This window comes from Vipera berus (genome assembly GCF_964194415.1).
Source record: "Vipera berus genome assembly, chromosome: 2".
Lineage (NCBI taxonomy): Eukaryota > Metazoa > Chordata > Lepidosauria > Squamata > Viperidae > Vipera > Vipera berus.
This window is the reverse complement of record NC_138203.1, coordinates 98,479,214-98,623,392: the sequence shown is the minus strand read 5'-3', so window position 1 is coordinate 98,623,392 and position 144,179 is coordinate 98,479,214. Positions and strand designations below refer to the sequence as shown.

The window sequence follows — 144,179 nt, the reverse complement described above, 5'->3', positions numbered from 1 at the left end:
ACCCTTTGGGTCCATGGAGGAGGACTGATAAGAAAATTAACTGAAGATGAATGTGGAGAAAGTAATAGCACCAATTTCCACAAGATTTGTTGTGACAATTATCAATATTCAGAAAGGATTGTGAATATGCAAATTGTTGTATAAATACTAAGCAGCTTTCATTAAGTAAAAAAAAAGCACAATAAACTATAAAAGATGAATGCATTGGTCTTTATAATGGTTTTTGCTGATACCTTCCTCAAAAGTATGATATTCAACACTTGTCTCATATTTTTAAGTGAGATAGCCAGCTGTCATTTTTCCCTTCTGTCATAAAAGAAATAGATACATGGATGTGTATGTCAAAAACTAGTTACTTCCCAAAAGTGCAATTTGATAGGAGAGATCCCTGTCCTGTGAAATGTGGTGTATACACACATGCGCGCATACACACACACACACACACACACACACACACACACCTTTGATTCACTCCTGGTGATTTCCTAGATAAGTCCCTGCATTTCTTTTGTCAAGGTTTTTCAAAAGTGGTTTACTGTTCCTTCTTTCTACAGCAGAGGGAGGGAGGGAGGGAGGGATGGGGAGAGAGAGACAGAGACAGACAGACAGACAGACACACAGAGAGAGAGAGAGAAGAGAGAGAGAGAGAGAGAGAGAGAGAGAGAGAGAGAGAGAGAGAGAGAGAGAGACTGGCCCAAGGCCATCTAGCTGGTATTGTGCCTAAGGAGGGAGTAGGACTGTTTTCCAGCTTTCTAGCCTGATGCCTTAACCACTACACCAAACTATTTTATCACTTTTGCATTTATTATTAAAATATGTTGTCACTTGATTCATCAGACACTAGGTTGTCTACATACGCACACAAAAAAATAAAACTAACAGCAGCCCATCAAATGAAAACACAAAAGACTCCTTTCGTGGAAGGACCAGTCTTTGTTGAAACTCACAAAATCAATTTGGGCCACGTACTCTGCTTAAAGATTTTCCTGGAACAATTTGAAACATTCTGACCTGATATGAGAGAAGAATATGATGCTGATTTTATTCCCCCTGGCAATAGTATTTGAACTGTGGATATCCAGGAACCCACATGGGCTTAATACCTAATGCACACCACGAGTACGCACGTATATCTCAAGATGGCCAAACGGTTGTCTATCTTCCAGCTTGAAGCTGTTTTATAACTGAAAGCGTGAAGAGCATGGTTCTTGCATTGCTGCTCATTTAGCAGGGGAGAATTGATCAGCCAGCCTGAAAAAAATTATCTGCTGAAATTTACGTACTTTATATCAAAACCACGGGAGTGAAGAAATTTGGTAGTGTTTTTGCATAAACAGCAAAGCAAGAATTATCGCTTTAAGGGTCACACTGACTGTAATGTGCATGTTAGAGTAAGTGCCATCTCCCCTTCAGGCCTATGAGGGAACTTCAAAGAACTCTAGCTATCTGAATGAATATCAAAGAGAAGCAGGGTTCACGTGAGGCCCAAAGCTGTTTTTTAAAAAAAATAATTTTCAAGTGGTGCACAGTCCTAAAGCGAATCTGTTCAGTACTGAGGATACTTTATGGGGTATTCCTGCCAGCTGTCACCTTTGGACTACGAGTGAAAGAGAAGGTAGCAGAGTGGAGGATTTTTTAGGATAGGCATGATTTCAGAAAAGACACGATTATACTATGGAAATGCAGCTTTTTGTTCACCAATGGATCACTGTGATATATTCCAATAGGGTAAAGGATGTTTGAGAGTTCCTTGGTGCTCTATCAGCACTGATGATGTTACCTAGTTTGGGTAACGAACCATCTGCAAAAAAAACAACCAAGCTTCTCACAGTTCAACCATGAGCTACAAATACAGTATTCTCCTTTATTGGTAAAAGATGTCTGATCACACTGGGGTGGAAGCTGGCAGTTGTTCTGCCTGAGGGCTTTAGGGGATGAGAGCTTAGAAAGGGGATGGAGTTGAAGGTACTGGCAGAACCTCCTACACCCTTGTTCAAGAAAAGAGAACTGGTCTTTGGCATGAAAGTATATCTCTTCTTACTCTGCAGCGTTTATTGCTGTTTAATGAGGGACATTCATATCTTTGTTTCTACAATCAGTCTGAAACAGTGCAATACCGTACAGCAAAAGCCAAAGTTTGTGATGGAGCTGATTGCCTAATTAAGATAAGTGATGCTGAAAAGCAACCAGAAGACAGAAGCAACCCACTGGGGAGCTGGTTCAATATTAAGTTTGGAGGGATTTATGGGAAATAATTAGATGGTGTGGCTTTGCTTAAAACTGGGCCACATCCCTTAACCCTTATCACACAGACTATGCTTGCTCTGTTTATCAATGCGTTTTTAATTAGCCTAGCTTGGTGGCAGTATCTACCTGAGTTGGGCTGATTTCAGACAACTAAATGGAACTGTGTTTGGTTATATTGCATTTGGATGGGAGAACATTAGGAACTAACAGGGTTGCAGGCTAGACACAAATAACCTGCTTTTTCTGACTGCAATTTCTTTCAGCTCTGCTTCTACATCAGTTAATTTCTCTGTAAAACAACAACAACAACAACAACAACAACAATCAACAATGGAAGAGTTAGAAGGGACCTTTGAGGTCTTCTAGTCTAACCCCCAGCTCAGGCAGGAAACCCTATACCATTTCAGACAAATGGCTGTCCAGTCTCTTCTTAAAAACTTCCAGTGTTAGAGCATTCACAATTTCTGGAAGCAGGTTGTTCCACTGATTAATTGTTCTAACTGTCAGGAAATTTCTCCTTAGTTCTAGGTTGCTTCTCTCTTTGGTCAGTTTCCATCCATTGCTTCTTGTCCTACCTTCAGGTGCTTTGGAGACTAGCTTGACTCCCTCTTCTTTGTGGCAGCCCCTGAGATATTGGAACACTGCTATCATGTCACCCCTAGTCCTTCTCTTCATTAAAGTAATCATACCCAATTCCAGCAACCATTCCTTATATGTTTTAGCCTCCCGCCCCCTAATCATCTTTGTTGCTCTTCTCTGTACTCTTTCTAGAGTCTCGACATCTTTTTTACATCATGGTGACCAAAAGTGGATGCAGTATTCCAAGTGTGGCCTTACCAAGGCATTGTAAAGTGGTATTAACACTCCACATGACCTTGATTCTATCCCTCTGTTAATGCAGCCTAGCACTACATGAAAACTTACATGAAATCTCATGGTTTTTTATATCTTTCAAGCCATACTTTTTTGATATGTGTTTTGTGCATCTTTTGGTGGATGTTGTGAAATGCTTTGACATATTTTGAAATGTGTTCAAAAATTAAAAAGTATGTTCTAGTTTGTGTCTAGGTTTGCAGAAAGTAGACATTGCTAATTGGTTAAATGTGTACAGAATTTCACACAGAGCAATAAGCTCACCGATCCACAGCTACCAGAGGTAGAAAACTGAAATTGCCATGGTTTCTAAGCAAGCTCCTAATGCAAACATCTTCAAACTATTTCACGTGTTCCTCTTCTGGGACAGAAAATTGGGAGGGAAAATTAGCCAAGAGTTTTAAATATTAGAAATCCTACAAGATATTAGTTCAAGATGTGCTGAGATCTGGTTCCCAAGCTCTGTGGTTGAAGAATATTGTTCACTGCTTACTGCAATTAGATGCTATACGGCTGATGCAGAGGGGATGACATAGACTGGCTTGCCCAAGCTCTTATGTGGCAAACCAGCCAGGGTGTAACTCCATTAGGTTTTGATGAACCTCACTTCTTTTGGGGTCCTGTGTACTTAGGAATGAAATGCAGAGGGATATCATGTTCTTTATAGGTCTTTGTACAATACAATGATGGTAGTTGAGGTTTAAACTTGCAAGGCCATGAGTTAAACAAGTCAGATACCTCTCTGTATGCACAACACACTGGCCAATAACGTAAGCAGAACCCTAAGGGTTACAATCCAAGTTCAGAAAGGCAAGGAAGGAAAAGGAAATGGGAGTAGATGTGTATGACATGATCTGTACTGGTTGTAGATTAAAAAATGGAGCCGAATCAGGAACTATATAACAGAAGGCCTATTTTCACAGCAAGAAAATGAAGGCCTTATATTTAGGGTAAACCTATTTAGAGGGGCAGGGGGCAACAATGGAGAAGATTAGTATAGTGGAGAAAACAAAGCTAAGAAAATAGAGGTTATTTCTTTTTCCTCCCTGTCCTCTGGACATTAAATTCAGTTCATCTCTTTGCTTCACCAGGCTAAAATTGACTTTCCCTGGCTCCAGACAAAGCTTTCTGCAATCTCATGAAAACCAAGGAACAGCAACCTCCTGACCAGCTTATAATGAAGCCCAAGGACAACTCTTAAAAGGGAATTACAACATAGAGAAACCTTCCTATCCTTGATCACCTGACAATCTCAACGTTCCACCTCCTTTAACAATGAACTTCTTTGGCTCTGCTACCCTCTTGAAAGGTCCATTTTGCGTAACAATGGAACTAATCTTAGGTACACAACAAGGACCTGCCTAGCATACCCAAGCAGACCTGCAAACCAGATCCCTAGGATTCCCCTCTTTGTAGCCTTCAACTTCCATACAAATCCTTGCTTTTCCATTGTTCAGGGTTCCTCCGTCCTGTAAAGCAGGTAGCCACCCATCTTTATTATTATTATTATTATTACAATAAACATCATTGTTCTCAGAGTTGTGTTCCTTCTTTGGACTGATTCCATGAAATAAGAAAACTGGAAAAACGTGCCTTCCAAAAAACAAGGCTTAAATGTGTTAGTGTGCATTTGTCTGTCTATAGCTATGTAGTGAAAATACTAGAGGAACCAAGTCTGTTTCAGACAGTTCAAACAAAGAGGCCTGGAGGGCTTAGGAAGTTGATAACGAGATAAGGAGCCTTTACCTCTGGGTCACTGCTCTGAGCACAAACCTGATTGGTTGAATGGCTTCCAAGCAGATGCTTAGTGACCTCTATATTATTAACTTCTGACCTAAAGCCATGACCTTGCATGACAAGAGTTGATAGATCTGTTGTTGACCTCTGTGACCAAAAGAACAGACCTCAAAGGGGTCAACAATGTGAATATGACCATCATCCTTTGCTCTGCAACTTTAGATTAGATCTGTCGACACAACATAAATCATCATCATCATCATCATCATCCAAAAACTGGTTCTGCTGTTTACCAATCCAATGCAAATGTCTCACAAGCCAGCCTTCTTCAACCTTATACTAGCTGCAAGTGATAACCTACAATTTCCGTTTAATCTCCTGCCTAACACGTGCATGCTAGGAGGGGGATCCTGAAAGGTGTGTTCTCGGGAAGGTTAGATTTTGATTTAGTGTAAACCCATTGCAGATTATAAATAATTGTGATTGAGCGCATTGTACAATGTATTCAATAATTAAGGTTCTAGGATGTGGTAGTAAACCCAGACAATAGGTGCATGTAAATGATAACTATTAACTAATGGTATCAGTCTGAGAAAAGTTGCCCTATTCAATCATTCTTTTTGTAAGTGAGTTCTACATTTAAATAGGGGAACTAAAGAGGGATGTGCAAACTTTGCTCTCCAGCTCCTGGTAGTTCTTACTCTCTTTTTGACACAGAAATTAATCCTTTGCAACGAAAACCTCCCTCTATTCAGCAAGACTTTTTGAGACATTCTAGAATGCTGGAAAACCATGATTTTTTTTTAAAAAAACAGCCTTACAAAACATTTTCACAGATAAAGGATGTACCCTGCAGTTGTCCTCCATGCAGTCAGGCAGCCACAGCGAAAGAGGCCAAGCCAAGATGCTCGCTGGCATTGTCTCTCCATGTGTGTAAAGCTTCCACATGAGTTGAATGATTAAATAGGGCTATAATTATATCACAATACACACTAGATGGGGAGGGGGGAGTTTGTAGGAAGGCTATCAGCCCACACTATGATGTAGATCACTGAACTGTGCTCACTTTCTCTTGTTCACCCAGTTATTACAATAAGGCATCTTGCAGAATGCTTTCTATTTTAAAAGGGTCTCTACACTTGAAGAGACATTTAGCAGCCTAGCTGGCAATGGCAACTTTGACCTGTCTAGTGATGAGGCCATATCTGCACAATTTAAAACTCATTAACCAAGGCATTAAAATAACATTAATAAGTGAAATAAGAGACCTGAGGATTTTTTTTCACTGCCTGACCATTCTGTTAAGGGATGCCTATATAACTTAGTGAGAACAAAAAAAAACCCCTATGTTTCATACTTTAACTTAAGGCAACAAATTAACCAGCATTCTACCGGAAATTATATGCTTTCAATAGCTTACCTTGCACTAGAAATATTACATTGCTGGAGTCAGCTGTGGTTCAAATGTACTATTAGCTGGGGAAACGTTTGTACACTGCCTCCAGCTCCAGAGTAGGAAAAAAAATGGTAGGATATAACTGAACTGAATAAATGAGTGATTGCTGGATAATATTTGCAGAGAAAATACTTATTTCACATCAGCAAAAGAATAAATCTTTTTTTAGTACCACTCAGTACATAGAAGAGGTTCATACTTTTCGTTCAAGCATGGAACATATTGCTGACACCTCTTCCCTCTAGATATGTAAGAAAGGCTAATATCCTTCAGCCGACTTGAGCTTCAATTTTCATGATTTCTAGAAATTACTGCTGATGGAATTTGAAGCATCTAGAGCAGGGGGCCCCAACCCCTGGTCCATGAACTGGCACTGGTCCATAGCACAAACAAGCGAAGCTCCACCCTCGGGATGCAGGCAGTATTCAAAACCACGCCCCCCTATGGTCCGCGGAAAAACCTCTCTCCACGGCATCGGTCCCTGGTGCCCAAAAGGATGCGGGCCTCTAATCTAGAGGGCACCAGGTTGAAGAAGGCTAGTATATATGGCTGTACAGGATTATTGGGAAGAGCCATGCTTCAGATACATATAGCGGTGTTCAAAAGTTCTCTTCCTACAGAATTGAAAATCTTCGGGGGGGTTTCGGTTTATTAGATGTTTATTAGACTCCTTTTTGCTACTTTGAAATTTTCATCCCTTTCTTTTAATATTTTGCCTTTCCCTATTTCTTTCTTGTTGCTTTGTATTAGTTGCTATGGTAGGATAGAATTAGAAATTCAAGTATGTGGATATTTAGAGTTGTTGCTGCAACAGTGAGATGGGTAGGATATAAATTAAATGAATAAATAAAATTAGAAAGTGCTATTCCCCCAGTGAATGGATCCATAGTTAAAAGATTTAGATAGTCACCGCTTGATAGTCAGAAGATTGACACCTGTGGTGTCAATCACTCATCTACTGTACCAGTAGAACAACAGAAAAATGTAATAATTTTTTTACAGGTGAAATTTCTAGCTGGCCAAAATCAGGGAGAAAAAAAATCATCTCTTTTAACATATTCTTTAAATAATCAGCATTAATATTTATGAATCCCCAACAAAAATGAGAAAGGAAGGAGGATGATTTATTAAAGCAATCAATAAAGCCATGCACATAACTAATTATATAGGTAAAAATTTGAATGGTTTTCTTGACGAAAGATACATTTATGAAATTGCCCAACCGTTTATCTCTTTTCTGTGATGCAGGAGTGAATGTTTGTCTTCTGCTATGCACCTAAGATAACAGATACCCGGAGGGCTTTTTGCATAGGTTTGTACATGTTCAGATTCTTGGCTTGTGCACATTCCTTTTGGGGGAAAAACACTGTAGAAGCTGGGCCAGCCACATATAATTGTACTAGTGACAGGATTTTGGCTATGATAGTGTACAGAGCCTCATGTGCATACTGACCTGTTCATCTATCAGGTTAAGATTCTGGGTAAGTGCAAAAGGAACAGGAAACAGAAGAAGTAGAAAAACTGCATGTATCAATAAGCCAGTCTAGAACTAGATTAGTATAGAGCAGGAGTGTCAAACTCAATTTCATTGAGGGCCGCATCAGCATTGCAGTTGCCCTCAGGGGGCCGGGTGTGTGTGGCCTGGTGGGCGTGGCCTACTGGGTGGGCGTGGCTACAGTGTGTATGGCCTACTGGGTGGGCGTGGCCAGCTCTACATCGTTCGCATCAAGGGTGCCTATGGGGGCCTGGGCAGGAGTGGGACAGATCTGAGGGTCTCTGGCAGAAGGAGGGTCTCTGGGCCAGGGCCAAGGCAGTGGGGGCCGTTCCCTCACTGTTTCCAGGATGGCTTCGCGGGCCGCATGAAACCACTTCGCGGGCCGGATCAGGCCCCCGGGTCTTGTGTTTGACATGTCTGGTATAGAGGCTGTTAACTTGACAAACCTCCATAACCACATTCTGAATCTAAGCCCCACATATCTAGCAAAGGAGAGGAGTTATTAACTGGGCCTACCATAAAGATTGCCGTTGTAAAAATAAACATCTTTAAGCACAACACAAGGGAGAACTAATGGGGCTAAAGCACTTTTTTTCAATTAATACAGCTAACAAAGTGGGAGCAATCAAGCAGCATGTACTCGCATGGTGTAAGTTAAGAATTGGCTGGAATTCTGAAAAACCAGAGATAATAATTGCAAATGGACCCACTGATAAATGAAAAACTCTGGTCTTTAAAACAGTATGTGTAAAAGCTGCATACCCACAATTCACTTGTGCTTCAATTGTCTGCTTTCTGTGAAATGTACGTTCCTTCTTTCCTGCTTATACTTTTATGTTTCTCCTCACATACACTCAGCTCTATTGTCTGTATTAAAAAGTGGGCAGACTTAGGATGCCTTTACTTCTTTTGAAACAGACATACTTCACAACAAACCCGTTACCTTTTTACCTGCATTTTCATCCCCTAATTTCCTTCTTTGTTATTGTTGGGTTGTTTTTTTGTTGGTTTCTGCCATTATGAGGGAGTAAACTTGGGGTTGCTGTCTGCTCATTTCAAAAGTAGCTGCAGGCATGCAGACCGGTTTTGCCCCTGCTTCCCTGAGGCATTCAGCCATTCCCTCATAGCCATAGGCCTTCCAGCCAGCTTTCCAGCTTCCAGCTAACTAAGCCACACCCTGGCATTTTCAGGGATGTGCCAGACATCCAGAGGCAGTGTCACCCCACTAAGACCCTTAGTTTACAAAAGCAAAGGCTAAAACGCAGTGGGTGTGAGTATGTAGAAGAAATGGAGATTGCAAACTGCATACAGGTGAGGAAGTGGGAAGCAACTGTCGGAAGATTAACAGCTATTACAGGTAGGCCAGACCACTATCAATCAACCGCCAGGCCCACAAGCTACAGTAAGCAGCATCTCCTGGAGGGTGTCCTGCCTGGAGCACGGTGTGAAGCTCAGCTGGTGCTCTAAAGAAATACCGTTTAAGAGGAGAGCTTGGAGACTGGCTGGGAACTTGGCAGCATCTAGAAGAGGAACAACCACACTGAAACAGAGCCTTCTCCTAACTAGTGCAAGACTTTTGGGAAAAGGCAGATGATTGCATGCTCCTTTATCGATTTTGAGACTTGTGGGTAAACTGAGTACTAAGACTGAGTATGGAAGACATCTTTACGTGGCAACACCACCTTACAAAGACCTAGAAGGCTGGAAGTGGAGGTGACCAGAGCAATATCCTGTTGTTGAGGGAGATGTGTGCTGCAGCAACAAAGTATTACGCACAGATTTACTATGCTGTGTTGTGTCTAGTCCTTGGACAGCAAAGAACCCTCACAGCCATTTACTGTCTCTACAATTTTCAGCTGTTCACTTCATTTTCCCTGTCAAGAACAGGTCTGATAGGTTCTTTCTCAAATCCTTATTGAAAATAATTCAGATTCTCGGCCAGCTGCATCAGGTTGTCCAGGGAAAGGCTCTTCCATATTTCAGGATTCGTAATAGAAAAGAAGAGGGATGCGGTGGCTCAGTGGATTAGGATGCTGAGCTTGTCGATCAGAAGGTCAGCAGTTTGGCGGGTCGAATCCCAAGTTCCGCGTAACAGAGTGAGCGCCTGTTACTCATCCCAGCTTCTGCCAACCTAGCAGTTCGAAAGCACTTAAAAATGCAAGTAGAAAAATAGGGACCACTATGGTGGGAGGGTAACAGCGTTCCGTGCGCCTTTGGCCTCTAGTCATGCCGGCCACATGACCACGGAGACGTCCTCAGACAAATGCTGGCTCTTCGGCTTTGAAACGGAGATGAGCACCGGCCCCTAGAGTTGGAAACGACTAGCACGCATGTGACTAGCACGCATGTGCGGGGGAACCTTTACCTTTACCTTACCTAATAGAAAAGCAGCATGTTCAACTTTTATATTGTATGCATACAAGAGTACGTGTGCATTCAGGTTCACAGCCAATCCCTCTAGCATTACCTGAATTACCTTATCTGTTGATCCACAAACACATGAATCAGAGAGTTAACCTGCATCTTTGCCATATTCCTAGTTTATGTTGAGCTATTTTTTAAACATTCCATTTTTTCTTGATAGCATTACTTCCTTGATGTAAGTTTTTTTTTATCTCAAATTCAGTGACCAAATTTCAACTCCATATTGATACAAAATGCAATAAGGTGGCAGTAGGTGTTGGAAGTTCATTTACACACCAGTCCAGCATTAGCTGTCAATTGGTTTAAATACTGATTTAAAACTAAAATGCCCTATACAGAACGGTATCAACGTACTTGTACTTAGTGGTTCAAAGTACAAACCATTCTACAAACATGGTCCAAAACATTTTATACTGCAAGTCTATTCACTTTATGATTCATTTTCTTGAAATTAACATAACCTTTCTTATGTTCGTACATTTTCCAATGAATGCAAAAATCTGATTTTCATACCAGCTACATGCGTTTTTGTTTTGTTTTTTCAAATTCTGGTCATTGTCATTCCTTGGCACCCTTCCTATCCTAAAGAATTTAGTTACAATACTTCAGATTTGCGGAAGGCAAGGCAGGCATGGCATGGGTACAAATGCAGGCATGCAGTAACCGAGCTCCATTTCCGAAACAGCTTGCCAACAAAGAATTCCAAACAGCCAGCATCTAAGGCAGGGGTGGGGAACAATGGCCCTTTTATGACTTGTGCACTTCAGCTCCCAGAATTCGAATTCCTGAGCCAGCTTCTGAGAGTTGAAATCCACAAGTCATAAAGGGGCCATAAAGTTCTTCACCTCTGATTTAAGGGGAGGAGCAGAAGAATGGCCAGGTCATCTTAACATGCACACAGTACAAGATTGCATCAACACTTCACAAGCATTTAACATTTCTCCAGATCCATAGCTGGGCATTACCATTTCCCAACATTCTCAAAGCATTTGTGACTTCCTTTTCGTCTTTTTTCAATGAAATTAACAATATAACCATTCAATTTCGCTCTTCAGGACGCCATTATTACTCTCATACAAATCTCAGCAATTATGTCAGTTTTACTCCAAATAATTTTATTACTTTTATTTTAATTTCATTCACTCTTCTGGGGGCTTCACAGGGATGACCTTCAATTCGTTCAGAAGGCAGCAATGTATGCAATATTGGGTACACTTAGGTTTGTTCATGTGACACCACTCCACTGACCTATAGTAAATTTCTGGCATAGGGACAGTGATGGCAACAATCCTTTTGGCCTTGGCATATCAAAAATTCAGAAAATGCCTATATTGACTCTGCTGACATGTCATCACTCCACCCCATGGACAAAAGATAATTCATAACAAAGAGTAATAAATTATTTAAATGTGTTCTTTAATAAATAAATACTTACAGAATGCTTACATAATTGCCCAAAAAGTGGGACATTAAAGGAATGCTAATAAGCAGATGACTGCAAGGAATAGAAATCCTTTCATCCTCCACTCTTTGGTCAGAACTGAAGAAGCTCTTTGGATGAGAAGTGAAACGTCTTCAAGGAAAAAAACAATGTCCAGTTGCCTTTTGGGAAAAAGAAAGCACTTTTGGGAGAACCATAACCTGGATGACTGAGAATCTCCATAGACATAATTACCTACAAAATTGTAAACAACTTTTCAAAATGCCATCCAAGGCAGCTCCAATTAGTCTGAAGCCTAGAAACTTTAAAGAATGCTCTTGTGTGGCCTTGCAGCCTCTGAAAAGAGCAGGAAAACATGTCCTGATCTTGTGTGCTTTTGGGACAACAGGGTTCTCTTATGCAACTTCCAGAGTCTGAAGGCCTAGTGAGTCAACAAAAATGACATGGCGTGTCACCTGTGACACACGTATCTTAGGTTCACCATCACCAGCAAAGGATCAAGTAATTTGAGGGACCTCCTCTCTCCAGTAATGTCTGCCTGACAGGTCCAACAGGGTGGGTGTGCCCCAAGGCCCTCCTAAGAGTCCACCATCCTGTGGGAATGAGGAGACCCACCTTCTCTTTCCAGCCCCTTCCTTATAGATCTTCTCCCCTGAGATCCAATAGCTCCAATCTAGCTGGCCTTCCAGAAAGCAGTGGAAAAAAACCCCTGCTTTTCCCTCAGGTGTTAGGACCAAGATGTTAATGAAGTTTGGGGGAGCTGTGAGTTGCCTGTGAGATGTTTTGGTTCTTGTATCCTACTATGATTGCTTTCAATCATCTTATCTGTTTTGTTTTTGTATTCTTCTTGCTGTCCAGAGTAATTTTCTTATACTAGGCAGTCTTATAACATTTCTAAATAAGTAAACAATTTCTCCATCCACACTTTCTTCCACATCATCTTTGTAACAACTATTCTTCTTTATACTTTGTGTCATAGTATTTTTTAACCTAACTCTTTTCACTCCTTCCAAGCATTTCACGTTCTCTTTTGTTACAGCCATTTACTGCACATCCCGGTGATGATTAATTACATTATTTTTATTTTTTGCAATCAATTGACTTTTTATTTTCATACTCATTTCATTCCTTTTCCTTTTCTCCATGTCTGCGTTTTTCCATTACCCACCCTTGGCACTACAAAAAAATGTTCTGTCTCCCATTCATAACCTCTCATCATCAATAATTATCTCACTCTTTCATCATAAACAATGACGCTTATCAAATTAATCACACTTTTAGATATACAGGGTGTATCAAAAGTCAGGCTTTATAGGCCAACCACAATGTCTTACTAATTATTTTTTTTCATAGAAGATGCTACTGTACTTAGAAATATTCAAAGGTCACATGTCAAATGAGTAAGGAAATGTTTAAAAGAAAATGGCAACCTGTTCAAATATGCAATTTAATCGATATAATAATTTTTCTATTGGGCCTGACTGTTGGTACACCTTGTAGATTGTTCCCTTGTCATACAGAGTACAGACCTACACCTTTGAAATATCTTCACTATATTTCATAGACAAACATTAAAATTCAATCATAAGAGGGAAGAGGGGAGAGGGATAACAGATTAAAAAGTGACAAAAATACATCAAACAAATATAAAACAAGCATATAAATATAAATAAATAAATCATATATAAACATTTTTCTAAGCTGATACTTACCTGTTGGTATAAGAGGGAACTAAGGAAAATTGTTGCGGGTGAAGAAGGAGAGTGCAAAACTTGGGTTGAAACTAAACATTAAGAAAACCAAGATCATGGCATCTGGCCCTCTCAATTCCTGGCAAATAGATGGGGAAGAAATGGAGGTAGTGACAGATTTTATTTTCCTGGGCTCCAAGATCACTGCAGATGGGGACTGTAGCCAAGAAATTAAAAGACGCTTGCTCCTTGGGAGGAAAGCCATGGCAAATCTAGACAGCACACTAAAAAGCAGAGACATCACCCTGTCAACCAAAGTGTGTATAGTCAAGGCTATGGTCTTCCCAGTCGCAATGTATGGCAGTGAAAGCTGGACCATAAGAAAGGCTGAGCGCCAAAGAATTGAAGCCTTTGAACTATGGTGCTGGAGAAGACTCCTGCAAGTTCCTTGGACTGCAAGGCAATCAAACCGGTCAGTCCTAGAGGAGATCAACCCTGACTGCTCTTTAGAAGGCCAGATCCTGAAGCTAAAATTCAAATACTTTGGCCACCTAATGAGAAGGAAGGACTCACTGGAGAAGAGCCTAATGCTGGGAAAGAATGAGGGCAATAGAAGAAGGGGACGACAGAGAATGAGGTGGCTGGATGGAGTCACTGGAGCAGTAGGCGTGAGCCTAGATGGACTCCAGAAGATGGTAGAGGACAGGAAGGCCTGGAGGAACATTGTCCATAGGGTCGTGATGGGTCGGACACGACTTCGCAACTAACAACAACAAGGAAAATTGGCATGTTTTCAAGATAGTTGTAGATAAAACAATAAAATAGCATTACTGTGACAATGGTGCTCTCTGAGTTTGGATGTTTTCTTCTAGATGTTTCATCACCCAAACTAGGTAATATTCAGGAAAACAACCAAGCACAGAGAGCACCAATGACAGCTCATTTCAACCTTTAGCTACAAATATTCTCCTTTATTGATTCCTGCAACCTTTGAGGTATCTATGTTTTTTTTAACTTGAACTCCCTGAAAGGGTAAACAGTCTGAAAGCTATGGGGGCTTTGATGGATAAGAACAGGCTTTAATTCAATTTGGAAGACTATCTATCTTTAGGTCTAAGATGGAGATGCAGTCCTCCATACAAAACCTATGAATATTTTGGGGTCCTCTTGGACTTTCAGCTCCTGAAGACAAAGCAGGTAGTAGCACCTATAGCCAAGGGGACCTTTGCACAAATCCATCTCCTGTACCAGTTGTGCCCTATCCTGTATTGCAACAGCTTGTTTATGGTCACTCATGTCTTGATCACCTTGTTTGGACTACAGCAGTGCACTCTGCATAGGACCTGCCCTTGAAAACCACCTGGAAGCTGCAATTGGTCCAGTATGCAGGGGTACAAGCAATTAGGTGTGCATTTGTGAAACAACACTGCTTCACAACTTGCACTGGCTCCCTATAGGTACAGCTGAGATCTGTTATGAATTGTTTATGGTACTAGGCTGGGTTATTTGTGTGATTACCCATCTCCAATCATCTCTGTTTATGTGACTCAGCAGATAGGATATGCTACAGGTCCCTTCTACAAACGTGTCACCTGATGGAACATTGGAGATGGGTTTTTTCTATTGCAGCATTTGCTCCATTGAAGAACATACCACCTGAGATTCAGAGGACTCCAGTCCTGCTGACCTTCTGTAACTTGCTTCTTTCTCCCAGAAGCTGGGCCACAGCATGGGATGAACGCGTCCAAAAATGAAGATCTTGAATGGAATATATGATGGTTGGCCTCAGTTATTGTATGAGATGCATTCTTTGACAAAAGCTTTGTAGATTTATATGCAGGAGTATAATTTTAACTACTGAGAACAGATTTTAATTTGCAGATATTTGGAAGTTCATCTCTGTTTTTATCATTGTTATACTTTTAGCTTTGATACATTGTGATGAAGAATAACAGATTAAAAATGGTAATTTCCTCACAAGACTGAGTCTGGAGCCTTTTATATAATAAGGTGTAAGTTATTGCTCACTTCCTTAAATAGCACAGAAATCTTCTTGGAACTATATCCACTTTAATGATTAACTGTTTACAGAATGGTTCTCAATTAAAATTAATTAACTGATTTAATACTGCTAGTCTAGTGCCTATTATATTTCTGGACTATCCATTATCAATATATTTATATTTATGTTGTGTCGTTTGATTATCCAGTGTTCCTATGGGGTTGAACTGTTTGTTCTAAATGAATTTGATTTGGAATGCATATGAAAATCCATAAAAAATGGTTGAGGTCCATTTCTGGGGCCTGAGAACAACCCCATTCAAGATCTGAAAGAATAGAAAATTGAACCCCATCATTCACCATGCTGTGTTTTTAGACTTAAAGATATCTTGTACAGATTACACTGTGAAAATATCTGGGAACCAAGTGTATACAGTTGGTTTGGTTCATTCTGGTAGAATGGATCAAAGGAATTTGTATAAAAGATGGGATCTGGAAAAAGAAATGAAAATGATCACAAAAATATGCAAGAACCTAAGAAAGGATGGTATATGAAACAATATTCTAAAATCTGACAAGGAAAAGAAAATAGGCAGAAAAATGGAAAAAAACAATATTTACAGATTAATTTGAGCTAAGCAGGCTCATTAGCTGTAGATTTCAGTTGTGTAATTTTAGAATCTGGACTGGGTGAGCCTGTTGGGGAAAAACCCTTTAAAGAGGCCACGCAATCACCTTTTCAACAGATATTAAGTCTGTCCTGTTGGTTGAGGGAGCCAGTTGTATTCAGACTTGTAAACTCCTCAAAGTCCAGCTGTGATGATACCATGTACTGTGTAGAACAGTGTTTCTCAGCACCCTTAAGATATGTGGACTTCAACTCCCAGAATTCCCCAGCCAGCATGCCGGCAGTGGAATTCTGGGAGTTGAAGTCCAGACATCTTAAGAGTGCTAACATTGAGAAACAATGATGTACAAGTTAAGCAGATAATCATGGACAACAAATACTGGTCTACATTCTCAACTAAATTTAATTAATCATTCCAAGTCTTGATAAGACTTCCTCTGAAAATGATTTTTTGTGATTTTAACAAGCTATAGTTCTGAGCAAAGAAAATATTCACAAGAACATTTTCCCAGTGAAACGAAAAGGGACTTTGCACAGAAGCAGTTGTATTTTCTTTTGTAGATTTCTACACTATTCTTTTAATAGGTTAAGGCAGGGTAATATGTAAAAGCTTTGATATCAATTCTGGAAAAAAGTAGGGGAGGGACGAGACTTCAGATTATAATGCAGTAGGGCTATAGAAAATTTCACTAGTTAAGATGATGAGGATGATGCTAATAATGAATAAAAGAATTTATGCCATGCCTTTCATTGTGCTCTCAAGGTGGATCACAAAGAATTGCTACTACAGTAAAAATACTTTTTAAAACATGAAAATAAAGGAGTAACACAAAAAAGTTTAGTAGAAATAAATAACATGTCCAAAACAAAACGTTGTCTTTTTGTATCTAAGCAATCACTATTATTTCCAGAATTGTAGGAACAGGTGATTTCCCAAGTGTTGCGGGATTTACCAGTTTTTTCCTCCCCAATTTCTTGTACTTTAGTAATAAAGATTTTCAGTCTTAAATAGCATGACAGAAAGCCTTGATAAACCCCTTCACCTTACATATCCACTTCTTCCTACTAAGAGGATCAAACTGGATGGGCTACAGAAAACAACGCTCAATCTCACCTTTTTCCTATAATAAATATTTCAGGAGAGAACTGGCGAATAAGCAAGGAAATGTTTAACTCTTTCTCAAGTGATTATTGGTTAGAAATCCCCACTTGAAACTTATTTTTCTTCAAAATGGGTTCCGCTGTTAGAAATGAAGAGGAAAAGCTCCTCTAGTGGATTCTGGAGGGACAAAATGACAAGTGGAGCAGGGTTCTGGTTAGCAACTCTCTGGCTTGTTCTGATCCCTCCCTGTAAGGGGCCCCTTACTCTCACATTCCTACTTTCTTGGCAAAATGAGAGGCAGGAGTAAAAGAAGTTGAGTGGTTGTGCTTGTCGTATCCAGCCGCAATAGACTTTGCTTAGTTTTAGCTTAGAGTGTTGTGAAAACTCAACCCACTCCATTTTGCAAACCATAGTTTGTAATAGTTTGATTTGTGATTTGGACCTTATTTAACAACTGTATGGTTTAGCATAATGTGTAAAAGTAGTGCATGTCTAGTATGGCCTTATAGCAATAGCACATAGACTAATATACTGCTTCACAGTGCTTTACAGCACTCTCCAAATGGTTTACAGAGTCAGCATATTGCCTGCAACAATCTGGGTCCTCATTTTACCGATCTTGGAAGGATGGAAGGCTAAGTAAACTCTGAGCCGGTCAGGATCGAACTCCTGGCAGTAGGCACAATTAGCCTGCAATACTGCATTCTAACCACTGCGCCACCACGACTCATAGACAAATATCATATATCCAACTGGAATGGACAGCCCCAGTTTATGGGTAAATGAATTCCTTAGCATTAATGAAGCTACTGATCGTCTGTGCATCTCCTCATGGGCAGAAATTATACATCAACAATTGTCTTCCCAGGATATGGAACCTCAGTCATTAGGAAGCCAAAGCAATGCCCTCACCAGTTTTTCATAAATACAAAACCAAGGAAACAATTTATTTATTTATTTAAAACTTGTACTGAATACAGCCGCCCATCTTATAATATAGAAACTATAATAAGTATAAAAACTAAGCCTGTTAAAAAATGTGAAATACAACAAAAATCTCACACCAAGTCATATATAGTCTCTTATCCCAGTGCTTGGAGGAAAAGCCAGGCCTTCAAAGCTTTATGGAGGACTAGAAAGGTAAGGCCTGCTGAAGTCCAGTGTCAGAGTGTTCCATAGAGCAGAGGCTGCCATTGAATAGATATTCTTCCTAGACCTCCTCTCCTAGGGATGAGCAGTACAGGTTACCTTCAGGTGAATCATGTTAAAATTATGAAAAGAAAATATGAAAATTTGCTTTGGCGAATTCTTGTGGACAATGCCAAAATTTATGTTGGATTTAACTTCACTGTTAAAAAGGTATCTTAATGAGGTGTTAGGTAATTAAGCTAGTTAAAAACCAGAGACAGAGAGGAAAAAAAAGGGAGAGAGAGAGAGAGGATTGTTATTAGATTATAACTGCTAAACCCTGTCCACAAGTTAATAAATTAATACCCTTTTACTAAATGTCCACTATCACAAACAAGCAAACATTTATGTAACTTCTTCCAGTAATAATCATTTTTGCAACAGAAGTGGTTAATTCCAAAAGCTGTCTTAAGCTAAAAAAACATTTCAGTTTTAAGCTTCTAAACAAAATTATCAGTTTGCTTTTTAAGACACCTTTTCTGATTAATTTTGACACTGCAACAGGCCACTGCTGCACTAATTAAACATCTGGGATTATCAACTGAAAATTAATCTTCAGGCTCATCTTCTGCACATCTGGCCTCAAGAGACATTATAAATAAATAAATAAATAATACCAGAGTTAGGTATTCCTTGCCTTCTGATTGTGGTAGCAATGTGTGAATACTAACCAACTAAAGTAGCTCATTTCTCTGGAAATAGATTTTTTTGGGGTTCTACATTTTGGTTCCAAAGCTCCTGCTCTAATATGCTAAGCAACAATCTTAAGTGTAAGAGTTGTTTACAAAACTGTGATTTTAGATAATTTTGCATTCTTAATGTCCTGTAAAGTTAGCCAAATGATGACAGAATTTGTACCAGTGCACCAGACCATAAATTACCCAACCACATTTGTGTGGAGTAAATTCATAATGTGGTTAACCTTGAGTCAGTAAGCCGGCCGAAACCATAAAATGGATTTTGAGTAACCATTGATTAATCATAATTACATGGGTCATATGAACACAGCCTAACATTTTGTTAAAAATAATTGAAGTCTCATGGTTTCAGTTCTGTTCAAAGGTAAACATGGTTAGGATTGCAATTCTATTCAGAAAACAATTATAATGTATACAGACGAATCTCCATTTCACCGAGATCCAAGGGTTGGTTTGGGGGCATTATGGATAAATCGGAATTGTCTGTGAGCTTTATGGTTGAAGATGGCTTTGAACATGGGACATGCAGTTATTTTGAACTGTGTTGATATACAGCCTAATCCCATTTTTGCGCACCTCCGATCCTCACTTTTGCTAACCCACTTTAGGCTGCAGTCTTACTTACCAAGAAGTCCTAATTACCGTTTATGCATTTCTGGGCATGTGTCACACAGGAGGCTCTACCGGGCCAAGCTTTCAGAAAGCCGGCACACAATCGTGTTCGTGTATATATTATTAACACTCCTCAAGACGGGAGGAAAATCCTCAGGATGCAGCCCCCCCGCCCCCCATTCATCGTTTGTTGATGGTGACAGCTTCCTGCGAGTCTGCAGCGTGCTTGACCAGATGTTCCTCGCTTTAAAAAAAAAGAAAAAGACAAAAAAGCTTGTACCGACCCTGACAGTTCATGCCCGAGCTTTTTTCTTCCAGAACACAAAGTCTCACCGGGACTGTTTAAACTTTTAAAAAAAAAACTAAAAAAAACCCTCCAATTGCCCGGCGTATTCATATCCTGATGCCCAATTTAAGCTGAATGCCCAGTGCGTGTAAGGGTCTGAAAGCTGCTGAAAAGCAAAATAACTTACATTCTAGTAGCGCTGCTGTTGCTGCGCGGTTGGTATTGTCCGCCTAAGTTTAGACAAGATCACCCCGGCAGGAGAGGCAAGATTGTTAGCCACAAAGCCCGCTGTCAACAAAGCACCGCGGCGTTGCTTGCAACATAATTGATTCCTCCCTCTCTTTCTCCGGCTCTTGCAAGCACCTCCCTCCGTCAGGCCCCAGCTTTGTCCGGCAGCTCTTCTGTCCCGCTCTCTCTACCCCCCCCGCCCCCGGCCACAACCTAAGAGCCCGAAGGATGGAACGATCCAGCCCCGGAGTCCCGCGATCAGCCTAATGCAATCGTCCGGCTGACCAATCGATCGCTCTTCCTTCACCCCCCCCCCACCTCAGCCTATGCCCTCCACGAAGCTCGCGGCCCGGGAGGGTAAGGAAAAGAAGAAGGGTTCAAGCTAAAGGCGACAAAGTAGAGAAGAGAGAACACGTTATTTTAAAAATAATAAACCGTATTTTTTTTATGTCTAGGTAGATCAAAGGGGGGGGGAAAGTTTGGTAGTTTGCTGAATTGCGGGATCCCCAAAAGATATGCCTAGAGTGGACTTGCTTGGGATTCCCTGCTGCATCACAGAATAAGGGACCACTGTTCAGGATAAAAGAGACTTTTTCATTGTTTTTTTATTTCCCCCCCCCCAACAGTCCCAGAATTTCCGGGAACAAAGAAGGGAAATGCGGGGGAGGGGAGGAGGAGGGAGGATGATTCCGGGTTTGGCTGCTCAGGTCTGCCTCTAAGGCTAAGCTTTCCAGTGTTATTGATCTTTGCACATTTCACCCCGCGGTCGCTGTAGCCAGAGGAGGTTTCCTGTCTTTGTGGAAACTTCGTATCCCGTGTCAGAACTCCTCAGGAAGAGCCTTCATTCCCCTAGCAACTTCCCACCAACAAATTCAGCAAATATATGAGCTTAGAAATGACCAGGTTCCCGGATGCACATAAAACACGTGCGTCCATTCTTCATATGAATGTTAACCCCTTCCTTTATTTAGGAAGATACACACGTGACGAAGCGGAGTGTGATTCACGAAACTAGCCTAAGCGACGGGAGCCTTGATCTATACGGGGCGAAGAAAAATGCCCCGTCAAAGCCTTTAGTTATTTACAATTCCGATTAGATTACTCTTTGCAGGTGAACAAGGAAAGAAGAATTTGTCTTCGGACCCTGACAATTGTTCTTCTTTATTCCAAAGTCGAGGTTGAGCGGAGGTGGGCAGGAAAGAACAGCCGCTTTCGGATACTTTGAACAAAACCTCGAGAGTTTAAAAATTCTCATTAAAGGAAGCCGGTACCACCCCAGTTCCCCTTTACATAATCCAAGAGCGGATAATAAATTCCCACGCCTACTCTCAGGAAGAGTGATGAAACATCCGCTCTTACAGGTATGCCGATGAATACCGCCGGGATGAATAAAAGGGTGCTAATTACGGGAGTACAGATTCACGTCAGGACAGGTGATGCCGACGGCGCGCATCGTGATCGCCCGCTCCGCGTCCAGTAAACAGCCCCGCCAAGAGCATTAAGAAGTAAAAAAAGAATCGGCGCGGCGCTAGCTTTAGGAATACAGGGTGTTTGTTCAGGGTGACGATTCAATAACCAAATCCAGCCGCTGCCGCGTTTGCTTCGTGTAGGAAGAGCAAACACCCGGAACGCGGACGGCGAGTCGTCCACTACTACCTCTCTGCACGAGTGCCTGTTCTGCGGAGGCTCGCATTTGCCCTCCCTTTCTCTGGATTGGGCTAGTAGGAAGCTTTTAAGACAGGCGGCTTGTGCTTCCCCCCCCCCGCCTCGTGTAATTTATGCTGCGCTTCTCAGGCCGATTGCGTAGCTCAGCCGGAGCCAGCGGTGCGGCTGGGAGAGAGAGAGAGAGAGAGAGAGAGGAAGCGGCAGCCAGCGTAGTTTTTAATTTCGAGGTTGTCAAGAGGAGGCTGTAATAGCAGAGGGGGAAAAAAGTTGCTTCGCTCGGGAGAGGCCGGCGGCAGAATCCGCGCTTGACCCTCAGCCCTGCCGTGCAGAAAGGAGGGGACGGCGGCTCTCTCACACACGCGCACAGAGAGAGACACGCTTACCCGCACAAAGACCGACTCGGATGTTATTACTGGAGCCCGGGCGCACGCTACGCGCGCGTCTACCTAGACTCGCTCTCCGTTCCTTACTTTGCTCTGGGTCTGAATCTGGATCGGAGAGTGGATTTTTCAGCGGCGGTTTGGGGCGGAGAAGGAAGGGTGCCGTTCAGACATTCACTGCGCGGATGCCCTTCGCTTTCCCTTCCCCCCCTTTAACACGGCGTGCTACTGCTGCTCTGGCAGGGAGGCGGTGCGCGAGCAGCTGCTGCGTTTCCTGAGCAGACCGCCTTTTGTTTTTGCTATCGCACCGAATTAAGCCTTCCCGCCCCCCCCAGCCGTACCCACACCAGCGGGCCCGGCAGGAAGGGGCAAATCGGAGGCAACTGCCTGTGCGGGTAAGCGGTCATCGCCTCCTTTCCACCCTTCCTTTCACCCACCCCCGGTGTACTTTGCTCGGCGGCGGCGGCTGCTGCTGCTCCTCCTCCTCCTCTTAAGGAAGTTTCCTCCCCTCTCTTCTTCTACCACCCGCGCCGCACTTCCCCTATTTCGCAGGCTGCCCGCCCCAACTCCTCGGGGAGAGGAAGGGCTATTACCATCACCCCCTTATCTCGAGCGGGGCTGGGCTGGGCACAGACCACCCCCGGCCCCTCAGCGAGGCCGAATGCCGGTGGCCGCCAATTCGCCACCCCGCACGGTGCAGCAGCCCGACTCCCGCCCCTTCTCTGCCTCCGCCCGCCTCCGGGACCGGGACCCCGCCAAGCCCCACCACCACCCAGGGACCGTCGGCGCCGACGAGCGCCAGGAGCCCCAGCGTCACGGCCAGGCCGGCGGGGAAGCGGCGGGGCGGACGGGCGGTAGTGGTGGTGGTGGCGGCGGCGGCGGCGGCAGAGCGGCGGCTCCTTCCGGCGCCCCTTCGCCACCCTCTTTGCTCGCCTTCTTGCCGCCCTCGCCGCCGCTACGTCCCGCTGGGGGCCCTTCGCCGACGCCGGAGCCCCCCCGGACTCGCTCCCGTTCTCGCTCCGGATTCTTCAGCCTCCTCGCCATGAACGGCGGCACTACCGCTACAGCTGCTGCTGCCGCCGCCGCCGCCGCGCACTTCCAGCAGCCGCCGCCGCCGCCTGCCCCACCGCATTTCCATGGGCCGAGCCTGCCCGAATTAGCCGCCCGCAGCCAAGGCAGGGGCAGCCCCGCTGGACACGGGCACCCTCGAGCCCCGCCGGGTGCCCGGGCGCCCGCACCAGGTAATGGGGCCCTAGCGGGAGGGGGAGGCAACGGGAGCAGGCAGCTGGGCGGGCTGCGAGCTGGGGAGTTGTCTGGGCTTTGGGCGGCGGAGGAGGAGGGGAGGGCAACGCGCGAACGAGCAAGGTCTTGGGAAGGCGCAGTTGAAGGGGAGCAGCCGCGCGAGGAGGAGGAGGAGGAGGAGGAGGGAGCGGTGGCCGAGCCAGACTGCTCCAGGCAGGCTTTGCGGGAATGGGAGGTGACAGGATGTCCGTGAAGTGACTAATAAAAGAGGGTTGAGGTGAATGATAAATGGATGTAAAATTGGGGCGGGGGGGGGGTTTGGAGAGAAAAGTAGGGCGGGGGCAGAAGAGAATTTGGGAAGGTTTTGGCAGCTTTCCGATTAATCGTGTTTACTTGGAAGTGAAGTCCCACTGAGTTCAATGGGACGTAACTTCCTACTGAGGCGTGTTTAGGCTTTTCGCTTATTGTTTCCCCCCCCCCCGCCCCTTACGCGTGCTTAGAATTGCACGGCTGGGTTCGTGTTGCTATCCTGACACTCTCAAGATCGCCGAAACACCCTCCAATCCTTTTCCAGTCTACACGCTAATTATCAGAAGTCGGATCTTCTCCATAACCGAAGAAGCGGCGTAATAATGATTGTAATCGGAGACTGGGGAAAGGAAAGGTTAGGGAAGGTGCGTAAATGAGGCACGAGGGGAAGATACTGCTTAGTTTAAGGCTTGGGAGGGAAAAAAAACATGGTTAAAAGAAACTCAGTTTCCCAGTAGTGCTTTGCTCTTTGTGGGTTCAGGGTTTGTTTATAAGCAATATCTGACTATATTTATTTTTCCCCCTTTTGATAGAAGGACAGACACCTAGTAATACTTTTGTACTTTCTTTTTAGTACTTTGCTTCTGTCATACTGCGCTTTGCAATTGCAGTAGTATGTAGTATGATGTGCTCTACCGTTGCTGGTTAAGTTCTGATTCTTTAGTATGTGCTCTTAAGTCTGGGTGGACCATTAAGATAGTTTTGTCTCTTAGAATTGAAGTTGGGAGGTTGCAAACATGGGATGAAATGGCTATAGCAGGGGATATGTGAGAATGAAAAAAGACGGTCCATATTTTGGATTTGGAAGAAAATAGCAAGCAGCTTGAAAAGATATAATAGTGTTAACATGGCAAAGTTTGACTGGATTGCAGCTAATACATTTTTCAGTGTGTAGAAATAGCACGGTCAGGATCAAAATTGGATTAAACCAAAGTACACAATGGGAGAGTAGTTTATTCAATTTGTATACCATAATACCTGAAATTTTGAAATGCCTGTCAAAAAAACAACAACTGGTGCTTCCTGGGTTATATGTATAGTCCAGTGGCTCCCAACTTTTTCCATACCCCGCACCCCTAGAACGCTTCTGATATATTCTCGCACCCCTTCAAAAAGTTCAAAATAACGGCAACGAATTATGCATATACACTATAATTTTGAAAAGTTTTCACACACCCTGGAATATCGTCTCGCACCCCTGGTTGGGAACCCCTGGTATAGTCCAATAACGAAGCTGCTGTCATACAAACAGTATGTACTGAAAGCTAAATTTTTCTTTTAAGTCAGTGTGTGAATTTTACTTTTGCTAGAAGAAGGAAAATACATAGTTGTGGTAGATCATTTTTTTTCTTTTTGTGCTTTTATAGTAAAACTTCTCAAAATAAAACATCTATCTCAGCAATAGCATAAACTCAAGTATGTCTAGGATTAGAGTGTGTTACCTTATCATTCCTCCAAACCAACTAATAGTTTGTTTATATTGGTTGCATTTTTAATTTATTTATTACATTTATACGATACCCCTGTCACCTATAAGGTGACACTGGGTTATATGAACATTTTTTATATGAACTTTGTAGACTTGGGCCTTTTTAAGCAGCCATAGGGCTTTGCAAATAGTAATTAATAAGCAATGTAACATTTGTCCATGACTAATAAAGTTTTTAGGTAATGATACAATTTTATTCAAACCAAAATTAAAAATTGCTTTAAATAAATTAAAAATGCCCCAGACACATCCTCTGCCCTGCAAGATCTTACTCCTAATTCCAGATGTCTGTGGGCTGGTTGTGTCTACTCAAATGCAAGGAAAATACACATTGCAGATTATGAAATTGAAACTATTTCTTCTATGACCGTTTTTTAGAGTCAGTTTTGTTTTTCCTTTATTGGATACCCACGTAGAATTTCTACAGGTTCATATTTTGTTGTCTAAAGCAGTTGCGTGTACAGAATTTTTTTTCCTGAGATAACTAAAGAATAAAAGTGCCAGCACGTTTCTTTATTTTGGAAGAAAACCACACAACCTTAGATTGTCACTTGTTTTAAAAATGCAAGTGCCAAGTAATGTCAGTTTTTCTTAAACACCGCAACCTGTGAACAAATTTTATCGTCATTTGTCTGGAATAAAAATGGAAGTAAAATTACCTTCTCTGGAATCTTATGAATTTAGCACACATCACCAGAATAGGTTTGTCCCCCAAACAAAACATAGCAAATATGGATTACATCTGTTGTTCTTTTAATGGAGCAAGCAAACATTTTTTTTAATCCTGGCAATGAGTTTTACATAGCCAAATATTGTCTCTTTTCCAGAAATAATCTGTTGGAAGTGAATATAAGAGAATCTTTGGGGGCAGTGAGTACAAAAAAACCTTTAAGAAGATCTTATGGATGTTGGCACTGAATGGCTTATCCTGGTGCTCTTAACTGTTCACAAGCCGCTGCCAGGCTGTTACAGATCCATTTATTTATTTGTATCCCGGTTTATTATTTTTACAAGGAAATGAATATATCTAATATTTCTTTCTCCTATTTTCCTCACAATAACAACTCCTTGAGGTGGGTTGGCCTGACAGAGTGATTGGTCTAAGTCATCCAACTGGCTTTCATGCCTAAGGCAGGACTTGTACTCAATTTCCCACTTGGCTCTTTTATGACTCATGGACTTCAACTCCCAGAATTCCTGTGCCGATATGGCTCAGCATGGAAACCCCTCCCCTTCCCCTCAGCATCGCTGGCTCAGGAATTCTGGGAGTTGAAGTCCACTAGTCATAAAAGAGCCAAGGTTGCCTACCCCTAGACTAGACCAACCTGGTTCTCTTCCACTTTCCCTCCGCAGGCTTTCTCTGTATGTACATTTCTAATCGAAGCAATCCACTATTCTTATTTTTTAAAAAATACTTGTTCAGTACTTTAAGAGCCCAGAGGCTTTTTTGACTTTAAAAAATGTTGATTTAACTTTGCAGTGTGCCAACTACTAATTTCTTTCTATCTATCTATTTATTTATTTATTTTTAAATCAGGTGGGACAGGAAGCGTCTACACTCTTGCTTTACAGTATTATCTACTGTAAAAATGCAACTATTTTGTCCTTAGTTTTTAATTAGGTGAAATCCTGAGATTGATAACAATTGTTACAGTTAAGGTTCTACATTCCACATTTTGTTCAGAGCATTCTCTTTTATCTATACTTAAAAATATCTTTTAAATACAATAATCTGGCACAAATAGCAATAACAATTTGGAATGTGTATAAAGCATGCAGTTTGACTAAGCGTAGCTTCTAAATTACATTTAGATGTAGTTATTGGAATAATACATAGGCTGGACTAAAAAGAGAGAGGTTTATTTGGTTGTTTTTATATTTTAGTTTCTAAAATCATTTATTTCTTTATGATGATGTTGAATTTCAGACTTGAATTCAGACATGCATAATACTGAGTATGACCAGTGAATATCACTAAAATAAGACGGTCTTATTTCAAATTAAGTACATATAACCACCATAGTTGGAACGGGGCTATGAATCTCTGTGACAAGTACTATGACTACATTTTTTTCAATCTCAGAAATAAATTGAATATACCTTTAGTTAAAAATTACAGGGAGAGAGAGGATAGTTGTGGATTGTTCATGTCCTTGCCTTGAATTTTTGGAACTATTTATTATTTACACTGTTGTTTCACTGGGAAAGTTAATTAACTGGAAGACCACACAGTTTGACTGGCCTTGCTATATTATTGATACACCCTCCCTTTTCCTCCCTGGCATACATAGAAGTCTACGTCTGGAGCGAGAAGTAAAGATTAGGAAACCTCTCATTTCATCCTGGATTCTGGAAGATTTGAAAGGTTAGAGTGTCTGTAGTTTCTGGATGTACTGACGAAACTAGGAGAAACAAAGTACTGTTCTGATATTTATCATGCACCAAAATCATGAGTTTTTCTGTATTTGTCATAATTGTATAAAACAAGGTGTTTGTGTTGCCAGTTTTTCATGCAGCTGGAATTCCCCCTTCTGTTCAACTATCAACAGATTGATATTTTACTACACTATTTTTGTCCTGGAGGACAGACATATTTAAAAACTTTTCCCAAATCTTTTACACACATAGTTTTATGCAATCCAGGAAAAAGAGTTGTGAACTGCATTGCTGGTCACATCTAATCTGTATAGGCAGTATAAGCGAGGAATGCAAACCAGATTAAACACATTTGTACAGAAAGAGAGAAAAATGTAGGCTTGAACTGTGATTTGAAAAAATGATCTTTAAAAAACATTTCAGTTATCAGATGCTTCAAAACTGAAGTTTAAGGATGTCTGAGCAACAAAAATAATAGTCTTGTGCTACCTTAAATTGTTAAGATTATTTTTCATGAACTGAAGTTCAACTATTGCATTCCTCTAAGAACAACCTAATAACATAGCATCTTAAAGATGGCACAATATATTTTAGACATCTGTTTTCTAATGAAATATAACATTAGGGATTAGGGTTTTTTAAAATTAAAACTGAAACTTAAACTAGAGGAAAAATGTAGCTTATTATTAGTTGTAGACCTAGTGTGTGACACATGATCACAATAGATGTATCTTGAATCACCCATTATCTTTGCTTGGCTGGCCTCTATAAATTGCTGGCCTCTTGAAAATTCTCCCTTCTACATTCTGTAATGCAGGGCTCTTTAATTCCATGGTATGCCCAATTCTAAACAGTACTAACTAAATAAAGTGGCTATTTTGATTTTAAGGAAAAAAGCTGTTTCACTGATTGTCCTTTTTAAAGTATGAAAACTAAATGGCTTTGCTGTATGTTTCTGCATTTGGCAGCAGATATATTATTTCTCTTTGCTTTTTCTTCCTGCTCCCTGTACCATCTAAGCTAATATAATTCTTTACTGATCAAGTAGGCTGCATAATCTGCCTTAATCAGTTGAATAGCCTGTTAGTCTATAGCCTGAATTACAATGTGGCAGAAATCCCAGAGGAGAAAATATGTATGGAAAAATAAATTAAAATTCTTGGAACTCAACATCATTTCAGAAGGTTGTCTTAGCTTGGAGGCATATTTGATGTTGTATGCAGTTTCCAGATCAAGATAGAGCCTAAATTTGTTTTCTAAGACCACTGTATTACCCTAGCTGACCACAGTAAAAAAGGGAACATCGGAGGGTTTCAGATTTTTAATTTTGGGGTAAATTGATTGCATCTTTTAAGCACCTTTTAATGTGTACTTAAAAAGTCCTTACCCTATTCTCTCTATATTTCTATAAACAATTTCTATGAGATGATAAGTTGGTGTCTTAGGATAAGTTCTATTTATCGCTTCAGATTAGAAGAATAAATGCTGAAAGTTTGTAGACAGGTATTTTAAGGTTTGGTGGCTTTTTTAAAAAGAGGGAATCCTGTTTTTAATTATTTTGTAAACAATTGTGTTTATTTGACTAGTAAACATATGGACACTGTTGGAACAATTGGTACAGATTTCTAAAACTCTTACCTTTTTGTAGAGCCCAGTGGTTCACTTCTGGAAAGTCATAATTATGGCTTAAAAAGCCACAGATTGTCTAGTTAGTTTGTGTTACTTGTGAGGAAGCTTTGTGTTTAGAATCAAGAATTAGAAGAATAATTAAGAGTATTTGGATTGCTATCATTCTGGCCACCTATTTAAAACATGTTTGTTGAACTTGAATATTTAAAAACAAAACAAAAATAAAGCCATGTATATTTGCTGAACTCTATCCATTTTCTTATTTCAGTGACCTTGGAAAAGCACAATGTGAGTGTCCCAATGGGAATGTATTAGTTCCATATTTTTTGTCTTTAAAACACTGTCTAAGATCATCTCATGATAAGATCTGAGAATCACACCGAATACATTAGCGGATGTGTGGGTAGAAAGTAGTACCAAAATGACAGGGGGAAAAAAATCTGAGTTCAAATTTAGCCCTGAATGCATCTTTGGTGGGGCTTGAGCAAATAAAGTCATACCTAGTGACTTAGTATGTCAGTATTTAGTTTGTACAATATATTCTTCATAGGGCTGATACATGAGTAACAAGGGCTTATTTCTGAAGCACTTTAACTGGATGAATTCCATTTGAAAAAAAATGTGTTTGTACATTTTGTGTGTGTGTGTGTGAGTGTGTGTGTGTGTGTAAAGTTGTTTCATCAATTTTATTTTAAGAGCATGTTTCCATGTATATACAATCTTAAATATGTATACATAGAGTTGTGATTTTAGTGGAATAGCAAAAAGATGAAGATTTTTTCCCTTAATAATCCACTCTTATTTCATATTACAAGAACCGACGAGTCCCTCTGATGCAAAACAGATAGAAAAAAGATACAGCTGTCTTCTGTAAGGGATATTGGGTAAAAAGGTTAGGTACTTTACAGCTCAGTCACAATTAAACAGCTTTATCTGATTTGCTACATGGTCTGCATTCCTCATCCTTAGGCAAATGAAAAGAAAAAAAAATATTTTAAAAGCTCACAGGCGTAGTACATACATTTGATGTGGGGAGTAACCAGCTATGCAAACATAAGCTATAGATAAGGCTATCAGTTGATAAGTGAGAGAATAATTATAATAGATTGCTTTAGTAATTAAAATATTATATATATATATATATATATATATATATATATATATATATATATATATATATATATATATATATATATATATATATATATATATATATATATATATATATGTGTGTGTGTGTGTGTGTGTGTGTGTGTGTGTGTGTATATATATATATATATATATGTGTGTATGTATGTAAAGGTTCCCCCGCACATGTGTGCTAGTCGTTTCTGACTAGGGGCCGGTGCTCATCTCCGTTTCAAAGCCGAAGAGCCAGCGCTTGTCTGAGGACGACTCCGTGGTCATGTGGCTGGCAAGACTAGACGCCAAAGGAGCACGGAACGCTGTTACCTTCCCACCCTAGTGGTCCCTATTTTTCTACCTGCATTTTTATGTGCTTTCGAACTGCTAGGTTGGCAGAAGCTGGGACGAGTAACAGGCGCTCACTCTGTTACGCGGCACTCGGGATTCGACCCGCCAAACTGCCGACCTTCTGATTGACAAGCTCAGCGTCCTAACCCACTGAGCCACCGCGTCCCATATATGTATGTGTGTGTGTATATATATATATGTATGTATGTATGTATGTATGATTTATAAATAATTTATAATTCTTCTGTTAAAGAGTTAATTGTTCAAGGTGCCTTTCAGTTTTGAATTAGCTCTAAATACTTCCAATACAATTTCTGAATCTGAAATTACTATATAATTATTTATTATTTATTATTTATTTTTAATTCCATTTATATCCCGCCCTTCTCCGAAGACTCAGGGCGGCTTACAAGCTTTACCTGTATCATAACTGATAAACTCCTTTTTTATGACCCTGTAATCCCTTAGTTTGGGGTAGAGTCAGGGTGACTGGATGGAGCTGAGTGTTTACTGGCCGGATGACCTTCCTGGTGTCATGCAGAGGTTTGCAGCAGATATTTTTTCTTTGCAACCTAGAAGAGAGAAATATCAACAGCTACATAGGATTGAACTCTCCAAAACTTCTGAATGGAAAACAAGTATATCACTAGCCCATCATGCCACTCAATTGCCAGTGTCATAACTGATAAACATTAAAAACTTATAGACAAATGTTTTAAACCAGTGGGCTAACCTAGATTTAGCCATCCTTTAGAATAGCACATTACAGTACACTGATACTGGTTTGAGTGTTGGACTAGTATCTGGTAGACACTGTACTAAGATCCTCAGTAATAAAAGTTCACTGGATAATTTTGTTCCAGTTGTGTGGTTGTTGTTTTTAGCCCTGTTTAGGTCACAACATTGTTGTGGAGCTACAGTAGCAGAGGGACTACTGTGCAAACTTGAGTTCAAGAAGAAAGGCAAAATATAAGTGTTGGTGATCATGAACTTGTCCTGTTGATTTTAACATGGGCACTTTAAGTATATTTAATACTCTTTATCTGAATTGTATACCTGGAAATCTGGTTCTGTTCTTAATGGCAAGAGTATTCCTTCAACCAAATTTCTCATTTAAATTAATTAGTGGAATTCTGGGTAGTATTATGATATTGTTAAATATACAAAATTAATTTTCTAATTTATTATGACTAAGTACATTGTTAAGAGATGTCAAAAATGATGATTTATTTTTAATATAAGACACAATCTGTGAAGGGAATCTGATTTTAATATATTAAATTGGCATATTAGGTTGCAAGTTCTGAGTGAACACACTTAGCAGCGTTCTCGGTACATAATTGAGAACAAAACGGGTTGAATAAACTTGACAACTTTGCCAAATAATATTCCATTTAGTGCCTCTGAATTAATCATTATATTCATTGAAATTGCATTTAACAGTAGAACTAAACTTACCGAATAGCAAGATTTAACATCCAGAAATGTACTGTATACTACGTGAGTTTCTCCTTTTCCATGAAGATATGTAGAGTGAATGTGTCTGGAAGAGTTAAATAAGTGAAGCATTCTTGAATTTTGATTTCTCAGCAATACTTAAGTCTTTTTCAAAATTACTCAATGTTACTCAATCTGTGTTAGACATGTCAAAACCCGCGATGTCACGTGATGTCACACAACGTATCGGAGGCTTATTGCCATTGCCATGGTTTCCCGATGATGTGTCTGGCCCGCGGTCTGGCAGTTTTGACACCCCTGATTTATATACTTCTGTTCCTTTTTTTTTACAAAAAAAATAAAGTGACCATGAATATGTAGTAAAATACATTGAGCTGCTTATGTGAGACTCTTTTGAAGCCTGTTCACAAATGCATGATTATTATTCATAAATAAGATTCTTTGAATGACATTTTCTTGTTCCAGAACAATATATCTTTGAGTATGGAATGCTGTTGGCAACTTGGGAGTAGATGTGTGAGAATACATACTGTATGTTTGCACCTGGATGCTAGTGCAGATGTGTCTCATCCAGCAAGGTCCTAATGGACTTGCTTATGAGAATGAGGTATAATTTTCATGTTGTCAGTTCTAATACTTTGATGGAATCGGATCACTAATTTTCTTTTGACTCACTTTCTGAGAATGATGTGGTAAACATGCATGTGAGAACTAGCCTGTAAAATGATTGGCATTTTCTCTTGTTTTTTTTAAAATCCCCACCTCCCACTCCTAGTTGGAGTTGGAGTAAATTTTAAAAGAGTTTGATGTAGTTACACTTAATAAAATTGGAAGGATTATTAAATTTGGGAATAATAACATAATACTGTAAGCTGTGTTTGCAATACTGTCTATTAAAATATAAGCAACACCATTAAAAGGTTAAGGTTGAAATTATAAGTTTATTTTAAATATTGCTAATCAAATTACAGGTTTAGGGAGAGGCTTTCATTTGCAAAAGTATACTATCTGAAACTTTAGACATTTGACAGATGTAATACAAATTGTACTATTAAACAGTCTACGTCTATGAATAATAAAATCTGCAGACAAGAATTTCATAATTGAGGGGAAGATCTATTTCTGTATGGCATGTTATTATGAAATATTGTGAGAGGAAATTGTTCATTTTGGTGTTATATATTGGGATTCCTCCCTTTGAATTATCAGCTGCGCTGGGATTTATCTAGCAAGGATGCTCTCTGAGTCTGCACTCCTGTTGATTTTAAATGGGCATTTAGAATTCATTAGCTTGCTGAATCAGCCTTAGAGCAGTTGAAGTAGCGGTGCTGTTCCATGTCATTTTGTCTTCTGAAATACAGAGGTGGACATCTGTATAGCTCAGGTCCATCTGGATGGAGCACAGCATCCATGATGCTTTTTATCTCAAAATGAAACAGGAATGCTTGTGTCTGCTAGTACTTTATGCTACCGGTATGACCTCCGTAATAGAAGTGAAGCCTAATAGAATTTTTATTCTGCCACTTATTCAGAAACTATTGCAATAGAAGAGATAGATAGATAGATAGATAGATAGATAGATAGATAGATAGATAGATAGATAGATAGATAGATAGATAGATAGATAGAAATATTTAATTATCTTAATTAGAATGTTTTACCCACTGTGTGCCTAACATTCTGTTAAAAGAATGTTCGATTAGCAATCCAAAATATATCTGACCATTAAAATGTATTGAGCCTTTTTCATCTTGTGCAGGCATTTTAGCAGCTCTTCATTTTGCTCAGCCTTTTTAAGAGCCACTTGATTTCGTTGATGGAAAAACTTGTGTTGCTGATATACTAGAGTTGGTGAGGTGGTGATATTTTTTGTTTTGCTTTGTTAGGGCTGCCACCCTTTTGTTCGTATCTGTGGGACTCAGTCACTTTTCATTCATGGGGAATTAGTAGTTGATGAACAGCTGTAGCTGGGATCAGGATCCACCCTTGACTGGATATAATTTTGTGTGCTGTTGTTGCACCTGTGGATGATATGCTCTATCACCACTGGTAATCCATTTCAGATTTCAGATTTTGAATTTATATTTCTTGTGTTTTTATTGAAATTTGGTGTGAATGTGCCATATGAGAAAAAAATAAATCCACTTGTAACTAGACTAACATAACAAGTAGCTTTAATAGATAGTAGTTTAACTCCTTCATGAATTAACAATGTGTTCCTCATTGAAATCCTCATATTTAACTTTTTTTTAATCAAAGGGCTCTGCACATGACTTTGATAATGTGACTAGATTATTTTACATATTTTGCAGGTATAAAATGGCTGTGGAGCCTGTTTATGTGATACAAGTAATGTTTTATCATATCCATATATCTGTAAATCCAAAGAATAAGAGAGGGAAAATAAAATTAAGGAAAAGATAAGATAAGATAACCTTTATTGTCATTTTTTACTGTGGGCACAACGACACATAAAAAATGAAATTTAGTTGCCCGCTCTCAAAGTGAACACATACAAGACACACACCTAAACTCACTATATACAACATACAGTATACATACTATATACAACCTATGTATAGACCAGGAGTAGGCAACCTGGGCTCTTTTATGACTTGTGGACTTCAACTCCCAGAGGAATTCTGGGAGTTGAAGTCCACGAGTCATAAAAGAGCCCAGGTTACCTACCCCTGATATAGACCTACACCCCTACATTTATATAACATATGAATATTAAACACTGTCCATCTTGAATATATAACGGAAGGAGGAAACTTGAGAGTTCACAAAGTTTATAGCTTTCCATGTTGTACAATATAAAGAAGTGTGGAGAGTTTAAAATGTTAAACATTAAAAACAGATATGTAGAGAAAATACAAAATATAAAAAGATGAGAGGAGATAAAAAATGAAAATTGAATAAATGAATAAGGAATTTAGAAATGTGATGGTGTTAGTTGTAAATAACTGAATGTACGTCACTTAAGAGAGTAAAAATTATTAAACTAATTGTGAATAAACTCTAAACTAACAATGAATCCAGAGAATTATGGTCACTGAATAAAATTGTAAAGTAAAAATTCAGTTCATATTAACACAAATCTATTTTGCTTTTGGTATCTTGTGAAATTAAAATACAAACTCTACATAGAAAACCCCCAAATTTGTTATAAAATTTTATAAATGAAAGTGATTTCCCATGTGAAAAGAATATTATTTTAAAAAAATTCAAAGATAATGGATAAATAAAAGTAAATGATGAATGGACCTGTAACAATACAGTAAGGGAAATCTGTGAGGCCATGAAAAAAACAAAAATAGCAAAGGTTCCTGATAATATTTTCCAAAAGTAAAATGTATGCCATTGTCTTGTTCCTTTAAACTAGGAGTACTAGGTATTTAAAAAGTTGTCAGCCTCTTAATCTGAAGAAAGATATTGTCAAAAACTAGATTATTCAACTGTAATAACAAATGATTAATTAATAATTATATTCTTTTAATAGATGTATGCTGTACAGAAAAGATTTTGTTCCCTTTATAACATCCTTTAAAACTTGGCTATTCGAACCTATACATAGTATGGATACCACTTACCTACAGCTCACGTTGGCTTGAATTATATACATATGTAAGATTTTAATTGATTGGACTGAATTTGCATATATAATTAAAATACCTATTTAGGTTATAGATAGTTATAATTATTCTGTAGTAATGTGTGTACTATTTTTAAAAACAATTTTAATTGTATCATATCCTAATTCTCTGTAATAAATATTTGATTTGATTATCTTCCTATTTTTAAACATTACATTTATTTTGGGGGGGAATTGGTGTGTGGGTATAGAGTATGTATGTATATGTATATGTGTGTATATGTATGTGTATATGTATGTGTTAGAGATTAATGGTGTGTGTGTGTGTGTTTTCATAATAGGTTTTCAATCAAAAATATATACAGAAACATAGTACACATATGCACATACTGTCGGTTAATGAATGCCGGCGGGTTATTCCAAGGGGAAGGGTGTTCTCTGTGGGTGCGCCTGCCCTATGGAACCAACTACCCACAGAACTTAGGACTGCCCCCGACCTTCGCTCATTTCGCCGGGACCTGAAAACCTGACTCTTTGATCTGTTTCGTCCAGACTGTGGGGTTGTTAATTTAACTGGGTTTTAGATTTACTCTTGGGGCTTGAATTTAATTTAATTGTTTTAATTGATTTTAATTTTTTGTATTTCATGGTTTTAACTGCCCTGTAAACCGCCCTGAGTCCTACAGGAATAGGGCGGTATACAAATTCAATAAAATAAATAAAATAAATAATGTGCCTCTGCAAGAGCTTGCTAGTTCTGTCAGAATAATAATAGTGTCGTGCTGCAAGCTCCTCCCCTTTTGTGCATGATGCATTAACAAAAGGGCTTGCATCACAATGGTGCAATGCTACTTTTGTAATTCTGTCCCCACCCTGACCCAACTGAGGCTGCTGTGCATATGATATGCATGTGTTTTTTCTTTTCTCTTAAAAAAGCACTCTCATTTTTAAATGAGCAGATAATTGCAGGTATTCAATTTTTATTTGAAATTTTCTTAAGCCCAAAGAAATTGCTGTTAAGAGTACTTTAAAAAGATTAATAAGAGGGCCTCTGTCTCCAACTTCCTGATTAAAGGAGGCCAAATGAAACAAGACTGAGGAAAAAGGGAGTAAAATAGTGTTTGTCAAACTTGGTAACTTTAAGAAACGTGGAACTTTTAACTCCCAGAATTCTTCAATGCTGGCTGAGGAATTTTGGGAGTTAAAGTTACACACTTGTTAAAGTTGCCAAGTTTGAGAAACATTGGTATAGAGCAGGGGTAGGCAACCTTGGCTTTTTTATGACTCGTGGACTTCAACTCCCAGAGTTCCTGAGTCAGAATTCCTGAGTCATTCCTGAGTCATAAAAGAGCCAAGGTTGCCTAACCCTGGGATAAAGGAACAAATTACTCTTATTAATTCCAGAAGTCTTGTACTTACCCACTTCGATAGAAAAACACTCAGAGAAGAACCAAATAGTTGGCAGATCAGGGTTGAATGATATGGCAAGAGATCACAGAAACCAGTTGAAAGCTTCTTCTAGATTATACTGTTTATTAATAAATGATAGGCAGACCCTTTACTCTCAAAGTATTTGTGGAATAAGCAAGAAAGCTGGAAATGATCTCTAACAAAGATTGATCCCTTTATTTTGTTTAATGGAATTCCTGTATTAATATCTGTGTTCAAAACAATCTCATGGCAAACAAACACCATAATATTCTTATGGATCGTCTTCTGTATTCTGTTATATTTTTATTACAACATGCGGTATTAAAAAGACATCATTGCTATCTTGAATACAAGTTTCTCAAAAGAAGAGGGAAAATGTCAGCATTTAGATATCTCTTTATTTGGGAACAAAAGTTCAAACTGTACCAGCTGATATCTCCAGCATGCTATTGTTGAGAGATTCTGGATGTTTAGCTATATTTGGAGATCTTTAGGACCACCAAACCTGCTATGAGAAATGCTAAGGAGAACACACTATATTAGACCTCGGACTAATTTTTTGCGGAAGAAGTTAACTTCTGGCTATGTACTGTATAAAAAAAATATTTGGTGGGGGGAGGCCAATGAGAACATTTTGGAAACATACTTTCTGTATCCTGTTCAAATGAACAATTTATGTTTCCTGTGGAATATACTGGCTGGTGCATTGTGATGTCAAATGCTCATCTCTTTTTTGCTTTCAAAAATTGATTGCTGATTTTATTTAATGAAGAAAGGCTATTTTATTGAATAAAGCATATTGCTTTCAAAAATAGGGTAACTGGACAACGCATCTGAAATATGGAAAGAGAGGCAATAAGCGAATTAGCATTTGAATTGCTGGTTTGTCAGATAGCTAGTAAAGGGGAGAGGAAATAGGCTTGCCCATGTGGGGGGGAATCCCCCTGTGATTCGTACTTTAATGTTTCATTTGTGTTAAGCTTTCAAAAGTGTAATTTTGTTTACAAATAGCATCTATTTTCACATTTAGCCATTGCCCTTGTTTACCAAAATAGCTGAAATTTAATTTTCATTCTGCACTGTTTTTCTTGTTCTTCATTATCCTGTACAAACATATTTGGCTGAGGTTGCACTTTCTTTTTTGTTAACAACATGTGTTTTGTTTTAGAAATAACTTCCTTTTTGATCATTGGGAAGTTTTTGACATCGTGGTCCACGTTGTCAGATGTCCAGACAAGCGCGGCCAAGATTCTTTCCTCTTCATTGCTCAGACGTTTTCATTCCAAGGAAAGAATCCTGGGAGAAAAGTGGCAAAGAAAAGATCAGAAGACTTTGGACATCCATGGGATGTCTGGATTATGCTCTTTATATCCCACGGAATTAATCGGAGCATTGCCATTCCAACAAGTAGCAGTGGGTAGTCCAGGGCATCTGGAATTAAAATAGGATATACACCGTACAAGCAGCCCTCGACTTACAACAGTCCGTTTAGTGACAGTTCAAAGTTACAACGGCACTGGGGGAAAAAAAACTTGTGACCGTTTTTCACACGACCTTTGCAGCATCCCCATGGTCACATGATCAGAATTCAGACACTCGGCTACTGACCCATGTTTGTGACGGTTGCAGTGTCCCGGGGTCATGTGATCACCTTTTGCGACCTTCTGACAAGGAAAGTCAATGAGGAAGCCAGATTCACTTAGCAACCGTGTCACTAACATCAACTGCAGTAATTCAGTTAACAAGTGTGGCAAGAAAGGTTGTAAAATGGGGCACAACTCACTTAACAAATGTGTCACTTAGCAGCAGAAATTTTGGGGTCAATTATGGTCATAAGTCAAGGACTACATGTGTTAGTGGCTCTTAAATGTGACTGAGCTAAATATTTATCTCTGAAATGCCCTTTCCAAATTTATCTGCTAAACTTTGGATATCAAAACATATTCATACTTTATTTCTTCTTTTTATATTGCCCTTTCGCGTCCTCATTGAGCTAGAAAGTATTTAGTTCCTTGTGAGTTTGGGCAAAGCTTGAACAAGTTTTCTTATCTGTTGTGCATTTCTCAAATAATTTTCAGCCATTAATTTAAAAAGTTATTGTGACTGTTTATGTTTGGCTGGGAAACTTTGAAAGGCAGAGAATAAGATCCAAGCATACAGGTAGTCCTCAACTTACAACCATTCATTTAGTGACCATTTGAAGTTACAACATCACCAGAAAAAAATAACATGATCCTTTTCCACATGACTGTTGCAGCATCCCTGTGGTCATGTGATCAAAATTTGGAAGGTTTGGCAACTGGCAAGTATCTATGACGGTTGCTGTGTCATGTGATCACCTTTTGTGACCTTTTGGCAAATAAAGTCAATGGGGAAGCCAGATTCACTTAACCATATTACTAATTTAACAAGTGCAGTGCTTCACTTAACTGTGGCAGGAGAGGTTGTAAAATGAGGCAAAACTCACTTAACAACTACCTTGCTTAGCAGTGGAAATTCTGGGCTCAGTTGTGGTCTTAAATCGAGGACTGCCTGTACTTGTGATATGTCAGTTCAGAGGAACTAAAATGATGAAAGGCCTGGAGTCTAAAACATACGAAGCAAGGCTGCAGGACTTGGGTTTGGCTAGTCTAAAGAAAAGAAGAAATAGGGGAGACATGATAGCAGTACTCCAGTATTTGAGGGGCTGCCACAAGGCAGAAGGGGTCAGGTTGTTCACCAAAGCACCAGAGGGCAGGATGAGAAACAATGGTTGGAAATTGATCAAAGAGAGAAGCAACCTGGAATTAAGGAGAAACATCCTGACCGTGAGGACAATCAACCAGTGGAACAACTTGACTCTAGAAATTGTGGGTGCTTCATCACTGGAGGCTTTTAAGAAGAGACTGGACAGCCACTAGTCTGAGATGGTATAGGTTCTCCTGCTTGAGCAGGGGGTGGACTAGAAGACCTCCAAGGTCCCTTCCAGTTCTACTCTATTCTATTTCAGTGCAGAAAGTACTGACACATTACAAGTACATCTGTTCATCTTACATACATGCAAGGAGAGGCCATTTTCTTCTTGTTCTGTTCTACCGTTGCATTCCAAGTTGAAAAATCTATACCATCAGATATTGAAATCTTAAGTTGTTTTCACAATCTCTTACCTAATCGTACATAATACATGTAGACTAGGTGCACCCTATTTTTTATTACACAGATTTAAAACAGATTTTATGACAGTTTTCTGTAAATGAATATTTTCATCTATTTTCAGTATTGTGAATTCACAATTCATACGAGAACCGATTTGGTAAAGTGGTCAGATTTGTCTCAAACTACGAGATGGGTGGCAAAAGAGCCTTGGTGGAGCAGTGGGCTAATGCCTCCTTAAGTAACACCAGCTGCCTGCAATTAGTGCAGGTTCGCATCCCACCAGGCTCAAGGTTGACTCAGCCTTCCATCCTTCCGAGGTAGGTAAAATGAGGACCCAGATTGTTGGGGGCAATAAGCTGACTTTGTAATAATGCCGCTTGGGGGCTCCCAAAAGCCCTAATAAGCAGGCATATACATAGAATGAAGGCTATTGCTAAGCACATTGATTTGTGCTTCTTAGATTGTAAGCCGCCCTGAGTCTTCGGAGAAGGGCGGGATATAAATGGGATTAAAAAAATAATAAAATAAAAAATAAATATAATCATAATAATAATAATGGGGTTAAAGCATTGGCTAGAAACTGGGAGACTGTGAGTTTTGGTCCCATCCAGCTAGCAGTTCAAAGTATGCAAATGTGAGTAGATCAATAGGTACCACGTCAGGGGGGGAGGTAACCACATTCTGTGCTCCTTTGCATGTACTCATGATAGCCACATGACCAGCATTTGGACAACGCTGGCTCGGCTAATAAACAGAGATGAGCACCACCCCTTAGAGTTGGACATACAGTAACTGGAGGAAATCTTTACTTTTACCTTAGAATGGAAGAAAAAAAAGTTTCTTGTGAATTTTGCCTTCTAATTTCATGATGGAATGGCTGTTTATTTTTACTTTAATAAATTTGTAGCTGGCCAGTCTCATAGGTCTGTGGTTTACACAAAAGCAATACAGAATCATAGACTGGAAGAAATCTTGGAGATAATCTCTTGTCTGACCCCTCCCTAGCCCCAGTGCAGGAGTCCAACATAACAGTATCCTCAACAGATGACCATCTATTCCCTTCTTAATATTTCCTGCCAATGGAAGTCCATTAGCTCCAGAAGGAGTTTCTCCTATTGTTGAATAGTTTAAAAATATAGGTGTAGAATTACTGAGTTTGATATGCTTTTCAGTATATTTTCTTGTTGGAACAACTAAGGATGTTATCCCATATATTATATTGTTGATAAGTGTGAATCAGTTTAGTCGGCTTATTTCTGAACAGATTTGAATAGAGCTATAAATTGTTAAGGGTCGAGTATGAGGAGTGGCACCATGCTAAGAGGAGCATAACTTAAGAGCAGACGTGAATTAAGATATTCTTGTACATGCTGAATAGAAGATGTGTAGGTGAATAAAAAGATAGTAAAGGAAAAATCCTGTTAATTTAAATTGTACAAGAAAAGACATAATTATGTTCAAAATCTGCAGGGAGAGACCACTGTGTTGCCGAAACATTTCCAAATCTGTAACAGCTCATTAATAGCCTTAGATGTTTCCTTTACATTTCTTTACATTTATAACCCAAGAGATTATTCTCAACATGCTACTTATTGAAAGGGATTCAGTCTAGTGGCTTCATCGGCTAGCAGGCAAAGAATTTCAGTAATTATTGCTGAACAAATCCTTGAGCCAAGCCATCTTTGAAAACAATTACGATGATGCACATGGAAAAGGAAGAGAAGAATCATCTCAAAGTTGCTTTTTCAAAAGGCAAATGGACTTTGTTTTTTCCTTGAGGAAAACCTTTCGCTTCTCCTTCAAGCTCCTACAGTTCTGATGGAATGGTGGTGGTAGTGGGGGAAATGGAAGGATTTCTTTTCCTTTGCAGTCATCTGATCATTAAGCACTCTTCTCTGAATGGCTCTGAGAGACCAGATGGCTGCAAAGCAATATAAATCCTTCCATTCCCCCATCACCACCATTCAGTCAGAAGTGAAGAAGTTTCTTGGATGAGAAGTGACATGTCTTCCTCAAGGAAAAAAGAAAATCCAGTTGCTTTTTGAAAAACAGACTTTGAGACAATCATGACCTGGATGACTGAGAATCTCCATAGACAAAGAGAAGAATCAGTTCTAGTTGGGCAGTATGTTCAAACAGTATTGATTTATAGCCTTCAGAGAATCCTTAAAGGGATGACTTGGGGCCGAGCATGGTATATTCTTGGCCAGGTAGCTGTGTTATGAATACAGGTAGTTCTCAACTTACAACCTTTTGTTTAATGACTGTTCAAAATTACAGCGGCACTGGAAAAGTGACTTACGACCAATCCTCATACTTATAGCCGCCACAGCATACACACAGTCACATGATCAAAAATTCAGGTGCTTAGCAACTGTTAGGAATCATTGTGCAGAGGTCTCCTTGTGCTACCAAGGAGTTGCACTGACAAGGAAGGGTACTGAGAGCAGTAAGAGTCACACAGTAACCATAAGAGTACACTGAGTTGTGAAAACAGAAAGTATTTTACTTTTGAGGTGGTGTAAAAAACAAAAATGCACGGTCAAAAATTAACAGTCCAGGTCATACACAATAGTAACAGTCCAAGGAGTATTTCAAATACAAAAGTCTTCTTACCGGTCCAGAGGTCAATACACAGTTCAGGTTTATCACAGTAGTAAACCAACAGTACAGCAAAACAGTAATAGTAGAGAGAGCAGTGAATTCAAAGAGAGAGAAGCTACGTTCCTAGCTCCCTCTTATGGCCACAAGAACACGTACACACCCATTGGCCAATTAACATCTTAAAGTCACACACTATGTAGGCTATCACCATATGCCTAACAACAACCACATGAATTTACGATGGTTGCAATACCCTGGGATCGTGGGAGCCCCATTTGCAATATTCTCAACTGGCTGCCGACCAGAAATATCAATGGCGGAAGCTGGATTTGCTTAACAGTCACGTGGTTCACTTAACAACTGCAATGATTCACTTAACTGTGGCAAAAAAAATCATAAAATTGGGAGAAACTCACTTAACAGCCTTGTTTAGCAACAGAAATTCTGGTACCAATTGTGGTTGTAAGTTGAGGACTTACCTGTATTGAGAAACAGATCAAGTCAATGAAGTTTCCACCAAAAGTACCTGCAGTACCACCATTGGCATCGGAACTGGATCTTCTTTACTTATCACAACTTAGAAAAATGGTTATTGCAACACATTTTTAATATACCTATTTCTTTGAAACCAGTTATGATGATGGTGGAAATAGAAATATCTTTTTAAAAAAAAAATAAGTTGCTGTTCTGAATGTACAAATTGGCTCCATCCTTTGTGAAGATCAAAATGGTGCAAATTGGCATGTGTCCTGTTAAGATAGTTAAGAAGGAGGGGAAAGAAATCAAGATGGCACAAAAATGATAAAAATAGAACATCATGCAGCCAAGAATAGATCTAGTAGATTTGTTGATAAATACACTGAAGTGGTCCTTGGCTGTGTTGCTTCAAAAAAAAAATAGTAGGAAATACAGTTATGTGAACATACCTTGATGATAATCCAGTTTAAGTACTAAAACATGTTAACTACTTTTGGCAATTTGTGTATTTGGCTGTACAGTGTAGAATGTATTCACACCCTTTTGAAGGAGGAGGCTGCACCAAAACAATGAATTAGTAGAAATGTTCATAAAATATGCACCAGACTATTGATTCTATAGTGTAACCGGAGAAAACATATTTCCTGCTTTCAAATGCAACATTGATGTTGCTTCGTTTGTCAGAGACAACAGATGGGATGGTCTGAAACTTAGTGGAAGAAAAAATTATTGAGCTGTGGGCATACTGTTCTCCCCCTTGGCACTTCAATGGTCGCAAAAAAAAGGTCTCCTTTTGCTACTACCGGTGCTAAGCATACTTACAAGGAAAGTTAAGATGAGGTGGCAGAGGCTTGAAATGAGTGTGGCAGAAGTCTCTCTTGATCTCTTGTCCTGTCTGTTAAATTAGAGTGAGCACTGTAAGATCTGAATTCAGGCATCGAGAAAAGAACATTGATGCTGTCATATGTGCATAAAAACACTTGGAGTGACCCTCTAAATTGATACTGCATTTGCTATCATAATTGAATGTTTAGTAGCCTCGTGGTACTAAACAGGCGGAAAGATCAAGATCAAAAGAAAATTGTATTTAAAGAAGCCATAACACTTGCATTTGACAATTACGCCTTTAAATTGGTCTACTTGTCCTTCTTTAGGTCAGATCAGATTTGAGCCTTAGGGGGTCAGTTTTTACTTGTGATATTTTCTGCCTACCCTTCAAGTGCAAATATCTACATTTTCCATTTCTATTACATCACCCTTGGCTTCTATATTCTTTTTCCTGATTAAAAATTGCTTTGGAGAATTCAGATGTAGTGGTAACTTGGCTTAGATGAGTGTTAACAAAATTCAGCTGGATCAAAGAAGGTTAATAGGATTTTAAAAGGAATCAAAAGCAGCGTTATCAGAAAGATATTAGAAAATCATTACACTTTTGAAGAAAAACGCTCGGAGGTGGTTTAGGCCTTAGGCTATAGTTTGTAGCATGGGGATGTTCTTCTCCCACAGGGATAGACGAAATTAGATCTAAATTATGGATTGTTGAGAAACATCTCCGGAAGCCTGAAATCAGAACAGTTAGGAATCCCTCTAATGTCCATCTCCAAAGAGATGGCAGTAAATTGTTCTATGGTATGGTCATTTAATTTTCTTAAAGAAATAGAAGTTACACAGAAGCACTAGGAAGATAAAGGGCTGACAAAAGTGGATTTAGCTGTTAAAAGCTACCTTTTAAAAATATATACGTGAAGTAACACAATCACTGATACATTTTTATATGCTGTGTTTTAAACTATAGGTTTAAACTCTGTGTTTTATTTGAGAATGGATCCTAATAATAGATTTCCTGCAATAACAGCTTCTGTCTTCCTTCTCTGTCTCTTTTCTTTTGTGCGCTATCTGCTGCCTGCCTTGTCTTGTGAACACTGATCTACTGTGAAAAGGGACTGTGCTAGTTTGGTTCCATTTTATGTCCATACTTTGTGTAGAACAGGGGTCCCCAACCCCCGGTCCATGGACCATGGACCAGTCCGTGGCATGCCAGCAACCGGTCTGCACAAACAAGCAAAGCCCCACCTGTGGGATGCAGACAGCACACAACCACGCACTCTCCGGTCTGCGGAAAAACCTTTCTCTATGGATCTGGTTCCTGGTGCCCAAAAGGTTGGGGACCTCTGGTGTGGAAGGTTACTAAGATGTATAAGTAACCGAATAATGTCAGCAATATGCTAAACTTAGAATATATTGATTGCTTCCATGTGTTCTATAGGTTATAGAACAACAGAATTGGAAGGAACCTTGGAGGTCATCTAGTCCAACCCCTTGCTCAGGCAGGAAACCCTACACCATTTCAGACAAATGGTTCTCCAATCTCTTCTTAAAAACTTCCAGTGTTGGAGATTCACAGCTTCTGGAGGCAGGTTGTTCCATTGATTAATTGTTCTAATTGTCAGGAAATTTCTCCTTAGTTCTAGGTTGCTTCTCTCTTTGGTTAGTTTCCATCCACTGCTTCTTGCCCTGCCTTTAGGTGCTTTGGAGAATTGACTTGACTCCCTCTTTTCTTTTGGCAACCCCTGAGATATTGGAACGCTGCTATCATGTCACCCCTGGTCTTTCTTTTCATCAGCAACCTGAAACAGTGAAAGAGCCACTCGGAACCGGTTCCCTCACAAAAGGAAAAACTGGGAGCCGCAAAAAATGTGTGCACATGTGCGTACATGCGCACATGCGCAGAACAGGGTTTGACTGAAGAGTGGAGCCAAGGCGAGATATGCACCTACCCTGCATATTTGAATTGATTGGTTGAACTTTTTTAGTCCCACTTTTTTTTTTTTTTTGGACTGCACATGTCAGAGGACTGGGAGCCGCAGGAGACGGCTGAAAGAGCCGCATGCGGCTCCGGAGCCGCGGGTTCCAGACCTGTGGACTAGACATACCCAATTCCAACAACCGTTCTTTATATGGTTTAGCCTCCAGTCCCAGGAGGGCTTAGTATGCACCCAAAATAAAAAAGAGAGAATCAAGTCAGTCTGTTAATTCTTAGAAGATTTCTTAAAGAAATATAGTCATTATCATCTTAACCTAACTGCACAAAGATGGTAACATCTCAACCCAACCAGTTTTGCACAGCTGGTGCTGTAAGAAACAGAACTGGGAGAAAGAGTGGCTGGAAAAAACCTCCACCCTTTCCATTACAAAACACATTGCAAGGGCTTGCCAGTGCAGAATGCAGAGGTTAATGCCAAGCCAATAATCAAGCAGTAAACAATAAAAGAAGAACGACTGAGAAGAAAACAACAGTCCCACCATACTGACAGGGCAAACCGCTGTAGATAAACAGATAGTAAACCTTGCTGCATTTTCAGTGCTAGAAGATGTTAGCTACTTGGGTAAAGAAATGCCTGCAATAAAACAGCTAAGCTCAGAGAGCACCAAGGACTCCACAGTTGAACCTTGAGTCGCTAATACTTTCTTCTGTCGGTATAGAGCAGGGCTTTTCAACCTTTTCACCCATTGTTCAAAGTTGCAATGGCACTGAAAAAAGTGCCCCCCAAGCCACAGCCGAGCAAGACACCTGCCTGCCCGCCGGGCGGCGCTCTTCCTCGTGTCCAAGGTTTTCATTGTTGTCAGCATTTCTGTTGAGGATTGGCAGCGGGGGTGGGCTGGGGTGTTTGGTTTTTATTCTCTCCCCTCTTCTGGGTGGTTGCAGCAGGTTTTGGTCACTTCACATGACCCTGGGACACTGTGACCATCATCAATATGAATCAGTTGCCAAGCATCTGAATGTAAATCACAAGACCCTGGAGATGCTGCAACACTCCAGCTGATCTGCTCTTCTTCTGGGCTCAGCAGAAGCGCCAGGATCAGCGCCGAGCTCCAGCTGGAGCCTGGCGCTGATCCTGGCGCTTCCATTGAGCCCTGACATCCCCAAAGAAGCGCTGATCCTGGTACTTCCGCTCAGCCCTGACAGCCCTGCAGCTCCAGCCGTCTCTTGTTCAGGCTTGTGCAGTGCTGCCAGCGGTTCAGCTCATTCCCCTCCCCCGCTACCACTTTTCTAGGATGGTCGCGTACCACCTGCCAGATGCCAATGTACCACAGGTGGTATCCATACCACTGGTTGAAAAGCCCTGGTATAGAGTACCCTTCTTGATCACTGATTAACAGCTCTGGCCAAGCCACGTCTGCTGCTAACAAATGGGTCAACGGGAAAAGACCTAGTGGAATAACGAACCTTGCTAGTATACTCCTAATGTAAGCTTTCTAAAGATATGAGAAACGATTGGAGATTGTGTCCAGGTAATCCTCAACTTACGGCTACAATTGAGGCCAAAATTTCCATTGCTGACATTTGTTAAGTGAGTTTTGCCCCATTTTATGACATTTCTTGCCACATTTGTTAAGTGAATTACTTCAGTTGTTAAGTTAGTAACACGGTTGTTAAATGAATCTGGCTTCCCCGTTGACTTTGCTTGTCAGAAGGTCACAAAAGGGGATCCCACAACCCTGGGACACTGCAACTGTCATAAGTTGCCAAGCATCTGAATGTTTATCACGTGACCATGGGGATGCTGCAATGTCGTAAGTGTGAAAAACAGTTACGAGTCACTTTTTTCAGTGGTGTTGTAACTTGAATGGTCACTAAACGAACTGTTGTAAGTTGGGGTGATTTCCATATAAGAGTTTATGCTGTTAGCACCTGATAAAGAGATGAGGTGTGGATAGAGGTGCACTGGGTGGAGAGTGTTTTGTTATGATTTCAGTAGTGACCAAGTAGCCTAAACAGCTAAGGCAGAGGTCTGAATAATATTTGTAGTTTTATTTATTTTTTATTATTTTTTCCTAGGCTGACTTCTTGCTGCCATATAGATAATAAAAAAACCTGCTAACTAATATTATCCTTAATGTAAGGTTCAAAATATAACTTACAACAAAATCTATAATGTTGTATCGGCTCTCCCCACTGCCTCACAAAGGAAGAATAGTGAGATAATGCAAGGGAATCCCAGGGCTAAAAACTAGACTTGAGAAGTTAAAAAAACAAAGGAAAAAAAATTCCAAGAAGAAGGCAGTGATAAGCCACTTTTGAATTATTGACAAGAAGCTGCAGTGGTTGTGTCTTTCCTAGTCCCCAGGAGTCAAGCTCATCTTGAGGGCATTTTTATCTTTGGTATGGTTCATAGCTATAGTTAGCTGTCACCTCCAACCTGCATATTAACTTAAAAGATACATATTTTAAGGGTTAAAAAAATCTATACTGTTATATTCACCGAGGATGTTTTAGAAGTAAAGTAGAAGTAAAATAGTGCGACATGGACAACACAGACAGTTTGCTTTTCTCCATTAATGAAATATTTAATGTGTGTTCTGTAACACAGTTCTTTTTTAATCCAACAAATCTCAGTTCCGTGCCAAAAAATGAATGTTCTGCAGTTTTGAGATGTCATCTAAGCCTAGAGCTCTGTTTCTCAACCTTGGCAACTTTAGGCTAGGAGGACTTCAATTCCTAGAATCCTCCAGTCAGCTGGGAATTAAAGTCTACCCGTTTTAAAGTTGCCAGGGTTGACACACACTGGCCTTGAGGCTATTAAATTATCAAGCACAAGATACCTTGAGATACTCTGTGTTGAAACAGGTTGACTGTGCCAGATTTAATAATGAGGTGTGTTATTGCTTTTTTTTCACTCCACATTTTTCTTCTATTGAAATAAGAGGTTCCAAAAATGAGAGTGCGAAATATAGCAGCTAGTAACTAGACCGATAGTCAATAAATATGCACGTTATCAAATATGATACAGATTTGTGAAGAGAGAATTTTACGTGCTGTGAAGCGTTATGGCCTTATTTAACAGAGTGCAGTTTTTATAAAAGATAAATCTAGCATTGTTTGTAATGTTTCTTTTTAAATTGAACCTATGCTTTCAGTCTTTCATATTTTGGCATTTGGTGGATGTTGTTAAAAATTGGGGGAAAGGAACAGGTTGCATACTGAAATTGGTTTGAGTCTGGTATCGATATGTGTGATAAAACAAAGGACTGTTGCATCTTAAATACTCTTGTTATGAGATAAACTTTTGTGGTCTATATCAGGGGTCCCCAACCCCAGGTCCGTGGACCGGTACCGGGCTGTGGCATGCCAGCAACCGGTCCGCACAAACAAGCAAAACCCCATCTGTGGGATGCAGGCAGCACACAAAACCATGCTCTCTCCAGTCTGTGGAAAAACATTTCTCCACGGAACCGGTCCCTGGTGCCCAAAAGGTTGGGGAAGTCTGGTCTGTGTTCTACTTTATCATAAACTGTTACTCTGATACAGTCATTCACTCAAAGCTTGGAATTGGAATTATAATATGTGAAGTCAGAAGGAAACAACATTCAGAAAAGAAAGGGAATATTAACTACTATACCTGCATGTACAACACTTTTACTGATTAATTTAGCCCCATATTTATTATATAGGTCAGCTAGTTAACATGCGTGGTACAATAAGAATGTGTTCCAAGTGCAGGATGTAGAATCTGTTGCATTGTAGCTCAGCTCTTCATTTTAAGATCAGCTTTGAAATTCAGGAATGTCCTCCTTAAGAACAGTGACAGTGTTCTCTTATGAATCTGATGTGTACAGTGAAGTTTTAGCAAATAAAAGAATGTGTTGGAGCATTCACAACGTCTGGAGACAAATGATGATAGAGATCATACAATTGAATTGAATCGAATACTTTATTTGGCCAAGTGTGATTAGACACACAAGAAATTTGTCTCCGGTGCAGAAGCTCTCAGTGTACAAGCAAAGCAACACAATAATGATAATTGTAACAACAATAACATCAACAGAAGAGAGAAGTAAACAAGATAATAAGGATAAATAATAATACAGCCATATTACATGGGTAAACACATCGACATTAGACAGGATTGAGGTAATTAAATGTTCGGCAGAGTGATGGCATGTGGGGGGAAAAACTGTCTTTGTATCTAGTTGTTTTGGTATGTAAAGCCATGTCTCTTTCTGACCTGGCAGTATACAGGTCTTCCATGGAAGGCAGGCCAGTTGCAATAGTTATTTGTGCAGTCTTAACTATCGGTTGGAGTCTGTACCAGCCCTGTTTGATTGCAAAAGAGGATAAGCAAATGATAAACTCCTTATATAATCTTGGCAAGAATATGCAGGCTTGGTGGCATTCTCCTGTTGCTAATAATTCTCAGGGTGAACAACTCTATTTAAGCAAGAAAAAACGTATCGCCCAAAGCCAGTGAGAATTGCCTATCCAGAATTATCTGTAAAATGTTTTTACATTTGAGTAGTTTTAACTGAAAGCTTATAAACAGATGAATTGATCAATACTTTTCTAATATAAACAGGTGTGATTTTAATTATGTACATCCAAATGATACGCAGAAAGTGAATACACATATGGATAGTTTAAGGCAGAGTTCCCAATCTTTTGGGCACCAGGGACCGGTTCCGTGGAGAAAAGTTTTTCCGTGGACTGGAGTTTGTGTGGTTTTGTGTGCTGCCTGCATCCCACAGATGGGGCTTTGCTTGTTTATGCGGACAGTTGCTGGTATGCTGCAGCCTGGTACTGGTCCACAGATCGGGGATTGAGGATCCCTGGTTTAAGGGCTTAGTTTAATAAAGAGTGAAATTTATTGAATGGTGGACCTTGGCTGATATTTCTTTTAGGAATCTGGATAACAAAGTTCATTGATGTCCCAGGTATGTTAAAAAGAAAAGTTGACTTAAAGAATTAAAGCCTGCTTTGTAGCGCCATTGATTTGAAGATGGATATCCTCTGCCAATACCTAATTTGGTGTAAGGACACAGTGGCAAAGACAGATGGCCAAAGACACTGACTATAGCATCATTTGGAGTGATAATTACAGTGGTCTTGATGAAGAGTGTTGTTATAAAATGAGGAAATTAATTAGTTAAAATTAGTTAGAATTCTGAGGAAGCATTGGAGCATTGCATTAAAATAGAAATATGTATTTAGACAGTGATCAGATAAAAATAAATTAAATTATACAGGCTGGCATATAATTAATGAAATATAGTTCTGTACCTATAAAATAATTGCATTCACTTTCTTCTCAGATTTTAAAAAAAACACAATTCCCTATGTTTATAATAATAAAGTATGTGTGGGGTTCACAGTTTAACCTTAAGCTACAAGTATTCTCTTCTATCAATAAAATATTTATAAATTGATTTCCTTCCTGCTTGGATAATAAAACTGTTTTTAATTCCCCTCCTGTAATAAATTTATATAACTTAAATTGAAATGTATTTTTCTAGTCCATCCTCTACATATACATATAGCATGATGAACACATAAATTCCACCTCCCCCTGCACCTTTTCCACTTTGACTCTGTTTTTGCTATGATTCATTGGAAAATAAATTTTGAGAACTTGTAATAGAAGAAGCAAAGAGACTGCTAGATGTACTGCAGTATATCTATATTTTTGCTGACACAACCAGCAAATAGTGGAACAATTTTGAGCATTCCTTTGAGCTGGAATGCAGGAAATATAGCACTGTTCTCAAGCCTGCAGAACAATGGTCCTGAAAATTTTCAGCTCATTGACCCTTTCATGATTGTTCACAGATTCCCAAACTTTTATTATATGAAAATAATTTAGTAAATACTATTTAAATAGTACTATCAATAATAAGAACATTGACAAATTTGCCATCAGTTAGCTGCAAAAGGTAGCTTTACTCAAAACAGCTTACAGCCTGCGACAATACCTCTATCACCATCAAACATCAATATCTGCCTATCCCAGGTCCTTGTGAAAAATTTGATAGGTGGATTAAAAATGCCAGATCCAATCTGAACATTTGGCTGACTGTGCGACAGACCAACAGAAACCATAATCTACCGTCTCATCAGCCCTTGGAAGTAGACATTGAGATGGTGACTTGATTGCTCTTGCTTCGTTTGCTTTTTCCTGAGTGCTCTCAGCACAGAAATCACTATATCCGCTAGCTGGTTAAGTGAGTATAAATACATATGCATACTTAAGTGTTAAAGATGTACATTCCTTTTTAAATTTAAGAATTGAAAGGGTTTGCTGCGCTTATTGAGTAATGACCTGCTGAATGTGTTGTCCGCTTGCCCTTGGGATGCATGGAACCAAGTAAATGTATTTCTGGTGAGACGTTTATTTGTTTAATCAATTTATACGGTCACCTATCTCCACATACATGATTCTGGATTCTGGACTTGAAAATAAGATAAAAAATGTATGAATAAATGATAAAGAATGTATCATCCAACCAACAACCACAATTAATGCAGCCATGATAAGGGCTCAACCATACAACCCAGCCTCAACCAGTACTTCAAGGCCTTATCAAAGGCCAGCAGGATCGGGGTGATATCTGATCTCTGGAGAAATCCAGAGGGAAGATAACCATAACAGAAAAGCCTCTCTTCCTGTATCCTGTTAGATGTCACTCTCTAATGAGTCTTCCAGATGGGACCTGGAGCATGTCTTTCCTGCCGGATCTAACAGTATGGGGAGATACATTATAGAGAGAGATAGTCCTGCAAATAACCTATCACAAAGCAAATTGCTCCATATCTACTATTCCAGCATTCACACTAGTTCCGTGTATCTAGGAAACTAGCTAAAAATTCGGTACCTCACTTAGGTTTAAGTGTGCTAGGGAGGTCATAATGTTAGGCATCTGACTCTCACAACAGCTTTTGTGTTACTGGTGACAATATGTAGAATAGATGGAAATAAGGGCACTCCGTGCTTACAGCTGTCACACTGCTGATTTCTCATAAAAAAGAGTTTTAATGTTCACAGTACACATTATGTGCTCTGTAAGGTTATCAACGAATTGCCCTTGTATACCATATCTAAACTACAGTAACAGAAAATCAACTTTATTGAAGGCAAAGTTTTGTCATGAGCAGATATTCTTCACTGGATTCTCTGAAAAGCATCTGGTTCCAGCTTTAGCAGAAAAGAAACTGGAATAACCACATAGTGTTCAGGAAGGGGTATCTCAACCACAATTTTGCAGCAGGAGTAAATGCATTATAGGGAAACAATGGCTAATTGGTTATGGTTTTAGGATGTGGGTGTTTTTTTAATTATGCAAGCAGGGCTGAAAAGTCTGGATATATGTTATGAGAGAAAAGAGTAAAAAATATTCTGTACACAGCTCTACAGAAGCTGCTTAGTAGAGATTTGGGGGGGGGGTCTTAGGACATGACCCTTGGTCCTACCAAATGGAAACTATTACAAGGAGAGAAAGGCAAAGGGTAATGTGCTGGATGAAAGATTGATATCAATAGGTCATCCAGCCATTGTTTTCCTCAAAGGCTTCTTTAAGTATGCATTTACATGTCTCTTGAATATTCAGTAAGCATTTTCTCTTGCTATTATGCATGTTCTTCTAGCATCCCACTGCTCTGAAAGAAGGGTTAAGAGTTCAGAACATGAGCAATTGATGATAAATTCAAGCTTCTTAAGGGTTTGGGGTCCTCTTTCCTTGCATCTGTTTCTGTTGAAGAGTTTGCTGCTAGGAATATGTAATTTTTAGCATGCAGGAACATTGTCATATATAAGATGAAGACTGTAAGATATACAGTCTTCATTAATAGCTGCCATTAATTGTCAATCTTCTGGACATGTTTTGATATGGCTTCCTCAAGAAATTTGTGACAGGAAGTTTCCAGAGTGCTGAAATCTTAATCCGAAGAGATTTATAAAATGTACAGGCACTTGGACATTTTTTTAGAAGCCTCATGTGGGGATAATTTTATTGTACTTATCATCTGGGTATCCAAATTATTGTAATCTATTATATAAAACAATGCATTATTATAATAACAAGTGATATACATAACACAGGCTTTATGGGTGTAAAATACTAAAATAGTTTGCTACACAGCATGAGAACCAGTTTGGTCTAGTGGTTTAAGGCAGGGCTTTTCAACTTTTTCACCCATTGTACCACATTTAGGATATGGCAACATCTGAGTACCACCAGTCGTCTAGCAAGGTGTCAAAAACATGATGACCCCCCCCCCCGCAAAAAAAAGGAAAAAAGTGATGAAGTACAGGTAGTCCTCAACTTACAACAGTTCGCTTAGTGAGTGTTCGAAGTTACAATGGCACTGCAAAAAGTGCTCCCCAAGCCACAGCCAAGCAAGATACCTGCCTGCCTGCCCACCTGGCAGCGCTCTTCCTCCTGTCCGAGGTTTTCATTGTTGTGAGCATTTCTGTTGAGGATTGGCACCGTGGGTGGGGTGGGAGGGTGTTTGTTTTATTTCCCCCCCCCTCTGCTGGGTGGTTGCAGCAGGTTTTGGTCACTTCACATGATCCTGGGGCACTGTGACTGTCATAAATATGAATCAGTTGCCAAGCATCTGAATGTAAATCACAAGACCCTGGAGATGCTGCAACATTCCAGCTGATCGGCGCTTCTTCTGGGCTCAGCAGAAGTGCCAGGATCAGCACCGAACTCCAGCTGGAGCCTGGCCCTGATCCTGGCGCTTCCGCTGAGCCCTACAGCTCCAGCCATCTCTCGCTCAAGCTTGTGCGGTGCTGCCACTGGTTCAGCTCATTCCCTTCCCCCACTACCACTTTTCTAGGGTGGTCGCGTACCATCTGCTAGGTGCCAGTGTACCACAGGTGGTACCTGTACCACTGGTTGAAAAGCCCTGGTCCAAGGCACTAGGCTAGAAACTAGGAGACTGTGAGTTATACTCATGAAAGCTGGCTGGGAAACTGGGCCAATCACCCAGTCTCCACCCAACCCACCTCACAGGGTTGTTGTTGTGAGGAAAATAGGAGGAGGAAAGAGTATTAGGTATTCTAACTGTCTTGAGTTATTTATTAAAACAATAAAGGTGGGATATATATGTATATGAATATGTACGGTATATGTATGTGTAAACAAAAATACTTGAGAAGTTTCTTACCTTGAGATGTTTTTTATCGTGTGTGAGATGTTTTGTGTGTGTGTGTGTGTGTGTGTGTGTGTGTGTAGGGAAGTTCTTACAAGATTTTTCCCAAATAAAAGCAAGCATGGTTTTACTAAATTTCCACAAATGAGTGAATATGATTAGAGAGATATTTAACATTTTAAACAAGATGAACAGAATCTGTACTTATTTCTCCATATGTATGTTCTCTAGAATAGTTCTCTTTTTAACTGTATTTATTTTTTCCTATGCCAAAGGGTAGGGCATGTGTCTGTGTGTCTGTGTGTGTAAATTTGAAATTCTTACAGCTGCCTTTCCATTATTGAAGCCTTTTAAAATAAAAACAATATGGTAGCTTTTGGTCAAGTGTCCTACTTTCCATTCCTCCCTTTTTCCATTCCACTGTCTGAGAGTGAAAGAGAAGGGTTGGATTAACATTACAGCCTGATGGAAAGATTCCAACTGTAGCTTCTTTTTATGTAACTTCAATTTGCAGTGGCAACAGATGGTAACTAAAAATTTGATTACAGGGTTTAAAGAATATTCTTTGCCACCCAACCATGTTTAAAACACTTCATTTCTTAAGAAGCCAGCATCTTAGGTAAAAGATAAAATAATGTTATAGTTCAGGTTAACAATACCAACTTTAAAAATCCCCATGCCCATTTTTAGAACATGGATTCTCAAATTTATTGCCTTTCTAAATCTCTGCTGCCTTGTTATCTTAACAGAAGTACCCATAGACCTGAAACAGGTTGCTAATGAAAGTGAACCAAAGTGGGGGGAGTTTTCTATGTGATCATACTCAATTGGTGTCCAGCTTCTCAGAACTGATCCTCAAGATCAACTTATCCCAGGATGATTATGGGCTGTTGATCATTTATCCAAGGCAGGAATGTGTATATTATCTTCTAATCATACTTAGCCCACCAAAAAGGCTACCTCTCTAACAATTTTTTTTACTATGCATTAAAATTAGCGTTTTCTGACTTGTGTCAACTCAAACAGTACTATGCTTCACTTCATTAGGGGCGAACTACTTTACGTCAGTTGGCTACTGTGTACTATGGTTGTGTCTGCTCCTCTATTTCACTTTCTGTTCACTGCCCTGCACAACCACAACCACAACTACAGTATTTTACAAGTTTATTAAGGAAACAGTGAAATGATGGATCAATAGGCCTTCTCTTTGGGTATTTTTTTAATTCAATGGAACAGTGAAAGGATGGACTAGCTTTTCTTAATTTCTTTAAAAAAGTAAAAATTATAGTTCTGCTATTTTTCCCTTTTAATGTAACTCAGGAATAAAAAAGGGTGGGAATCTACCTTGGGGAATATGATAACCACCATGCAGAAATAAGATCAAACCATCATCAAGATCCATTTTTAGATAGCTGATCTTGGGAGAGAGGAAACTTAAGATTTCAGTGTGGAAAAGCCCTCAAATCCTCAAAAGTGTTTTGAGTTTCCAGTATTTTTAATGCTTTACATTATTAGTAAATATATAGGAAAGCTTGTGATGATATTAAAGGAGATGATGACATGAATATTTGTGTTCTTTTAAATGTACGAGGTATTATTGGCTTACAAGGGAATGATTTGCAGCAAATGCTAAATAGAGTATATAATGCAACAAAAAGTATGGATCTAACAAAGAGAATTGTTCTAAAAATTAATGTATCAAACCAAAGTAGTCTTTGACAGACAAAATTGAATGAACGATTGCAAGTTATACGTACCTGGAAATAACTAGAGTAGGAGGTGAATTTGTATATCTAGGATGTTCACTAAAATTGAGGAAATGAAGACATTTCAAGACATACAAATGAGAATAGCAGCATAATGGATAGTATATGAAGCATTACAAGGAATTTATTTATTTTTATTTATTTTAATTCCATTTATATCCTGCCCTTCTCCGAAGACTCAGGGCGGCTTACAAGCTTAGCAGTAGCCTTCATTCTATGTATATGCCTGCTTGTTAGGGCTTTCACACACACCCCAAGCGGCATTATTACAAAGTCAGCTTAATTGCCCCCAACAATCTGGGTCCTCATTTTACCTACCTCGGAAGGATGGAAGGCTGAGTCAACCTTGAGCCTGGTGGGACTCGAACCTGCACTAATTGCAGGCAGCTGGTGTTACTTAAGGAGGCATTAGCCCACTGCTCCACCAAGGCTCTTATTTGTCAAAAGAAAATAATATGGCTATGCATCATTGGCTAGTTTTTTCTATGGAAATGAGAGTTGGATGTGTCAGAAGAAACATGAATGCAGTGGGAATGGGGTGCTTAAGAAGTAGTGTGTGTGAAAACCAAGCAAGAGTGATCAGTTAAAAAACAAGTACTCTGAGGTGGTTTGGTCATTTCTGAGGATCAAGTTTCAATTCAAATACATGAAGCAAGATAGAACGTGTTGAGAGGAGAGCATAGTAATACTTGTATAGAGTTGATGATTTTGTAAAGATAGGAAGGTACAGAGAGATATAATGAATGGTGTTGATGTAAATTAGTTTTAGCCCTGTTTCCTTTTATTTTTCTTGTCTGTCGTATTGATATCTTTGGCTTGCTGTTTCTTGCTCCTTTTCTGTGCGCTGCAAAATGTTTATTTTAAAATGGAATAGCATCATGAGTGTATATTTTTATGCATGCTTTATATTATCCTGGACAACCCGCGATCCCTCGGATCCTCATTTCAGGTTGCTCAATGCTTTCAACAATGGTAGAGCTTCAGATATACTTGAAAAGCTTTTTAAAATTCAGGGAGATATTCAGAGATGCATCTGCCTTGAAAGCAGCCCATCTTGAACTGTACAACATAGAGCATGTAGCATATAATATATATATAGCTCAACATAAAGCACAGTCAAACATCAGGTGTTGACCTAAGGAAATGTTTGGTGACAGTTTGTATTATGTCATAAAGTGCTTTATGATTATTTTATTTGTCACAAAACAATTTATAAAATTTGTCAAATTTAAATTTGACAGGAGTTATGGGTCCCAGATTTTGGACACATTCTGTACACTGGCTAGGGGTCCCCAGCCCCTGGTTCGTAGAGTGGTACTGGTCTGTGGCCTGTTGGGGGAACCGGGTCTCGCAAGTGGCGAGTGAGTGTGCGAAGTTTCTTTGTGCATGCATGGGATCTACAGCATGCGCAAAACCATCTCCCCCACTGCTGCTGCCGGTCCATGGAGCCAGAAAGGTTGGGGATCACTGTGTTAATCCATTTGAAGTAGCTTGGTTCAAAAATGGTTGCCCTAAGATGCAGCGTTTCACCCAGTTGAAGACTGTAGTAACAAGAGTTCGTGTCTGTGTGTGTGTGTGTGTGTGTGTGTGTGTAAGGAAAAGAGAAATGTTATAGTCAAAAGAATGTTACTGCCTGCATTTTATGTCGTTCCTTAAGAGACTAAATTATTTCTATTGGTCTAAGGCCCTGTGAAAATCTTGCACATGTGCGGGCACACAGACACACACACACACACACAGAGCAGTTCCTTTCCTATTCTCTGACAACTGATACTCAGAAGCATGCTCTCTAGAAATAAAATACAGTTGCTACTATTAGTAAGCAATGCTAAGGCTACCCTGGATAAGTTGTCTAATTCCTTAAGCCATTAGCCATACTCCATCTGGTGGTACTGAAGTCTACAAATTAACTTGATTTTCTGGGGGGGGGGAAGTGCACATCTGTCTTCGATCCACCGTCAATGTAATGCTATAGTCTTTTAGGCTGTTTTTGATCGGCCTACATCCTGGTGTGCTCTATCAGTCTGTCAATCAAGTATTAATCAAGCCTAACCCTTCTTACTGTCCTAGTCCGGGCAAATAAATGTAGTTCCTCCATATGAAAGGCACTACTTGATGTTACAAAACTCTCAGTAGTCTTATCTGTGTAATTTACCATTGGTTTAGTTTTCATACATTATTTAGCATATTAATGAAACATAGTATAATAATCAGCTTTACTTAGAAAGATGAATTTTTAGAGGAATTTATTCCTGGGAAACATACACAGAATTATAAACTAAAATAGGTAAACGCTTTTTAATTTATACTCACAAAATTAACATGGTTCTAAATCTTTAAACCATTTCACTCTGTTAGCCAAGCACATGCATGTTAGTGTTTTTCTGTGTGAGATCTAGGGAAAAAGTAGAGATTACCAGTAGTAGAATGAACAAACAAGAAGTGTAAATAAATAGTCGCTTACTACTACTGCACTACAGTAGTAGCATATTTTTACATAGAAACGTGTATTTTAAAAACTAATTTAAGTATATATAGTCTAGAAAGCTATGTATTGGTTGGAAAAGATCACAGGAAGCATGGACAGCCACATGTTAAAGCAGTTCCTTTGGCAACCAGTCTATCTCTGCATACAATTCAAGAGTGATATATAAAATGTTAATATAATTTAATTTCAAGATGTCCAAAAGATAATATGTTCCCTAAAAGCTTGATTATTGCTTAAGGCAGGGGGTCTTCAAATTTGGCCCTTTTATGACTTGTGGACTTCAACTCCCAGAATTCTTCACCCAGGCACACTGGCTGAGGAATTCTGGGAGTTGAAGTTCACAAGTCATAAAAGGGCCAGGTTTCCCTGGCTTAAGGCCTTTGGGAAAGGCCCTTCTCTTCAACTGGCTACTCACGAAGGTTTATTTGTTGGGAATATGAGAGAGAATTTTTTTTAAACTGGAAATTTTCAGTGTAATCAAATATAGAAAACAAAGGACACAAAACAGAGAACACAGTTTCTCAGTATTACAACAGATTCATGGGCCTAGGTGGAAAAGGTGTTATTGTAAAAATTGAGCATGACTTCAGCCAACCTTCACAATAACTTTCCTGCTACTGTGCTTAATACTTTGTTGCAGAGTTGTCTTTGAAAATATGATAAGGTAATGCCTGATGTAAATGGAACTCATCTGTGGTAGAAAAAAAAATTCTGCATTCTGGAAAAAAAAACACATTCCGAAGGAGATCTGTAGATTTAATAGGAAAAAAGAGAGGAACAGAAATTGGCTCCTGGATGAGGTAGTTACACATACTGCTTTTTGGCTGATGCTATAATTCATGTTGTCTACTGTTGGTATATATATTTTTCTAAGACGTACAAGCTTAACTATTAAAGTTGTTAAAATTTGGCTTGAACCCTTTGCCATATTCCTCCCACACACAAACGTTTTTTAAATACCCTCTAATCCCTTAATTCAGGGTAGAATTGGGGCAAATCCTTTTAATATGCAATTTACATATTTCCAGAGTAATAAATAAATTTATATCCACATTTCTGATAGTATTGCTTTTTAAAAAAAATACGTTGATTATACAGTTTTACAGTGGCAATTATTTAAAATCCCGTTCCTACAATGATTTTATGTCCATAGTACTACCATTTGGAAGTAAGAATTTCATTGTACAATATTTTGGAAGAATTTCCCATAAGGAAAGTTTCTAGTAAAAAGTAAAATAGGAGAAAAGCATTTCAGTATATTTATTTGCCAATTTGAATCTATCCTTGAATAGCAAATTCAACACTATAAGCAACAACATAATGAATGAATGAACCTTTATTGCCAAAGTACAACCATGTATACATTGAGATTGGCTGAGACTCCCTTCGTGCCCCCACCCCAACTTACAGTGACACAAACCATCTTATTCCTAAGTTCTTAATAAAAGTTATTGGTTACTTCCCCTTTTACATAAAAATGTACAATAGTGCTGGTAAGGTAATGGTTTATTGTCTCATGCTTTGTATATAGAAATCTCTGCTTTAATTGCCATTATTTACTGGATCCAAGATAGACATTTTAATTAAAATACGTATTACAGAAATAAACCTGTGGTCTCTATAATGGTGATATTTTTCACCATTATTTAGTTGATATTATGATACAGTTTATTTTTATATAGTATATTATTGGTTTAATATTTGGACATAGTTGATGGTTGTGATAGCAGATTTATTCGTAACATGGGTTTTTAACTATAAATAGGACTTCTTGTATATACATAAGCATCCCTGTTGCATTCCATATTCAGAGTAACCTTCTGGTAGTTGAAAGGGATTGGCCTATTAGTGCTTGCTGTTGTATGTTCCTAAACCATGCAACTAATTTTTCCTCTATTTTTAAAATTAAAGAATAACATTTAACTATATAAAATGTACAAAATGATTCAGTGTCAGACACACTATATATTCCAAGTATAATTCTGGATCAATTACTCAAGAGTGAGATTGATATGAACAATGCATTCCATTCAGATTTATAGTTTGGCTTGTTATTCACTTGACATTTAATTAGGTTTGCATCTAGTGGTTCTTGTCTTCAATTTATAAACAGAACAATTTATTTTAAGTACCGGTATCTTTATTAAAGAACAATGTTAGTTAAAGCAGTGTCGTGGCAGATAATAGATACCCTTTTTGATTAAGTGTGTGATAATTCTTGCATGCAAATGGATTTCTGTATGTAAATGCCTGGACTGAGGTTCCATGTATATTATTCAGATGAGCCAACAAACAATACTGGACAATAATATTGCATTAACCCATCTTTATCAATTCACTCTTGCTCTGAACTTCAACAGATGGAGATGGATAGACCTAAAATGATAGAACCTGTTCTTCCGTTTCCAGATTGGGAAGCTGTGTCACTGAAAGACACAGCAAATTTTCTGATAAAAGAGTTTCCATGCCATGATTTATTACACATACATACCTAGGAGTGTGTGTGTGTGTGTGAGTGTGTGTGTGTGTGTGTGTGTGTGTGTGTGAGAGAGAGAGAGAGAGAGAGAGAGAGAGAGAGAGAGAGAGAGAGAGAGAGAGAGAGAGAGAGAGATGGTAATAGATACAGCGGTGCCAAGTAACAGCAACATCAAGAAGGAATATGAAAAGCTGGAGAAGTACCAGGGCCTGAAGATGGAAATAGAAAAGATGTGGAAATTAAAGGCCCAAGTAGTCCCAGTGGTGAAAAAAACATTTGGGGCTCTGACTCCTAAGTTGGAGAATAGCTTCAAGAGATCTCAGGAACAACATCAGAGTTCTCTGTCCAGAAGAGTGCAGTGTTAAGAATATAAGATTTCCTTCCTTCCTTCCTTCCTTCCTTCCTTCCTTCCTTCCTTCCTTCCCTCCCTCCCTCCCTCCCTCCCTCCCTCCCTCCCTCCCTCAAATGCTTTTGTTTATTAAAGGTTTCCTTGCATTTTTTAAGGATTCTTTTTTCATATGAAACAAATGATTTATTCATTTAATTCTTGGACTTCTAAGATGTTGACTGCTGAATACTGGGACAGGGTGTGCAGGGAAGTTGGAAGGTTCTCAAAACGTAAGATGCTGGAAGGACAATTGCACATCATTCCAGTAAGAAGAAAGAAGGAGATGGATTCGAAAACTGTTGTGGATGTATAGGGAGCGTTTAACTCATATGAACGTTAAAAAGAACATGTGAGTTTCTAGAGAACATGACCAAGTGCAGCCTGGGCTATGCATTACATTAAATGCATGAAAATGGACACAAAGACCTGAAGAAAAAACTTACAATGACTACATTGCCTGAGAAATTTTGGTAGCTAGAGTTGCTAAAGTTGGGAAACATAGTAGATCTCCAGGATCTCTTCCAACTTTTACAATCCATATTTCTATAATTTCTTGAAAAGGTACAATAACAATTAAACCAGTCTGTTACGAAGATATTTTCAAACTCATTTCCACATACCCCTTGTTTGTCTATCAACTACTATTGCATAAGCCACAAACTGCTAAGCTTGTAAGCCGCCCTGAGTCTTCGGAGAAGGGCGGGATATAAATGGAATTAAAATTAAATAAATAAATAAATAAATATTAAATGGTTGGTGTCCGCAATTGTTCTTGTTTAGTTTTATTGGCTTGCTTTTCTTCATTCCATGAATATGGTAATTACAATCCCTAATAAGTGCAGCCGATTGTTGGAGAAGAAGTACTGTAGGCTATACTTCATGACACTTCAGTATGAGGAAAGAGATGTTCTTCAAATGCCACCACAGAAGTTTCCGATTACAAGGCACAATATAATGGAATCATTGTTATGACAAATTGGGAGGGGAATAAAGCCTCACTGACAGACGTCTTCCTCCAATGATTCTATAGTAAGAGATAATTATGCTAGACTGGACCTATTTAACTGGTGCTGGAGAGTTTTTAACCCTTCTAGCAAGAATTTCTTCCTTCAGTTCAACTCTAGGAAAATAGAAAGAGGCTTTGGATCTCCCTCCCTGAAACCAACAATAGACATTATAAATCTTGGGCTAATCTGTAAACGTGAGGTTACTGTGCAACTATGAAGTGTTGCACAAGGAGAAACTAAACAATATACTCTTTGTCAAATGCAATGAAGTGAATTCATCCATCCATCTTTTCAATTTGTGGGAGAAAGAAAGAAAGAAAAAGTGATTGACTTGCTCTATAGATGGTGATGATGGAAGAGATTTGATTTCTGTAACCATAATCTAGGTTTCTTGGATGATATACTACTGGCATGAAGTGTACAATTAGTCCTTGATTTACCAACACAATTGAGCCAAAAAGTTCTGTTGCCAAGTGAAACATTTGTTAAATGAGTTTCCCCACATTTTACGACTTTTCTTGCCACAGTTGTTAAGTGAATCACTGCAGTTGGTAAATTAGTAACACGGTTGTTATGTGAAACTGGTTTCCCCATTGACTTTGCTTGTCAGAAGATTGCAAAAGGTGATCCCATGATCCCTGGACACTGCAGCCATCATAAATATGAGTCAGTTACCAAACATCTGAATTTTGATCACACAACCCTGGGGAATGCTGCAATGGTCATAAGTGTGAAAAACGATAAGTCACTTTTTTCAGTGCTGTTGTAACTTTGAACAGTCACTAAAAGAATTGTTGTAAGTCAAAGACTACCTATACTTCATATAAACTGGTAATGTGTTTGGTCCAACATGACGATCAGGAAGGGGTTTAACTTGAATTCTCTGGAATATTGCACAAAGATTAATGGTAAATCTGGATTATTGCTTTAATGGCCCTATTAAGCCACTCAAGAGAATGCAGGAAAGACATTGGCTGATAAAGTTTGCAGCTTTCATTGTCTCCTCATAAATATTCAAACATACAAGAATGAAGTAGGATAATTTGGAACTCTTAGTACAGGAAGATACATATTATACTTAATAGGTATAACAGCATCCGGATGAGACGACTCTTATGATCCAGTTTGTTCAAAAGGAACAGAAATAATAGAGAGGAGGAACGTTAAAAACGCTCTTATTTACCCAACATATTATAGACTTAAAGGAAGTGGAGAATAAAGATAATACTATTATAACCCAACAAAGGAGAAGAATTGAATGATGATGTATTTCTGGGAAGAAAATTCAGAATGTGCAAAGAGGAATGATGTAACAATGGGGGATTTTAAATATCTGTTGGGAGACGAACGAAGAGGGTGGAAGAAGGCATAAGAGGGTCAACTGTCTTTCCTTATTAGTTCCGAGCCAAGACTTTACAAGCGGAAATAGCAGGAACGTAAGGGGAGAATACCAGTGTAATGCTGAACTTCTTGATTTTAAGGGAAATTAAAGCTGAATATAGCTGAATTTGTATCTGACCCATGTATTCAAAAGAGGGGATGTTAATAAACTGAACAATGGTATTACAAGGCAGGAGAAGTTAATGGGAAAGGTGGATGGGGGAAAGGAGGTATTTAAAATTCAAATGCAAATAATGCTAAGGAGACAGCAGAAGAAACTTATAGTTGTGTGAACCGATCCACAGAGTCTTCTTATTTTGGCCCTCAAAGTCCCTTGAGTTTCTTGCTGAGGACATGTCCTGACAACGTTGCTTCAGTCTCATTCAATTTGCTACTAAAGTGGTTTAAAGATGCTGCAGGTGTTCTGGTAGTAGCACAAAAATCTTGCTAGTCATTTTTGAAAATTTCTTATCAATATGTTAGAATACAGGTAGTCCTTGTCTTAAAACCATTCATTTAGTGACTGTCGAAGTTAACACTGAAAAAGTGACTTGTGGCCAGTTTTCATACTTTATAACTGTTGCAGCATCCTGATGGTCACATGATCAAAATTCAAGCCCTTGACAACAGGCAGGTATCCCAGGTCATGTGATCACCATCTGTAACCTTCCCAGCTGGCTTCTGACAAGCAGATTCAGTGGGGAAAAGCTAGATTTGCTTAACAACTGCATGATTCACTTAACAACTGGAGTTGATGCTATTAACAGCTGTGCCAAAAAAGGTCCAAAGATGCGGCACAATTGGCTTAACAACTGTCTTGCTTAGCGATGGAAATTTTGGACTCCATTGTGGTTGTAAGTCAAGGATTACCTGTACTCCACAGCTTAACGCATTTCCACATATACCAAAACCTGGGTACAGATGGCAACACAGCATGGTTCTGTTCCAGATGTACAGGGAGCAATCGTGCGGTGGGGAGTGACAGGAGTTGTTCTCACTCTGGGACACAAAATAAGAATGGCAGAAGAGAGTTCGTGGATGAGCCATCCAAAAAACATGACCTAAAGATCTAAAAAAAAAAGAAGACGTATTTTAATGTTGTCATAATTGTTTTTAACTATTTTGTATTGTTGGCTTTGATTTTTAACCGTAAGCTGTATTTGCGTGGTGGTAGAGGGTGGGGAGAAAAAAAGTAGCAAATTGTCAGGACTTTGTTGTGCCTGGTATGGCAATTAAATTCTCCCTGCTTCCTATTTTAACAGCAGCCTGGAATCCTATCTCCTGTAAATGTTACTGCAGTAGCCAAGTTTTAATCCTGGGGCTCTGTCTGCTGCCTTTTCTAATCTGTAGCAGTTTATTTCCCATTCTTGAAGGTTTCTACTATCTGTCCTTGGTTTACAAACAACTTGTTGTTGTTAGTTGCGAAGTCATGTCCGACCCATCGCGACCCCATGGACTACGTAACTCCAGGCCTTCCTGTCCTCTACCAAACTTCCCCTAGCATAATAATCAATATTTCCTGCCTGCCAGCTTCAGCCTTTACATATATTTAAATAAAGGAGATATCAGGGAAGTTAAATCTCAGAACAAGCCAGCATTACTGAAGGCAGTTAGGAACAAAGGTTTTTTTTTTGTTTCAGAAATAATAATAATAATAATAATAATAATAATAATAATAATAATAATAATAATAATAATAATAATAATAAGTTGGAAGGGACCTTGGAGGTCATCTAGTCCAACCCCCTGCTCAGGCAGGAAACCCTATACCATTTCAGACAAATGGCTGTCCAGTCTCCTCTTAAAAACTTCCAGTGTTGGAGCATTCACCCCTTCTGGAGGCAGGTTGTTCCACTGGTTAATTGTTCTAACTGTCAGGAAGTTTCTCCTTAGTTCTAGGTTGCTTCTCTCCTTGACTAGTTTCCATCCGTTGCTTCTTGTCCTGCTTTCAGGTGCTTTGGAGAATAGCTTGACTCCCTCTTCTTTGTGGCAGCCCCTGAGATATTGGAACACTGCTATCATGTCACCCCTCACCCTTCTCTTCAATGTTCTGAATAATGTTCTGAATATATGTTACTCGGTTAAGATATCAAAATGCTAATACTGCCAAGAAAAGGGACACATAGAAGAGGGAGTCAAGCTATTCTCCAAAGCACCTGAAAGCAGGACAAGAAGCAACAGATGGAAACTAGTCAAGGAGAGAAGCAACCTAGAACTAAGGAGAAACTTCCTGACAGTTAGAACAATTAACCAGTGGAACAACCTGCCTCCAGAAGTGGTGAATGCTCCAACACTGGAAGTTTTTAAGAAGAGACTGGACAGCCATTTGTCTGAAATAGTATAGGGTTTCCTATCTGAGCAGGAGGTTGGACTAGAAGACCTCCAAGGTCCCTTCCAACTATTATTGTTGTTGTTGTTATGCAGAGATGCTGAACTCTGCTTTGGCTTATTTTTACTCTCTCCCTAATGAGGGGATATGTTTCATCAGGTAACTTGGAAGAGCAGGATGAAGTTTGGGATTGATGGAAACCAAATGCTTTCCATTGGTTGGATTTAAATCTCCATAGTCAAAAGAATTGCATTTTTGGTTGCTGGGGGAACTTGTTAGTGATCTGACTGAAACTTTGATTTTGAGAAATTCTGCAGAACTGGGGAAAGGCAAAAGATAGAGGTATGGAGGAGAAAGGGAGACAGATCAGTTTGATTTTCATACTTAAGAAGACTTTAGAGCAGATTGTAAACAAAGATAGCTACATGGCATTTTGAAAACAATGAAGCAGTTGCCAAAAATCAAGGAAGACCTGTGAAGAATGATAACTCGCACTCGTTTAATACACCTTGTAGATTGGTGAGAATATTGCAGATTTAAAATTTAACTAAATGTATTGATTTCAATAATGCTTTTGACAAAGTACAGCAGAATAAAGAGGAAGGGATAAAGAGGTAGAGAAAATGCATATGAAATTTTCAGATGACACAGATGCATGTGTCAAATATGATATATTTGAAAAAGAAGCTGACTATAATAGAATGAACTGTAATGGACATAAAATAACATTTATTTAGGAAACATGCACTGGTATAGAATGGGTTATATCTGACTTGGTAATAGAACTTTTGAAAATGATCTTGAAAAAGTGACATCTTTGGAAAACAATGATCTGAGTATCTTATTTGGAGGATATTAGGCTTCCCTTCCCTTCCCTTCCCTTCCCTTCCCTTCTTTATTCACAGTTGTATAGAATCAGGTGGATAGATGAAAGCCAATTTCTTTAGACAAGGGATACATAATTTTGCTAATTAAATAAAATGAAATTAAACATTTATATCGGCTGGATGAAACTTTTTGAAGACCCTATTATTGGATTTTAAAACTGCCGAATAGTCTTGTCACACTTTATAATAAGTGTTATGTAGGAGAGTTATTTTGAAAATAAAAAATGAATTCTGTATTGAGGCCTGGTAACATTGGGTCAATTTATCAGAAGATTTAGGAGGCACTATTGTGCTGCATTCAAAACTAGAGTTTTTTTCACAGTTGTATGATTTAAGTGGATACACCTTTGTGCCTGTTTAGTTATGAAATATAAGTTTACATCTGACTTAGAATTATATCACATTCTTCCCAATTATCGTCATTAAAATGTACAGAATTTTTAACACAATAGCTGCTGGACATTCTCTCCCATGAAATAGGAATTCTGTGATTGTAATATTGTTTGCTTGTTTGTTTGACAACATTTATAGCTCTCACTGTTGTTAGAGGACTCTCAGCAGGATTTTAAGCCCAATTTAATTTTTAGCCTAACAGTATAATTTGCTGAGAATTACAGAATGCACGAACTTTTCCTTGGGTAATTGATAAAATTAATGTTATGTGTAATTACTTCCATGTCACAATTTACTTGTACAAATGATTAAAAATCTAAATGTTGTGAATAAAAAGAACTGTATAGTAATTCATTTGTTGTGGATTTTACTGCACTAGTACAGAGAAAGGGCAGCCAGATGCCATTAAGTTAAAGATCGGGTAACATTTGCCTCTTGGGATTGGTCATGTATCATTTCCAGTGTCTCAGTTTGCACTTTTTAGTGTTATTTTGAAATGGAGCAAGAGAGAAAGAACACTGAAGTAGTAATCTTAAAATCATAGCATGTGCTGCATTTCAGAAACAGGGTGAATAAATATAGATGTGATTGTACCTTGAAAAAGTAAAATAATTCTCTAATGTAGGAAAACTTGTATGTCTTGTTGAGGCAAGCAAATCACTTGCTTATTTAATGTATTAGATAAATTAAGACTTTGCTTAAAGCATGGGTGTCAAACTTGCCGTGTCACGTGACGTTTGCGATGTATCACAACTTTTTTCACGTTGCCAGAACTGGGGTGGGCGCGGCCTCCGCATGATGCAACCAGCCCGCGAGCCAGCAGTTTGACACCCCTGGCTTTATCTATATTATTAAATTATTCAGATATCCTTTGAGATATCAAAGCAGATTTCAGAACATTTTCCCAATATATGAATGAAGAGAACTGAGCTTAAATATTAACCTTCATGAAACAAGACTTGGACAGATGCTTGCTAATTAGAGTGAAACCAAGACAGGAAGGAAGGGTAAAACTAATTTGTCTGACAGGCCATGAAATAATATTTTTATTTTGACCCGGTATATCAGTTTTATAGACTAATATAATGATACAACAGTAATGGGCCTTATTCATGATGACAATGTGGAAGCTTATCGCAAGGAGGTTGAGGGGTTGGTGAACTGATATAAAGAAAACAGCCTAGTTTTAAATACCGGTAAAACCAAATAAATGATTGTCGATTTCAGAAAAGGCAGGCACAGCCACACTTCTCTGTGCGTTAATAATTCACCTGTGGAGATGGTTACCAGCATCAAATTCCTGGGTGTGCAGCTAACAAGTAGGCTGGCTTGGTCGCTCAACAGTGAGAAACTGGTGAAGCGGGCACAGCAGCGCCTGCACTTTCTGCGTCACATGAGAAAAGCTCATCTTCCTTCCCCTGTTCTGACCACTTTCTACAGGGGGACAATTGAGAGCATCCTGTCATACAGCATCATAGTCTGGTTTGGAAGCATCACTGCTTCAGACAGGAAGGCGGTGCAGAGAGTGGTGAGGATGGCTGAAAAGATCATTGGCAGTTCCCTCCCTCCCATCCAGGACATAGCACAGAAGCGTTGTTTGAACAGGGTCCTTAAGATTATCTGGGACACTACTCATCCTCTTCACAACCTGTTTTCCTTGTTACCTTCTGGGAGGAGGCTTCGTGGTATCTGTAGCAGAACATCCAGATTCAGCCATAGTTTCATTCCATACAGCATTAACCTTGTGAACTCTCAAGCTTCCTCCTTCCATTATATATTCAAGATGGACAGTATTTAATATTTTATTGATATGTATATGTAGGGGTGTGGGTCTATACATATGTTATATGTAGTATGTTTTGGGGGGGTTGTCATGTAGGTGTCTCACTTTGAGAGCAGGCAACTAAATTTCATTTTTGATGTGCACCATTGTGCCCATTGCTGCACTAAGCACTTCCATCTACCATAACTTGGCCAAAAGGGCTGCTTCATGGTTTTGTTGAGTTTAACTTCCACACATTTCTTCCCTTTTAGTATGCTAGACACTTTGCACATTTAAGCTATTTGAAGCCTGTCATTTCTTATTAAATCTCACACAGGTGAACAAGTTTTAGGTGTTTAACAATGATTTTGAATTGTGAAATTTTCAGGCTGTTCCCAAGTGTTTAAAGATGGCCAATTAATTAGTCCTGCAGTATATTGTATTTCTCCTTTTGAGATAAGATTTGAAGCAAAAATTGAGGGGGGGAAAAATCTGAATCCAAAAATGGGATGGCATTCTTGTATTAAAGCATGTAATTATATATAACATGAATACTTAATTTCTTCAGTGGTCCATTAATTTAAGGAGATTATTAAAATTAAGGGCTTCAATATTGTAAACATACAGTATGTTAGTATTGAGAAACTGAAGTATGTAATTGAGGCAGAAAATCAAACTAACTTGAAACAAAAAAGATACAGGTGGGCAGCTTATTCAGTAGCATGGACTGAGTTGTGCAAATTTGATATGAATTATTCTGTAATTAATGAGCTTATACCTATGCATAATTAACACAACAGCAATGTTTGGCAAGCACTGAAGTACTGTATATAATGTGCTATAAATGGTAGGAAAAGATTCTTGGTACACTTGTTCGATATTTTGGATATAGGATGTGAGGATGTTAGAAAGTGCATTTGCAAGTATTAAAACTGTCAAGAACAAGATGCATAAAATGACAATGTAGATTTATATCAAGGAAGTGTGTGAACTCAATAATAAACATGGTACCTTTTCTTGTGAAAAATCTCAAGTACCATAGGAGCTTTGAAGGTGAAAGTAGTAAACTGTCAGATAAATTCTCAATAAATTCAGGGTGTTAGTTGAAAATGGTGGCTTAGTATTCAGGGCCAATGTGCCAGTAACAGTAGTAATAAACCTATAATCAAAATACTGTTCAAATAATCACAAGTTGTTTGATTTAGCAGAAATACTTTTTGATAAATATATAGATTTTATTTCATGTGTCAGCTGGGAATAGCTACTAAGGAGGCAAATATGAACAAAAAAACATTGTTTAGTCATTTCTGTTTAAGATTAAAGCATTATAGGAAAGTTTGCATATTGTGTTGTTACGAAGTAACATAGCCTGTGTTCAGATTTTCCACTCTGTAATAGATCATGAGTAGTGACTACCTAGGCAACTAATGTTTACCTGACTGCTTTCTTTTTGCTGTTACAATAGGTTAAAATTTTTAACCTGAAGTTTGCATTGTGATTACTTGTACAGTGTGTTAAGAGCAGAGTATCTTAAATATTACATGCCCGGGTAAAATAATTTGCATTTCTCTGCATCTATTCAGACATGTCAAACTCACAATGTCATGTGACATCGTGCAACATATCGTGATCGCTTTGCCATTGCTGGCAATGGGGTGGGCACGGCTTCCAGATGACGCCTCCGGCCCGTAGGCCGGCAGTTTGATACCCCTGATCTAATGTAATGACAGAATATTGTTATAATAAATCTTTTGAGGGTAGGAGATAATGTCTATTAGTATCTTTTTCATGGGTTAGGAAATATACCAAAAACAAATTCTTAAAACATGTATGTTTTCAGTTAGTAATCTTCACAGGAGCATGCAAAAGCATATTAAAGCATTGACAATTTCAAAATAAACCTAATAAATAGGAAAATACCTCCATTATTATACCCTTAGAAAAGAACAGATGAAGATCATTTGGGGAGGAGGTTAGGGGGTTTTTTTTTGTTTGTTTTGTGACTGAATCAGTTTTTGACTACTGGTGTGACTGCCTAGAGAAGACTGCAGTTTTCCTAGTAACATTTTTCAGAACTGGTTTGCCGTTGCCTCCTTTCCAGGGCTGAGAGAGAAGGACTGTACCAAAATCAACTAGCTGGCTTCATGCCTAAGGCGGGACTAGAACTCACTCTCTCCTGGTTTCTAGCCTGATCCTTTAATTCCATTACACCAAGGTAAAAGGTAAAGGTTCCCCCGCACATGCGTGCTAGTCGTTTCCGACTCTAGGGACCGGTGCTCATCTCCGTTTCAAAGCCAAAGAGCCAGCGCTTGTCCGAGGACGTCTCCGTGGTCATGTGGCCGGCATGACTAGACGCCAAAGGCGCACGGAACACTGTTACCTTCCCACCGTAGTGGTCCCTATTTTTCTACTTGCATTTTTACGTGCTTTCGAACTGCTAGGTTGGCAGAAGCTGGGACGAGTAACAGGCGCTCACTCTGTTACGCGGCACTCGGGATTCGACCCGCCAAACTGCCGACCTTCTGATCGACAAGCTCAGCATCCTAACCCACTGAGCCACCGCGTCCCTCAAACTGGCTCTCTAATTTGGGGTGTTCAGAACAGCTTTTGTCTAATGTCTAAAAACAGGGCAAAGCTAACTTGGAGAGAAAAAAATTCTACTAACTACAATGAAAGCTTTTACTGATAGTCACTATCTGCTCTTCCAGAAGCTGGGACAACTAAAGAAGATTCCCATTATAATAAACAATTGCAAATTGAAGTGTTTTAGTACTGTGATTTCAGATAATTTAGATCGGGGATTTAGATTTAGATTGTTGGGGAAAAGAAAACCTAAGGAGATTGAATGGCTTAGAGGCAGGCAGAAAGAAGAACGGAAATTTATTTCCACTGCGACCCCTCATGGGATTTTTGACTAGCTATTTTTTTTAAGTGTGTTTTAGCATTGTTAGTGGCAGAGGCATTCATTTTGTGTGCAGATGCAAAATGTCACAGGCTCTGTTTCTGACCTTCCCAGATGAGTTTAAGGGCAGCTATCTATAAGACTTTCAGAAACACCCCACTTGCAACTTTGAGACTTGGGGTTGGGACTGGAGGTTCTAACTCAAGAACAGTTTGCATGAATCCAGATCAAAGTTGACATCCCCCCTTCCCCCCTTTTATTTATTTATTTTATTTTTATTTTAATTCCATTTATATCCCGCCCTTCTCCAAAGACTCAGGGCGGCTTACAAGCTTAGCAGTAGCCTTCATTCTATGTATATGCCTGCTTATTAGGGCTTTCACACACACTCCAAGCGGCATTATTACAAAGTCAGCTTAATTGCCCCCAACAATCTGGGTCCTCATTTTACCTACCTCGGAAGGATGGAAGGCTGAGTCAACCTTGAGCCTGGTGGGACTCGAACCTGCACTAATTGCAGACAGCTGGTGTTACTTAAGGAGGCATTAGCCCACTGCTCCACCAAGGCTTTGAACATCTTGGCTGTTTTCCGAAGTAGACTAAGAAAACTTGCCTTACTCTGCCTTCTGCTTCATCAGTTTAAGTCAGTCTTTCTAACCTCACCTCGAGCACTTAGCAACCTGCTGTTCTGAATTTACCTTTTCCCCAGTCTGGTTGCAGTTACTGTGGAAAGTACTGTGTTGCAAAAGCTGTTGATGTACCTTGATTTCACCATCAAGGTCACGCTGAATTTTGCAAACAACGAAGTGATGATGTTTTGCATCTTCGTATCCGCCCAGAGTTTTCAGTTAATATCGAGATCAAGGAAAACAACTTGAATTGAAAATGTGGATGAGGGGATTTATTTATTTATGTATTTATTTTATTTATTTGATTGATTAATTTTATTTATTTATTTATTTCATTGCCTTTCTGTGTGGTGGGGAGGTAAAAGGATTTTGTTAATATTTCAGAATTAGTGATGACTGTGATGAATCTTTGATTGAATGGTGTTTCTGCATCTGCTGTTGCTGAGCTGGAGGCAGTGCTTATTGGCTCATAGTGATCATGGTCATAAGTGTGTTGACAAAAGAGTGACAGAACTGAAGATGTTCATAGGTGGATTTGGCTGCTTTGAAGGGATGGGATAGAAATGGGTACAGTATGAAAGTGCCCAAAGAAAATATTGTGTTTGAAAGCTCCGGAGCAGCTGCTGACAATCCGATAGATCAGGGGTCCCCAACCTTTGAGGCACCAGGGATCGGTTACATGGTGAGAGGTTGTTCCGCAGACTGGAGGGGGCATGGTTTTGTGTGCTGCCTGCATCCTGCGGAAGGGGCTTTGCTTGTTTGTGCGGCCCGGTTGCTGGCATGCCACGGCCCAGTGCTGGTCCACAGACCGGGGTTGGGGACCCTTGCGATAGATAATACTGACCAGGGATTTAGGACACTTCCATATGTTTTACAACTGGTAACTGATACAGGATGTTTCACTGTGTCCAAAATATAAAATACTTCATCTCTGGAAGATGGTATCAAATTTGTGATGACCAGTTAGATTAATTTGAAGGATTCTTCAAAGAGTATCTTCAAATAACACTATCTACCACATGAATACAAATCATTGTCTTTTGGAGAAACATAAGACTCTTTGGAAGCGAATCTAAAGTCCCCCTGCGTATGTATTTCTTTGACTACAACTTCTGATCCAGGTAATTGTGTCAATTCATGGCTTGGGAAATTGCTTTAATTGAACCATTGTGATAAATTAATGAATACTTTCACTAATTTCTTTGTTATAATGGTACACACCCATCAACTACTATTTATATATTTATGCGGTCTTATGTCTATACGTATTGATCGTCTACAATTCTGAAGTTAGAGATGAAGTAACTAGTGATCTACAACCTTAGTTGATTTCACTGAGTTTTTGACCTAAGAACATAAATTAACCTTGATCTGATTTAAGGAATGATTTAAGATGGAATGAAACTGTGTAGGCTTTCTTCAGTTTTGAGCACTAAGTCCCTGAGAATTCAGCAGTATAATAACAGATTGTTTTATTATGGCTGCTTCAATAAAGGATGCATGCCACCATGTCTGTACAGTGTTGGCCTAGACAAAATTGATGTGATGCTTTCTTATTCTGGCTCCAAAGGAATACAATGATAAATATTTTATTAACAAAATAGCAGTGTTTGGAATAACTGAATGAAATTGAACGGTGGCAGGTTAGGATGGAAAAAGTACTATCATACAAAGGCATTAATTATTTATAAACACTGAAAGTTGGATACATTTGAATAATTTTAAATGGATGGAACAAATGTATGGAGGTAAGGCTATTGATAACTACAGATCCTGATGTCTACTTATTACAAAGACAGTTCCTGTCTCATAAAATGGAGTTTGCATATCTTACGTTTGTTTCGAATTACAGAAGCAAATTATTTAAACAAATAGGCAAGGGCTGCAGGTATCTTTAAAGATTAGGTGTCAGGAGTGAAAGAACATGTGAAGGTCCAATTAAACTGATTTGTTGCTACATAGCCTATGGACAGGAATCTTCTCAACTAACTGCACTGCTTGAAGTCAGATAAGGATCAGCGGGAATTCAAGGGTTCTGCCACTTCTCCAACATCACGTTAATTGAGAGGGATTTCTTCTCTTTGAACAAAGCTTGTTTTATTTCCTGCATGCCTTTTTTTATTTCCTGCCTTCCAGTTTTTATCCTCATTTCATTTTCCTTTCTTTCCCAGTGCAGCTATAGTAACTCACCCTGCCCCCATTTAACCTATTCTGTCTTCTCCAGTATACAGGTATTTGTTCTTATGTGTCAGATTTTGTACAATATGGCTGAAAATCTCAATTCTCCAGACCAGGGTTCCCAACCCCTGATCCATGGACCAGTATTGGGCTGCGGCATGCCAGCACGGGCCGAACGTGTCACCAGGAAACCACGCCCACCCCATTGCCGACAATGGGGAAAAAGCTCCAATACGTCACACGACGTCACGACTTTGACATGTCTGGTTTAAATTCTAGGCTATTTCCTCCCGCCTTTCTGAGTCAATGGGATATTTGGCCATTCTCTTAACTGGCAATTTCATCTGATGTCCTGGTTCTCCATAGAGCGGGCAACTGCTAATACCTGCCTTGCCAACTTCATTCTTTACATTGTATCTTTTATCTACCTATCTTCTGGGCCTGCCAATTTGGAAAGTTGCTTCTGTCAGGTATATAACATATACATATTGGAAAGAACAGCCCACTAGAATCAGAACCACAGTTTATCATATTTCCTCCTGGGCTTAAATGTACGTATACATTTAGCAGTCCTGTGTACAATAACTAAGGCAGTGGTCTTAAGAACCTGATACATTGAACAAATTGGGATATCATGTAAGGAGATTCAGTTATCTGATTACTGACTCCTTGCATTACCACACATATTTTGTCACTGTGTTTCCTCCTATCTATTTTAATTCTGGAATTAGACTACTTACTGTATTGCATTTTATTTTATTTTATTTTATTTAATGGATAAGGTCAGAAGACTAATCAGTAAATAAATTATTACTACATGTACATATACAGATACTAGTTGATTGTACACGTTATTTTGGTCAGGTTTATTTGTGAGCAACTTTAAGATTAGTTTCGGTCTGGGATAGCAACTTACATTGACATGTCAGGAAAACTGGGTACATATCATCCTTGTTGAGTGACCACAGTTGGGACCGGCAACTTTATTGTTAAGCAAAGCAGTTGCTAAGTGAAACAGCAACTGTGCTTATGATCTTACTTCAGCTTTTCTTTGCTTTAGAGACCTGCAGAGGTCATAAATGACAGGATTGGTTGCAAAGTTACTTTTTCATCACCGTTGTAACTGCGTATGGTCTCCAAACGAGGCAATTGCTAAATGAGAACTACCTCTACTGCACAGGATTCTTTGCAGAGTTATTGCAAGTTAAATGCAAAGCATGAAAAAGTTCCACATTAAATTGAACAAGACTATTTTCAAAGCTCTTCGGCTTTGAAACGGAGATGAGCACTGGCCCCTAGAGTTGGAAACGACTAGCACGCATGTGCGGGGGAACCTTTACCTTTACCTTTTATTTTCACATTGTCCCAGTAAATTTTGCATTAAGAATAATATAAATATGATATCCAGCGGCATTTTTTTCCTGATGCCGACTCACATTGCAATTCTCATAATACCTCTGCTCTTGTTGCACCCAGGCTATTATTTTGCTTTATAATATGCGATAATAGAAATGAATGCTTTCACAGGGAACAATAAAAATAAATTTTAATTTATCAATTACTGGTGAATCATATTGACCCAATATCTAAGTAGTATATTGTGAATGGCTGCTTCTTAGTACTTTGTCTGGGACTAGGCCCATCTTCCTAGAAAATAAATGAAAGCAAGATCAAATGAAGAAAATAGTAGTACATGGGTTAGCATTGTGGTAAACTATATTTTGTAACTAGTTCTGGCCTTCATGGCAGCCATTTAGAAATGGGGAAGCTCCACGGCAGCTATTAAGAATAGAATTTGCAATATATTTTCAAAATCTACAATATACCCAGATGGGAAACTCCTGGTAAAGATTGTTTGGTATAAAAGTTCCCTTATTTCTGCTGCACAGGTTTTCACTGTGGCAAGAAGCTGTTGGAACCCAGTATCTGAAATAAGGGTCTGTGAAACTAAATATAAGAACTGATTGTGTATACTCTTTGTTGTCTACTAAATAGGAGCTTTTAAGTTGTCAACAAAAGATACTCGCAGATTGGTGGAAGATAGGCATGGCCTACCTGAAGCTAATTTTATGCAGTCAGTGGCCTAGTTTTAAAACTTGTTTTCAAAAGATCAATTCAGACTTCTGTTCCTTCCCTTGAAGCATCAGTGTTTTGGAGCAAGTTACGGCTTTGCAAAAAGGAGAAAAAAAAGGTACAGTTGCCTTAGATGGAAGGCTGTGCTAAGTTCTGTGTTCGCTGATCTAATCAAGGAATGCAGGAAAGAAAGAAAACACAGAATATGCTTTAGATTCAATGGCTTGCGGTCTCAATTCAGAAGTATCTGTCCTTATAGGCAGTTTGGAAAACATGAATGCAGAAAATAAATGTCATTTGTATTAAACAAGACGCCTTAAACGCATATAAACAGTTGTTCAGTCGTGAAGCTTTGTTCAATGAAATAATTCAATGTGCTGGGGAACCTAAGGAGAACTCATTTGGTAAGATTTAACTAACAAGAGATCATGGCATTGCAGGTAGTCCTCGACTTACAACAGTTCATTTAGTGACCATTCAAAGTTACAACGGCTTTGAAAACCATTTTTCACCCTTAAGAACCATTGCAGTATCCCCATGGTGACATGATCAAAATCCAGATGCTTAGCAATTGGTTCATATTTGTGACTGTTGCAATATCTTGGGGTCATGTGATCACCTTTTGTGACTTTCTGACAAGCAAAGCCAAATGTGGAAGCCAGATTCACTTAGCAGCCATGTTAACTAACTTAACAACTGCGATGATTCACTGTTGCAAGAAAGATCGTAAAGCGGGGCAAAACTGAACAAACATTTCACTTAGCAACATAAATGTTGGACTCGATTGTGGGTTGTAATTTAAGGACTATCTATACAGCCTAGCTCAGAATAACATCTTGCATGACAAAGAAACTTTCTATACCATATTAACCATTTTAAATTGAAAAAATCCTGCTATGTCAGTCCTCAACACAATTGAGCCTAAAATGTCCATTGCTAAATAAGAGAGTCCTCGAGTGAATTTTTCCCAGTTTTACAACTTTGCCACAGTTGTTAAGTGAATCGCTGCAGTTATTAAATTATCAACATGGTTGTTAAGTGAATCTGGCTTTCCCATTGACTTTGCTTATCAGAAGGTCACAAAAGGGGATCACGTGACCCCAGGTCACTTCAACCATCATAAATATGAACTAATTGCCAAGCATCTAAATTTTGATCATGTGATCATGGGTATGCGGCAGTGGTCGTAAGTGTAAATACAATCATAAGTCACTTTATTCAGTGCCATTGTAACTTTGAACGGTCATTAAATGAACTGTTGTAAATTGAGGACCAGTGTAAAGTATGGAATGTAATCCTCACAGGGCAGAATAAAGGGTAAATGGAACACTGGACTTCTCCATTCACATTGATTTGGATTTCTGTTTCTTAAATTACAACTTAATGATGTGGCACAGAGCCTCAGTGGTTGCTCTTATGTTGCCTTGTAAGCCAAGTGGAATCAGGCCTGGTTATTATTTGGATGGGAAATTCCAGGGAACACCTGGATGTTTAGTCACTCTGGGAAGGAAAAAAAAAATCCCAGTGTTTCCATTGTGGTTTCCAAGAAAACTACCTGGGTGTGACACAATAAGCAGGAGTTTAGCTACACTTGAAGGAGGCTTGGCTTGGCTTGGCTCTTAATGGAAAGCCCTGTTTGAAGACAAACACAGTAGAAATCCCAATTCTTTGCACTTTGGTTTGCTTGAAACAGTTTATTGTGTGCCAGCCGCTATATTTTGTACAGCCATGACAAGAACTTTGTTCCAGTAACTATGGTAAAGCCAGTGAGTGTACTAGAAGGATGACTCAGGCTTCAAATGATGTGAATTGGCTCTGATCCATGAACTAGCAGCATGCAAAGGCCAAGTATTGGGTAGGGCTCAGCATATTTTGACTGAGTAGTGGCTTCATAACAGAACACTGTGTTTCCATACGTGAAGCTGATCAGGAAGGGAAACGAGCGGGCCCTACAAGTGGGGAAAGAAGTACAAGGGATTGAATTGCTGTGGCATATTAAACTGGCTATGCTGTGGAAATTTCTCCAGAAATGTATTTTAGCTTCATCAGCTAAAAGTATCATTTTAAAGTACAGAGAAGGAAGAAAGGATAGAGGTGTGTTTTGGAGCATTCAGCACTGTGCAAATTGTTTGAAAATAAATGTGGTTGAATATGGCAAAAATGCATAATAACTAAGGCAAAAGCTTTGTCGGCCTTGGCTTCAATGTACTGCTGTTTGGAGAAGCTAACATGGATTCATAATTTGTGCTGCCAATGGAATTCACTCTATGAATCAAACAATAATCATATTTTAATAAGATCTTGGTAGCAAGAAATTTAGAGCGCTAATTCAGAACAAGCAATACGATTTAGAAATTGGCTGCTTATAGCTTTTGTCAGAACTTTTGGGTTTGATCGTTCCATAGTGAATATGTGTATGTGTTTTCAACATAGGTAAATTTGATACTGGTCTTTTTTTTTGTATAAAGTTTGGTATAAAGTTATGGCAGTGCAAAGAACATAGTAGTTTATTATAACCTATATTTTAGATTGAGAATTGTAAACAGACTGATTAAATTATTAGATTATTCCATTCTTTAACAGTCACTGCACAGGGACAGTGAAATTGTGGCCTTCCAGATGTTGCTGAATTACATAACTCTGCTGACTGGAGCTGCAATTCAGCAACTAGCTAATAAATGTGTGTTCAGTGTGAATCTTAATGTCACCTTGCTTAGACTTAATTATGTGACACTGTATTGCCAGTTACTTTTAGAAACTATCCATCATGTTTTAAAGATACAAGTTTAGCTCAGAATAAACCATTATTTACAAATAAATCACCAATTGAACAAAAGTCAACAGCTTCATTTTGTTAATCCAGTAACTGTTATGCCTGTGTAAAAAGTGTGCTGTATGCTATTTTATATAACGTAATTTACAAATGTCTTAAGATTAGGATATTTAGGAAAGCTCAGAACTGTTTATTATATAACAATAGGCATATAGCACAGAATCCTTAGAGAATCACCAATTGGAAGTATGAGAGTCATCATATGTTTAGACTTCATCATGTATTTAATAATAATAAACCTTTATTGTCAAAGTACAACATGTGTACATTGAGATTAGCTGAGCCTCCCCCCGTGCTCTCTCCCCCCAACACACAGTGACAACAAACCCTCCATCCCATCATACTATGTGAACCAACTACACCACACCCCGGCCTCCCAAGTCAATTCTGCATAACATTATGTCCCATTTAAAAGCCTAACAGCCCACGGATAAAAGCTATTTTTCAGCCTGTTGGTACGGCTGGCTATATTCCTATATCTCCTACCGGATGGTAGGAGAGTAAAGAGATACCGTCCAGGGTGTGAGCCATCCCTGACAATCTTCCTCACTCTTCCAAGGCAACGAGCCCTGGCAATGTCATCCAGTGGTATCAGGGAACAGCCCACAATGTCTTGTGCTGTGCTCACTACCCTCTGTAATACTTTCCTATCCGCGGCTGTCAGACCAGCATACCAAACCACAATACCATATGAGAGGACGCTCTCTATAGTAGACCGGTAAAAGAGGGTCATTAGCTGTTGTTCTACCCTGTTCTTCCGCAAGACCCTAAAAAGTGAAGCCTCTGTTGGGCCTTTCTAGCCACCTGAGTTGTGTTAACTTTCCAGGTGAGATCTTCAGAGGTAGACTCCCAGAAATTTAAAGGAGGAAACTCTCTCTACACAGTTCTCTCCGATGTGAAGTGGGGCAGGTTCCTCCTTTTTTCTCCGGAAGTCTAACACCATCTCTTTCGTCTTGCCGATGTTTAGGTGCAAGTTGTTGTTACTACACCATATGGATAGTTTTTGTACCTCCGCCCTATATGCTGTCTCATCCCCACCTGTAATAAGACCCACCACAGTTGTATCATCTGCGAACTTGATTATCGCAGTGGATGGGTCAGATGATACACAATCATAAGTGTATAAAGAGTACAGGTAGGGGCTATGCACACAGCCCTGTGTGCTTATTTATTTATGGATGGGAGAAGAAACTGCAGAAATGCTTAGCTATGGGGGATTTAGGTTCGGGTTGCTAAGTGACTGCATTGACAGTGGCAGTTATTTCATTTTCCATCGTAAGTGTGAAAACAACTTAAGAAACTCACACAAGGCACTTTTTCTGCTTACTTTCTTTGCAGGTGGTATTGGTGCTTCCTTCCAGTGCCAGCTGATCCATCAAGACCACATCTGTACTGATGACAGTGACAAGGTAATTGAAAATAATGAGAACTAAGTGCAAATTCCCATTTCACTAGGTTTTTAAAAATAAATGTTTGTACATATTTAACTTAAAATGTTATCATTGGCTAAGGCAGTTTCTTTGTTTCAATAAGTATATTGATGTACACACCATGTATATGTTTATATTTTTAGACATATATTTTTACACACACACATTCTCAAAGTACAATGATACCATTTACATATAGTTTACATACAAAATATAAGGGAATGATAAATTATTTGAACTCCATTTCTTTTACAGATCTTCAATCGTACTCAAGGGCAGGGTTTAATGTTCACATAAAAGGCTTTTAACAATAATTAATTGGATAGTTACAATTTCCCAGTGAAGGAGAATAATGAAGGAGAATATTTGTAGCTCAGGGCTGAAATTTACAATTTCAAGCCATTGAAGATATTTTTACAAAGCTAGAAAGGTTGACCTGTATTCAGGTGGTCCTTGACTTACAACCATTTGTTTACTGACCATTCAAACTTACAACGGCATTGAAAAAAGTGACTTATGACCATTTTTCACACTTGCAGCATCCCCATGGTCATGTGATCAAAATTCAGACCCTTGGCAACTGACTCATATTTATGACGGTTGCAATATCCCAGGGTCATGTGATCACCTTTTGTGACCTTCTGACAAGCAAAGTCAATGGGGGGAAGCCAATTCGCTTAACAACCATGTTACTAACGTAACAGCTGCCAGTGATTCACATAATAACTGTGGCAAGAAATGTCATAAAATGGGGTAAAATTCATTTAAAAATGTCTCGCTTTGCAACATAAATTTTGGGTTCAATTGTGGTTGTACGTTGAGGACTGCCTGCATTTGCGCATTTCTTTTTCCAGGATCAGTGCATGTTAAAATGTTTCAAAGTTTTCACTGAAATACTTTTTCAGTGCTGTAGTGGTGTCAACACTGATGAGTGATAGCAGGCTGTGTATTCCATTCATTTTGAAGAAGCAAAGCCCTAATGAAAATGTGCTTTTAAAAGTGTGTATTTAATGCCTATCGAGTTCTCAGAAGCCCTTACAGTTGCTGAGATATTTTCCAGTGGTTGGGACTGGAATTTCAGTGACCTGCATGGTTCCTTAATCCTTCCTCTGACTAGCAGAATTGAAGGAAATTGCCAGAACTGTTCGCAGAAATTGGACAAATTAGGAAGAAAGAGACTTTCATTCTGCAGAATTTCAATTCTAATGTACAGTATATTGTTTATCTCCTTTTCTCTTGCACTCTGCCAAGCATTTGAGAAACGATTCTCCCATCTTTTCTTTAAACTTAGTTTTGGCCATCTCAATTCAGCAATGACATTAATGATTGGATATGATGCAGTAAATGGCATATAGTATTGCCTTATAGATAATATATATTATTGGTCTATATTGGTTATCATTAGATCAACACGGTGCCTCGTGCTGGATAAAAGTGTATTTATTTTGGACTATGTAGAAAGAGGAAAGAACAAGCATGCTTTTATCTCATTTAATAGACACATCCCAGGAGAAAATGTGTTATGTCTCTTGTTGTTCATTGCATCTAGAAGAGGAAAGAGGGGTGATGTCTGCAGAGTTTTTTTGTTCTGCTTTGCTAGCTTAGTGTCTATGGGACAAGAAGCTTTCTCTACCATTCTACTTTTTGGCCTCTTCCAGGAAGACAGATGAAAGGGGTATGCTTTCTGTCATCTCTTCATAGTGCAGCAATTCGTGGATTTCCTTCTGGTGGGATAAAGATCCACTAATTGCTCCTCATAAGGGGTGATAAGGAAGTCATGACAACTTTTCCTATTGGTGCCACAATGCTTAGAATGCAGCATTGCAGGCTAATTCTGCCGACTGCAAGGAGTTCAATCCTGACCGGCTCAAGACTTGATTCAGCCTTTCAACCTTCCAGGGTTGGTAAAATGAGGACCCAGATTGTTGGGGGCAATAGGCTGACTCTGTAAACTGCTTAGAGTGGGCTGTAGAGCAGGGCTTTCAACTTTTTCACCCATTGTACCACTTTTAGGATATGGCAACATCCGAGTACCACCAGTCGCCTAGCAAGGTGTCAAAAACATGATGACCAAAAAAAAGGAAAAAAGTGATGAAGTACAGGTAGTCCTCGACTTGCAACAGTTTGCTTAGTGACTGTTCGAAGTTACAATGGCACTGAAAAAAGTGCCCCCCAAGCCATATCCGAGCAAGACACCTGCCTGCCCGCCAGGCAGCGCTCTTCCTCCTGTCTGAGGTTTTCATTGTTGTGAGCATTTCTGTTGAGGATTGGCAGCGGGGGTGGGGTGGGAGGGTGTTTGGTTTTTATTCCCCCCATCTGCTGGGTGGTTGCAGCAGGTTTTGGTCACTTCACATGACCCTGGGACACTGTGACCGTCAGGACCCTGGAGATGCTGCAACATTCCAGCTGATCGGTGCTTCTGGGCTCAGCAGAAGCACCAGGATCAGCGCTGAGCTCCAGCTGGAGCCTGGTGCTGATCCTGGCGCTTCCGCTGAGCCCTGCAGCTCCACCCATCTCTCGCTCAGGCTTGTGCGGTGCTGCCACTGGTTCAGCTCATTCCCTTCCCCCACTACCACTTTTCTGGGATGGTCACGTACCATCTGCTAGGTGCCAATGTATTACAGGTGGTACCTGTACCACTGGTTGAAAAGCCCTGCTGTAGAGCACTATGAAGCGGTATATAAGTCTAAGTGCTATTGCTATTGCTCATAATACCTGCAGGGGCTGGGGAAGAGGTGAATTTTGATAGATGGCTAATGCTGTGGCTGTTATATGTGAGAGCTATGTAGAAACAAGGGCCTCGACCAACAGGTGGCTTTAGAGATTTTCTGGTTTGCAATATTCTCTAGTAATCTTGGATGCTGCCTTAGTCTTGATCTTCTTGATATCCACTAAATTAGCACCAGTTTTTTAACACAGTGGTAGGCCAAGATCTGTGAGAGGCAGGTCATTTTAAAGAGGTCCTGAGCTGCTTTCTCTAGTTTTTGGGATGTTGTGGCTCCTCCCCTGGAGACATATTAGTCCAGCAACATAAACCAAAAGGCCACAAGAAGAATGTGACAGTGGCTATATAGAAGGGGATATGCTTTCAGGAGCTGGAAATAGCCAAATTCTAGCCCTTGCTGTGACATAAATCATGCACGTAGCGAGGCTTATTTCCAAAGGTGGAAAGGGATACTTCCACATTGGGTCAGAAACAACAGAATTCACTTGGCGTTATAGGAAGGAGATGTGAGGAAGGCTACATCACAAGGGCTCATCCTTAAACAGTGGTCAAGAAATAACCTCGGAGAAAATTAGGTATGTGAGTGTGTGGATGTGCTCTTAGGAAAATCTGCCCTTCATTCCTACACATATAAATGCACAAGATGTCACCCACCCGATCATATTCATGCCTTAAGCCTCCAGTTTTCAAAAGTAATTTTGGAAAGCCAGGAACTGCTAGGGTGTTCCTTTCTATAAATGCCAGTCTTCCCCCCCACACACACACCTTGGAAATACACAAAGGAAGTAACTTATGGCGATTATTTTCTTTCCAGTTCAAGGCTCCAGCAATTAGAAAGCAACAGAATAACCATATTTTTTGATGAATTCTGGATGCCTGAAGGGCAGTTTTTTTTTTGCAGACCCACTTTTTTCCTTCCATCTGACTGTTCCTGATTCTTAGAGGCTACTTGAACAAGTGATTTTCTTAACAAGATTTTTCAGAAGGGGTTTGCCATTGCCTCCTTTCTCCTGAGAGAAAGTGACTGGCCCCAGGTCACCCAGCTGGTGTTGTGCCTAAGCAGGACTAGAATTCAAGGTCTCTTGGGTTTATAGCCTGATGCTGTAACCATTACACCAAACTAGCTTTCATAGACCCAAATAGCTAAACCTTAATTGAGTCTATGAATTACAATATGATTAGGATCCCTCTGAAACATCAAGGAATGCCTTTTGGATGCTTTGTTCCCATGCTGCTTTCCTAAGGTTTATAAGTGGTTGTGACTGTCTTAGCTAGCTGTGGAAGAAGAAAGGAGGGCCAGAACAAGCATTGGCATGTGCCTATCAAATTTCCACTTAGCACATTGCTACAACTGCTGTTAGCATCACTAACAGAGAAGGGTTGCACAGTAAACGCGTTGCTTGTTTTATGTAAAAGAATGGTGGCAGAAGACCAACGCACTCTTCTTTAAAGAAGGTTTTTAAAAAATGGTTGGAAAGCGCTCCTGAAAGATCAGTTGCTATATATTATATAATGGTAATATCTGTTCTGTGATTTCACTTGTAGTTATTGTTCACCATGCAGTGACTGAGGAGAGGGTCTTAAGAGTAACAACCTTCCTTCCATGGAGAAATAGAGGTAGCTCCCATATTCTCTCATGTTAGGGGACAGGCTAGCATGCTTGCTAACCCAGGCAATTGTAGGATAGATATTGCTCCAAGGCTAAAATACTACCAGACAAATGACAGTTGTGCAAAGTATATCTCTGCTGGTATTAATTAAAGGTTTTTATTGTTGAATAGCTAAAAATGATCCTTTATTGTTACTATTTTCTATACTACCCTGTAGTAAATAAAAGTAACAATTTATACTTTTTTGCTCTTTCTTAAAAATGTGCTGATATGCATTACTTTATTTTTTCTGTAAGAAAATACAATATTTTTTCCCCATTAATTCTAATTACACTTGCTCTTTTTAAATGCTCATTGTGTACTGCATAAATTTCTCACACCTAAGTGTAGAAGAACAAGTAACTGTGACAAGACTGCAGGATGAGAAGTTAACAAGGATGGCAAATCTTGATGACCTAGTTTTGAATAGATTTTTATATCATTGGGAAAATAATTTCTTACAAACCGAGGAATATAATAATGTTTTGTAAAACAGGCAAAAAGAATGATAAATAAAAACATTTTAATGTTTCTACTCCAGTTAATTGACTTTGTGAACTTCAGAGGTAGCAAGGCATGCTCTAGGTATATATGACTGTGTTCTTGATTAAGTATGAAAGACAAAATAACTGGCTCTTTTCATGTTGTGTTACATACAAAGTGTCTATATCCATCTGGATAGTAAGCTGAGATTCTAGAGCAGGGGTGTCAAACTCAATTTCATTGAGGGCCGCATCAGCACTGCGGTTGCCCTCAGGGGGGCGGGGTGTGTGTGGCCTGGGTGGGCGTGGCCTACTGGGTGGGCATGGCTAAAGTGCGTATGGCCTACTGGGTGGGCATGGCCAGCTCTACATCGTTCGCATCAAGGGTGCCTATGGGGGCCTGGGCCGGAGTGGGACAGATCTGAGGGTCTCGGGCAGGAGGAGGGTCTCTGGGCCAGGACCAAGGCAGTGGGGGCCTTTCTCTCACTGTTTCCAGGATGGCTTCGGGGGCCACATGAAACCACTTTGCGGGCCGGATCTGGCCCCCGGGCCTTGTGTTTGACATGCCTGTTCTAGAGAGTCCTCATCTATCCTGAATTGTGCTGTTCTATCTCTGTCTTGCTTTTGTTTTTCAGTTTATGAGATTTTTTGTTTCTCATGAAACTGAAACAGAATTTATTGAACAATTATTAATATTTAGTTTGTGCTGAAAGTTGCAGTGCTTGATAAAATTCCATAAGTACCTGTTCTCTCAAAGCATTCAGATGTGTGACATCAAAGGTTATTATTTTAATACCAATATAAGAAGCTTTTCAGAGAATTACTTGTTTTGAAATTCGGATTTCAGTGATTAGGTTTTTCAGCAGTTCGGTGCTATTCGACAAAATTAAAGAACAATAGTGCTGTCCCTGAGCCATGCTCTAGGTGTAGAAATTAAGACACCAGGGCAGAAACCAGAAAACTCTTGAGTTTTATTCCTGACAAAGGTAGCTGGGTGACCCTGGGCCAATCCCTCTCTGTCAGCCCTAGGAAGAGGCAATGGAAAACCATTTCCAAAATCTTGTCAAGCAAACTGCAGGGAGTTGGCCAGGCAGTTGTCTGGAGTCAACACTGACTCAAAGACATCTTTTTGCCCCAAAATGCTCTCTAGGACAGGGGTGTCAAACTCAATTTCATTGAGGGCCGCATCAGCATTGCGGTTGACCTCAAGGGGCCGGGTGGGTATGGCCAGGGTGGGCGTGGCCTACTGGGTGGGTGTGGCTAGAGTGCGTATGACCTATGCATCAAGGGTGCCTATGGGTGCCTGGGCAGGAGTGGGTCAGATCTGAGGGTCTCTGCCAGGAGGGTCTCTGGGCCAGGGCCAAGGCAGTGGGGGCCGTTCCCTCACTGTTTCCAGAATGGCTTCACGGGCCGCATGAAACCACTTCGCGGGCCGCATCCGGCCCCCGGGCCTTGTGTTTGACATGTCTGCTCTAGGATATACTTTCTCAACCTCAGGTTTTATGGAAGTTTTAGAATCTTGCTTCCATCATTCCTGAATCTTGAACGTGCCCAGGAAGGAGTATATACGTCTAAAGATTTTCAGATCATCATCATTTGTTTGATTATGTGAACAGTAAAAAACTTTATTTTGCCACCTAGTTTTTAAGCAAGTGAAAGATTTATTCCCTGCATGCTTCCGAGATTAAAAAAAAACAGCTCCTTTCTCTGAACAACTAGTTTTCAGCATTGTATATTTTATTTATTTATTTTATTTAATTGGATTTGTATACCGCCCTTTCCCGAAGAACTCAGGGCGGTTAACAGGGTAATTAAAACAAGAAATACAAAAATTAAAAACAATTAAAAAGAATTAAAAAGATTAATTTTCACTTGCCTTAAGTGTTTTGACATTTCAATTCAGTGTCAAACTTAATGGTTCCTGCCTCAGAAAGTAACTTGGGTCTTTTAAATGAAAAACTGTCATACGTATCTTTTTCCTCAATTAAATGACATATCTGTGTCAAAGTGGCAAGTTTTTTTAAAAATTTTTTTTGAGAAGGCAACAAAAATTGCAAAATGCTTGTTATTAATATTTTCCTGAGGTAACAAGAGATAGAAAATATTTTTGTGGAAAATTGTGGATTTAATTGCATACACTGATTCAGAGGATTTTAAAGATTAATATGCAATTGAAACTAGAGAATTTTTCCTTTTGGATTGATGGAAAAACAGTTGGGGGGAAAAATCTTGGAACTTTTATTATTGTACATGATCACTGCCGCAAGATAATTGTATACAGAAAGATGGAAAGATTCAACAACACCTGCTATGGAAGAATGGTTGGCAAAAATGATGAAACTTGTTGGATGGCTAAATTGTCTTCTTTGATCAGAGAAAAGAAAATTTCCACATTTATTGCTGATTGGAAGCCCTTATAGACTTTTTGTGTGAAACAGAAAAAAATGAACTTGTAATTTATGGTTTTGATGATTAGATGGAATGGATTTTAGAAAGAAGAGAGGTATATTGTAACCATAGAGTTAGAGGTAAACTTATAATTGTACATATGTATAACTGCTGTAAAGGAAAATAGGAAGCCACTTTTTGTAATTTTTTTTCTGTTTTTCCTTTCTTACACTTTTAGCTTCTCTATGATTTCTCTTTCTCTTTTTCTATTTTATATTTGTATTTTCTTTTAAAAATTAATTAAAATATTTTACAAGGCTAATTAATGTTATACGTGTAGAGTAGGTGTTGATATACTGAAAACATAAGAGCTGTGATTGGATCCCTCTAAACACTGACTGGAAGATTCTGAAAATAATGCAGCTGTGTGGTTTTCTAAATGTGCTTGTAATTTTTCCCCACATCTCTTGAAAACAGTATCAAGTTCTTGCCCGATCTGAGACTATAGAGACAGCTCAGGCTATTCCAAAGCCCTCTGCCCTTTTACAGAATCATGTTGGACCTTTGGTTTACTAGGGAGTTGAGAGCAATGAACAAGATGGGATGATAGTTGGTGTACAAATGGAGGAACTCTTGACATAGATCAGATCAGGCATAGATGGAGAGTTTGAAATTCTACTTTTGAGCAGCAGAAACAATGAAGAATGTTCCTGTTTCATCAGCACAGAACAGCCTTTTCCATACTATATACCAGGGGTCTTTAAACTTGGCCCTTTTATGACTTGTGGACTTCAACTCCCAGAATTCCTCAGCCAGCCACGCTGGCTGAGGATTTCTGGGAGTTGAAGTCCACAAGTCATAAAAGGGCCAAGTTTGAAGACCCCTGCTGTATACCATTTTGCTCACCAAGACATTGGAAAGGAGAGCTAAACTGATAAATGTTCTGGTGTAAGTAGCTCACATCCCCTTTAATGGGTCATCATGGACCCATTTTGACTTGAGTATTTGCTGGGACAGATCAGATAGGATGTAACCTCAACAACTGAGGATGCTTGTCAGTTTGTAGAGTGAAAGAATGTGGGTAGCTTGAAGAGAGAACAGCTACCACATACTCAATCCTTATTGGTCTTGAATGATTAAATTAACCAATACAAAATTAACTCCTGGTTATAGGATGTGATCAGTGATCCTAGTGGGTAGCATGTGTTACATCTATTAAACTCCTTTGATCTAGGACAAGCATATTTAATAGGCCAAACTCAAGTATTTATGGAAAAGGTGGTATATATTTTCAGCTCCAAATGCATCTGAATGACACTGATTACTTGGGCCAATTTCAGCTGGCCTTTTGTGCAGGGTATGGTACTGAAACTGCTTTGGCTACCTTGGTGGATAATCTATACTGGAAGCTGTAAGGGAAAAGAACCAGGCTCCCTGGTTCTTTTCCCTTAAATCTCTTGACAGCTTTTGATAACACTGATCTTATAAGGCAGGGATGTAATGCGTTACGCCAAAACCGCGCCCACCCCATTGCCGGCAATGGGAAAAAAGTTGTGATATGTCACAACACGTCATGTGACGTTGCGAGTTTGACACCTGTGTTATATGGTATTCTATTCTAGACTGCGTGGTAGGATTGGGTTTCAGAACCCTACAGGTAGTTATTACTTATCAATGTGGAACTCTACTGTTAAGCGATGCAGTCATATGGCATGATGTCATATACTGTGCTGACTGATGGCCATAACTGTGGAGACCCATAGTAAGTACTCCTTGTTCAATGCCTTTGTAGTTCTGACCAGTTGCTGAATGGAGTATTCATTAAAGCAGGTCTACCTGTATTTTGCCTTGGTTTTACTCCTTGTCAAATACTTGTCAGGTTAAGTTGTCTTCCGGGTGAGATTCAAGGTGTTGGTAATGGCCTACAAAGCCCTACATGGCATGGGTCCGGAATACCTTGGGGAGCACCTGCGGCCGGCGTCAACTTCCCTCCGCCCAGTACGCTCCCACAGAGAGGGCCTCCTCAGGGTGCCACCGGTCAAAGAATGTTGACTGGTGGCCCCCAGGGGGAGGGCGTTCTCTGTGGGTGCGCCGGATTTATGGAACCATCTTCCGGTCAAGCTCCGGATGGCGCCTGACCTCCGCTCCTTCCGGCGCGATCTCAAAACCTACCTTTTTGTACAAGCTGGCCTGGCCTGATGGGATGGGGTTGGGTTTTATAAATCTGTTTTAACTTTTTAATGTATACTAACTTATTCATGGGCATTGTTGTTTAATCACTTTTAATTTTTGTATCTCGTTTTTTAATATGTATTGCCCTGTTCACCGCCCTGAGTCCTTTGGGAGAAGGGCGGTATACAAATTAAATTAATAAATAAATAAATAATAAATAATGTCAGTGGGATGATACAAATGCTGTTTGGCATTTATGTCATTGATCTTCAGTATCTCATAGTTCTGTCCTATTTAGCACCTTCATGAAACCACTGAATTAGGGGAGCCATGCTGATGGCATGCAATACTATTGCTGTTTGTTATCCAACCAGCAAATTGGTACCTTCAGTGTTGTCTTCTTAATAATGGGCTGGACGGAAAGAACAAACTGAGATTAAATCCAGCCAGCACTGATGCACCATCCCTTTTGCTAATAAGGCCCAGTGAATTTGGTGCTTATCATAGTAATTAAAAAAGTACAATAAAATACGTTTCCCCTAGAATTTCCATTTAATAGAGCAAGAATCTAGGTTTGCCAGCCATTAGTTGGGAGAGAGCTGATAAGAATGTTTCCTGCAAGGAAAGCACTTGCTTAGGAGATGTCATTTCTATGCACATCTTTGCACAAACAGGTACTCTCTTATCAGTTAAAAATCCAGTATTTGAAAGAACAAGTTTAATATTAAACTTGCTGAATGGTTATTTATGAATAAATTGATTGAATAAAAAGTGATTCAAATATTTCTTAGTCACATATAAGTGTGTCAGGTTGGGGTTTGGTTGAAGGGAAGATATTGTTTTTTTTTAAATACTGCCCAAATCCAGCAGTGATTATTCTAAAACCAGCTTCTAATCTTTACCCAGTGTATTCTAACCATTACTACTTGTTTCTACCTGAACTAATATAGCTGCTTCTGGTTCCCATGGTGACTGGCACCAGCACTAGATAATGGCATGTTCTGTTACGACTACATGCAAAAAACAGGCTGCTACCCTGGTATTTTTTGGCTTGCACTATGCAGTAATGCTGGATAGATATACTTTGCATACAGGATACAAAGTGCTGTTTGGTGCTATTGGAAGATTCGTTTTGCTAGGAGACATTTTTTATGTTGTATGCTTCAACAGTTACATAAAATACCCTGGATTTTAGCCTTAAAGTAACTGCTAATCCACTCTTGGATTACTTTATGTACCAACTTCCAGTTCTACAGAAACATTTTTTTCTGACAGCCTACTTCATCAAATGAATCATTGAGAGAAAAGCATTTATGCGCATACATAAAGTGTTTGTGTGCAGGATGTATAAGATGATCCTTAAAATAATTTAGATAAAGTAAGTGCCTTACTGGATGTATCGGATACTTGCAATGTTTAAATGCTGTCTTTGATACGTACTAGCTATCTAAAATGTCACTGTTATAAGATGAAGTGAGGGGAACCTGTAGCTAGATTGGTCTTTTTATCTTCAGGTCCCTTGCAGTATTGCCATTTCATATTATCTTGTTCCAGTAGAAATTTCACACATGATTTAAAATTACAGCAGTGCTCACAGGCAGTAAAAAGATTTTAGATCTTTTGATGAACATAATGTGACATCTATCTATCTTTTCTTTTTCTTTCTTTCTTTCTTTCTTTCTTTCTTTCTTTCTTTCTTTCTTTCTCTTTCTTTTCTATTCTACTTGAGACATTCAGTATCATTTTTCATGAATTGTTTCTCAATTGTTTCTCATATAGAGTGTAAGGAAAAGGGATAGCCACACTAGCTTGCTTTACTAACGAGTTGCGGAGCATTAATAATTTAGTACAATTCTATTTACTGCTCATTTTGTTTACAAATATTAAATCAGTAAGTTTCTAACTGTAATGTAAGTTTCTTACTCTAATTAGATGTGCACTGATATATTGCTGAGATAGTTTGGTTCTATAGTTTGTGATCGATCATCTTTTGCGACAAGCAAAGTTAATGAAGCCAAATTCACTTAACAGCCTTAATAACAGCAGTGATTCACTTAACTGTGGCAAGAAAGGTCATAAAATGGGGCAAAATTCACTTAACAGTTGTTTCACTTAGCAACAGAAATTTTGGGCTCAATTGTGGGCGTAAGTCGAGGACTACTTGAGGTGAGTTACCACACGGTAGAGTCCTGGGAAAAAGATTTTTTGAACTGACAGCATGAGATATCTTCCCTCATGTTTCTTATGTAGAAGTCAGATTCATCGTATCCGGGTCATTTTAAGCATATTTGAAATAAATCTCCTAACTCATCTTTTGCATTAAAGCTGTCGAAAAATTACACTGCCATAAGCATGTGGACTGGCACACAGATGGTGGTGGGGGGAAGTGACTTAGTCAAAGGAATTTGCTGTCTGCTTCCCGTCGTTTTAATGGATACTGAAAGCGGTTGCAATGCTAAGGGGTGAAACAGGGTTTGGATGCCTTGTTGTCTCCCGAGCTCCTTCCTCCCAAATTTTGTGGCGCTGATCTGTCGCTGCTTGATAGCACGGTCGGAGGTGTTTTAAAAGAGGTGCACATATTCTGATTTGTTGTTGTTGTTGTTGTTGTTGTTGTGTTTTTAATTTCAATCCAGCAACATTACTGCTAAGCTTGTAAGCCGCCCTGAGTCTTCGGAGAAGGGCGGGATATAAATGGAATTAAAATAAAAATAAATAAATAAATAAATAAACATCTCCCTCCATTCAGCTCCAAGACAGATTGCAGGCAGTGGCTCTTCAAAAGGAGCCGAGCTTTTTATACCTTCGACCCAAGCCAGACACACTCAACCAGTATTGGTAGCGGGGGAAATGAAAGAAGCGTCGCCACAAATTGAAAGTTTTTAAAAAAAAGCAACCCTAAGATTCGACTCCGCCTTCTTAAAGGAGAAAGGCGTCGTAAGGAAGGGGCGGAGGAGAGAGAGAGAGAGATACTCGGTAGTCACGTGCACAGCCGCCGCCAGCGAGTTGTCTTTCCTAAAGCGACAGCTGCCAGCGCGTGCAGGCTGTTAGGCCTACGTCACCGTGCTGACGTAAAGAAGACATCCTCTGCTGGGCTCCGCGTAACTGAGCTAAAACAAAGGAAGGACTCCTCTGGTTGCTTGGGAGTGGGGGGGGCGAGGGGCGGAGAGGAGGTGGAGCCGGAGGGCTTGCAGGCCCATCAGACTGGCTTGGCAACGGCGATTGGTAAGCAAGGAAGTCAATAGGCATGACGTCACTGTTCCTCGGCTGGCTGAGTGGTAGGTGGAAGGCTTCCTTAGCGAGGGGGCGGGACCAGAGCATCATGGAGAGCGGCGGAGGTGGTGGGTTCTGGATGTTGGCGGCAATCGGGCAGGGGAAAGGTTCTGAGAAGCGTTGTTAGCGACGCGGTCGGGCGCGCATTGAGGGAGGCGGCGCGGTCGGGTTCTTTCTTGGGATGGGCGGATGGAGTCGCACTGATTATCCGGGAAGCTATTGCAGGGGGTGGTGTGGCAGACCTGGGCCTACTGGTGCAAGCGGTGGCCGCCGCCCCCGAACACAAGGAGACCCCTCACAGCTCCCGTAAGGTACCGGCGCCTGGATGCGGAGGGGGAGACGGGTTTTTGTTTCTCGCGCCCCTCCCGCGCCCCTCTTCCTTTCCCGCGGATAACAAATTGCCTCCAGACCTGACAGGAAAACGGGGGGGGGGGGAGGGTCTCGTCTAGGAGGAGCTCCTTGCACCACCCTAAGCGAAGCTTTCTCTTACTGTGGGATGTCGGGGTGCTCCCATTTATGATTGTTCCGTGAGGGGAAGCAGTAATGAAATGCAGGCTTGCAGACGACCAGTACTGTACCTGTTTAAAAAAAAAAGATCACAGAAGGGCTGCGGAGGTGGTGTGGGAATGCATTGACACTCTCCACCCCCCCCCACCCTTTTGAATGGTTATAGGAATGTGCTGGGAGGTCTGTCCTTTGTGTCTCCCACCTACCCAGCCTCAGCATCCCTGGATTTCCTCTTTCTTGGGAGAGGGGCGGTTGCTGTCTTTTCTTTATTCTGGTGTTGATGTATCAGATGGGGGTGGAGAGAGAAGAAAGGCAAGCTCCTCATCCGTGGAACCTGAAATGAGGAAAGTGGAGGGTGTCAAGAAAGACCATAGTGGCTAATGAAAGATCCCTCATCCTACCACCTTCTCCCCTTCAACTGTTTGTTAACTATAAATGTTAGCTATTGGGATTACTAAAAAAATAGGGGACAGGAAACAGCAAAGTGACTTCTTCTGAAAAAAAGCTGATTTGGGATAGTTCGTTGAATCACACTTTCCAATGCTTGAGAGTTTGCTGTGTATGATCTTATGTTCCATCTTTCCGTGGGTGCTCGTCTGTTCTGAAAAGGATATGTTTGCAGAAATGGATGTAATACTTTGGTGGATCCAAGCTACTCTCTCTCCATCCCACACCGTTGCCATTGGATACTGTACAAAGAAACAGCTAGAGTGGCCCATATGTGATATTGGGGGATTAATACACTACAGTACTTTTTATATTTGCTAACTTATAGTCCTGCCTTTTTAGTAGCAGTTTTAGTCAAGGTGCAAAAAGCATTCATATGTTGTTCTTCTGAAATAGGTGGAGTGGACAGAGAGAAAACATTGGAAGGGAGAGGAAAAAGTATTCAGTGAAGAATGAAAAGAAAGGTTGGTGTGACAGGGGTGTAAGGAATTGTATGATGGTGTCTACATGGATTATGGAAAAGCTATACAATCTCTTTAATTGCATACTTACCAGTTTTCCTGAAGACACATTGCATACTTGTATAAATATATAAAAGCTAAGTCTCTTTTGAAAAGCTAGTCATGAGTAGGTTAGGTAGCACCCCATGTAGGCGAGATCTCAAGGAATTGCATTTGACATCACTATCTTTTCTGCCCTATGTTCACATTTGATATAAATTGTACTTTTTATTATTTTCTTACTTAACTTAATGACAAAAGCCCATGATAGATATTATCTCAGTTATATATACTGCAGTAAGCTGTTTTTCAAAATGTTCTGAAGAATTGTCTGTTGTATTTTTGCAGGATGTGTTGTGGGTAATTTCATAAAATGGATACTGGGGAAATGGTTCATTCACAAAATGGCTCTAATGGAGACATAATTAGCTTCCTCTCCACCACCACCACCCCACCAAAAAAGCAGTTGCAGAACCCTTGTGGCTTTCTTATTCTATTATTTCTTCTTTGGTGCAATCATCCATTTTTATTTTCTAAGACAACTTGTACTGCCATATAGAAGGCAATATTTCTAATATGACAACTATTTTAAGTTTTATTTTTCCTTAAAATCAAGAAAGGAAACATGAATGGGGTGCCAAATATCTTCAAGCACAGTCTGATTACCCAGACAGGTACTTAAGTTCTCCTGCAATATATATTTATTGTCTGTGAAGTTCCTATACGTTCCTATATATAAAATGTTATATTGGTTGGCGATATATGAGATGCATAATAACAATAGCTATTTATAAACATTAATGAACTGTTCGGCTTCAAAGAAGCCATGAATTGTATTCACTGGTATTCTTTCCTATCTTTTACCTTCATTTGCAAATTCTCTGCAGGCCAAGCTGCACAGAATTTAAGCTCTTCTGAGAAGTTTAGAGAAGGGTGGGATGCAGGGAGGGGGGAGATTAGGTGCATCCATTTGTATAAGTGTTAGATACATCCTACAAAATTTGAAATTGTTCCTGTGGTTAGGGGTCTTCCCATCTATTAAGTATCATTAAACCTAATAATGTAATTGCTTTGAATTAAGCTTCCTATATAAGAAAGATTAGGTCAATGCTCTTTATAAATATTAAGGAACTACCACTTTGGTATGGAAATATCCATTTTGGTATTTAAGCTTCTATATCAACACGGGAAGTTTTTAAGAACAGACTGGGCAACCATTTGTCTGAAATGGTATAGGGTTTCCTGCCTGAGCAGGGGGTTGGACTAGAAGACCTCCAAGGTCCCTTCCAACTGTATTATCATCATTATTATCATCATCATAGCATAATAGTAAAACAATAAATAACTTAATTTTGCCAAGATTGTTAGAGGTAGAATAAAAAATAGTTGGAGCTAAATCATTGTATTTGGAGATTGGTTGAGTGTCATATAGAATTGAAATGATGGCTCTGAAAATACATCTAGGAAAGAGCCTAACTGGTCCAATTTTGCTTTATAATAGCAGGCATCTAATGATTCAAAACCTTTTTAAAAAAATCAAGATATATTTGTTATGAAAAATTGAATAATCTGGCGTACTATTTTTTTAAAAATGTGCATATTAATAGGTATTGTGATTAGAACATTGGTTTACAATTAAATACTGCCTTAATACAAAGTATGTTCAGTCTTCAAAGCACGTGCTTCTGAAGTGTATTGTAGATATATTTACATAGAAATAAACTGGGGAATTCTGAATGCTTGCAATAAGCATAAATAAATAAATAAATAAATAATCCTTTACTTGATGCCTGAATACTAGGAAATTTCAAAATAGAGGCATAATTATGTGAACTGGACAGTGGTTTATCATAATACAAAAGTAAGAATAAGCACAATAACAGTTTTATTATTTCCCTTTAGGGAATAAAACTCAGACTTTGCTCTCTCATTTTAAAATTTGTAATACTTGAAAATTGATTAATATGTTTCAATCATCAATACAATTTTCTTGATAGTAATAAATATTTATTGGTTAGTGTAGTTAGTGTTGTGCCTTGGATTTAAAAAGTGACCCAAGTTCAAATATTTTGAATGTTTTTTGTAAAGACAGTGGGAACATCTAAGAAATCCCTTGCTTTGTTGTTTCTGGATCACAAAAGTACATGGGTTAATCCATTAGTTAACCATCCAGAACTCAGAAAAAGTATCTACAGAGATTTTTTTAAAAAATACTTGAATTTACTACAGCAAACAATTGAAGAAGCAATTAGGGAAAATGTTTGCAGTTTTCTCAAACACAGAATTTACAACAACATAGCTAATAAGTATCAATTTATTTCAGTAATCCAGCCCATAAACAGATTAATTTATTATTTTTAATATACTTTTTATATTAATACACTTTTTTGATTGGTAACTTCACAGATTTGAACACATTTTCACAGTATACATTTTTTGTATAATTGTGCTGTCTACAAATCTGAAAAATAAAATAGAAAAACTAGTAAACTTGCAGTACATATTTTTTATATTTGGTAATTTACCTAGAAAGAAAATGAGACATAAACAGAATACATGTTCAACAATTTAATATTACAGCTGTTTACTGCTATCTTTCTGTTGCAAAGTATTTTAAAAATGCTAAAATTTATTATTAGTATTTTTATGCCTAGAATGATTCTGAATTTTAGGATATATTCTTAACTGAATCATAAGTATATTGAGGAATTAGTTAACTCCAGAACTGAGAGATAAAATGACCAAATCCCATATTTATTGTATTCAGAATTTCAAGATTTTATGTTGGAGGAGGGTTTATAAAAGTTGACAAAGTTAGGAAAAGCAGAGGCATCTTAACAAAAAAATCAGAAAACAGATATTGCCTAACATCTTTAATTATTTATGTTACTGCTACCTTAAGAATAGTGTAGACCAGGGGTAGGCAACCTTGGCTCTTTTATGACTTGTGGACTTCAAATCCCAGAATTCCTGAGCCAGCCATGCTGAGGGGAAAGGGAGAGGTTTCCAAGCTGAGCCATGGTGGCTCAGGAATTCTGGGAGTTGAAGTCCACGAGCCATAAAAGAGCCAAGGTTGCCTACCCCTGGTTCTAGACCCAGTTCTCTGGAGAGAAAGAAGCAGCTCCCAAACAGGAACACAAATCTCAACTGCTAAGACCAATTGCAAGTGAATGAAATATTGTATGTTCAGCTCAGCTCACACCCTTTTCAACCAGGGTCTCTCTTCACTCCTTTGATTAGTTAGCCCTATGGATTGAAACTGGATGGTTGCAGGTTTCCTGTGCCTACTGTAATGCCTACAACCTCTTTGCAGCATAAATTGCATGTTTGGGTGGAAAACTGGCACTGTCAAAGCTTTAAACTTTGTTGACAGTAAAAATAATACATTTTTTTCTTACGTGCTTATTGTCATAATTTGACTTCCCCGTCCATCTGTATTTATCATTTCTCAAGACTTAAGGACCAGTTTTTATTTATTTACAAATATTAACTGCAGTTAATGAGAGGGGTAAAGAATACAGGAGCCTTGGGAAGATCAGCAGCTTGTGCACCCATGGTATGGGGATATAGAATCTACCGTAATTTATCGAGACCCCAGAGAAGTTACTGCTTGAAATACATTAGGAAGTAAAGATGGTTTGACACAGTTGATAGATGGTTACTGTAACATTTTCATATATTTGTATTTATTTTTATTCTAAGAGTTAATAATTTTCCACTGAGATCACATGGGTTACAATAGTATACATAATACATAATTAAGAGCCTTGGTGGAGCAGTGGGCGAATGCCTCCTTAAGTAACACCAGCTGCCTGCAATTAGTGCAGGTTCGCATCCCACCAGGCTCAAGGTTGACTCAGCCTTCCATCCTTCCGAGGTAGGTAAAATGAGGACCCAGATTGTTGGGGGCAATTAAGCTGACTTTGTAATAATGCCGCTTGGTGTGTCTGTGAAAGCCCTAACAAGCAGGCATATACATAGAATGAAGGCTACTGCTAAGCTTGTAAGCCGCCCTGAGTCTTCGGAGAAGGGCGGGATATAAATGGAATTAAAATAAAATAAAATAAAAATATTTATGACACATTATAAGAGATGCAAGGGAGGTTTTCAAGGACTGGATTTTTAGCAACACCAGTTTGTACAGTATTGTACAGAATGGAATAATACCAGAAGTATTAGTTTAAATTGCTTTGCTTAAGAAAATGAATAAGATATTTGGTTCAATTATTTTCCCCCAGAAACAGGAGCAGCAGCAGCAAAAAAAAAAGACTGGAGAAGAGGGAAATTGGGGGAGAATACAATCTGAGAATGTAGTTAGATTTTCAAAGTTTTTTTTTTAATCAATCCATAGGTGGCATGGGATCATCCCTAGTACCACTTATTGTTGACTGTAGAATTGTAAAAGAGTAATTTCTAAGTGCTTTATAATTGCAGGTTTGTTGAAAAGTTCATAAAACCTGGAGAGAAATACTGCAAAAGATTAAATACTGCAACATTTTTTTTCATATTTTTCAAACATGCAGCATTATGCAGTACAGATAGTCCTTGACTTATGACCACAATGGAGCCCAAAATTTTTGTTGCTAAACAAGACAGTTGTTAAGTGAATTATGCCCTATTTTATGACCATTTTTGGCGAAAGTTGTTAAACGAATCACATGAATCATGAGGTTGATAAGTGAATCTGACTCTTCCCCCACCCGCACCCCTTTGACTTTGCATGTCAGAAGCAAACTGGGAAAGTTAAAAAAGCCTATCACATGACCCCGGGATAGTGCATCTTTCTTAAATATATGTCAGTTATCAAGTGCCCAAATTTTAATAATGTGACATAGAGATACTGCAATGGTCGTAAGTGTGAAAACTGGTCATAAGTCACTTTTTTTCAGTGCCGTTATAACTTTGAACAGTCACTAAACCAATGGCTGTAAGTTGAGGACTACCTGTATTACATTATGATACTTGAAAAGGTAATTAGTCCCCAATCCTTTTAAAAAGACCAACGATAACAAAGTGAAGTAGAATAAATGTTAAAAATGATTGAAGCTTTAATTGAATGTGCTAGGGCAACGTTAATGAAGGTTGGCTATTAGGTTGTATTTGTGCTACCAAGCATGATTTATTGACCATTTTAAATGATTCCCTTTGAAGCTCCATTGCTCATGTAATGTGCCTGTAATATGTCAACAACACATGTCTTTAAAAGCTTTTTTTTTTATAAAAGAACAAAACACACTTTTCCAACAATGCCGGACACAATAAACTTCTTTCCTGTTATACCGTTAGCTCAAGAACACTTATGCAGAACTTGGATGTACTCTGGATGTTTGGACTTCAACTCCCAGAGTTCACAGCAGGTGGCCTTGCTTTCTCAGGAGTTGAACTGTATTTAGGTAGGAAAGGCTGCTCAAAAATATTGCTGTTTTCTTGTTAAGAATAAAAAAAATGTGATAAGATCATTTATCAATACTTGATAATGTTTACATTTATTTTCTAATTATTTTCAAGTTTCTGTTAAGTGTCCTTGAGCAGGGATACGAAACAAATGATCCAGTTCACTTCTACAGGTAGCTCTTAACTTACAACAATCCACTTAGTGACCATTTGAAGTTACAACGGCACTGAAAAAAGTGACTTGTGAAAAATTTTTACATTTACAACCATTGCAGCATCCCCATGGTCAAAATGATCAATATTCAGATGTTTGGCAACTGATTCATATTTATGACCGTTGTTGTGTCTCCTGTGATCGATCCCCTTTTGCGACCTTCTGACAAGCAAAGTCAATGGGGAAGCCAGTTTCACTTAACCGTGTTACTAACTTAACAACTGCAGTGATTCACTTAACAACTGTTGCAAGAAATGTCCTAAAGTGGGGCAAAACTCACCACATGTTTCACTTAGCAACAAAAATTTTGGGCTCAGTTGTGGTTGTAAGTCAAGGAGTACCTGTACTTCATCAATAATAATGTGCTATATTAATTTCTGTGAAGAATTTGATATTTTATATATGTATATATTTGGAGGACTTTTAGTCATAAAGTCTTGTGTGAGTACAGTCATGCTAGGAAAGAATCTATTTGCTTGTTCTCTTTTCCATCATATTTATCTGGTGACCCACCAAATAGCTAATCCTCTTCTGCCATATGATGAGTGCCCTTGAAGAGTAGCTGTTTAATTCCTGTGTTTAATTCTTGGGTTGCTGAATCTTTATTTTATATAAGATGTTTTGAAAGACTTTGGTTGGTTGACGTGCCACAGTGATGCTATGTAGTTCACTATAGTTCAACAATAGTCTGTTAGTTGTTGCTGAGATGGTTATGATGTATGGTAGTGTCCTTTTCATAGCTTGTATTGATTGTGCTGTATAGAATTGAGTGGTTAGGTACAAAAGTCATCTTCAGCATACAACGTGAGGATTAACAACCACTATATAGGACAGAAGGGACGCGGTGGCTCAGTGGGTTAGGACGCTGAGCTTGTCGATCAGAAGGTCGGCAGTTTGGCGGGTTGAATCCCGAGTGCCGCGTAACAGAGTGAGCGCCTGTTACTCGTCCCAGCTTCTGCCAACCTAGCAGTTCGAAAGCACGTAAAAATGCAAGTAGAAAAATAGGGACCACTCCGGTGGGAAGGTAACAGCGTTCTGTGCGCCTTTGGCGTCTAGTCATGCTGGCCACATGACCACGGAGACGTCCTCAGACAATCGCTGGCTCTTCGGCTTTGAAACGGAGATGAGCACCGGCCCCTAGAGTCGGAAACGACTAGCACACATGTGCGGGGGAACCTTTACCTTACCTTTATATAGGACAGACAGACAGAAGACTAGCAGATCACATCCATGAATACCAACTAACAGAAGACACAATGAAAACTCCTTACACTCACAACAGATGATCAGACTCAACCATAGTTTCAACTAGGAAACTGAGAATTCCAGAACAAGCAAAATCCAAGAATGCAGAAGAATTCCTTGAAGCTTGGTTTTCAGACAGATTAGCCCTCAATAGGTATTTAGGCATGTTAATACACATTCAAAAGGAACACTTAAAAAAAGGAAACAAAAAGACTCAAGAGTGTAGGGCTTGCTCCCATATAAACAAGGAAAACACCCCACATTCACTAATAAGTTACCTAGTCGAGGAGTGAAGAGTTGGCAAATAAACACCCAAGCTCAAAGAGCACCAAGGACACCACAGTTCAACCCCGAGCTACATATATTCTTTTCTGTAAGTGCTTGGGACTAAAACATTGAACACTGACAATTAGCAATTTCGGTTCAGTCTTTGTCATTGTTTAGGTAGCTATTTTACCAAACCTGTTATGCCTGAGTTGCATGTATTTGAATTGATTAATACACTTGAGCACAGTTCCAACTATGCAGACTTACAGGTGTTTAAAATTATTGCCATTACATTTTAGAATAGCACAAACATGTCATGTTTTCTAATTGTATTGACCACATGTTTTATTTTCAAAAGAAAAAAAATAAGCCAGTTAATGTTCAAGACGAGAAAAAGGGAAGCGATAATGTGTTTTTGTTGCATGTGTTTCCTGATGGTATCACTTGTTTTTGTATGTATTAAGCTTTTGAGCAAATTAATTGACTTGAAACATTGGCAGTGTCTTTGTTAACAAAATATTATCTTGACCAAGTTCATTAGCGTTTAGGGAGCTGCTGAATTTTAGATACCAGTGAGAGATAACCAGGGCAGTATGTGCAGTATTGGTTGGATATTTGTACTTTGAAGAGTTGAAAAGCAAGATATAAATTGCAGAATCATTGTGCATTTTTCTGCAATGCTTTTTCTGAGACACTCTAGGTTCATTTTTTTTTTGCTCACGTTCACCCTCACCCTTTCCTTTGTATTTCTTTCAGTTTTATAATGTCATAGTATACTCATTCTCTGCTGGTCTCCAGTGTCTTCCATTTTTTCAAGGGGTACTTTTCCAGTCCATATAATAGTTATGACACATTGTAAGAGATGTACTGGGATTGCAATTTTCAGTAAAACAGGCACCACCTAGGTCAGGTAAGGACTAAGGAAATCAAGCGGTTCAAAGCAGGTGTGCACACACCATATCTGTTGGTGGTCTTTAAAGAAAGTGCTCCCTTGGATTCATATGCATTTGGCTTAAGGGGGGGGGGTACTAAGAGACTATCCGTATCTGTTCCAGAACACTTTGTCACTTTAGTACTTATCTGAAAGTTCATTTGTACTGTTATTAGCAAGGAAATATCTAAGTGATACATTGGAGTTACCATACAAGGCCAAAGCCTGTCTAACATAACAAACTGTATAAGTAGTGAGGGCATATGTTGAACTGGAACTTCATCTGGCTGCAGTTTCTTTCATAATTTACATTCCTGGAGCATATTGACATGAAATTAATGTTTATGTACACATTTTTTTTATTTTTTAAAAATAAGCAGTGGCTGTGCTGCTATCTTAGAGAACAAAGATTAAGCTTTATTCTACCACAGCAGATCTTTCTAAAATTGTTGCCCTTGTAACCATTATTTTTTTTGCACAATTAGAAAACAAGTAATCCCTGCATGAGAAAAAAAAATTATTGGGGATGTATCATTATTCTTTCTGTGATCAAACATAAGTAGTCACTAAAACTGTTAAGTTATGGTAAAGGTTGTCCAACTTAGAATACATTTTATAGAATATATTGGGGTTGCATGTAAAGATGGTGGATCAACATAAATATGTTTTGTATTACAACGTTCATCTTATCTTATGTCTCTGCACTTCATTTTTATTTTTTATCTCACTCAATTTTTCTTTATCATACTTTACTATATTTTATTTTACCTTAGTTTATTTTATCTTATTTTACTATGTCTTACCTTATTTCATCTTAATGTATGTTATTGTGGCTGATGTCCATTGCTTTGATATGGTCAATTAATTAATCTGTAAAGTTACACTACTATTATTACATTATTTGAATAATAATATGCAGCTAAAAAAATTGTGATTTTTTTTATCAGAATCAATTTCCTGAAGTAATGCCTTACTTATTAATTCTGAGATACCCACCAGTTGTGAATGCATTCATTTCACTGTTTCCTAGAGCGAAGATAGTCCAAGTCCCAAGAGACAGCGTCTTTCTCATTCAGTCTTTGACTACGCAGCATCATCACCAGCCCCATCACCACCAATGCGACCATGGGAGATGACATCAAATAGGCAGCCTCCTTCAGCTCGACCAAGCCAACATCACTTCTCAGGGGAACGATGCAACACACCTGCGCGCAACAGGAGGAGGTCAGCTTTTTTTTGAGGACAATTATATTGATTTAGAAAGTAGTTTTTGAAGCATCAAATTTATGAGTATTAGGTTTGGGCATAATAAAGAATCACTCCAGAGTTTAAATCCATGGAGTCTTAATTTTACGGAACTCGTGAGGCCTATGCCAGATATATGGAATTTTATATCACAGAGAAGTGAATTGTATCCTACAGCAGAGTTCCCTAACCTTTCCAGCTTTGTGGACTGGCGGGGGGAATAGGGGGCAGGTCTTTGCAAGTAGCGGGTACGTGCGCCTGCCATGTGTGTAAATGGAGTGCACACACACGTGCTGACCCACTGCTCACGCAAGTGGCAATGTGCATGTGTGCCCGCCACTTCCACATTCCGGTTCCAAATGGCTCAAGGGTTAGGGATCCCTGTTCTACAGTCTTAATTAGCTTCTGTACAAGTTTATTGAAGAGATGCTTCTTATATTAGTAAATCGTAATATTTGATTGTCCAAAATATGTAGTTGTTAGCTTAAATATTGTTGTTCTAGTACATTTTCACTCAAAATTACCAGAATTGACATCCAAGTGTTAACCTTCTTGTCTCTCCTCTATTCTTTCATCACAACTGTGAGGGAAGTTTAGCTGAGAACATGTGAGTAGGCTACGGTCAATCAGCCATGACTTTTGTTTTAAAATTATTGTAAAATATAGCATAACCCTCTGAAGTCAGATATAATATATCAGTCTATTCTTAATTTATTCTTACTTTATGATTATTGGAAGGAATCAGTAACAGTATGGCTCAGATCATTTTATTTCTGAAAAAGCATATCTTTGCAACTTTTGCTAGAAAGTTAGTATTGTTATTGGGAATACCAATTATCAAGAAAAAGGTATTTTGTTACCTCCACATATTTTCTTTATGTTTCTATTACATGCTTCTTCCAGGGAACACAAGATACAATATATAATATTTTCTTATCGCAATCCAATGAGGACATTTGGGCTGAAAATTAAAGGTGTTTTTCCCCCAAAATAACCTATGAATGAGAAAGGAATTGAATGTAGAACTATATAATTGAACTGTGCCATTCTTTTAATATGCAACATCATGATTTGCTAGATTCATTTAAATTATTTATTAATATTCACTCAGATAATTTCAGTCTCATTCTTAACTTTTTGCCTCCATCATATCAGCTTTCCTTGATTTTGTATGTCTTTTCTAAGGTTTTCTCAGAAAAGTCCCCATAGTCTGTTCGTTGCAGGCCTCATTGTTGTAGAAATTAATTCAGAAGTTTGAATATTTTCAGATTAGTAATACGTTTGTATTCCTCTTTCCATATTTTTTTTTCTCTTCAACTCAGTCACACTGTAGAAGGCAGAGATTTTGTAAGAATCTCTATCATGTATTTGTATTGTAGAGTGTAAAGGCAATGACGGCATTGCTCGGTACTCAAATGCTTGCCAACTGGCAGTATTCATCAGAGAACCAGTTGTCTGGCCTCTGACCCATCTGTTAAGTTCAGCTTGCCCTTCACTCTTGCTACTAGGTTATCTGAGAAAGAAAAAGACCATCTGGCAATTTTGATCTGATTATTCTGATTATGTTATATTATTTTTGCCCCAGAAGAAAATATAAATACATTCAGATTTTTCACGATGAGAGAAATGTAGGAATACAGGAATAAAAGCATGCATCCACAGTATGTAGTTAGTTTAAAAATAGAAATTACCATAGCTGTTCAAAGTATAAAACCTGTCCCATTTGATTATTTATAGCCCTCCTGTTAGACGCCAGAGAGCAAGGAGAGATCGACTGTCTCGACATAATTCCATTAGTCAAGATGAAAACTACCATCTTCCTTATGGACAGCAACAAGCAATAGAAGAACCACGAGCCTTTCACCCACCAAATGTGTCTCCCCGTATGTTGCACCCAGCTGCTCATCCGCCACAGCAGAATGCAGTCATGGTTGACATCCATGAACAGGTATGAGTAAAGATAGAAAAATATTCTCCAAATTTCTTCTGACTGATAACTTCTTTTATTGTTAATATTTCCAATTACCTGGGTATATTGGGACAACCATCATTCCGTGTGAATCACTCTTGTTTGCGCCGGTGTCTGTGCTGAATAACTGTGTGTCTGCATTAAAGCCACCTGATTTAATAAGGTAGTCACACTTAATTGAACTCTGATTGGAAGGACAAAACTTTGCCTTATTTCTCTAGGAATACAATGGCCTGTTTCTTGATTTCAAATGAATGTCCATAATTTATACTGTGGCACGCTACAGTGTGCAGGTATTAGTGGTGGATGTGGTAGGTGTTCTGGAAATACCAAATCTTCCCAAAGGAAGGAGAAATTAATCCACCAGGCATATTAAACGTGGTTAAATTATATTTAGATACTCCCTTTAACTATTCAGATGGTAGAAAAGGTGGTAGAAAGTGCTCAGTGTTACCTTTGTGATAGTCTAACATACAGTTATCATACAACTTGATGGGTTATGTTTGAAGAATGACATACCAGTAGTAGTATCTCTGCAATCACAAAGGTCTTCTCAAAGGAATTCTGCTTATACCTTAGAGGCTGCAGTCGAGTACAATGTTGAGTATTGCAGATTTCATGTAGATGGGACTGGGCTGCCAGAAGGCATGTTGATGTTCACATGCAGCAGTAACTATTTTTAGTTTGTATACACAATACAACATGATATTTAGATCTGGACTGAAAGTGTGTTGGATATGAGTTAGCCAGAAGGTGGATTAGGGTCTACTACTTTGATCTTTGATCTGGCAGTGAATCAGCAAGGATTCCTGAGCCACAATTTTACAAGAAATAATGACAATTGTCAGAATGTTCCTAATGTTGGGGTGTGAGTAATCTACACTTGTGCACTTCAACTACTTCAAATAATTCAAACAAAGGCAGAATAACTGTTCTTTTCTGTTACCAAATTTTTTCTATCCTTTTGCACGTAGTAATAGTCCTCAACTTACGGCCATAATTGGGACCAGAATTTCTGCTGCTGAGGAAGTTAGCATGTTAAAGGAGTCATGGCTGATTTTACAACCTTTTTTGGCACGGTTATTAAGTAAATTACTATAATTGTTAAGTGAATCCACCTTCCACCATTGACATTGCTTGGCAAAAGTTGGCTGCAAAGGACTGATTTTGCCTTATGACCACCACATTCGCTTAACAACTGGTGCAAAAAAAGATTCTGAAATCAGACACAGTTACCTAATTTATTTATTTATTTATTTTATTACATTTATATACCGCCCTTTCCCGAAGGACTCAGGGCGGTTTACAGGGTAATTAAAAACCAAAAATACAAAAGTTAAGAACCAAGTTTAAAAAAGATTAAATTTATCCCTGTATAAATAAAACCCCAATTAAAATAAATTAATCCTCAGCCTGGGCCGGAGAGCTCGAAGAGCCAGGTCTTCAGGCCCCGGCGGAATGAGCGGAGGTCGGGGGCAGTCCTCAGCTCCACTGGCAGCTGGTTCCAAAGGGCAGGCGCCCCCACTGAGAAGGCCCTATCCCTGGGTGTTACCCGCCGGCAATCTCTTACCGGTGGCACCCTCAGAAGACCCTCCCTGTGGGAGCGCACTGGACGAAGGGAACTTGATGCCGGCAGCAGGTGTTCCCTCAGATATCCCGGACCCAAGCCATGTAGGGCTTTATAGGTCATCACCAGCACCTTGAATCTCACCCGGAGGGCAACCGGAAGCCAATGCAGCTCGCGGAGTAGAGGTGTTACATGGGAGTATCGGGAGACCCCCATCACAACTCTCGCGGCCGCATTCTGCACCAGTTGAAGCCTCCGAGTGGTCCTCAAGGGCAGCCCCATGTAGAGAGTGTTGCAGTAGTCCAAACGGGAGGTCACGAGCGCATGAGTGACTGTGCGTAGGGCATCTCGGTCCAGATAGGGTCGCAACTGGCGCACCAGGCGAACCTGGGCAAAAGCCCCCCTGGTCACGGCTCCTATATGGTCTTCAAAATTGAGTCGTGAATCCAGGAGGACGCCCAAGTTGCGAGCCCTATCAACTTTAATTATCCACTTTAACAAACAGCATGACTTAACAGCTGTAATTCTGGGTCTCAGTTACAGTCATAAATCAGCAAACACCTTACCCACTTATCTGCATTCACCCATTTAGGTCAATCTCCTCAGAATCTCTTCCCCTTGTAAGGTTTATGGGTTTTAGATGAGGAATATGTTATCCATTAGGTTTTGAAGGCACTTTTCCATCTTGTGCCCTGAAAGATGTGAAAACCTGTCTTTTCTAATCAGCTTTTGGTTTGCTTGGTTGGGTGTGTGTGTGTGTGTGTGTGTAACATTTAATTGAACTTTGTTTTACTACTTGTATTATCTTGGTTGAGTCTTACTTTATTGTATACTGCCCAGAATTGTAAAATTGGGGTGGTTAACAGCAATCCTCTCTTAAGCTTAAACCATTCTGTAATATTATAAAGGCTGTATTTCCACAGCAAATTATAGAGGCTCCTGTGTTGCTGAAGTGTATTCCACTAGAGACTAGACAGATACAAGGCTATTGGTTTATTTAATCTGAACCTGATATTTCTGTTCAAGGTTCAGCTCCACGTATGATCAGAAGATTAACCATGCAGTTTAAGTAGGACAGGAATTATAAAAAGGGTTACAAGTGAGGACACTGGGTGTGTGTCCCTTGTGTTAATGCATGTTTTCTATGTCTGGATGTAAGGTAAAAGTGATTCTTGCAATGCCAGGGAGTAAAAGAATCCATGTTTTAGATGTGACTGTTGGTTGCCTTGAGACAATTAAAAAGAGATAGATTTTGTTCTGTATTATAAAAAGATATTTTCTGAAATACTTGACTGCTGTCAAATAGATAACTAAGTTGATAATAGCTGGCAGGTGATTCTCAAATGATTCTTGTGGAAAACCATAATCCCAATGACTTCAGAGTTTCCTGTTATTTTAGTTCTTGTATATTGATACTGATTCTCATTGTTCTTAGATTCACCAGGGCACAGTCCCTGTTTCATACACAGTGACCACAGTAGCACCACATGGGATCCCACTTTGCACAGGTCAGCACATACCAGCTTGCAATACGCAGCAGGTCCCAGGGTGTTCTGTGGTTTTCAGTGGGCAGCACCTCCCTGTCTGCAGTGTGCCTCCTCCAGTAAGTAGTAGTTTAATTTTAATTTTGAAATAGATACTGGAAATAATTGGAAGAGCAGACAGCTTTAAAGGAATGTATTTATACCTGAATAATATGGCTATCTATAAATATAAATAGCTGGCATTTATTTTTAGTGATATTTAGCTTGCATGTTAAAAATGTCATCACTTTGCTGAATACTTAATTCCCACAACACTGTCACATTTCTCATCTTTTCTCATCTTTTCCACTATCTTCTCCCATTGGTTTCTTACGATTTATCAATTGTTGTTTGTCACTTATGATTAATGATTGGAACTATGATTTGTGACCTATGACATATTACTTGCTGTTTATGTGTACACTGCTTATGCACCAGAGACAAATTCCTTGTATGTCTGACCACATTTGGCCAATAAAGAATTCTATTCTATTCTATTCTATTCTATTCTATTCTATTCTATTCTATTCTATTCTATTCTATTCTATTCTATTCTATTCTATTCGACTCTTACACTAGTACCTTCAATTCCTACAGAAATGGTTTAACATTGATTAAACTTGATTTGAGGTTCAAATAATAGCATTGTAATAAATTCTCCTTTTGTTGCCAAACTCTTGGAGTTTGCATAATTTGTAATTATTGTTTACTTTCTAAATTATTTGAGTTTATTTAATTCCCTAGAAAAGATTAATTTTGCCATGGCAATAAGTTATTTCTTCTTAATTTGCATAATGAATGTTGCTTTCATTAATAAAAGGGAGATAATCTACTGTTGCAAAAGTATTTGTTTTGTAAATAAATAAATCTTTATTTTATCTTATTCATGTATAAACATAAGCATCCAAACACTGTATGTTACATACTTTTGTATATGTTTTATCTTCTGCAGATGCTTCAAGCTTGTTCTGTTCAACATTTGCCGGTTCCATATGCAGCGTTCCCACCCCTCATTTCTAGTGATCCATTTCTCTTACATCCTCCACACCTCTCCCCACACCATGCTCCACATTTGCCACCTCCAGGCCAGTTTGTTCCTTTTCAAACACAGCAATCACGATCGGTAGGTGTTCCTTTTTTAAAAAAAATATCTATTAATTAATTTTGGAATACTCTATTTAAGGTATCATGTTTCGATGACTGGTTGCCAAAGATTGCTCCACTATTAAATTGAGAAATTCCATGAGTAAATTCTTGCTTAGGAACTGTGATATGCAAAAACCAATCTAGCTTTCATCATTTTGATTCCAAGATTGATAGAGGAACAGTGTTAAAAAAGGATTTTTAAGTTTGTATTGTGGCACTGGGTTTCCTATCTGAATGTGGAAAGAATAAATCAAAGCTGCTATTCTGTATGAATTACCACTGGGGGTTCAGTTTTGAATTTAGGTGTAGTTTCAAATTTAAGAATATAGCTCTGCTTCAGTAATATCTCTTTACATCTCGTTATTCACACAGGGATTTTTTTTAAAGGTTAAATATATTTTTTAGTTTCACTGTAATAGTGAAACAACATCTAGTGCTTTTCAGAAATGTTCAGACCAAGATTCAAAAGGCTCCTCAGAGGCAGGGACCCAAAATTGAGGTAACAATGGCTAGCAAATGAAGCCCATTGTTACTAAGATGCTAGGTTGGCTTATGCCAAGAAGGCTGTTAATTTGGCAGTATGATATGTAATCACCTGGTCATCTTTATTTTAATTTTCCATGCTGCTGCCTAGAAAATAATTGTGATTTTCTAACTTAGACTACAGTGGTAGTTCATGTAACATAAGTTTTCCTGAAAAAAGAATCAGGCTCCTGGCACCTCATCCTAGAAAATTCTGAGATTAAACTTGAAATTTAGTGTTAGCTTAGCTATTTCTTGATGTGAAAATACTCAGAGAAGAATGGAGCTATGCATACAAGCCAAAAGTACTTAATCTTCCATGTCCCACAGAAACTGAAAACCACAAAAATGTGGTTTTATGCCCATCAGTTTAAAGGTTCAACCTGCAAAACATTCCCCTTGTTCTTTTCTAGAAACACCTTTTTAAGGTGCTTTGCTTTGTTGAAGGTTTGATTAAACACTCTTTGGAGCCATCTTGCAAAACAGTGCAGTCCGGGAAAGTCTTCACAACTGTGTTGTTTTACTTTGTCCTGTTTCATAGCTCCTCCTCAGCACAGCAGCCACACAGCAGTTTCTTCTGGCTTCAGCAGATACTGGTGGAGAATGTTTAGAGTTGCTATGAAGTAATGCTGTTCTGTTTCCTCCAGCAGTATTCTCAAGAGCCAAAAGTCTCCACTAAAAATGTTTTGCTTAGCCTTCTCCAAGAGAACTACCCAGGCTTATCAATGTTCTGCAACAGTCTTTGGCCAAGTTTGGAAAAAGAAGTTGAAAGTCTTGTTGTTGTACAATATTAGAAATAAGTTGTGCCATATATACTGTGTAATAAGGAAGCAACCGTGATAAAACAGACCGTCAATTAATTTAACATTTAATAGTGGTTAGCATCAGAATGAATCCTTTAAATTAGTAAGATTAATTTGAAGCAGCACATTCTGTGTCTTCAGCTCTGCTCTGAAAACAATATAAATGTGCACTGTCCATTTGTTCAATTAGCCAACTACCCATATATTTAAAATGTTAAATATAATACGATGTTTCTATTTTCTTTTGCCTTAGCCTCTCCAAAGGATAGAAAATGAAGTAGAGTTACTTGGAGATCACCTTCCCGTAGGAGGTTTTACCACCTATCCACCTTCAGCCCATCCACCAACATTGCCTCCCTCAGCTCCCCTTCAGTTCCTAGCGCATGACCCTTTACATCAAGAGATGTCATTTGGAGTAGTAAGTGATGTTTTCGAAAATACTGACACAAGTTCTTACCTATTTGACAAAAACATTTTGTTTTAGCTTTTTAATCCACAATTGCTGAGCGTATTTATTCAGTTTCTAACAGCTGCCCATCTCAAGTCAATGACTCTGGGTATGCTCACAGTGGGGAAAAAAGTACTACAATTAAAACAATAAAACTATATTAACACAAAAACTATATTAAAAAAAAATCCAAAACACATACACACAACAGCCGAGATACTTGGCCAGTTAAAAATAAAGCCAGGAAATGGAGTCCTTAGCACATTTGGCAGGCCAGGCTTGGGAACGCAGCCAGGTGTTTAGAGCTTTGTGAAAGGTTTGGGCCATTCTAATCTTCAGGGGGAGGATATTCCACAGATCCCGGGCTAGCAATAGCACTTAGACTTATATACTACTTCATAACGCTTTAGAGCCCTCTCTAAGCGGTTTACACAGCATATTCCACACACACCCCCAAACAATCTAGGTCCTCATTTTACCGACCTTGGAAGGATGGAAGGCTGAATCAACATTGAGTCGGTCAGGATCAAAGGAATTGAACTCCTGGCACCCTAAGATGCTAGGTTGGCTAGCATTCTAACCACTGCGCCACCATAGCTCATGAAAAGACCTGTCTTCTAGTCCCTGCCAGCCATCACTCTTTGGCTGGTGGGATCTGCGCATGCCCAATCTGCTAGATTGAATTGGACGGGTACAAACTCTTGAAAACTGTATTGTGTGAAATATTTACTTACCATACTTACATATTCTAAATCAGTGATGATCCCTGCAGAAGATGCACTAGGGAACAAAATAACAAACAAACACATACCCGACATAAACTAGCAGCAACATTGTTTTTCATGACATAACCATAGAATTTAGAAAAAACTACCCAAGATGGTGTGGATCTAACTTTGTGGAATAGTTGAAAAACTATTGTATTCTGTAAAGTATAGACATCAAGGAGAAATAATGCCTCTGGGCTCTCTTATCTCACAAAAACTGGATGCAGGAAGCAACCCCAGTTGGGCTGAATACACAGGATGCGGCATTTGTAAGCAAAAGAGATGGCTCTGAAGATAATCTGGGAATCAAATCACATAGTTAAACCAGGTGCTTTAGAAACCCATTGGTAGCCAATGTAGTACCTAGACCAGGAGTGTCAGGAAACCGCGCCCACCCCACTGCCGGCAATGGAGAAAAAGCTCCCATACATCGCGCGACGTCACGTGACATCACGAGTTTGACATGTCTGGCTTAGATGATATATAATTATGGATGCTTTTGCCCCTGTCATGGAGACTACTGCATTTTGTATCAATTGCAGATCCCTAGCAATGGTCAGAGATCCCATTTGAATACATTGCTATAGTTTAGTCATGATGAAAATAGACTGAGTTGCTCCATGTAGAACTGAGGCTGGGTGAATTCATCCCTGGCTCTAGGTTGCATCTCTGAATCTAGCAATAAATTGATTAGTTCAGCCTATTTCATTCCATCTGCACCTTCCTAGCTTACAAGCTCTGTGTCAAGGCTTTTGCAACATTTCTGACCCAGGCTAAAGTGATGTACAACTGGATATCATGAAGATGTTAATAATAACAACTCATCCTGAAATGTGAGATACCCTCTTACAGTGGTATGTACATCTTAAATAAGTAGACTCCACCAGTTGGTCCCTCCTGCTTATGAAGAACCCTGAAAGACAGATATGGTCAATGCTACCGTATTGAATGTTTATTAGAGGTCAGGAAGACCAAGAGGGATACACTTATGTATGTAAATTTATATGGCCGGCCAATTCACTGTCAGGATAAAATTCCAATACAAAAAGGAATAAGACCCCTGGTGACAATCAAACAAGCCACCTGATGGGCTCTTCCTATATGGATCTCACCAGAGGTCATCCATCAGAGCCATCATAACTTCTGACTGCATGATAGTCATCTTTTAGGGCATCCATAGTTGTGCAGTTATTGCACATGGAACATAAACTAATGTGTCCTAAGTTGATTAAACTAGGCCTTGTGTTCCATAGATTTAGGATACATTATTCAGTTAAATGAAATAATTCCTTTTTTTATAAAGGTAAGGAGCCAAATTGTGGAGTTATAAGAAAAAAAATTGTGATTAAAAAATGTCTCGGACATTATTAACACCATTTTTAGTGCCGTATATGATTGGTTCCATTTGATAACATACCTTACTTACTTTTAAAATACTTTTATTTCTTTTAGCCTTATCCACCCTTTATGCCTCGAAGACTCACAGGGCGCAGTCGATACCGATCTCAGCAACCAATTCCACCTCCTCCTTACCATCCCAGCCTATTGCCATATGTGCTGTAAGCGTGACTTTTTTTTTTTGGTATGAATTTAAGGTGGATAATGCCTTTTTGCTAAAAGGTCAGGCACAGGTAGTCTTTAACTACAACCATTTGTTAAGCCATTGCTTGAAACTACAAAGGAATTAAATGAATGGTGGTCATGACCAGTCCATCCCGCATCCTCATGCACATACCCAATTAAAAGTAAGAAAAAAAATGCTGCTGCTCTTCCAAGTATTCTGGGCACGCCAGAGGAATAGAGGAGATTGGTAAATACAAAAAAAAGGCTGACAAGTAAACCAAACTAATTTGATATAGGAACCCTTTATGTGAAATACACAATCTGCTACTTGATTATGTGGCAATATTACAGGTGGTCTTCAACTTACAACAGTTCATGTAGCAACTGTTCAAAGTTACAACAGCACTGAAAAAAGCAACTTTATGACAGTTTTTCACACTTGCAACCGTTGCAGCATCCCCATGGTCACATGATCATAATTCAGGTGCTTGGCAACTGAGTCATATTTATGGCGCTTGCATTGTTCCAGGGTCATGTGATTCCCCTTTTGCAAACCAACTGAAAAGCAAAGTCCATGGGAAAGCTGCATTCACTTCACAACCGTGTTACTGAATTAACAGCTGAAATAATCCACTTTCTTGGCAGGAAAAGTTGTAAAGTGGGGCAAAACTCACTTAAAAAGTGTCTCGCTTACCAACAGAGATTTTAGGCTCGTTGTGATCGTAGGTTGAGGACTACCTGTATATGTTTCAGAGCAGCTTTTGGCTTTAAGCAATACTTTCCTTCCACTCCCTAGTTTGTATTAATTGAAGTAGGAGTTGTCCACGCCCACCGCTATCGAGTGTAGAAATGGTTTATTTTTTATTTATTTTTTTATTTTAATTCCATTTATATCCCGCCCTTCTCCGAAGACTCAGGGCGGCTTACAAGCTTAGCAGTAGCCTTCATTCTATGTATATGCCTGCTTATTAGGGCTTCCCCCCCCCCCCCAAGCGGCATTATTACAAAGTCAGCTTATTGGCCCCAACAATCTGGGTCCTCATTTTACCTACCTCGGAAGGATGGAAGGCTGAGTCAACCTTGAGCCTGGTGGGATGCGAACCTGCACTAATTGCAGGCAGCTGGTGTTACTTAAGGAGGCATCAGCCCACTGCTCCACCAAGGTTGTAGTGGGTAATAATTTTTCCAATGGAATAAGCTTTTATTCAAAGCTTTTAATCCTTTATTTTTGTGCACTATGTTTTTTACTGTAATTTTAACAATATAACAATAATTTCCAGGAACAGATGGAAAAGTATTTTATTTCTGGAATAATAATAAGGCTATCCCTCTTTCATAGATCAATGCTTCCTGTGCCACCTGCCGTTGGGCCTGCCTTCAGTTTTGAGCTGGATGTAGAAGATGGTGAAGTAGAAAACTATGAGGTTAGTTAGCAATAAATAAGCACGTGAAGTATATTCGTGAGGATTTAATTATTATTATTATTATTATTTTAAAAAAACAAGGTGTTTAGATTAGTTGCTGGAGGGCAGTTTACACAATATTATTTTTTTTTCCTTATTATCAGCCAACTCTCCTTAACACTGGCAAAGAAGTCTGAGTGATTGGACTGTGTGGGAGGAAAAGTCCAAAAATTGTGTGGAAGAATCTCATAGAGCACGTTAGCAATTCTCGTTATACCTTTGAAGCACCATCCCCTTTCATGCCACTGTTTTTAGAGGAGATTTTTTTAAAAAAAAAATGTATCCTTGGATGAAAACCATAAACTTGTGAACTTCTTTGTTTGGAATAGAAAAATGTATTAATTCCATAAAGAGTGAGAATATAGTTACACAAACGGATTTCTAAGATCTGTTCGTTTTGAATTTAACAGCCAAATAATAATTGTTTACCTTGTATGTATGTATCTACATATAGTATGTCCTTCAGATAATTTTGGTTTTGCACAGCATATGGATTGTATATTCTGGTTTCTTCTTCATTACAAACTAGCAGTGATATGAAAAGACAAGAGTTGAACTAAAGAATTATTTCTCTCACAGGCACTGCTGAACTTGGCCGAGAGACTGGGTGAAGCTAAACCAAGAGGATTAACAAAAGCAGATATAGAACAACTTCCGTCTTACAGGTTCAACCCAAATAACCATCAGTCAGAACAGACTTTGTAAGTTTTTCATACTTTCATTGAACTTTTAGTATGAAGGCATGTTATTTTGCTGCTGGAGTCTTGCACAGAAGCACCTGTAAGCTTAAAATTATTTCCCAGCTTGTATATAGGTTGACCTTTGCTTTTGAGGCTTTTTCAGTTAAGATCCTTTCTAACCATTGAATTGAAATCTTAAGCATAAGGCATTAACATTTTAATTCTGGCTGTCTGCTCACAATATTGTAAATTTCAGAAGGGGCACATTTTCTCTCTTGCTCCCTTCTACTATATTGGAATTGTACTGGAACAGGAGAAAATTAGGTGAAGAAAAAGGCATTCCTATAAGATGAGAAGTAGCATTTCTGTATCTTCAGAAATTCAATCAACCTTCCCTTCCTGTAATAATGTATCTTTCTTTGAAATATGGAAATTATCAAATTAGTTTGCAGTGTAATCTGGGGTATAGATTTTCAAGGTAAAATGTATCACGTAAAACGATAACAGCAAAATAATCCCTTCTTGAATTTTTACCTCTGCTCGTTTAAAATTGGCCTTGTTTTTTTAAAAAAACCCTCTGCCTTATTTTTGTTCCTCCAAAATGATAAAGATAAATCTGCATTTTGAAAAAAATAAACATATACTCCTCACTGAATCTCTATAATGAGAATTAGAAGTTGAATGGGAGAAGATTTAAGAAAAAAAACCTCTGTGTTTCATTCATCATTGTCATACAAAAATTCTAAATAAAGAAAAGTAGAAAAAGTATTGCTACAGAAGGAATGAACTTTGAACTAAGAATTCAACTTCAAATTTTGCACGAATTTAGATCAGACACTTCTAATCTCCTAAACAGGAGAATTTTTAGAATTAAATCAGCTCGACGTGAAGCCTAAAATCTGATTTGATTTGTTTTTTCCCCCAAAGTGAAAAAGTAGCAACCTTTTGATAAGCATTACTCTGATGAAACAGTTCATTTTAGAACAGTGAGTATAGTAAGACAAGGTGTTCATATCTTGCTATCTATCCTTCAGTACCCTAAAACAATGAAAGCAGTGTACTACTACTTTCAAATGCAAGAGTAAAATGCATTTTGTAAAGATATAATTAGAAATGTAATTATATGAATAAGCAACACTTTTATACAGCACTGTTATTTTTTTTGAAATACCCAAGTGATCTTACATCAAGATGAAGTTGATAAGAATTTAGTATGGTTAATCAGCAAATTAATATGACAGTAATACATATTTTTTAAATTCTCCCAAACTCTGAATTTAAAAAAAGTGGTGAATCACGCAACTGCTTTTTTGTCAACAAATTCAAAATGTTAAGACCTAACATTACTTTCTATGCCGCTCATTTCAAGCACTGAGAATCTATACCAAATAAATAAGAGTCAACCCACTGCTTACTTCAGTTCTATTTTCACCTACTTGAGGATTGCTGAGGTAATGTATGTGAAATGCTTTACAGTCCAAGCAGTATAATAAGAACTAGAAATGTGTAAAACATTTCTTGCACAAGTTGTTTCATGCGCAAACTGTTCTGTATGCAGAACTGCTGGATTTGGGTGCCTGTGCCCACACTACAATATGCTGGTTGCTTTGTTTCAGGCAAGGTACACAAAGGGACTGTTTTGATACAGGCACAGTTGTTTCACAGAAGAAGGGAGCAGGGAAAAAGCCAAGGAGATTGAGGGCTGGCATGTCAGGGGGATACTGTGTGCCATACTGGAATATCACAAGTGATGGGGAGAGAAGGAAGGAGCTGGGAAGATCAAGGGTAGGTGGGCCATTAGGAAGTTGCCACTCTGAGAGTCACTGATGGAAATGGGGAGAGTTTCTTGCCTGTTTTGATTTTGCTTCATCCAAACCCTGAAACAACAAAAGGATTCCAGGTTTGGGTTCTGTGGAATGGAGTTTGATCCATATTCCAGAATGCAGTGGTTTATTCTAAGTTTGAAATAGAACATTTTTCCCATTCCATGCAGGCCTGATTAATTAACCATTCCTAATAGGTGGTATTCTTTGCTCATAATTGATATTGAACTGTATTTTTGGGAGTCTAAATTTAAAACAAAATCTGGCACTGATTCATAAACATGCACTGAAAAGTATGGCTTCATATTTTAAACTGCATAGAAAGCAACTTTAGCATTTGAAGTCAAAACTTGTTAAATATAATTGTTACTTTTGTTGAGTAAGCTATCTTGCAATGTTCTTTTTTTAGGTGTGTAGTGTGCATGTGTGACTTTGAGTCAAGGCAACTGCTTAGAGTTTTACCATGTAACCATGAGTTCCATGCCAAGTGTGTCGACAAATGGCTTAAGGTAAATGTTATTTTTAGAAAGAAAGTTGTTTTAATCATGTCAATATTGTACGCAGTAACTTTGCAATAGTCTGGCAAGTTCAGAAGTGTACTTGATGCTTGGAGCAGTATGGGTCTTCTTGTTGAAGGCTAGAAAATGTTGTAATCTTTCCCAAAACAATGTTTTAAAAATGTCATTAAAAATATTTTTAAAAATGTATGTTTTAAGTTTAGCTGGTGTCACCAGAAATAGATGTAAAAGCCATTCTTCAAAAGAGGAAATTAGACATTTCAGATAATGTCTTAGGTTTTATTGTATCATTACAGTGGTAAATTCCAAACAATCAGAATACAAAAACCTAATGTTTTGCATAGACAAGTTTATTAAGTTTTAATTTCAATGGCCTGTAAAAAGGCATGTGTATGAAAAAAAATTGGAGGAATTCTTAAATAGAATTATGTGTCACCATTCATACTATTGAAATTATGCAAGGGCAGAGATTTACAGTATCATCTAAGTTGGTATCATCACTAAAGTACATTGCAGTTATATATGTATTCAACAGTTTTATCTTATTTTTTAAAAGAGAAAACAGATTACCTTCAGTCTACTATACACAGAACTTACCATTGTTACATTATTTATATATCATGTATTTATGCATTCATTCATTGTGCATCCCCCACCTCACCTAAGTAATTCTGGGCAGCTTACAATAAAAAAACATAGTATAAAAACATTAATAAAAACAAAGTTAGAAATAAATTTAAAAGGCAGGATTATAGTATTAAAAGTTAACAAGTTAAGGTAGAGAGAACCCCCCCCCCCTTCATGACACCAACCTTTCCCAGAGTTGCATATTTTGACCCCAATGCCAGTTGGCAGAGCCAAGTCCTAACACTGTTCCTGAAGGAGGGAACATCTCACCTCTGGGGGTAAAATGTTCTAAAGGTCAGCAGCAACAGCAGAGAAAACTTCCACTGGAATCCACCAGCTGAAATTCTTTAACCAATGGGATCCTCAATATACCCTCCCTGCCTGACTGGATGGGTCAGGACAGGACAGTTGGGGTGAGACAATTCCTCAGATAGCTTGGTCCATGCCATGAAGGGCTGTAAAGATGATAACCAACACCTTGAATTGAACCCAGAAAAAAACTGACATGCAAGCTTGCATAGCAGAGGCGTTGTGCAACCCTAGGGCTGCCCAAGACTGCTTGCACTCTTCAAATTTTGAAGCCTTTTTGTATCGTGTTTTATATGATTTGTTTATAAATGTTGAAATATTAGAGGGAATATTATAGAAACCTGATTACTCAGGATTTGCATTTGTGCCATGCATATTGTTCAATTTTCACTAAGGCTGTCTGTTTTTGAATACTTTTTGCTTTGTTTTCTGATGCTTTTTGTTTTATTTTCTGATTTTAGGGAGGTATACAAAATAAATTGCACAAGCTCAGGTTCTCAGTGCTCAACAAGACAATATCAGGCTTTCTTCTTGCATAGTATCCATGTATCTTTTGTGATCTACACATACATGCAAGTGCATAATATCCCTGAAAGCCTCAGTGATTGTCTTCCCCTTCTGACACTATAGAACAGGGGTGTCAAACTGCCAGCCCACGGGCCGGATGCTTCATCCAGAAGCCGCGCCCACCCCATTGCCAGAAATGGGGGGAAAAAATACGTTTTATTAATTTTTTTAACATAATCACCTTAATATTTGGTAAACTGTGTTGTCTGGGTTTACATTTAACAAACATTCACTTAACAATTAAATTCTATAATCTATAGTCCACATGATAACTTTACATGATTTCCTCTTTTCCCCATAGTATTCCCTTTTACCAACCTTACGTTATTACAGTTCCTATTGTTTTAATAAATGACAAGTATAAAAATGTTTTAATATTTCTACAAATAATAATCACATCAATATAGTATTCCTTTTCTATCTAGTCATTCAGGTTTTCACGTCATATATCCTGTTTACAGTTCTTGTTTATATTTGTTTTTCCCACAATGCTCTAAACATTTTTACCAGTTAGGATTTTCAAAGAGAATAAGAAAAAGAATAAAATAAAAAGATAGTATAGTACTTAAAATCCCTATTTCCTATAAACTAACACATATTTATTTCAAAAAAAAATCATTCATTTAAAACATTCCCTTTATATTGGCCATTCTTTTATTATAACCAAAAACAAAGTAAAAAGGAGAAAGAAAAAGAAGGCACTAAGGTACTTAAGGGGCTCCTCCCTCTTAAAGTCAAATTCACAGCCTAAATTTTTCTGTTTCTTTAACCATTCTCAAATAAGTGTTTCTTTTTAAAATATTCTCTCTGATAGGCCCCATCATCTATTTTCTTAATTTTCACTTTAGCCTTTTGCCCAACGTCTTTCTTAATCAATATGTTCTGCTGAGTCAGAAAGTCTTTCCATATTCTTATAGATGTTACTGTAAATGTAAAAAGTAAGTCAAGTACAATATCTTAAAGGCATTTGCCCACTCATTTTTATTGGGAATCTTTTCTCTTCTTTTTCTCTCTGCTTCTTGGCATTTTTTATCTCTCCAGTTGTAGTGTTTTCACCGGTATCTCTGTAGTCTGTTTTATCCAGTCTTTTTTCTTATCCTCAAGTTTATTTTGTAGTGTTGAAATATAAGTTGTCTTTTCCAAATCCAGTATTTCTTGTAAATTTGTTTCCATTTGGCTTAAATCATACTTCTTTGTTTTGTAGAATTCCATCTTTAAGTGTCTATCCTCAAATTTATGTTCACTTATCTGTTTTATCTGTTCCTTCTCTGTTATATTTTCCGGGGGTGGTGGTGGTGGTATGAAATTTAATTTAATTTAATTTAATAATATTTCTATACCGCCCTTCTCCCGAAGGACTCAGGGCGGTGAACAGGGCAAGAATAAAAATACAGAATTACAAAAATTAAAAAATGATTAAATACATGCCCACTAAAAACAATTAATACATAGTAAAACCCCAATAAAATGACAGTAAAAACCCCCACCAATCCCCCATCAGGCCAGGCCGGCTTGTTCGAGCAAGTATGTTTTTAGATCGCGGCGAAAGGAGTGAAGATCGGGCGCCGTCCGGAGCTCAACCGGTAACTGATTCCATAGCTCTGGGGCACCCACAGAGAAGGATCTCCCCCTGGGGGCCACCAATCGACATTCTCTGGCCGGTGGCACCCTGAGGAGGCCCTCTCTGTGGGAACGCACAGGGCGAAGGGAAGTTGATGCCGGCAGCAGGTGTTCCCTAAGATACTCCGGACCCCTGCCATGTAGGGCTTTGAACACCATTACTAGTACCTTGAATCTCACCCAGAAGACAACTGGTAACCAATGCAGCTCACGGAGCAGAGGTGTAACATGGGAGTATCGGGAGACTCCCAACACAACCCTCGCGGCTGCATTCTGTACCAGTTGGAGCCTCCGGGTGGTCCTCAAGGGCAGCCCCATGTAGAGAGAGTTGCAGTAGTCTAGACGAGAGGTCACGAGCGCGTGAGTGACCGTGCATAAATCATCCCGGCTTAGATAGGGCCGCAACTGGCGCACCAGGCGAACCTGGGCGAAAGCCCCCCTAGTCACAGCCACTATGTGATCTTCCAAGGTGAGCCGTGAATCTAGGAGGACTCCCAAGTTGTGAGCCCTATCTACGGGGGGTAATAGTTCACCCCCCATAGAGAGATGGAATATCCGAATAGACCCGGGATGAAGGTATGCAAAGCCACTCAGTCTTGTCGGGGTTGAGTTGAAGTCTGTTCCTCCCCATCCAGACCCGAACCGCCTCCAGGCAACAGGACATCACGTTGAGGGCATCACTGGGGTGGTTTGGGGTCGAAAGAAAAAGCTGGGTATCATCAGCGTACTGATGATACCCAACTCCAAAACCACGAATGATCTCACCCAGCGGTTTCATATAGATGTTGAACAGGAGAGGCGAGAGGACCGACCCCTGAGGAACTCCACAAACGAGAGACCTCGCGGTCGGCCTCTGCCCTCCTGTCAACACCGACTGCGAACGTCCCTGGAGATAGGAGGAGAACCACTGTAAAACCGTGCCTCCCACTCCCAATCCCCTGAGACGCCGCAGCAAGATACCATGGTCGATGGTATCGAAAGCCGCTGAGAGGTCTAATAGGACTAGAACAGAGGAATGTCCCCTGTCCCGAGCCCTCCAGAGATCATTCACCCAGCGCGACCAATGCCGTCTCCGTGCTGTACCCGCGCCTGAAACCCGATTGGTACGGGTCTAGATAATCCGTTTCATCCAGGACCAGAGGGAGCTGATGCGCCACCACACTCTCAACAACCTTCGCAAGAAAGCGAAGGTTGGAGACTGGACGAAAGTTGTTCAATACAGCTGGGTCCAAGGCAGGCTTCTTGAGGAGAGGCCTCACCACCGCCTCTTTCAAGATGGCGGGGAAGCTACCCTCACTCAAAGAAGCCGATATAACTGCCTGGAACCAGCTGCGTGTCCTCTCCCGGGCTGCATAGACCAGCCAGGAAGGGCACGGGTCCAATAAACATGTGGTGGAGCTCAGCCTCCCCATGATCCTGTCCACTTCCTCCGGAGTCACAGAATCAAACTCCTCCCAGGTAATATCGACAAGACTGCCCGTGTCCTGATCGTCAGACTCTGCCCAGTCAGAGTCCAGACCGGTCCGAATCCGAGCGATTTTGTCCAACAGATGGTTAAACTCCTCGGCACGACCCTGCAAGGGTTCCTCCCTCACCTCTTGATTAAGGAGGGAGCGAGTCACCCTAAACAGGGCCGCCGGGCAATTATCTGCGGACGCAATAAGGGTAGCGAAGTGATTAGACCTCGCCACCCTTATCGCAGCGAGATAAGACCTAATATAGGCTCTTAGTCGCAATCGGTCGGATTCGGATCGGCTGGATCTCCAACCGCTCTCTAGGCCCCGTCTCCGACGCTTCATCTCCCGGAGCTCCGCGGAGAACCATGGAGCTCGACGGGATCTGCACCGGGTCAGGGGCCGCAAGGGTACAACTCGGTCAAGAGCCTCAGTGGCTGCCCTTTCCCAGGCTTCCACTAAGGCATCTGCCGAGCTGTGAGCGAAGGAGGCAGGTAATTGAATAGGAGATGAGTTGATTTATGTTTTCAAAGTTATTTTGAATTTCTTTGTAATTCAAAATCATTGTTATTTGAATTAGTTGCAACATGTCATATGTCTCCTCTTGAAAAGTATTTATTTTTTGTTGATAAGTACTTCCTATAACTCTCTGATTTTCCATGATGGCCAAGAATCCAGATTTTTAGCTTAGAAGTCTGAGTTACATAAATACTTATAACCCAGAGAGTTCAAAAAAAAATTCTTTTTCTTTGTTCCCTAGAGTTTGTAAGTCTCACTTTATCTGCAGCCCAAATAATTTTTTTTTGTCCCAGCTGTTCTCTATTGTTAAAGCTTTGAAGGTCACAGGTAGAGATTAGTTTTTTCCCAGATTTTGCCAAGTCATAGCTGTCATAATCCTCATCCACCAGTAGGTGTCAGCACTCGGTCATTTTTCAGGTTTTAGTCTTCCATAGAAGGTTAAATTAGCCCGTCCATTAGCAAAAGGGTGGGGCAACACACACCCCTTTGGAGGTTTTTTTTTGCTTCCTGGGAATTTCTCCCCTTCAGGAAAGTTGATAGTTACGATAGAGAAAATCGATGTTCTTACCCAGATTCAAGCACACTGTTTACGATCTGCTTAAAATAGTGCTTTTGACTTAGGTTGATCACAGCTTGGGCTAGACCCGTGGTGGTGAACCTATGGCATGAGTGCCACAGGTGGCACGCAGAGCCCTCTCTGTGGGCATGCATGCCATCACCCCAGTCCTAGGCCTTCAGCTGGGTTTTATAAAACCTTTTTGCTTTAGGCCTCTGCCACCATGTACTGCCCAAAACAAGGTTCAACTAATCAGCTTCTCGTGGAAAAAAAAAGTTCTCACAAAGTTGGAATTGATTGAACTTTTTAGTCCCACCCAGTCTGCAGCTACCACTGCAGCCACGCCCACCCACTGGGCACGCCCACCCAAAGGGCCATGCCCACCCGGCACCCAATGATACATAAGTGAGTTTTGGGTTGCAGTTTGGGCACTCGGTCTCTAAAAGGTTCACCATCACTGGGCTACTCTAAAGTTAGGCTAGCCTTTCTCCTGTTGGATTCTGGAAGGCTTCTCCTGGACCAATTGGGTCAACTGCCATCTCTTCATGGTCCCTGGGACTTCCTTCCTTCATTGTCGCCTCTCCAGTGCGGCTTCTGGCCCATTTAGGGTCCCCAGACAGGAAGAAACTCAGCTGGAGGGCACAGAGTCCCGAACCCGTCAACTGCTGCGCTGTGCGCAGGACCGGAAGTCAAAAAATCTTATGTAGATACCAGCATAAGGCATAAACATGAGTAAGAGAGCTGAAAAATCAAAAACTCCCATTTCTACCTTCAAAATCTTTCTCTTTCCTTATTAAGTTCATTCCTCCAAATGAATTTCTACATCAGTTGAAGATAATATGTCATTTATTACAATGAGCATTTTTTTTCTCTCCAGAAGGGTGTTTTCTATTTTGTAGTCAGTGAAGCCTTCCTTCAGTAAAACCTCTTTTTTGTATTTTAGGCAAATCGTACCTGCCCTATCTGCAGAGCTGATGCTTCAGAAGTGCATCGTGATTCAGAATGACCAGTCTAAGAGCACAATTCTACTTTGGGTGTTCCTAGTCACATGTGCGTGTATGTGTGTATATATATATATATATATGTATGTATGTATGTATATGTGTGTGTATATATATATATACACATATATATGAATGAACTCTCCACTGAACTTAACCCGTGTGGCTTCCAGCCTTCCCTTTACACAAAAGGGTCAATGGACCTTTCTTTGCACTGTGTGATTTAATCAACTATAAAGCTTATAATTAGTCTTCACAATTATGGGATTGTTATACTAACTGTGTGATTGGAACTCCAAAGATTTTTTTTTTCCTTTTAGCTTAATTTCGTGTGTGCACTAACATTCCCTGGTTTTTGTGTGATCATTCCGAGTGTTGCTGCGAGATTACAGTGGAACGTGATCTTCTAGCATGTGCTTTTATATAAAAAGTGGTAGCTCCAAACAATATAGCAATCTACCTTATATAGAGCCTTCAAATACTGTGAGTGAGAATAAATGGTGTGGGTGGGTGCGTTGATCGCAGGATGTCTGTATGTATGCAGGCGAGTAAGAGTTTGGCGATAGGTGTGAGAGGACTTATATACCAGCATGTACTGAGGATGTATGTGTGTAGTATTAATTATGCTGCAATGTATAATCTTCTGTGTTATTTAAACAGTACTAGTACTGTACACTGGTTTCTTTCCTTGTGTTTGCAGTTGCACACTGAATGCAAAGAGTGCAGCCATTATAGACATTCGATATTTCATCCCTCATGTATTTAATAGTATAAAAGGTCCTTTTTGCTTTTATTCAGATAACTATTATGCTTCCCATTAATTGGGGGTCCTATATCTGTCATTATAGAGCATATTGATTCTCAGTTAGAATTAATTAGCCTTAATTTTAGGCTGCTGGAATTTTTACATTTTTTTTAAAAAAAATTGCAGCTCTCTGCTAACTATATAAGGAGTTGCAGCATTGCACAGTCAGGTAGCAATATTAAAAATCCTTAACTGATAACGGAAAAGTTGATTGTCCTCTCTTTTTTTAAATTCTTCGTCAATATTAGTTCTTTTTGATTGAAATTTTGGAATACATTGTTTTTAAATTTCAGAGAATGAAGATAACTTTGTTTTGAGGTTTTTTTTAAAAAAAATTGTCTATAAATACAGAGACCGAGAGGATCTTCAAATCTTGTGCAAATGCTTCTTGTATTGTTGGCAATATATTTGCTTAAATATACAGATACACTGGCACTAATTCACATTCCTTGCCATATACAAGCTACCGTATATAATTAAATAGCTTTTAAAGAAATTTTTGTTCCTTTTTCAAAGCCTTCAGTTTTGTGAACAAAGTAAACCCTTAGCACTTTCTTAGAGATAGAACATTGTGGTTCTCCATCTTAGCCATGGTACCATGTTCACCTTCTACTGCCTGGCAAGTGTCACAAATGCAGTTTCTAGCTTGCTACACTGGGTAGCAAGTTTCTGTGTGGATGTTAAAGCATCCTCAGTATTGTATGGATAGTATGAAGAATATTCATGGTCAAGAATGGGCGGGTCTACGAAATCAAGAATAAAAAAAACTAAATGCTGTGAATTTGGAGTTGACCTCCTTTCAACTGCCTTCTGAATAATGTGGTAAAATTGGCATCACTTAACATTCTGGACTTGGTGTTTAACTTTTTTTTTTTTTACAACAAAGGAAACAGTTGTCTACCCGTGGCTACATGGTTCTCCAAGAGAGGAACATTTATTTTTGGATTTCATTTATAAGCGCCAAAACTCTTGATTGCAACGGCACAAGCGCTGCAGCTATTGCTGCTAGTCAGCTTTCTGCATCTTGTGTGTCTTTTCTGATGCTTTACATGCTGCTATATATTGAATCTCTTTATTCCTCCAGAACAGTGTTGGTTGTGAATCATCCTCCTTTCTCAAAGCTCTGATGACTAATCGCAGTGTGTGGTTCTACAAATTAAAAAAGCACAATTCCCACCAACCTTCCTTGTTTCAGATACTGTTTGCCTCTGTTTAGTAACTTAGACGCCTTAGTCTGTCCATAGTGTCAGGAACTGTAATCTGTGTGACAGATTTTACCTGTTACAATTTTTCCTCTCAATGTGCTCTAAGAAATTGTCTCAAGTGTGTTGAAAAGTTTAAATTATTGCACATGGTAAATTTTATTTTTTTAAGCAAACAAAAATCATGGGTGGGGAAGTGGGAGGGAAGCCACACATGTTTTACAGAAACTCTGGATCTTTTTTATATTGCTGGATTTTCAGAAAAAGAAAAAGAAAAAAGAAAAAATTACCACGCAGAATTACCATAATACTACCCTGCTCATTGTCCGCTGAGTATCCACTCAGTGTATAAACCCTGCTTTGGTAAAAGTAAGACGTTTTCTGGAACACAGTGATGAGGCACATAGTATCTTAATTCTGAGAAAGGGCTTTTCAGCCCTGCATCTGGATCCAATATTGCAGTGCAGCGTCTGTCCCTCGAATCCCCGTTTTCATTTGAAGGACACTGTTGATGGAGGGAATAGGACTGCAGGAGGGGACTACTTTGGTAGCATACTCAAGTTCATTGTTGCACTCTTCTTGTGACAGATCTTTGTGAATGACTTGTTCGCTTGGGAGTCTTGCAAATATGTGCGGGTTTGCTTCCTGTGGTTAGGCTTGTGTGAGGCACGCGCATGTGTTCTGAACCAGCTCAAGCTGGCTGCAGTGGAATTCTTGAAGCCATTGCGGCTGGCAGACGACAGGGGGAAACCATACTTCGCAGTAAATTGCCATGCATTATGCACATCGACACATCTAATTCTACAGCCCTCGATGCCTGACAGCACCTGATTATACTATTGGGTAGCCTCTTTCCCCTTATCCCTACCTCTCCCTAATGGAAAAAAAATAATAATAAAGTTGGCTTTATCATGTTGGCACTGCTGGGGTTTTATTTGCATGAATTGTCAACTTAATTTGACCTCCTGGCTTTTAAAAAAATCAATGGTATAAAGGCCTTAAGGATATCTCTTTAAGGTCACACCTCTTGGTTTTCTTTTGCAGATTATTTTGTGGAAAGTAATTTCTTTTGTATAAACTTATTTGTACAGTCTCCAGAATGTGATATTTGTCGCAGCTGTTAGCATTTCCACTTCTTGTACTATTTGGGATTTACCAACTCTTAACTTTGCTTTCTAAAAACTCAATAAAAAAAACTCTGTTATTTGTAGACATCGGAGAACCGTGGTTCTCTCACCTTTGCTCCTTTTGGTACCTTCAGTTACCTCATTTTGGTATTTTTTTTATGTTGCAAATTTGCTAATGATTATAAAAGCTTATGGATTTTGTTAGAATTATATTTGTCAAGTGTTTTCTTTTAAGATCATACTCCATTGTATCATTTAACATGTAGTTTTAAATGTATTATAAATATCTGTAACCAAATCATTTGAAGGCTTGATAAATTTTTAACAAAATTTGTACATTTTTTATGAGAGTTACTAGTAATGCTTTACTAAGTAGTGCAATGAATTTTTATTTTTAATCCCTGTGCCCAATTTTGGAGTTGAGAGGGTTGTTCAGTAATAAATGTATGATGTACACTTAGACAACTTTGTGGTTTTTCTTCTAAACTAGCTCTTTAAAATATATTAACTGGTTTGGGAACTTCCCCTTTAATTTAAAAATAGAAATACGAGGTTGGATTGTATTCTCTATATCCATATTTATATAGCCAGAACATTATTAAAGATCCAAATGACAATTTTATATAATTTTAATGTAAAATTAATTTAGCTTTGATACTTTAAAATTTCATCAACTGAGGGTTTGGAAATGTCCAGTTCTCTTTAAAGAATATTGGTTTGGGTATTCATATATTATTTCGTTAGAGTATTCAAGTTGTTATATATTGTTGCTGTTTATAATACCCTTTTTAATGTGCTGTGACTCAGTTATGCATTTAAACTGTCAATGGCTTCTTATTACTACCGTCTTTAGGGTATAAGGTAGGCAGATGTGGGGCTTTCCATTTCCAGATGGTTTATATGCAGTCCAAAAAGTTCCTTTTGTTTCCATCTCTAACGTGCCAAAGCATCAAAGTGTTCCCCAGTCCCTATGCATTTGCATATTCTTATGTGATGGACTCGTATCTCAGTTTATGAAACTTTATTCGGATAATGTCAAACTTGTGAGATTTGCATAATCTTTGTTTGTTACAGATGTAAGCAAATGGAGCTGAATCTAAGGAGAGTGGAACATTTCTGATTCTTCTCAGCTGGGTGAAACTGGGGTTGCACCCCAGCATAATGGATGGTGCTTGGCTAATGATCCTCCCTTTTGTTTACAAAGACATGTATGATAACTGGCAATTTCATTTTCAGTTTACCTTCCTACTTCCTGCTTTTTTCATGGCCACTCAGGATATTTTCAGTAGGAAGGGTGCTCCTGGAAAGCTCCCTATGCTACTTAAAAATACTTGTGCTTTTTTTGGAAGTTGGAACAAAATCTCAGGCCTCTTGTTCACCACCAGAATACTCTGTGGAAACCGTGGAATGGGACCAAATTTAACATGGAGGGAAAAGCCAGCAAAAATAAAATTTGAGTGCAAAAACAGGCTACATCTTGCTGACAGTCACAGAGAAAAAAACTCTGAAGAAAAATCCCCAGTCCTCGTTGGAGAAGAATTTGGGCAGTAACTCAGAATGTTATTGACCATTCCATTCAAAGTCGTCTTCCCCCTTCTTTCCTAGTCATGCTTCTCAGTGCACAAATCTGGTCACTGTTGTAAGAGTTGAAAAAAAAAGGCTCAATCAATAATTCCATAATTATTCCAAGCACAAAATAGCCCCATTTAAACTCAGCCCATTTCTGGAATGGCGTAGAACCCCAGAACACTTCCAATAGTTAGGACTACTATTTTAGTAGTCAAGATACTTGATTTTGCCAGTGATTAGGCATACACAGGAGCACAAAAGTGGCAACTCTTCAAAGCAGCTGAAACTTCCCAGGATCATGAGGAACCTTTCTAAGAAAAGATACAGTTGCTTTAAAAGTCTGTAAACAAGTTCTGCGTTTGTGCTCCTACAACTCTGAAGCCTCTTTCTGAATGAAGTTCAAATCCCTGCATAGCCCTAGTATAACCTAGAGTTGTATAGTACTTTAGAATATACTAAAGGGAGATGCAATTACCACCAAACCATTGTATTAATTGTGGCAATTGCTTCCTTTTAGTATATAATGGTTGCTTAAGATCTTGAGAAAAAATAGAGTACAGTACAGAGATAAATGAAAAAAATCCACAATAATTAGTTAATTGTGATAGTTAACATGATGAATAATGGAAACAGAATTTAAGGATGTTTCGACTTTCGCTTATTTTGATCACGTGACTTTTTTGTAACACAAGGTAACTTCCAAGCTTTCTAGCATTTCGACCAGCATGGGGAAGGACAAATGTGTAATCTAAGTATTTAAATGATGATCCCAGGTAAGACAACCTCAGGCAACCAGAATCCTCCAGTTATGTGTTGGATTGTTTTCTTATTAATCATGCGGCTTGGTCTGGGGGCTGTGGAAGTCCAGTACATCTAGGGCATGATGTTGCCTGAGGTGAACCACACCTCCCTCTTTCCAAGGCTAATATACTTGAACGATTGTTACTGGCAAAGGTTAGTAACCTACAATAGGTTAGTTTTAAGAACCACTTTAAGGTCAACGGATAATTTGAGGATGGAATTCCCAAGGAAGAATTGAGCCCTTGTTCCTAAATAAAGCTTTTCTGATTTCCCTATAACTGTCTCCATTTTTTCTTTGTATTTTGTCGAAACTCAGATGGATTTGGTCTACATATGCAAAGGACCCACCGTCCTTGACCAACCCTGTTTAGTATATTGGCCCTGTCGCTAATGCCTTAAAACATCTAGTTTCGAATATAGTTCTGGATAGCAGGGATGCATTTCTAGCAGCACTCATCCTTTCATCCAATCAAAAAGACCCCAAAGGGACACTCTTTCCTCTCTCAATGATAGAAAATCCAAAAGGAAGTTGCAAACGGTAGGGAAAAAAGTTTATTCAACAAATTTCATTACTGTTTTCAAATTTTAAAAGTTTGTCCTTTATTGTTTGATCATTTCCTTAGGCTCAGAGCAAGATTGACAGAATGACACCATCATGAAAGACAAAAGAAATATGCAGATATTGTATAATTTGTATAATATAGTTCAGGAATCAAGCCTGCATCCACTTCCTCTCCTTGTTTCTGTGCTTCAGTGGTGTCCACATAGTGGAATACTTTTTAGGAGAGGCATACACCTGTATAGACTCCATAGCTTGAGCTTTTAACTAAATCACACAAGAATGAAATCTGTTGGACACCTTTCAAGCATAAATCAGCACACTATCCAAATTTGTCAAGATTTAAATGTGAATGATCAGTGTACCATAATAGAATAAAAAAAATGCTGTTCATTAAAAACATCTTGAGTGATCCCGATTCATTGCAAGGCACATACATGATACAACCAAAAACACTAGCCTCATATACAGAATTACGGCAGGGTCATGTTAAACATGTTGACTGAATTGCTTCCCAATAGGAACTGCTTATGATAGCCAACCTAATTTTTTCTTTCAAAGAAGCAACCATTGATAATAAACTCAAGTTTTGGGACAAAGTTTTCCTTAAGTGTCTAATATCAGATTTGTCTGTGCAAGCTATTTAAAGCTTGGTAACCTAACCTAGAAGCATGTAAGGAAGGTTTAAAAATCTAAAGTATAGCTTGCATACATTTTATACTTTATAGCCAAACCTTAATGATAAAGACAGAAGGAAGACTGACAATCAAATCGCAGCAGCATAGAATTTACTCAAAAACATATTCTCTGTGGTATTCCCAGCGAGCACTGCAGTTCTTGTCCTGAATTCACATTAAAAGAGTGATTTATCAGGACTAGAACTCTTTAATCCCATGAAAATATCATTTCCATAGCTGTGCAGTACTTTTTGGGCAATATCCCAACTGGAAGGACATTATGTCATTCCTGAGAATAAGGTTCTCAGCAATATATTGTGAAGAAAAATATACATTACCCTATTTCATTCTTCAGAATGGCAGAGAAATGAAATTCTATCTGAAAGAAAAATCCCACCGAGGTTCACTTTCCTACACATCTTCAATGTAATTTTAAGTATTAGGACATTTAACATTTTGGCCAACCACACTCCCCAAGAGACTCCTTGATAAATATATGATGCCACTCAGCACTTCATTTTTTTCACATGATTTTGAATTGCATCTTCAACAATGGTCTCATCTTCGTCAATATTGACCTTGACTTTCTTGCCAACCAACTCGTAAATATCTTCTGGTGGATATCCTTTGGGTTCCCCCACTTTTACAGCGAGCATGTCCAATGTGAGCATGGTGCCTTCTGGGATCCTGACTTTGGCAACCACGGATTTTCCCAACTGCAAAAAGCAAAATTCAAGAAGGCTAAGTTATTCTATGGAGAACTTATGACTAAAGTGCCGTAAAGCAAGCAAGCAAGCAAGAAAAGAAAGAAAAAGAATGAAAGAGAAAGGAAAGAGAAAAAGAAAGAAAAAGATCTATGGAAATCAGACTTTCACAAGAATAAAGGCAGCATCACACTGCAAACTCCAAACTCCCTGGAATTTGCACCTGACAGCATGAGACGGATATGACTAGGCGAGAGTTTGCATTGCTGCTTCCATCATGGGATGCTCACTTGCCCGCCCTCACAGACACCTCTACTCTGAGCTTTAGTTTAGCAATAATTGGAAAATTCAATATCCGCCTCCCTGGTACCTGATCAAATCAGGCAGGCCTACTAGTGACAGGAGTAAGTCAACTACTTACCCTCAGTCATCCAGAAAAATATAGAATTCCTGCCTGCAAGAAATTACCTTTTCATTGCAAGCTTCTTCACAAGGCAAGAGATGCTTGACTGGTGATCCCATGGCTTTCTCTACCATCCGGATGCTTCTCACCAATTCTGCTAACTCTTTGGGCTCCAGAGATGCTTGATGGTCATTGCCTTTCCAGGTCTTGTCCAAAGTGATGTGGCGCTCCAATATTTTGGCCCCCATCGCCACTGCAGCAATAGAAATGGCTATCCCAGTCTCGTGACCTGAATAACCAACAGGAATATCTGGGAAGGCTGAGCGGTATTCCTAAAACGACAATAAAATGGACAGAAATTCCCAGCGCAAAGTGGCCTGGCTCATGTTTAATACGAAAGTTCCTGTGTCACAGTCCAACACAGGCATAGTCAGCGGGAAAAACCAGAAGTACCTTTGCAGGCTTATTCTACTTAGAAGATTCTCACACCAAAAACCTACCTAGCCCTGAGATGGAAATCAAAATTGTTTTGCAGGAATTATCAGCTGTACTCTTCTACATCACTATATCCTCCCAGAATACTCCAGACATTATTCCCCACTGACCGTTATGACACGAAGATTGACGTCTTCAGGCTGAAGGGGGTAGGCACTGGTGCACTGAAGAAAACAGAAATTTGGGTTGATGGGTTTCACCAGCTTGTAAACCTGCTGCATTGTGCTCATTGACTGCATCCCACTGGAAATCACCATTGGGCGACCTGGAATGAAAAGCCAGGGCAGCGTTCTTAATGTTACTAAGGTTGACTTCTATCACCAAGTTATACCAACTGATGCGCTATCAATGAATAATCTTATCAAATATATCCTCCTTTTCATATGGATAGATCTCAGCTTTAACTTGTTCACTGTGTCATTTCTTTTCCTCTTCCCAGAAGTAATGTGGCTCCATTCTGTCTACTCCACAATACGGGTTTGAATTTTCCAATTATTGTGCACTCCAAATTGGCACACTTAAATGAACATTCCTATTCTGCAAAGCAAGAAAGGATGTGAACCCATCTGGAAATTTTCCATCAAAGAGCTTCCAGGTAAACATTTTTAGAAAGTCCTTCTAATGCAGGAGTGTCCAAACTTGGCAACTTTAAGACCTGTGGACTTCAACTCCTACAATTTACCACCCAGACTAGCTAGGGAATTCTGAGTTTGAAGTCCACAGGACTTAAAATTTGCCAAAGTTGGACACCCCTGTTCTAACGCTAGATTTTAATAGGGTCCATGAATCCATCTTCCATGTTTTATGATTTTTAACCCAGGGTTAATATTTTTGTTGGTTTTATGGCAGAAAATTTTACATAGACAGACAGACAGACCTTTATTGTCATTTTTTACTGTAGGCACAATGGCACACATTAAAAGTGAAATTTAGTTGCTTGCTCTCAAAGTGTACACATACATAAAAGGTAAAGGTTCCCCCGCACATGCGTGCTACTCGTTTCCAACTCTAGGAGCTGGTGCTCATCTCCGTTTCAAAGCCGAAGAGCCAGCGCTTGTCCGAGGACGTCTCCGTGGTCATGTGGCTGGCATGACTAGACGCCAAAGGCGCACGGAATGCTGTTACCTTCCCACCGTAGTGGTCCCTATTTTTCTACTTGCATTTTTACGTGCTTTTGAACTGCTAGGTTGGCAGAAGCTGGGACGAGTAACAGGCGCTCACTCTGTTACACAGCACTCGGGATTCGACCCGCCAAACTGCTGATCTTCTGATTGACAAGCTCAGCGTCCTAACCCACTGAGCCACTACATCCCTTACACATACATAACACACATTTAAACATGCTATATACAACATATGTATATAAGCAACATACAAATATTAATCACAGTCCATCTTGAATACATAAAAGGAAGGAGGAAGCTTGAGAGTTCACAAGGTTTATACTGTATGGAACAAAACTGACTGAATCTGGATGTTCTGCTTCGGATACCACAGAGGCTCCTCCCAGAAGGTAACAAGAAAAACAGGTTGTGAAGAGGATGTGTTGTGTCCCAGACAATCTTATGGACCCTGCTGAAGCAATGCTTAGGTGCTATGTCCTGGATGGGAGGGAGGGAACTGCCAATAATCTTTTCAGCCATCCTCACCACTCTGCACCGCCTTCCTGTCTGAAGTGGGGATGATTCTAAACCAGACTGTAATGCTGTATGACAGGAGGCGCTCAATCGTCCCTCTGTAGAAAGTGGTAAGGACAGGGGAAGGAAGATGTGCTTTTTTAATGCGACGCAGAAAATGCAGGCACTGCTGTGCCTGCTTCAACAGTGACTCGCTGGTGAGTGACCAAGCCAGGCTACTTGTTAACTGCACACCCAGGAATTTGGGAACTTGGGAAGCTCGCCCGTGGGCTGCATTTAGAAGGATTTGGGGGCTTTTGTGATTTGCTTCGCCTACAAGCACCTTAACCACGACTAGCCCATGGCTCCAATTCAACAACAAACGCTCGCTCGGTGCCTTCCAGATGCGCGAAGGTCACCCTGACTACAACCAGCCTGGGATTTGGAAAGGCTTCCCAGGTTATTGGGACAGACTGGCTCGAATACTTGGGGTAACATTTTTCAGGAGGAGGATCCTTATGTCCACCCCCATAGGGCATCTTCCCCTCACAAATCATCTTCCCTTCCCTTCCAAGCGGGAGCCCCACAGCAAATGACCAGCGTTTGGACAGCGTGTGAATGGGCGAGCGTCGCCGTCCCCAAACAACGCAATTCCTTGGAGCGATGCGGACAAGAGGGAAAGGAAGCCCAGCGGCCGGACCGCGCTCCCACCCCGCCTCCCCAAGGGCTCGCGTGCGTTACCTAATGGCTCGCGCGCGGCCTCTCGCGAGGTTGCCGCCCCTCGCGAGCCCGCTGGCTGGCTGGCGCTGGCTCTGTCTCTCTCTCTCTCTTCCTTCCTCCCTCCCTCTGTCCCTCCCTCCCTCGGTCTCCCCCTCCCCCTTTTCTGGCTCAGCCCCACGTCACCAGGAGACCAAACGGGGACATCATGGGGGAGCGGAGGAGACACAGGAAGCGGATCCAGGTACCGGGCTGGCTTATCTCCTCCCTCTTTTCGCAACCGCTCTGCGGGATGTTTCCCTTTTCCTTCTGGCTCACCCCCCTTCCCCCGCCCGGTCACCCTTCCCTCCCTTCCCCCCCTCCGTGGCTGCCGCCAGTCAGCATCTCTCCTGCCGTTTCTGCGACTTTTCCGTCCCCCCCCGCCACTGCTCCCCCTTTCCTGCGGGGCCGGCCACATCCGGCGCCTTCTTCCTCTGGAGGGGAAATCGTGGGCTCTCCAGTTCCCGCTTCTCTGGGCCGAGTGCTACCTTGAAGGTTTGGAGAGCTGCGCGCGCACCTCTCCAAAGGTTCGGAGAGGTGCGCACGCACCGAGCGACTGGGAGCCGCAGGAGACGGCTCAAAAAGCCGCATGCAGCTCCGGAGCCGCGAGTTGCCAACCCGTGTGCTAGTCGTTTCCAACTCTAGGGGCCGGTGCTCATCTCCGTTTCAAAGCCAAAGAGCCAGCATTTGTCCGAGGACGTCTCCATGGTCATGTGGCCGGCACGACTAGACGCCAAAGGCGCATGGAACGCTGTTACCTTCCCACCGTAGTGGTCCCTATTTTTCTACTTGCATTTTTACGTGCTTTTGAACTGCTAGGTTGGCAGAAGCTGAGACAAGTAACAGGCGTTCACTCTGTTACACGGCACTCGGGATTCAACCTGCCAAACTGCTGATCTTCTGATCGACAAGCTCAGCGTCCTAACCCACTGAGCCACCGTGTCCCTTTCTTTGAACATAGCAGCATGTAAATCCACTTTCATTTATACAAATAAAAACAGGCAGTTGCACATCCATTATTTTTCCTGCTCCCATCAAATTACCTTTTTGGGCTGTCTTCTCCAAGTATGGGAAATTATTTGTATCCCCCGATCCAACTTTAAAAAATGGAACATCCAGTTCATGCAGAAATTCTACAGCCATCTATTGAGAAAGACACACACAAAAAGCAAAATCAAAACAAAATCTCCAACTAGTTAAAAATTAAGAGAAGGATTAAAAGGCAATTATAGCCATACCAAAATCAAGAAAGAAAATTTGCTAAATATGTTTATCAGTTTCTTCAACACAGCAATCTACAAAAACATTTGTTTTCTGCATGGCTCTTCATGTTGTTCAACATTAAACTTCCATCAATTTGGGCTCCATTTTCTGAAGTCAAAGCATGACAGACTCTGAAACTCTAACCCCACTTGTTAAAATCCCCCTAAAATATATATTCTGCTATTCTCTCCCCTGTGGGAAGAAAGATTAAAGGTGCCAGGAACAAGCAGATGAAATGTGTAAAGACCTGAAGTAACCAAGCCAAGGAAGAGGCAAGAAATGTCAATAAGTCCTGGGAGTGCTACTGTAGGAAGTCTCTGGCCCCCTTTGTGTGGGCAAGCTCAGAAACTGCAGCTCCTTTTAAACTCCAAATTCCAAATTCACAACTCTTACTTCATCCATGCCGGATGCTGTGAAGAAAACGCCAATCTCCTTAGCATATCGTTGCAGCTCTCGGTACTGATCGTGACTGAACTCCAGGTGGCGCTTGTGTTCCCCATAGGTTTTCCCCCAAGAGTGTTTGGAGGTGTATGGCCTCTCCAAAGCTCTCCGATTGAATTTATGCTCCAATTCGCTTTTCTGGAACTTGGCACAGTCTGCTCCGCAGTCCTGCAAAGAGATGAGCCCAGCAAGACTTTCATCAAGCCACTTAACATGCCAATCTCACAACCAAGATTGTGACAGGTACCAGCTCCATATTTATTTCATTTATTTAAAACATTTATGCAGCCGGCCAACTTATAACAAACTTCGGGTGGTTTCCCAATCAAAAATTAAAACAACATAAAACCCATACTAAACCAAATACATTAAAAATAGAAACCTGGTGCCAGGTCAAGTTTCCGATGTGCAGTTACCTCATCTTAGCCCAGCACTTGAAGAGGGAAAAGTAACATTTTCAAAGCTTTACACAAGGCTAGGCAGGTACAGGCCTGCCAAACCCATAGGCTGTAATAGAAAAGGCATGCTTGCTAGCTCCCATCTGATGACAGTATTTAGGGAAGGGGCTAGGAGCATGCCCACACTATCTGACCTGTCAGAAGAGATGGGAAGATGTCCTTAGAGAAAAATGGTCTCCCAGATAGCCTGGCCCTGTTTAGTTTAGTTTAGTTTATTGAATTTATATACCGCCCTTTTCCCATAGGACTCAGGGCGGTTTACAAAGTATTTAAAAACATCAATACAATACAAAAGTTAAAGACAGTTAAAATAATTAAATTTAATCCCTGAACAAATATAAAACCCCATTTAAAAACTCTCAGCCTGGGCCGGAAAGCTCAAAGAGCCAGGTCTTCAGGTCCCGGCGGAATGAGCGAAGGTCGGGGGCAGTCCTAAGCTCCACGGGCAGCTGGTTCCAAAGGGCAGGCGCACCCACTGAGAAGGCCCTCCCCCTGGGTGTTATCCGCCGGCAGTCTTTTACCGGCGGCACCCTGAGAAGGCCCTCCCTGTGGGAGCGCACAGGACGAAGGGAGCTTGATGCCGACAGCAGGTGTTCCCTTCTTCATCTATAGTAAAATTAACTGTAATTCCCCCAGGTCTCCAAATGGAAGTTCTTTTAAACTAGGTTTAATGAAAACAAGCCAAAAGCAGTATATTGTTCATTAGCCTGTCTTATTCAAACCATAGTTTGAACTTCACTGCTATATAGTTCTTTAAAGGTGATGACCAGCACCTTGGATTGCACCTGGAAAGAGAATGGAAGCCACTGCTGCTTGCACAATGAAGGTATTACATGGGCATACCTTATAGGATTGCAGGAGGCCCACTTCCTGTTATTCAGGACACTGCTTATAAGGGCTATGTGCTTAGAGCTCGAAGCCTTGTTAGAGACCCCTCACACCCACTTCATGGTCTGTTTCTGTTGCTCCCCTCTGGGAGGAGGTTTTGAAGTATTTCTAGCTACCAGATTCTGTAACAGCTTTGTTCCCTATGCCATCCATCTGGTAAACTCACAAGATTCATTTTTCTTGCCATGTGTATGTATACATCCAAACTAGAATGTGTTATTTCTCTGGGCCATGTATGTGTGTGTATGTGGGTATATGTAATAATAATAATAATAATAATAATAATAATAATAATAATAATAATAATAATAATAATAATAACAACAACAACAACAACAACAACAACATCATTTATTTTATTTTTATTTTAATCCCATTTATATCCCGCCCTTCTCCGAAGACTCAGGGCGGCTTACAATCTAAGCACAAATTAATGTGCTTAGCAATAGCCTCCTCATCATCATCATCATCATTTTGGTCATGTTTATGCAGTATATATTGGAGGTAGTTATCCTTTGAGAGCTGTATGCAACAAAATCTCATTTTAATGTATTAATGTACATTTAAAGTGACAATAAAGCTATTATTCCATTCCATTCTTAGGGGTACCCATCACTATGCACAATGCTATTCTGCACTAGGCCTCCCTCACCCTTATGAGGGACCCTGCACTCTGCCTAATAACCTGCACATTTAACAGCCACATCAGGGAGAGCAGAGGGTGGGGAGTCGTTAAGCAAAACCATCTAGCTGATCAGCAACCACCACTTGAAACCATAATGGGCAGGCTCCATTATGATCCTACGTCGAGGACTTCCTGTACTTTAAAAGCACCACACAAGATATATATATACAATGTGAAAAAAGATGATTGTTTCCTCGTTCCAAAGCAGGTGGCGGCAAAAGTCATAAAACCTCACAGAGACCTGACACAAAGTGACATCCATTTCTCTCTGCTCTGAGAGCTTAATGGAAGTTCTTGCACGCCTAACTGTTCTGATAAGTCCCGCAGTCACAGGAATACCGTTTAGGCATCTTGCGGATCAACTGCCCAATTGATAAATTCCTTAATATCAATGAAGGGATTAATACCTATTTCTAAACACACCCTGAGGTTCAACATATGGTAGGCAAAATGTGCGCTGCACTAATATGTTTAATGGGAATCCATACAATTGCCCCCTATTTATAATTCTCTTATCTTTTCCCAACATTTCTGTTCTGGTGCGGTAGCGCAACAGTCACACATCCAGGTTCCAGAGGTGCACATGTTCACTTGATTCATTTTCGTTCTATGCTTTATACAGAAAGCATTGCTCAAAGGTGACAAACCAAGACCACATATCAGCGAATGCAAACAGGCATATTTAGTTGTGATTGTTCTTATTATGGTAGCATTCATATTAGCAGTGGTTAAGGAATTGGGAGGACATCTGGGAATCCCAGCTCCTAGTCCACCCTTAGCCAGGGAAGCTGACTGGGAGACTTTGGGCCAGACACTTTCCTTCAACTTGGCTCTGTCACTGGTCTTTTTTCCCCCTTCTTCTTACTTTCTCTTTTTTCTCTCTGTCTCCCTCCCTCCTTTCTTTCTTTCTTTCCCTTCCTTTCTCCCTTCCTTCTTGAGGGGGCGATTAAAAATGCACACCTTCATAAAGGAAAGGCGGAATATAATTCCAATAAACCATTCTACGCAACCCCAGTCCTCCCAATCAAATCAGCTCAACTCAACTGCAAGGAAGCAAGAGCCGCTGCACCTCCAGGAATTAAACGAAGGGTCGCCCCTCTTTTCTGTTGCCTCCAACTAACTAAGCCTAGACGTTCATCGTCTCCCGCCTTCCCTGGGAAGCCCCGACGATTTCGGGAACTCCTCGTCCTTCGCCTTCAGGCCAGCCCTCCACCCCACCCCACCCCCGCCCAAATCGCGCTCGCGTCCCACCTTGACCAGCCGGATCATCTGCTTGGCGATGTCGAGATCCCCCTGATGATTTTGGCCAATCTCGGCGATAATAAAGCACGGATGATCTCCGCCGACAAGTCGGCCCGGGCACAGCTCAAACTGCAAAGGCATCGTGGCGATGGCTGAGGAGCGGGCCACTGACCACGTCCACCAAGCAAGCACACGCCTTACGATGGGACCGAACCGCTACGAAAGCACCGTTTTACCTCCGCAACCGAAAACCTATCACGGCGCATGCGTCCCGTGTCCACGCCCAGGAGTCCGGGTGCACGCGTTACTTCCCCGTCGATGACGAAAAGAGACAGGCGGTGCGCCGCATCCAATCCTAACGAGCCAATCGGAAGCCAATCAACGCTCCAAGCGGGGCACGGTTGCCGAGAGGCCCCTTGCGGTAGCGCTGGGCCTCTACGTTTGCCTGTGCCTGCCGAGGCTTGGGGGAATTTGACGGGCTGAGGTTGATGCGAGGAGATGGATGCTTTAAGGCCAGGGGTCTTCAAACTTGGCCCTTTTATGACTTGTGGACTTCAACTCCCAGAATTCCTCAGCCAACATGGTTGGCTGAGGAATTCTGGGAGTTGAAGTCCACAAGTCATAAATGGGCCAAGTTTGAAGACCCTTGCTTTCCAGGGGTCTTCAAACTCGGCCCTTTTATGACTCATGGACTTCAACTCCCAGAATTCCTCAGCTAGCATGTCTGGCTGAGGAATTCTGGGAGTTGAAGTCCATGAGTCATAAAAGGGCCGAGTTTGAAGACCCCTGCTTTAAGCTCTTTGTAGTATTGATCTTGCTGAGTAATTTCGGTGAGACTTATGGCAACCCTAACGTCGTCGCAATCTGCAGCTCAAGAGGACCAACTAAGACCGCTTGGGAAAGCCCAGAGGCAAAACGCCACTGTCCATTTCACCCCGCGGTTTCATTGTAAATGTAGAGTTTTGTTATTTAGAGCACTAGGTGGAGCCTGGGAATGGTGCATTCTGGGAAGAAAAAAGAAGAGGCTTGTAAGCCACCCTGAGTCTTCGGAGAAGGGTGGGATATAAATGGAATTAAAATTAAAAAATTTTAAAAAATTAAGGCTTACGTCCATTTCTTGCATCTGACTGAGGAAATTCCATTGCTTAAAATTGTGGGAAGTCAGCCCCCCACCCCACCCCAGAGAAGGAAATATTAAAAGGGCAGAATATTATATTTTCTCAAAGGATCTTAAAGAGGCAGAAAAGCATGCTCAGTTTTTCTTAATAGCCCCAAGTCTCCCCTAAGCAAAACCCAGCTCTGTAGAAGTGCAGATGCGATAATCCATTCAGGAAAGTTGTAGCCTTCCATGTGAGATGGCCTCACGAGACCGATGGTTCGTTAAGGTGCT

The 144,179-nt window shown here is 39.6% G+C and overlaps 2 protein-coding genes and 1 long non-coding RNA gene across 9 annotated transcripts; 1 reads left to right on the top strand and 2 right to left on the bottom strand.

Annotated features, from left to right (window-relative positions):
- Nucleotides 1-18,039: 18,039 nt before the first annotated feature.
- Nucleotides 18,040-20,289, bottom strand: LOC308661916. The gene is made up of 3 exons (XR_014025054.1): nucleotides 20,067-20,289; nucleotides 19,607-19,837; nucleotides 18,040-18,483 (listed from the first exon to the last, which is right to left on the bottom strand). It is a non-coding gene; the product is annotated as an uncharacterized lncRNA (long non-coding RNA).
- A 2,460-nt stretch (nucleotides 20,290-22,749) lies between these two features.
- RNF38 (ring finger protein 38) lies at nucleotides 22,750-130,852 on the top strand. 7 transcript variants are annotated; one of them, XR_014025052.1, is made up of 13 exons: nucleotides 22,750-23,393; nucleotides 82,126-82,196; nucleotides 105,439-105,632; nucleotides 107,391-107,601; nucleotides 110,625-110,792; nucleotides 111,665-111,835; nucleotides 113,437-113,601; nucleotides 115,851-115,957; nucleotides 117,301-117,385; nucleotides 118,004-118,125; nucleotides 120,337-120,436; nucleotides 127,041-127,153; nucleotides 129,367-130,852. XR_014025052.1 is itself a non-coding variant. In XM_081317153.1 (13 exons), exons 1-12 carry the CDS (start codon nucleotides 22,814-22,816, stop codon nucleotides 127,101-127,103), a joined length of 2,037 nt encoding a protein of 678 aa, XP_081173279.1. In that variant the 5' UTR covers nucleotides 22,750-22,813; the 3' UTR covers nucleotides 127,104-127,147; nucleotides 129,367-130,852. The 7 variants fall into 7 exon arrangements, 5 of the variants coding, with proteins under 5 accessions (XP_081173279.1, XP_081173277.1, XP_081173278.1 ...); XR_014025053.1 differs by having other exon boundaries at nucleotides 128,988-130,852; XM_081317153.1 differs by having other exon boundaries at nucleotides 127,041-127,147.
- Nucleotides 130,853-131,022: 170 nt separating this feature from the next.
- NANS (N-acetylneuraminate synthase) lies at nucleotides 131,023-143,053 on the bottom strand. Its single transcript, XM_081317149.1, has 6 exons — nucleotides 142,799-143,053; nucleotides 139,469-139,684; nucleotides 138,856-138,955; nucleotides 135,551-135,705; nucleotides 135,011-135,277; nucleotides 131,023-134,554 (listed from the first exon to the last, which is right to left on the bottom strand). The coding sequence occupies exons 1-6, from the start codon at nucleotides 142,928-142,930 to the stop codon at nucleotides 134,345-134,347; spliced, it is 1,080 nt and encodes a 359-aa protein (XP_081173275.1). The 5' UTR covers nucleotides 142,931-143,053; the 3' UTR covers nucleotides 131,023-134,344.
- Between the last annotated feature and the right edge of the window lie 1,126 nt (nucleotides 143,054-144,179).

Bases quoted from the DNA above. Each gene is read 5' to 3' on its own strand.
- RNF38 (XM_081317153.1), top strand. From the start codon at position 22,814: ATGCCGGTGGCCGCCAATTCGCCACCCCGCACGGTGCAGCAGCCCGAC. The intron at 110,793-111,664 runs GTAAGTAGTAGT...TATCTTCTGCAG, and splicing joins TCTGCAGTGTGCCTCCTCCA to ATGCTTCAAGCTTGTTCTGT. The intron at 120,437-127,040 runs GTAAATGTTATT...TTTGTATTTTAG, and splicing joins GTGTCGACAAATGGCTTAAG to GCAAATCGTACCTGCCCTAT.
- NANS (XM_081317149.1), bottom strand. From the start codon at position 142,930: ATGCCTTTGCAGTTTGAGCTGTGCCCGGGCCGACTTGTCGGCGGAGAT. The intron at 139,685-142,798 runs GTGGGACGCGAG...ATCTCTTTGCAG, and splicing joins AGATGATCCGGCTGGTCAAG to GACTGCGGAGCAGACTGTGC. The intron at 134,555-135,010 runs GTAATTTCTTGC...TGCTTTTTGCAG, and splicing joins AAGAAGCTTGCAATGAAAAG to TTGGGAAAATCCGTGGTTGC.